General features: G+C 34.1%; 1 non-coding gene across 1 annotated transcript; it reads left to right on the top strand.

The window, feature by feature from the left end:
* The first annotated feature begins 11,820 nt into the window (after positions 1–11,820).
* On the top strand, positions 11,821–11,882 carry LOC129039746 (U7 small nuclear RNA). Its single transcript, XR_008503449.1, has one exon. It is a non-coding gene; the product is annotated as a U7 small nuclear RNA (small nuclear RNA).
* Positions 11,883–144,179: the final 132,297 nt, after the last annotated feature.

Below are 144,179 nucleotides of genomic sequence, written 5' to 3'. Positions count from 1 at the left end.
AAGCTTCACGTAAGCCTTCTAACCTGTTGCTACCTTGCTGGTGACCCTGATGATGTCTGAATTGCCTTTGGGGTCATTTTTTACTCTCTTTGAAAAATAATGCATGTTCATAGCCTAATAGTTCTACCATCCCGCCCTGCCAAATCCCAAAAGTCAAACAGCCTTCCTTAATTTAGTCCATCTCTGTTCCCTTCGGTTCAAACTGGAAATGTTTCTGGTTGTATAATCCCACATTTTGTCAAGTGATTGGTTGGCCGTATCTTTAATGTTCTTTACAGAACAAGCTGTTCATTTATTTGCAATATGGGTAGGCTGAGGATTTTCCAAATATTCAAGTTCTGATTGCTTTTTGTTTAACAATTTCTTTTTCAATTCATAATAACTATGAAGCAAGATAATATTGTCTTGCTGTTAAAACTCATAAGCCAAAATTTGGCTCAAAATCACTCAGAAATGAAACTAAATTTTCCCACATGTAATTATAAAAAACCTAATAAATTTTCAACAAATTTTAAGCATCATTTCTGTCAAGGTTGTATACATCTTAACTGCCAAACAACAGGCTCAAGTCCAACTATATGAATTTCTTACAGAGAAAAATTGGCATCGTATTTTGACTAGTCCATGTGGACATGGCAGGACTCGTTAAAAATGTAAAACTTCACTCAGATCTTCATAAGCTTCACAGGTCCACTAAAGTTTGAAAAAGTACTTTAAATAACCTTGTATAAACAATCCTCTACTTCACTTTTGACTAAGAACAGAACCAATCAATTCATTTAACTAATTAACATTCAAAAAAGTTAATTTGTTCTATAAAGGTTATGTTTCTTTCAATAATCAGTTTTTATAATGTGTATTCAAATTCGTGGCTAATGAAAAATTGAAAACACATTGTTATATTTTATACGTTGGTTTTTAAGAAGATAATAATGACTTCCAGTTCACACTGGCTTAATAATGCTTTAAGAGAGATTACACTATTCAAATGACCTGTAATTTGGCTGAAAAATATCGTCTAACATTTTTGTTCACCCAAAGTGATTGATCATCTCAATGGTGAATCTCAAAATGATGCTTAGCTATAATTGGAACGAAAATTTTAAATATTCCATTTTGACCATCAGACATTCTTCTAGCTTTTCATTATTCAGACCAAGTATTGTCATGAAAATGAATTCATCAATGTAACAGAGATAAATGAGCCAACACAGAACAGACAGAACTATCTTCCGGTTCTTAGGAAGAAAATTGTCTCATTGCCCTATTATATCAGTGACAAAGACGTCTGGACTTTATGAGCGTATCTTTCCATTTAGTCTTTTTAAAATATTAATGACACCATGATTTAACCTCAAAAGTAGGTTCAAGAAAGTGCTTAGAAAGTACTTCCAAGGTTGAAGACTGACGATAAAACTAATAAAATTATCTAAAAGATTAGTATACTTCATGTAAGCAAGTAAGTTCATAAAGAATATTATTAATAACCTGAAAAATGTAAGTTAAATAAAGCAATTTAGTTAGTCAAAATATTCATATTTTAAACATAAAATTACCTACTAGGCAATCATGTAGTAATGCAATCAAAACATATTTTATATACATAATGCATTATAGGAGGTTTCTTAGCTTTAAGTCAAATTATCTAAGCCATTCAGATTCAGGCATGGGTGGAAATAATTGAGAAATGGTAGACTGAGCTTTTATAGATTTTACTTTCATGGAGAATTGATTAGTATATGAAATAAATCTTATTTTAAAGGAAGTTGCACACATGCTCATTGAGTTACTTTTATTAACAAAATCTTGGTGTTTGTGGGAATGATCCTCATTTCCAGATCATGGCATCTGTCGTTAACATGTATCACCTGTCCAGTCTATGGACTTATGCTTGGATCTTAAATAAATAAATATTTTGTGTATAAAGTACACAATGTGACATTTTAAAAAAGTTATTTAAGTAAAAAATGGCAAGCGCGCACACACACACACAGAGACACACACACACAGAGACACACACACACACACACAAAGCAACAGTGTTGTTTTAGACTACTCCAGCTACTGCAGAAATATGTTTCTTACAGCTCTGGAAACTGGGAAATCCATGGTCAAGGAACTGGTGGATTCAGTGTCTGGTGAAGGCCCACTCTCTGGTTCATCTATGGCTGTCTTTTCCCTGAGATCTAGGATGGCGTAAAGGACATAGGAGCTCTCCAGTTTCTCTTTAATAAGGACACTAATTACATTCACGAGGGCTCTGCTAATTGATCTAATAACTTACCAAAGTCCCCTCCTTCTCATACCATCACACTGAGGGGCTTGGATTTCAGCATATGAATTTTGGAAGACACAAGCTGTCAGTATACTGCAAACGTGTAGTAACCTCTTTAACTGTGTGTAATTTACAAGTATGGGAACCACAGAACACATTGGTAGTTCAGCTGCTTGAAGTTTTCAGATCAGTAGAACATCCCCAGTGGAGAATGGTGAAAAACTGCAGAAAGGCTGAAAAATAATTTAAAACTCAGTGTTCCCTGTGAGAATGAGATAATCATAGTTGCAATGACTGAGACAAGCTTTGTGGTAGCTGCTCAGACTTATATATCAGAACTTGCATGTAAAGATACAAAAAATCAAAAATGCTTAAAGGAAGAGACCGTGATAGACTGTGCTCAGTATGAGGAAGTAGAATCAATAAAATATAAAAGTTATCAATAATATGATCCAATTGTGCCTACAGATAGATTACACCTTCAGAAATAATTTAAAACAATGTTTTGCTATTTTAAAAAGTTTCCTAGTTCATGAATAAAAAGAATATTAGATTGTTTCCAAGTTGATGACACTAAATGTATTATTTCTCTGGTTGTGGTGGACTAAAAGAAAACACTGAAATAAGTACTTGTATATCTTTACTCTTTATAATCATGCCTCCAACACATACACTTAGGAACTCACATACACATTCACAAAGATATGCATACAGAGTGCACAAACAAACAGTCAAGCACACGATTCTCATGTTAATGTGATTTGTTGAGAAGCTTATACCTTCCTTGCCTAACACTAATATGCTGAACAAAGTGGCAGAGTACAGGTTTTTCTACCAAGAAGTAGCACATTTTTGAAAACCCAAGCAAAATATGAGAACAATGAAAATTCAGTGATTTGGATAGGATCACAGAGAAGGTACAAAAATTGGTCCACTGAATTCCACACCCAAAATATGACAGAAGAAATATTGTGAAATAAAAAACTTTCTTTTTTTTTTTGGCCTACTTTCTTAAACAGAGAAGTTTTCTGCTATTAACCTGAGGCAACTGAGTAGAGAAATGTAAATTAAAAAAAAAAAAAAAGTCCTAACCTTATACTTAGCTTCCCAATGAGTCATGATGACCTCTTGCTCAAACGTAGGAGGTGGAAAGATAAAAAGCTGAGAGGCACTATACATCCAAATTAGCAAATAAAGCTAACACGCAAGAGAAAATGTTTTGAAAAATCTGATTACGGCTTCCAGCTGCTTTAGCTAGTTTCTTCACTTCCTTCTGTCATATTTTTCAGCACATAGAATGTCAAGATTAAAGCACTTTTATCAAATAAACAAATATTAAGTAATATCAGATAATTTACTCATTCAGAACATCTCCAAAACAGAAAACAAACATACAAAACTTCAAGAAAGATATCATACGTGAGAATAATAATTCTAGAAGAAGTAAGAATTTATCAGAAAATAATGTTCAATATTCTAAACCAAACTAAAGGGTAAAGAAAAGGACCCTATAAAAATATTTCTCTATTGAGATGCAGAAGAGAAAACAAATGAAATTTAGCTAACAGATGAGCTAAAGCTAATAATATTTTTCATATGTCTCATGTTTCAGAAAATAAATGGAAAATAAGGATGTTCAAAACTGAGAGCAGAGCCATATAGAAGTAACAAAATTAAATATTTTATACTGGTAACACAATCTTTAATAAGAAAAATGACAGAACTGCTAGGAAAAAATTAAATTAAGTAATAAATAAAGATTAGAGACATTAGAAAAAAGAGCAAGTCATTGTGATATGCTTCATTTGTATTATTCAGGCACAAAAACCTAGGAGACAAATACACATTTAGGTATATGACCGAAGAAAATTTTTCTGAAGTAAAGAAAGGATTAAATCTCCTGCTTAAATGTGACCTCTGTGTCTCATGGAAAAAACTCTACAGAAAACCAATATTAAGAAAAAGTAAAATGAAGTTAAATTTCAAAGAATCAGAAAAGATAGTATGGATTCAGGCAAAAAGACAAGGAAAAGAAGCAAGCTCATCTCAGATTTCTCCAGTGCAACATTCAATTGCTAGAAGACACTGGAACAAGAAATAAATTCTGATTAAAATGTATCACCCAGGAAAACTGAATGCAGAAACATTTTTATTTAAGTATAAATGCAGTGCTTAGTATGCTAAAACTCATAAGATACAGAATTTCTCAGACCCTTGGAAAAATAATTTTAAGTTATCACAGATTTCAAAAAACTAGAAGAGTGTTAATTAGGCAATGAAGAAGCAGTGGTTGCAGGGTTGAGAGTGAGTTCTGCATTATTTTGTAAATCTAACAAAATAAGATAATTCTAACTATGGAAGCTTGTGTTGAATATTAATTTTGGAAATAGAAAAATAATATAATATCATTAAAAAGAGTAAATAAATGTCCGAAGAAGAAAATGTTGGTAACTCCAGCTTTTATGAAAAAATAATGTCATATTAAAAATCAATAACTATGGAAACAATAAATGTGTTCATTTTAAATTTTGCAGATGAAAACAAACACTAACTCATTAAATAAATAAATAAATAATAGAGAACAAATCAAGTTACCAGAAAGAAAAAGCTACATTTCATCAAATCAAAGACTCCATCAATGTTTTAATGATATACCCAAAATTGTATATCATAAAGAAAGGAAAGAAAATAGATGCTATTAGTTAAACTATTTTGCACTGCTTTCTCATTTCTCAGACTGTTGATATTATGCTAATTCAAAGAAATTTTTTGACTAGTCTAGTTTAGACTAAATTTTAATATTGTCATTCTTCAACCTTCAGATGGAACGCCTTATGGACCATAAATTGGCTAGGGTATTATTGAAACTTATTCACACAGATTCTGACTCCTCTGAGCTACTTTTATTTTCTTAGTCTCTATGTTTTTATACACAACAGCATATTCTATGCCATCAAGAGTGTTATGGATTCAGCCTTTCTTAAAAGAGTGTCCACTAGGGCCCTTAGGATTTTTGCCAAGTAATTCATAGCATCCTTCAAGCCTTAAATATCTTAAATATGGTACTTTAATTTGTTGCATATAATAGGCAATCTATTTGCATAAACCTCAGCAACACAATGGAAAAAATTTTCTCCATTTTTGAGAATCTTCTTTTCTAAGGTCCTATGAAACCCTTCCCCTGTGCTTTGATAGTAAATATAAAATTCATTCATTCTTCCAATAATGGATATTGACCTCACTAATATCAAAATTTTACTCATTCCTATTTTATTTCTGGAATATTTTGTGTACAAAATAACTTAGTTTTATTTTAATGTAAATTATAATGTAATCTTTTTGGAGACATATTTAGAGTTAAACTCAACATGCCTAGTACACAAATTCCAGTAACTTATTATAACTAATGACTATATGTATAGCATGACCAAGTTCAACTATACAAGGCAGTAATAACCAAATTTTGACTACAGTTTAACCGAAATGGTTGTAAGATGTATTTTTATTATGGAGATATCTGAATGTAGGGAAAAATGCATCTTGGAACTGGTGAATATAGTACTTTATATAATGCATAGAATTTATTAGAAAACAAAAAAGCAGAATGTATAGTAAAGTTTGAAAAAATAGAGATTTAAAAATTTTAAAAAACAATTTTATAAAAGAGCTAAAAAATCCCTTATATTTTAAAGTAAATTAGATAAGATAAATGAGCAAACACAAATTTATGTTGTAAAGCAGGTTTTATTAAATTAAAGGAAACAATAGCATGCAAATTAAACCCACACACCCCATAATTCAACAGAAATTACATTGAAGCACTCATCTCAAGAAAATAACAAAATAAATTAGAGATATAAAGAAAAAAAGAAAGTCATAAACAGAAATGAACTGAAATAAGAGAAGAAAAATTAATCAATAAAACAAAGAGTTGTTTCTTCAATTAAAACTATAATAATAATAACAACCAAAAAAACCTTAGGGGAGACAGAAGCAAAAATAATAACAATAATAATAATATGTGTATAAACAAATTTAGAAATATGAATATTAAAATAACTGCAATTTTAGAGAAAAATATTAAAATAAATTTTAATTCACTACAAATACATTTGGAAAAATTTGGGACAGTTTTTAGAGAAAATGCAATATTACAAATATTTAAAAAAGAACATACTAAAGAAATCTACAAGAACAATTAACATAATATTGAGACTTAATTTTTAAAATTTACATCTCAATAAGTACCTGCATGAATAATTTGACAAAAATCTTTCAAATTATTTATTTATTTATTTATTTTTTCATTTTTGACACAGAGTCTCCCTCTGTCACCAGGCTTGAGTGCAGTGGTGCTATCTTGGGTCACTGCAACCTCCACCTCCTGTGTTCAAGCAATTCTTCTGCCTCAGCCTCCCGAGTAGCTGGGACTACAGGAGCGCACCACCAGGCCCAGCTAATTTTTGTATTTTTAGTAGAAACAGGGTTTCACCATGTTGGCCAGGATGGTCTCGATCTCTTGACCTCGTGATCCATCTGCCTTGGCTTCCCAAAGTGCAGGAATTACAGACGTGAGCTGCCGTGCCTGGCCTCAAAATTTTAAATAAGTAGTAGTACTGATTTCCTTTTAACAACTCTGCAATAAAGTGAAAGTACAAAAGTTACCAACTAATTTCTACATGTTTAATGTTTTCATAAAGTAGCACTAGTCTTATACTAAAAAGTCAGAGTGAACCACTTCTAGAATGGATGATTAATACCCAACCTCTGAAAATCTTATCTTCTGTAAAAGTTGTGAGGACAATGGCAAAAATTGGCAAAATCAACTTTGTAAAGACTCTAAATTAATAAAAGGCTTTCAACAACCAGGAGAGCATTTATTTAAGAAAAAATGTCTGAATCTGAGTGAGAATGGCAAGCTTGTCGGGTTTTAATTTGCCCTGTTCCTACATCCTGTTTCCAGCCCCATGATAGCCTCAAAAACCAGTAGTCATGCAAGAGTGGCAACAATTGAAAGGAGCAGCTTAACAGCCATTGGAGAAAACAGAATTAGATTGGAACTCACCCCTAGCTGCAGAGTATTGTCACTGTATTGCCTAGCAATTAAATTAGTTTCCTAGTAAAATCTTATTCTCAGGGATGGTCTTTATTTTATCTCATTTAGAGCTCAGTAGATGGGAACTAACCTATCCTCAATACAGGTTTTGTTTTGTTTATTTTTATACATTTAAGGAGTACAAATACAGTTTTGTCACCTGGCTATATTGCATCGTGTAAAGTCTGGGATTTTAGTGTAACCACCAAAACAGTATGGATATTACTCAAAGAGCTAAAAATAGAACTACCATTCAATCCAGCAATCCTACTACTGGGTATATACCCAAAGAAAAATAAATAATTACATAAAAAAAAACCTGAACTCATATGTTTCTTTCGGTGATGTTTTGCAAATAATCAGTGATTTTTAATGTCTTATCTTCCTAAAGTGGCAATACCAGTTGGAAAAAACAAGAGGCATGAGCATGGAATGTTCTTCCATTTGTTTGTATCCTCTTTTATTTCCTTGAGCAGTGGTTTGTAGTTCTCCTTGAAGAGGTCTTTCACATCCCTTGTAAGTTGGATTCCTAGGTATTTTATTCTCTTTGAAGCAATTGTGAATGGGAGTTCACTCATGATTTGGCTCTCTGTTTGTCTGTTATTGATGTATAAGAATGCTTGTGATTTTTGCACATTGATTTTGTATCCTGAGACTTTGCTGAAGTTGCTTATCAGCTTAAGGAGATTTTGGGCTGAGACAATGGGGTTTTCTAGATATACTATCATGTCATCTGCAAACAGGGACAATTTGACTTCCTCTTTTCCTAATTGAATACCCTTGATTTCCTTCTCCTGCCTAATTGCCCTGGCCAGAACTTCCAACACTATGTTGAATAGAAGTGGTGAGAGAGGGCATCCCTGTCTTGTGCCAGTTTTCAAAGGGAATGCTTCCAGTTTTTGCCCATTCAGTATGATATTGGCTGTGGGTTTGTCATAAATAGCTCTTATTATTTTGAGATACGTCCCATCAATTCCTAATTTATTGAGAGTTTTTAGCATGAAGGGTTGTTGAATTTTGTCAAAGGCCTTTTCTGCATCTATTGAGATAATCATGTGGTTTTTGTCTTTCGTTCTGTTTATATGCTGGATTACATTTATTGATTTGCGTATATTGAACCAGCCTTGCATCCCAGGGATGAAGCCCACTTGATCATGGTGGATAAGCTTTTTGATGTGCTGCTGGATTCTGTTTGCCAGTATTTTATTGAGGATTTTTGCATCAATGTTCATCAAGGATATTGGTCTAAAATTCTCTTTTTTTGTTGTGTCTCTGCCAGGCTTTGGTATCAGGATGATGCTGGCCTCATAAAATGAGTTAGGGCGATTCCTCAGGGATCTAGAAGTAGAAATTCCATTCGACCCAGCCATTCCATTACTGGGTATATACCCAAAGGACTATAAATCATGCTGCTATAAAGACACATGCACACGTATGTTTATTGCCGCATTATTCACAATAGCAAAGACTTGGAACCAACCCAAATGTCCAACAATGATAGACTGGATTAAGAAAATGTGGCACATATACACCATGGAATACTATGCAGCCATAAAAAATGATGAGTTCACGTCCTTTGTAGGGACATGGATGAAATTGGAAATCATATTCTCAGTAAACTATCACAAGAACAAAAAACCAAACACCGCATATTCTCACTCATAGGTGGGAATTGAACAATGAGAACACATGGACACAGGAAGGGGAACATCACACTCTGGGGACTGTTGTGGGGTGGGGGGAGGGGGGAGGGATAGCATTGGGAGATATACCTAATGCTAGATGACGGGTTGGTGGGTGCAGCGCACCAGCATGGCACATGTATACATATGTAACTTACCTGCACATTGCGCACATGTACCATAAAACCTAAAGTATAATAATAATAATAATAATAATAATAATAATAAAAGAAAAAAAAAAAGTAAACCCTATGAAAGTGTTTACTCATTAAATACAATAATCTGAAACCATTAGTGATTTAAACATTTGTGGCTGACTTGGTAATGTTTATGAAAATAAATACTGTCTTTATAATCTTAAAAAAAAAAAAAAAAAAAAAAAAAAAACAAGAGGCAGAGCTAAAACTCTGAAAAGAAAGAACTGGAAAATAAGTTGTCCACAGGGGGCTTTAAAAACTCCAACATATTTATCTATTATGCCACACATATACACAGAACTGTGTGCACAGCCAAAAGAGAGTTGAAAAGGCCTAATTCCTTATGTCCGATTGATTTTTAAGGATCTTTGCATGCAGGAAATAAAGGTTAAGACAGAGCTGTAAAATTGCAAAACATCGAAAGAATGCTTTAGCACACATCCAGAACCCCTCAGCAAAGGTGGGGAGACTTACTGATTCAAGGCATTTAATGAAATATCTGTCCAATTATTAGCTGATCAATAAGCGAAATAAGTTGAGTCTACCACGGCTGTATATGACAAAGAATATATACAAGTATTAGGCTGTTCTTGCATTTCTATAAAGAAATATCTTAGACTGGGTAATTTATAAGAAAAGAAGTTTAATTGTCTCACACTTCTGCAGGCTGTACAGAAAGCATGACGGCATCTGCTTCTGAGGAGGCCTCAAGGAGTTTTACTCATGGCAGAAGGCAAAGCAGGAGCAGTCACTTCCCATGGCTGAAGCAGGAGCAAAAGAGCAAGTAGGGGAGATGCTGTACACTTTTAAACAACCAGATCTCATGAGAACTCACTCACTATAATGGGAACAGTACCAAGTTAGGTGGTGCTAAACCATTTGTATTAGTCTGTTTTCATGTTGCTGATGAAGACATACCCGAGACTAGGTAATTTATACAGGAAAAAGGGTTTAATGGACTTACAGTTCCACATGGCTGGGGAGGCATCACAATCATGGCAGAAGGCAAGGAGAGCAAGTCACATCTTAAGTGGATGGTGGCAGGCAAAGAGACACAGAGCTTGTGCAGGCAAACTCCCATTTTTGTTTGTTTTGTTTTTCTTTTTGTTTTTTTGTCTTGAGACAGTCTCATGCTGTCTCACAGGCTGGAGTTCAGTAGCACGACCTTGGCTCACTGCAGACTCTGCCCCCCAGGTTCAAGTGATTCTCCTGTCTCAGCCTCCTGAGTACCTGGGATTAGAGGCATGTGCCACTGCACCAGGCTAATTTTGTATTTTTAGTAGAGAGGGGTTTCACCATGTTGGCAGGCTGGTCTCAAACTCCTGACCTCAAGTGATTCACCAGCCTCAGTCTCCCGAAGTGTTGGGATTACAGGTGTGAGCCACCACACCAGACCCAAAGTCTCGTTTTTAAAACATCAGATCTCCTGAGACTTATTCAGTACCAGGAGAACAGCATGGGAAAGACCTGCCCCATGATTCAATTATCTCCCACCAGGTCCCTCCCACAACACGTGGGAATTATGAGAGCTGCAACATGTAATTTGAGTGGACACACAAAGCCAAACCATATCATTCTGACCATGGCCCCTCCCAAATCTCATGTCTTCACATTTCAAAATCAATCATGCCTTCCCAACAGTCCCTCAAAGTCTTAACTCATTTCGGTATTAACTCAAAAGTCCACAGTCCAAAGTCTCATCCTAAACAAGGCAAGTCCCTTTCACCCATGAGCCTGTAAAATCAAAAGCAAGTTAGTTACTTTCTAGATGCAATGGGGGTACAAGCATTGAGTAGATACAGCCCTAAATTAGCCTAAACACAGAGGCTACAGGCCCCACACAAGTCCAAAATCCAGCAGCGCAGTCAAATCTTAAAGCTCCAAAATGATCTCTTTTGACTCCATGTCTCACTTCCAGGTCATGCTGATGCAAGAGGTGGGTTACCCTGAACTTGGGCAGCTCTGCCCCTATGGCTCTGCAGGTTGCAACCTCCCTCCTGGCTGCCTTCACTGGCTGGTGTTCAGTGTCGGTGGTTTTTCCAGGCACAGGGTTCAAGCTGTTGGTGGATCTACCATTCTGGCGTCTGGAGGATGGTGGTGGGAACTATGGGAGCTACAATATGAGATTTGGGTAGGGACACAGAGGCAAATTATATCACTACTCATGGGAATTCCACCTGCATGATTTAGTCACCCCCCACCAGGCTCCACCTCCAACACTGGGATTACATTTCAATATGTGATTTGGGCAAGTACGCACATCCAAACTATATCAATATTTTGAAGAATTAGTTCAGGAAAGTCATTAAACGAACAAAGAACAATAATAATAGCAGCAATAACACAACTCTGAAGACAAGGGATAAAATTGATTTCCATGGTTGTATTTCCATGCTGTATTATTTAATATGTGTGACTGTTAAAAAATGAGGTACAAAAAGAAACAAGAAAATATGAACCATACACAGAAGAAAAGCCAAGCAAAATAGTCAATAGAAACTGCAACGATGAAGCCCAGATGTTGAACTTACTAGACAAAAGTTTTGAAATTAGCTATTAAAATATATTTTTCAGTTTTCCAACTCTTTTAGAATGTGTCTAGTAGATTTTCTGGTCTTTACCAGAAAGACTGCCTGCTACCAAAAAAAAAAAAAGATTTAAAATATGTTCAAAGAACTAAAGAAAATTATGCACAAAGAATTAAAAGAAAATATAGAATGATGTTTACAATGACAATATAAAGAAATATAATTTTTAAAAAAGAACCATATGTAAATGCTAAATTTGAAAAGTATAATAACTGAAATGAAACAGAGGTACAACATTTTCATCTGGCAAGAGAACAAATCATAAAATTCAAAGATATACCAATTGAGGTTATTTAGTCTTTAAAAAAAGAGAGAAAGAACAATAAACAGAGTTCCAGTAACCTCCAGGGCATCATCATGCTTATTGACATGTATTGAGAGTGTCAGAAGAAGAGAGAGACAAAAAGTGGCAGGAATAATATCTGTGACTTTGGAAAGTTTAAACTTTGCCTTAATCTTCATTTTCCAAGACTGTTTCAAAAAAAAAAACAACACATTAATGGATACAGTAAAAAGGCTCAAAAAACTCCCAAGGAGATAACTCAAAGAGTTTAAACCTAAACATCTAGAAACATCATAGTCAAACTGTTGAAAGCCAAAAAGATATTTTTTTCCAACTTTTATGTTAGATTCAGGGGCTACACGCACATGTTTGTTACCAAAGTATATTGTGTGATACCGAGGTTTGGGGTGTGATTTAACCCATATCCAGGAGTGAGCATAGTACAAAACAGATAATTTTTAAAGTGGCAAGTGAAAAATGACTCAAAATATACAAGGGAGCTTCAGTAAGTTTCAACAGCTGACTAATCATCAGAAGCACTAGAGCCGTAAAGTGGTGAAATGACATATTAAAGTGTTGGGGAAAAAAGACTGTCAATCAATAATTATCTAGCCAGCAAAACTATGCTTCTAAAATAAAGGAAAAATATAGACATTCTTGAATTAATTAAAAAGAAAGCCTGAGAGAATTCATAGCTAGTAGCCCTACTCTGTAAAAAATAGTACAGAAATATCATATGGCTAAATGAAGAAACACTGCTGAATGACTTGAATCTATGCCAAGAAACAAAGATAAAGTATATGGAAAAGGTAACTACATAGGTAAAAATAATAATTTAAAAAACAGTATAAATGTAGTTTTGGTTTGTAACTCTTCTCCTTTATAATTCATACGTCTTACTGGTTCAAGGTATTTGTAGAATTCTCTGTTCGATTATTAGCTGATCCATAAGCTAAATAAGTTGAGTCTATATCATGGGCACACATGACAAAGAATATAGTTTAAAGCATGTATAGACCTGTGTACAGCAATAGTTACAAAATTGTACCATCAGTAGTACAAAGAAGGAGAGAAGAAATTGAGCTAACTTGATATTTTATATTGTATGTAAGATAAATTGCTATAAATCTGAACTATATGATTATAGCTAACATGTTAATTATAATCCTCAAGAAAACCAATAAGAAAATAACCTAAGATATAGTAAAAAGAAACATCCGGTGAATTAAAATGAACATTAGAAAATATCTATTTAATAGAAGACAGGAATAGAGAAACTTAATGACCTAAGACATATAGGAAACAATTAGGAACTTGATAGATGTGAATCCCACATTATTAATAATTGTATGAATTATAAATGGATTAGTCATTCCAATAAAACAAACTGAGATTAAAGAAACACACACACACACACACACACACACACACTAACCATCATGATCTAACTATATACTATTAATAAGAGACACATTTTAGATTCAACCTTACTTCTGAAGGGTATAAGCCCTTGAGAATGCACTCTTTTCAGCTTGGGTTGCTGCACACAGGCATGCAAATTTATAACAAAGCAAGAGAGTACCAAGAGGTACCAAAGTGGATCAACTGTGTTCTGTAAATATCCCATCTGCTTTGTGTAAAAGCAGCCCTATATCCAGCTTCTGATATGAATTACAAATCTGTCATGGCTGAGACTCCTCCTTTCTCCTGTTGTTCCCTGAACAGAAGAAGTTAAAGTGTCACGGTGGCAATCATAACTTCATAAAATAATGGAACACTTGCTGTGTTCTCAGGCCAGTGCTTTCACTTTGGGGACTAGGACTTCTAAACCTGAGGAACCAGATTTGCATGGACAGGAACCACAGAGATCCCAGTGAGTGAGATGGTATATAAAGTCAATCCTATCCCCTACCCCTCCACCCCCTTGGAGTCTCACTCTGTCACTTGGACTGGAGCGCAGTGGTGCCATCTCGGCTCACCACAACCTCTGCCTCTCAGGTTACCTCTCTTGGTTTTTGGACCCATTCACTCCTCTTTTGTGGGCACAACAACATACAGAGGTTATTGCTTTAATGAGTATACTCTATCTGATGTATAATGCCTTATTTTTAAAGAGTATTTCTCTATTCTTGTGTTTCAGCTGAGCCTAGGAGGCAGTTTCAGTGCTCTAGGATGTGTGGACACAATTCTTTGGTATTGGGTCCAATTTTACACCTTCTTTGCTGTGAAATTTTATATCACTGGAAGTTTTGTTGTTGTTGTTGTTGTTGTTGTTGTTTGGTGAGGGAAGAGGGGTTATGTCTGTTGGTAAGGAATGTTGCAAGCCTCCAGATAGTTTTTGACTGAGGCTCTACCTATGGGGAAGGCAACTCCATGTGCATAATAGGTATCTATCGCTGTACAAAAAAACAAAGCAAAACGAAAAGAAAAACAAAATAGAAACAAAACAAAACAAAAAATAAACTGTGGACTCTGAAAGAAGAAAGGGTCCCAATGTACTTGATTTGTAATCGAATGGCTTTTTAACTTGTCAAGGAATAATGCCATACTGGAGGTTCAGCATTAGATTTTTGCTTACAGGTTGGACATTCAAGGATAGCAATAACAAAGCTGGCTGTGGTAAGTGAGACTACACTGTTGGTCCCATCCATATCCTTCATCTATCACCATGACTACTCTGTGCTATTGTGTCCCTTTTACCAGTTCTTTGGTGAATGATCAACTGACCAAGTTTTTTAGTCTATTCAGCTGTTTAGTACTTTTTCATGGTGGATTCCTATTTATGTGATAAAAATCTTATCACTGCATGCTCGTTACCGTATGTTCATTGACATACCTCTACCCAGACCTTTGTATCTACACTCTTTTCGACTATTTTTTTTCAAACGCTGATTAAGTGATTAGGTCATTGGCCATCGCCTAGGAATTGATATGTATTTTTGCTACTACTTTGAAAAAGATACAGTTCTAAGTACAAAAGTATGCAAAAGTGCATAACACATATCACAGACTTTTAAAAAATTTATCATAATTCATTTTACAGAAAAAAGTAATGAGCAATAAATAATGTTTCCTGATGTTTTGTATGATACTTTTTAAGGCAGACACCATTACTTTAAATGGTGAATTTCACTCTAAGCACATGCTGTATACTTAGTGTTGTATTTGCCACCTGGTATCTTATTCATACATGTATCCCAACTTTCAGATCACCAGAGACCATTGATTACCACAGAGAACACAAACTATTCATAGTTGTTCTGGGCTTAGTAACCAAAATTGTATGTGTATGTAGTGTGTGCATGTGTAATGTGTGTGTGGTGTGTGTGTGTGCAAGGAGACTAAAAGAAAGAGCAAAAGATAGTGTCAGAGAACATAAGAAAACTTACAATTTTCAAATCTGCTATTTATTCCAAAAAGCAAACTAATAATATACTGTCAATTTGCTCTTGAGATTGAGTGAGCAGTCATTTAATTCCTGTTTAGTTTTCATCACCTTGAAATTATATTATTATTTAAATATAAAATAAAAATTTAATAATATGTAAGAAAGATCATTAGAAAAACATGTCATATAAATTGAATTAATTACCAATACATTGTTATGGTATGCAACATGGTAGTAACTCAGAAAAAAAAAACTTTATATTTTTTATTTCAAAAACACAAGCATATTTATTGCTCTTTTTTGGCCTCAGTGTATTTAAAACAGAATTTATAAAATGATTTAGAACAATCCAAGTAGAGCTCTAAGTTTGAGACGTTTGTTATATTGCTAGCCACTTTCCACTAAGTAGAATGGAAAAAAGAGAAAATAAATGATTTTAATATTTAGGTGACAATGATGTGTGTTGCATAAGTTAAGCATTTAATGTTACTCTGGAGATATTTGACATATATCTCAGGTGAACTTATCCAGATTTGTTTATTGCTATTTGAATTCATTTGTCCATTTATCACCTATTGAACAATTTTTGACATGATAGTGCTGAAGAATCTGTTAAACATGGAATCAAATAATATGCTACATTTCTTATCCTTTAATATTCAGTAATAAGAAAATCAAGAAATCCTCTAAATCATTGTCTATAAAACTGATAAAACATGACAGAAATTACTTCCATAATATTCAAAGATGATGAGGTTTCCTTACAGGGTTTTGATTACATGCTTTGCATTTGTTTACCTTTTATGTGATTATGTATGTGACTTATTTAATATGGCATAAAAAGTACACAATAAAAATACTAATAATTAATGTTAATTAAAAGTGTATATGCTTATTTTATATGTGTTATGACTAATATTTAAATCACCTTTTCATGATGGGTATTGTCATTAATATTTAATATCCCCATTCTTCAAACAGTGTTCAAATTAAGCAAATTCCCAGAGCATGTATACATTTTACTGCTGGAGACAGGAGTTAAACATAAGCCTAACTACAGACCTATAGTCTTTCCATTATCCCATACAGCTTCTAGGATGATTAAGAGTGTTTGTCTGTTTATGTGTAGGTACGCATAAGCAATAATATGTTTTAATTAATTCCTTCCAGATTGTATGAAAGAAGAGTTCAAAGAAAGCAAAATATTGATCTGTGATATATTCTATTCCTTTCAAACATGTATTATATATCTAAAGTCCTGTTACAGAGTCATCAAAATAGAATGAAAAATATTAAAATTATTTTATATTTATTTATTTTTTCATTTGTAATAAAATATACCTTTTTCTAGTTAATAAACAAGATTTGTTGATGACTGTAAACTTCCATTTTATAATTGATGTTAAATAATAAATAATTCTAAATATATAATAAACATTTATGCTACCACCAATGATATGTAATTGAGTCTGTATTCATATTTCATCTCTCAATATAAAGTTATATGCGTATGCTTTATTCTTTTATCCTTTTAGAATTATTTTTAAATTATATTTTTTCTATTAGAACCAAAATTTTGCTAATTTGTTTAATCAACTTCCAAACAAAATTAGAAACCCAAAAATGATGCTTCATCTTTCAAGACCAATGGACAGCAAGTTGATATGATAGATGCTCCCAATGAAGATATACATCCTGAACTATGTGACCATAAAAAGCAAAGCTCAACACAGACTCAATGATTAACAGTCATCTTGTTTATACACATTAAGGCAGGATCACAGTAATGGTTGTTCAAGCCACTGTCTTTCTCTTCATTTATTGTGATAGGCCCGTCATGGCCTCTATGGTATTTATTGCAACTCTAAGTAATCTCCAATTTCAGAACTTATGAATTTGCTACCCTTTCTGACTGGAGTATTCTTATCCTGGATATCCACATACTGTGGTTCTTCATTTACTTTAGCTTCCTGTTGACATTTAAAGAGCGCTTTCCTCTACCATAAAATAGCAACTCGTCTTCTGGGCCCCAGTGTTCTCCACTCTCCCCAGTCTGTTTTATTTTATTCGTAACACATGTAACTACAGGACACATTATATATTTATATTTTTATTTTGTTATTGCCTGGTTCCCCTACATTAAAGCAAGCTTTCAGAGCAGATATTCCACTAATTTTTCACTACCTAGAATAGTGTATATTTCACAGGTCAAAGCCGTGTGTGTGTGTGTGTGTGTGTGTGTGTGTGTGCGTGTGTGTGTATGAACTATGTGACCATGAAAAGTAAAACTCAACACAGACTCAATGTATTAAAAGTCATCTTATTTATAGACATTAAGGCAGGATCACAGTAATGGATGTTCAAGCAGCTATCTTTGTCTTCATGTAAATATAAATATATATATATCATAAATATAATCTTTTTAAATTAAAGAATGTATTACCTACACCTACCCTAGTATTTTCCTCTTATTTGTCAAGTGTGCTTAACGTTTTTTGCAATTCTCCTAAATGAAGTATTCTTTTTTTTTTTTTTTTTTTTGAGACGGAGTCTTGCTGTCTCCCAGGCTGGAGTGCAGTGGCCAGATCTCAGCTCACTGCAAGCTCCACCTCCCGGGATCACTCCATTCTCCTGCCTCAGCCTCCCAAGTAGCTGGGACTACAGGCACCCGCCACCACGCCTGGCTAATTTTTGTATTTTTAGTGGAGACGGGGTTTCACCACGTTAGCCAGGATGGTTTCGACCTCCTGACATCGTGATCCACCCACCTCGGCCTCCCAAAGTGCTGGGATTATAGGCATGAGCCACCGTTCCCGGCCTGAATGAGGTATTCTTGTAAATAACACCTAATTGTAATACATGGAAGATTTAGCACAGTTTAATACACATATAAAATGTGTTAATTTCTACGCATTTGTGGATTTCCTTATTTTTGACAATTTGATGTAAATCTAGAGAATAAGAGGGTTTTCTATAGCAGGAAAACAAGCTATATCCTGAATAAATTTTTATTTCTGATCACCCAAAATCAAATTGGTATTTTTATTCTTTTTAAAACATCTTCCTAATTGCATCACCACTTTATTTGGTCAGACTATTTATTTTAGTAGTTATTGAGTAATATTAATTTAATACTGATTTGTATTAAATTAATTTTAAACCTATTAATTTGTATAATGTATTAAATTAATTTTAAGCCTATTAATTTGCATAATTTAGGCATATATTTGCAATGATTTACACAAGTTATGCTTTATTGATTTAGAATAGTAAAATTATGAATCTTTAACTTTAAAGATATGAATTTTCAATTCATTCCAATAATTATTGCATAATTACGTTTATATTTGAGGAAAAATATCCTGCCTTAAATTAACAGTAATTTATCCTGTTCTAAGTTTTTAGATTTATATGGACAATGTATCCCATTTCATCTGATTTACTTTTTCCATTTTCTAATACCAGAATGTTTGAACAAGGACAGGATTTGAGTGGAAGTATAACTCAGATGACAGAATCCATGATGTAAAAGAAGCATAATATCCAATTCAGTTCTTATGTTAATAACCACTGCAGAAGTTTCAAAATTCACAGCCAGGCCTTTCTGCCTCTGCTGAATTTCAGCAACAAAGATGTTAAATTCTGATTTGATGATACTATAGTTCCAACAATTAAATAAAATTGACTGAAATTTATCCTATAGAAACATGTTATAATTTATAATAAAATGTCTCAGTAATGTTTTCAGCTAGCTTTCAATTTTAAACTCGAATACCAAATACCAGAATAGCTTACCTAGAATACATTTAGAGTTTTGTAGTATGGAGTACATACTTATTTGCACAAATTTTTATACGTGAACCTTGCTTAAATTAAGCAAATGCTGTTTAATAACACCTAAGGCATTTTTTTATTTCCCTGTAATGATAAAGTTAGTTAAATATATATATATATATATATATATATATATATAATCAGCAACCATATTGATGCAGAGAGAAAGGAATTTAGTACACAACGGAGTACCTTTACTAGATAGGGCCACATATTTGGTAGAAAATGGTTTAGAGGTTATAGTGAATAAAACAACAAAGAATATGGGGCTCCAAAGGGAGAATAATTCAGAAATAAATGCCAAAAAGATTTTTCAGATATAGCATTTTTCATGTTTATTCTTTGTTATAATGATTTGGGAAACGAGGACATTATTAACTAAGATAAGCAAAATGACATCATTTTACCTTACTTCATAGCGCTGACGATGAAGCTTGAGTAATGACATAAATCTTAAAGACTAGCTGAAATAAACAGAATCATCAAAATCACCGTGCAATTCAGCTATGAGTAGAATTGGTTGTTATTTGTTATGTTAAGAGATACAATGGCATTTTGCAAATCTATTTATGGCTTCTGATTATCAAAGTCTATGACATGAACTTGAGTTCAAAGACATTTCTTAATATAAATTTTAATCATTCCCTCCATTATGAGGTAGCAGTCATGGAAATAAAAAATTGCATCAAGAATAATTTTATATTATTAAAGAAAACAAATGACCTTTTTTTAACCTTAACCAAGAGCATGACTTGAGAATTTGAAAAACATCAGAAAAGGTCACATTCACAAATGCATGCAATACAAATAACTGGAAAATTGAAAGAAGCAAGTCTTATTTAATGTATATTAATTAATTCAAATCATTAACACATATACAGTATTCAGTATTCAGGGCTTTTTTGTTTTGTTTTGTTTTGAGATGGAGACTTGCTCTGTCGCCCAGGCTGGAGTGCAATGGCATGATCTCGGCTCACTGCAACCTCCACTTCCCAGGTTCAAGCAATCCTCCTGTCTCAGCCTCCCCAGTAGCTGGGACTACAGTCGCCCGCCACCACGCCTGGCTAATTTTTGGTATTTTTAGTAGAGATGGGGTTTTACCGTGTTAGCCAGGATGGTCTCGATCTCCTGACCTTGTGATCCACCCACCTCGGCCTCCCAAATTGCTGGGATTACAGGCGTGAGCCACCGTGCCTGGCCAATATTCAGTTTTAATGCTGCTTTCTGTACATAGCACAGTCCAATATTCCCCAGACAAAACTGTGTGCTTCACAATGTATTACAATAGTTCTCCACAAAAGCATTTTCCAATTCAAATTATACTGCATATTGACATATACTTTGTTGAGGTCCACAGAAGTAGTAGAAAGGACAAAAGGGTAGAGAGGCTGTAATTTCATCATTAAATGATTGATTAAAGAGGTGGCCAGTTCCAGATCACAAATCATTTGCATGACAAGCATTAGGGTTACAGATTTGAAAAATCTACATGAGATTCCAAAAGACAATATTTGTGGAGACTTGAATATGGCTTATTTTAATCTGCATTTAAAAGCCTGCCTGATTCACAGCATATTTTTTTCTCAAAAAATACCATGAAAAGTATAAATCTTACATTAGCTCCATTACTGTAAGGTAATTTTAATATATCTACTTTAATGTAGATTTTATAAGTGAATAATATCTTGGTCACATACACGTTATTTTATAAATAATTAAAATTTGTACATCAAGTGTTTTTACTAGGTATATGGGGTATAAGGGGTACCATATGGATAATATCTAATTAAAAAAGAGAGATACATTTAATATTTAAGGAAATTTTATCAGAGGCATTTTGCATATACAACTTATAAGACACCTTAGGACCTGAGCAGGAAACAGTAAGACAACTCAGAAATTAACATATAACCACCTCTAAAACTAGGAAGGAAAGCCAATGGGAAGGGCTATTAGAATTGGAGCACAATGGCTGGCATTACTCAGCAGAAACCGTAACGTTGGGAGTCTGGTGAGAGCTAGTTTTAGGGAGGAGATTCAGTCACTGACACGATGCTGCCCACATATACAGGGGAAAATATCGCATTCCATTCTTCCACTGGTTCTTCCCATGAGTAAAATCTAGCTGGAAGTCAGCTGTTAAGGCCACCTGGGAAATATCCCTATTGCAGTCAGCCTAGCTGCAGTAAAGATTACGACACAGGATTGGCAAAGAAAAAATTCTTGGCCATGCAGGTTCAGGAAAGGCACTCTACACCTCTTGTTCTATCTTGTGTGCATTTTAATTTTTTGGCATGTTTGACTCAAAAAAAAAACACCTTCATATTTCTGCCTAATATGAGACATCTACACTTGAATCAAGAAATGGTCTCTTTCCTTCTACCCAGGAAGTATCTCAAAGACATATCCATTTAGAGTTTAATTTTTCCAGGTGAAATAACCATCTGCTGTGGCTTCTCAAGATATATCAATGACCTATGAACTAAATGTTAAATCAACCTAATCAATACTCTTCATTCAAAGTAGTGGAGGAAAGGAAAAGGGGAAAAGAAATGCATATATTGCTGCTACAGAACTCATTTTTGAAACAGAACACAGATTTGCATTTATTGTTTCCTGTTTAACCACTTATAACATTTTTCTGTTGTCTTCAGTTGGAATATTAGCTCTTATTTATTTGTCATTTTACCTGATAGTACAACTTTATTCTTAAAACATCTGACATATTAGTAGTACTACATTTATTACATTACTCAAATACTTCAGTGATTTTTAATGCAGGACGTGAACTCACGAAGAGGTACAAGAAATCGCCTGAGTTCCAAACACTGTCTTACTTCCAAGTGCTGTATAGCAGCAACTAAAACTTTCCTTGATAATACATATCCATCTACATCTACGTCTATCTCTATATCTATACCTATATCTATCATGACCGGAAGAGTATTCGAATATAAAGGCTCGAGAATACCAAAATATCCCCAAAAAAGTATCAAATCTACTTTTATTTTTTTTTCATTTTCCATTTCTTTCTTTATTTATTTTATTATTATACTTTAAGTTTTAGGGTACATGTGCACAATGTGCAGGTTAGTTACATATGTATACATGTGCCATGTTGGTGTGCTGCACCCATTAACTCGTCATTTAGCATTAGGTATATCTCCTAATGCTATCCCTCCCCCCTCCCCCGACCCCATAACAGTCCCCAGAGAGTGATGTTCCCCTTGCTGTGTCCGTGTGTTCTCATTGTTCAATTCCCACCTATGAGTGAGGACATGCGGTGTTTGGTTTTTTGTCCTTGCGATAGTTTACTGTGAATGAAGATTTCCAATTTCATCCATGTCCCTACAAAGGACATGAACTCATCCTTTTTTATGGCTGCATAGTATTCCATGGTGTATATGTGGCACATTTTCTTAATCCAGTCTATCATTGTTGGACATTTGGGTTGGTTCCAAGTCTTTGCTATTGTGAATACTGCCTCAATAAACATACATGTACATGTGTCTTTATAGCTGCATGATTTATAGTCCTTTGGGTATATACCCAGTAATGGGATGGCTGGGTCAAATGGTATTTCTAATTCTAGATCCCTGAGGAATTGCCACACTGACTTCCACAATGGTTGAATTAGTTTACAGTCCCACCAACAGTGTAAAAGTGTTCCTATTTCTCCACAGCCTCTCCAGCACCTGTTGTTTCCTGACTTTTTAATGATTGCCATTCTAACTGGTGTGAGATGGTATCTCATTGTGGTTTTGATTTGGATATCTCTGATGGCCAGTGATGGTGAGCATTTTTTCATGTGTTTTTTGGCTGCATAAATGTCTTCTTTTGAGAAACGTCAGTTCACGTCCTTCACCCACTTTTTGATGGGGTTGTTTGTTTTTTTCTTGTAAATTTGTTGGAGTTCATTGTAGATTCTGGATATTAGCCTTTTGTCAGATGAGTAGGTTGCGAAAATTTTCTCCCATTTTGTAGGTTGCCTGTTCACTCTGATGGTAGTTTCTTTTGCTGTGAAGAAGCTCTTGAGTTTAATTAGATCCCATTTGTCAATTTTGGCTTTTGTTGCCATTGCTTTTGGTGTTTTAGACATGAAGTCCTTGCCCATGCCTATGTCCTGAATGGTAATGCCTAGGTTTTCTTCTAGGGTTTTTATGGTTTTAGGTCTAACGTTTAAGTCTTTAATCCATCTTGAATTAATTTTTGTATAAGGTCTAAGGAAGGGGTCCAGTTTCAGCTTTCTACATATGGTTAGCCAATTTTCCCAGCACCATTTATTAAATAGGGAATCTTTTCCCCATTGCTTGTTTTTCTCAGGTTTGTCAAAGATCAGATAGTTGTGGATATGCGGCGTTATTTCTGAGGACTCTGTTCTGTTCCATTGATCTGTATCTCTGTTTTGGTACCAGTACCATGCTGTTTTGGTTACTGTATCCTCATAGTATAGTTTGAAGTCAGGTAGTATGATGCCTCCAGCTTTGTTCTTTTGGCTTAGGATTGACTTGGCAATGTGGGATGCTTTTTGGTTCCATATGAACTTTAAAGTATTCTTTTCCAATTCTGTGAAGAAAGTCATTGGTAGCTTGATGGGGATGGCATTGAATCTATAAATTACCTTGGGCAGTATGGCCATTTTCACGATATTGATTCTTCCTACCCATGAGCATAGAATGTTCTTCCATTTGTTTGTATCCTCTTTTATTTCATTGAGCAGTGGTTTGTAGTCCTCCTTGAAGAGGTCCTTCACTTCCCTTGTAAGTTGGATTCCTAGGTATTTTATTCTCTTTGAAGCAATTGTGAATGGGAGTTCACTCATGATTTGGCTCTCTGTTTGTCTGTTATTGGTGTATAAGAAGGCTTGTGATTTTTGTACATTGATTTTGTATCCTGAGACTTTGCTGAAGTTGCTTATCAGCTTAAGGAGATTTTGGGTTGAGACAATGGGGTTTTCTAGATATACAATCATGTCATCTGCAAACAGGGACAATTTGACTTCCTCTTTTCCTAATTGAATACCCTTTATTGAATGACTACTGGGTACATAATGAAATGAAGGCAGAAATAAAGATGTTCTTTGAAACCAACAAGAACAAAGACATAACATACCAGAATCTCTGGGACACATTCAAAGCAGTGTGTAGAGGAAAATTTATAGCACTAAATGCCCACAAGGGAAAACAGGAAAGATCCAAAATTGACACCCTAGCATCACAATTAAAAGAACTAGAAAAGCAAGAGCAAACACATTCAAAGGCTAGCAGAAGGCAAGAAGTAACTAAAATCAGAGCAGAACTGAAGGAAATAGAGACACAAAAAACCCTTCAAAAAATTAATGAATCCAGGAGCTGGTTTTTTGAAAGGATCAACAAAATTGATAGACCACTAGCTAGCAAGACTAATAAAGAAGAAAAGAGAGAAGAATCAAATCTACTTTTAATAAGATTGCTATTGTTTCCCTGATAGAAACATTCTTGTTTGAAAACTAAAACCTGCGGAATTGCAGACCAAAGTTGCAGAGACAAGAAACCAAAAATCTCCAAGTACATTATTTAGTATAATGGTACGATGGGTCATTTTAACATTTATATCTTGATTCTCTAATCTATGTAATCCGGCCTATGGTAAAAACAGTATCTTAGATTTTTAATTGATGAAAAAAATTGAAGAAAAAGTTACCAATCTCACTGGGTATTGTTTGCCATTTGGCACTGTGACTGACCCTTCAGCTGGCCTGTCAAATTCCATTAGGCCAGCTTCTTCTGCATCACTGGGTACGTGGTATGCTCATATGATTATCCTTCTACTGAATGCCCAGAATGAGCAGAGGCCAACAGTAAGCTAAACACTCAACATGGCACCCTTACTCAGAAAGAATATCCAACTACCTAATGGCAGGTTAATTACAATACATCTGTCCATCACTGAGGGCTGGCAATCTGGCTTACTTGAAGAAATGTCACTTAAGATAGAAAAGTAGAAAATAGGTGTATTGATTTCTACATTCTTCTTTCTTTCCAATACTTGCTAAAGCCTCCCACTTGACAAATTCAGTTAGAAATTATGTATCACAGGAAATTATTTATACACAGGACATCCTTAATCCATTATGCAACAAGTCTCACCAACATTTGTATTTGGAATTTGTGAGAGCATAGTAAAACAGCAGCAATCCAAACTGCACAGCTGTTCTTCCATTCTTCTCATGGTTCAGATAAATGCTTTTCCTTTTTTCTACTTTTAGAAAATAATAACTTTATCAAGATATAATTCACACATCATAAAATTCACCCTTTCAAAGTCTATAATTCAGCGATTTTATATATGTTTACCAAGTTGGATGATCATCACTACTATCTAATTTTAGAACATCTTTATCATCCAAAAAAACCTTTGTACCCATCAGTAGTCACTCTCCATTTTCTCTCCCAACCTCAGGCAGCCAATAACCTACTTTCTATCTCTATGGATTTTCCTATTCTGGATATCTTCCATAAATAAAACTATATGATATGTATGTATCATTTTATGATAGAGTCCTTGTACTAAGCCTAATGTGTTCAAGGTTCACTCGTGTTGTAGATACTTTGGTTGTTTTTATATTTTGTTATTGATAATAATTCTGCTATAAATACTCATGTACACATTTTTTGTGGGGATATATATTTTCATTTGTCTTGGATATATGCATAAGAGTGAAAGTGATGGGTTGTTTGGTAACTTTATGTTTAATCATTTGAGAACCTGCCAAATTGTTTTCCAAAGCAGGAGCATCATTTTATGATCCCATCAGCAATATATGAGGGTTCCAAATTTTCCACAACCTTACCAATAGTTCTTGGTATCTATCTTTTTTTACTTTTAAACGTTCTAGTGAGTGAAAGGTAGTATAACATTGCACCTTTAATTTGTATTTCACTAATGAGTAATAAGACAAAAGAAAAGATCTCTTCATGTGTTTATTGAACGTTTGTATATTTTCATTGATTAAATGTCTATTAAAGTTCCATTTTTAAAATTGTTAAAGCTGAATTATAATTTTATGTTAGGTGGCAATACATTTTGCAAATATTTTCCCATTCAGTGGGTTGTTTCACTTTCTTGATAGCACACCTGAAGCACAAACGTTTTTAATTTTGATAAAGTTAATTGTATCCATTTTTTTCTTTTATTGCTTATACTTTTGATACTATGTAAAATAAGCCACTACCTAATCCAGTATTACAAAGATTTACTTAATTTTATTCTTACAGTTTTACAGTTTTTGTTTTTATGTTTAGGTATATGACCCATTCAGAGAGAATTTTCTATATGGTGTGGGGTAAGAATACAATTTCTTTGACTTGCATGTGGTTAACCCCATATTCTAGTGCCATTTATTAAAATGATTACCCCTTTCTCCATCAGATTTTCTTGGTATCTAGTCAAAAATGAATTATTAATGTAATAAAGATAAGTATTTAGTTCTAAACTCTGAAATATATTATTGATGTCTATATTGACTCTGGTGCCAGTGCCTCACTGTCTTGATTACTGCAGCTTTGTTGTGTGTTTTGAAACTGACAAGTATGGCCTCTCCAAATTTATTTATCTAAGATTGTTTTGGGTATACTAGGCATCTATATAAGTCTTTTAGGATCAGATTACTTTGGGTATACTAGGCCCCTTGCATTTATATAAGTCTTTTAGGAACAGCTTGCGAGGTCTGCAAAGAAGTCATTGGGATTTTGATAGGGATTGTGTTTAATCTGTGGATAATTCTGAGAAGTACTGGCATTGCCATCTTAACAAAGTTAAGTCTCTATCCACAAAGGATGTTTTTCCATTTATTTTGGTTTTCTTAAATTACTTCCCATGATGTCTCGTAGCCCTCTTTTTTCATTTAATACATGTTTATTTTCTTTTTGCATTAGTCCTTATTATGATGGCTTTAAATACATGTGTTTAAAAGCTCAATCTAAAGCATGCCTCTTTATAGAGGCATTATGTGCTTTTTTAAATATAACTTTTAAGTTCAGAAGTGCAAGTGCAGGTTTGTTACATAGGTAGACTTGTGTCATGGGGGTTTGCTGTACAGATTGTTTCCTTTCCAGGTATTAAGGCTAGTACCCATTATTTATTTTTCCTGATCCTCACCCTCTGAAAGGTTCCAGTGTGTGTTGTTTCCCTCTCTGTGTCCATATGTTCTCATCATTTAGCTCCCACTTATAAGTGAGAACATGCAGTATTTGGTTTTCTGTTCCTTTGGTTGCTAAGGATCATGGCCTCCAGCCCCATCCAAGCTCCTGCTAAGGACCTGATTTCATTCTTGTTTGTGGGTGCATGGTATTTCATGGTGTATATGTACTGCATTTTCTTTATCCAGTCAATTATTGATAGGCATTTATGTTGATTCCATGTGTTTGCCATTGTGTATAGTGCTGCAATGGATGTTCACATGCATGTGTCTTTATAACAGAATGATTTGTATTCCTTTGGGTATATACCCAGTAGTAGAATTGCTGTTCTTTTAAAAAATGTTTTAAGTACGTATTAGTTGTACATTTTTATGGGATACACGTGTTATTTTGATACAAGAATATGGTGTGTACTGATCAAATCAGGGCAAGTGGGATATCCATCACCTCAAACACATTATTTCTTTATATCTGGGGCATTCCCAATCTGCTCCTCTAGTTCTTTTTGAAATATACAATAAATTATTGTTAACTATAATCACACCATGGTGCTACTGAACACTAGGTCTTATTTCTACTAACTTCTTTTTGGTACCCAGTAACCATCCTCTCTTCCCCTCACCGCCTCCCATTACCCTTCTGATACTCTGGTAACCATCATTCTACTTTCCACCTTCATAAGATAAACTTTTTTAACTCCCACATCTGAGTGAAAACATGCAACATTTACCTATCTGGCCTTGGCTTATTTCAGTTAACAGTGTTCTCCAATTCCATTTATACTGTTTCAAATGTCAGGATTTTATTCTTTTTTTATGGCTGAATAGCATTCTACTGTATATATGTACCACCTTTTTTTGTCCATTCATGCGCTGATGGATAATTAAGTTTATTCTATATTTTAGCTATTGTGAATAGTGCTACAATAGATGGAAATGCAGATGTCTTCAATATGCTTATTTTCTTTATTTTGCATTTATATCCAGCAGTGGGATTGCCAGATTATATGGTAATTCTATTTTTAGCTTTTAGAGGAATCTCCGTATTGCTTTCCATATCGCCTGTACTAATTTACTCTCTTACAGTATACAAGCATTCTCTTTTCTCTGCATCCTCATCAGTATCCATTATTTTTTGTCTTGTGGACAGAAGACATTTTAATAGGAATAAGATAATATTCTTTGTAGTTTTAATTTGCATTTCCCTGATAATTAGTGATGTTGAATATTTTTTCACATACTTTTTGGCCATTTGTATGTCTTCTTTTGAGCTATGTCTATTCAGATCATTTTTACTTTTTAAATTGGATGGTGATGATGATTATAATTAATTGCTATTGAGTTGTTTGACCTCCTTATATATTCTGGTTATTAATTGCTTGTCATTAATATTCAAACTTGAATAGTTTGTGTACAAATCTTTAATATTTTTACTCTAAAAGTTTCTACATATTTTATTCTATTTGATTATAAAAATGAAAATGTTTTCTTAAATTCATTTTCAGAATTTTCATTGTTATATGTAGATATGCAGCTTTTGTGTGTGTATTCACCATTCCTAATCTAGATACCTTTAATTTATTTTTCTTGAATATTTGCCTTGTCTATAACTTTCACTACAGTGCTGTAGAAATTAGAAGAGTGGACATATTTGTCTTTTTTTCTGATTTTAGGGAAAAACTCTTCATATTTTATCATTAAATGTGATATTAGCAGCAGAATTTTTTTGGTCAATGGCCTTTATCATTTTGAAGATACTCTCTTTTGTTACTAGTTTTCTGAGTGTTTTTTTCAATTATGATTGTTGAATGTTGTCAAGTGCTTCTTATGTGCCTATTAAAATTGTCATGTAGTTTTTGTCTTTTTTTAATTTATATGGTGTTTTTCATTGATTAATTTTCAAATATTAAACAACATTGCATTCCTGGAGAAACCCATTGGGTCATGTTATTTAATATTTTGAGATTTGGCTTGCTAATATTTCTTGAGAATATTTCCATCTATACTCATTAGGAATATTGGTCAGTAGTTATATTTTCTTGCAATATATTTATCTTGGTTTAATATCAGAGTAATAATGACCTAAAAGTTCATTGCATGATTTTGTCTTTGCTTCTGTTTTTTGAAAGAGTTTATGATTTGTATTAATTATTTTAAACATTTAATATAATCACCAGTGGGGCTAAGCTTGTGCTACATGTTTATTGTTGTAGTTTTGTTTCTGTTTTGGTGAAAAAATTTTAATTACAATTAACTCTCTACATATTATAGAACTATTCAGATTTTGGATTTCTTGTTAAGTTTAAAAGATTACATAGTTCTATGAATTTGTTCATTTTATCTAGTTTTTCATGGTATTTCTTTTTATTATTTTTAGTTCTGTAAGATTATTAATGATGAACTCTCATCTATTTCTGAATATAATAGTTTGGGTATTTTCTATTTCTTAAGTAGTCTAAATAATGAAAAATAAATAAATAATTTGTTGATTTTGGTAATCTTTTTTCAAAAACAAATTTTGATTTTGTTGATTTTCTCTATTATATTTCCATCCTGTTTTCTATTTATTGCACTTTAATCTTTATACTGCATGCCTGCTGCTTTTTTTGTAATGTTGATTGCTCCTATTTTTTTTTTAGTCTTTTAGTGTAACATGTTACATTGTTAATTTGAGATCTTTCTCATTTTATCTTGTGAATACATGTAACCATACATTTCCCTCTGAATACTGCTTTTGCTACATTCCATAAATGATGTTGTGTTTTCATTTTCAGTGATCTAAAAGTTTTTCTATTTTTAATTGTATATCATGTTTGACTCATTTGTTATTGAAGAGTGACTGCTTTTATTTTCATGAATACCCTTTTCAATTATTTTAATCTTATTACTTTTTTCCAGAAAAATTTGCATGAATTCAATTATTTAAATTTATTGAAGTTTGCCTTGTGAACTAACATATAATCTCCTTTGGAACGTTATCTCTGTGTGTATATACACATATACATATATGTGTATATATACGTACATATACGTATATATACGTATATATACGTATATGTGTATATATATTTGGGGTGTTACCTCTATGTGTATATACACATATATATATATATATATATATATATATATTTGGGGTGTTACCTCTGTGTGTAAATACATATGTATATACATGTATTTACACATATGTATATAAATACATATGTATATACATGTATTTACACATATGTATATAAATACATATGTATATACATGTATTTACACATATGTATATAAATACATATGTATATACATGTATTTACACATAGATATACTGGGGTATATACCCCAAATATATATATATATTCCAAATATATATATATTTATATTTGGGGTGCTACCTCTACTTCAAAACAGCAGAATACTCTATACCTGTCTACTAAGTTTAGTTGATTTATACTATTGTTCATGTTTTCTATTTTCAAGCTGGTGTTCTGTGGGTTACTAAAAGTGGAGTATTTAAGTCTGCAACTATCATGGTAAAATTATTAATTTTTTTAAACTATGTTAGTTTTTTTTCTTGTATTTTGGAGCTCTATTTTTTGGTATATATATGTTTATAATTATATTTATTTCTGATGTATTTACAGTTGTATTATTATGAATATACATATATTTGTGTTTACTATTAATATATTGTATCTTTTTCTACTATTTAACTTTCAGTTTATTTGCACATTTCAATAAATACCTTTGAGCTCATCTTAATTCACTGAATAACAATGTTAATTGAGACTCTTAGATTTTTTTATTAATTTTTTAAATGAAATTAGAGAAGTTTCCAAACATTACCACTCAAATATTTTTTCTGTACCTTTCTCTTTATACTCTGTTTCTGGAATTCTCATTGTTGATATGTTGGTATATTTGATGATGTTCCCACAGGTCTTTGAGATTCTGTTTATATTTTATCATTGTTTCTTTTGTACCTCAGACTTGATAACTTTATTTGATCTATCATTAAGTTGATTGATTATTTTGTCTTTGAAATCTATTATGCTGTTCAGTTCCTCCAGGGAATTTTTAAATTTTATTTAATAAACTTTTTGTACACCAGCAATTATATTTTTACTTTTTATATGTAATTGTCTCCATTTTGATGTTGTGTACTTGATGAGAAGTCATTTTCATATTTTCATTACTTATAGATGGTTTCCTTGGATTTTTTTTTAAAACTTTGTAATTATCAAATAAAATCTTTTTACTAAAAATTCCAAAATCTTGAGGGTTTCTTCAACAATGTTTTGTGTTTACTGCTTTTATTCTTTAGGTATTAGTTATACTTTCTTATTTCTTTGCATATTTCATAACTGTTGGTTATCAACTGTTGCTTAATAACTAGATATTACTTCTAATCTAATATCTAATATAATGAGGTCTATATAAAATCCAACTCCCTTTCCCCACTAGATTTTGTTCATGGTAGTTTGTCGTTGATTTGGCTGTTGCTTTTTTATTGACTTTTTGGAGTAATTCTGTAATGTTTTTCTATATGAAACCATGAAATGTTTTGCTTGACAAGTGTTAGTTTAGTGTTTAAGTCATTATTTAACAAAAATTCTCTTAAATATCTTAAGTCAATAAGCCTCCCCAAATCTTCCAAAAGATGTCTAGGACTGTGTGTGTGTGTGTGTGTGTGTGTGTGTGTGTGTATGCGTTGGGGAATTCTTTCACGCTCCAGCACTTTAGGACTCTTCATTAACTTTCACTGACTACTTGTTCAGAAGCTCATGGTCATATCTGAAAGACTGCTGCCTTCTCAAGTCTTTCCACATCATGTACATAGCCCTACATATATGAATTACTTTCTAGATCTCAGTGATATATTTCAAGCTCTTCAAAGTTTCTTATGAACATCACATTTCTGATATTATTTTGTTTGAATTATTTTTTTCTTTTGCTAGACAGTCTCTTGTTTGTCCCAACTTGTATTGCCTCCACATGCATCATACTTTTTTTTTTTATACCTTAAGTTCTAGGGTACACGTGCACAATGTGCAGGTTTGATACATAGGTATACATGTGCCATGTTGGCTTGCTGCACCCATTAACTCATCATTTCTATTAGGTATTCTCCTAAAGATATCCCTCCCCCAGCACCCCACCCCATGACAAGTCCTGGTGTGTGATGTTCCCCGCACTGTCCATGTGTTCTTGTTGTTCAACTCCCATCTATGAGTGAGAACATGCAGTGTTTGGTTTTCTGTCCTTGTGATAGTTTGCTTAGAATGATGGTTTCCAGCTTCATCCATGTCCCTGCAAAGGACATGAACTCATCCTTTGTTATGGCTGCATAGTATTCCATGGTGTATATATGCCACATTTTCTTAATCCAGACTATCACTGATGGACATTTGGGTTGGTTCCAAGTTTTTGCTATTGTGAATAGTGATGCAATAAACATACATGTGCATGTATCTTTATAGTATGCATGATTTATAATCCTTTGGGTATATACCCAGTAATAGGATCACTGGGTCAAATAGTATTTCTAGTTCTAGATCCTTGAGGAATCTTTGCACTGTCTTCCACAATGATTGGAACAAATTTACACTCCCACCAACAGTGTAAAAGCATTCCTATTTCTTCACATCCTCTCCAGCATCTGTTGTTTCCTGACTTGTTAATGATTGTCATTCTAACTGGTGTGAGATGGTATCCCATTACGGTTTTGATTTACATTTCTCTGATGACCAGTGATGATGAGCATTTTTTCATATGTTTGTTGGCTGCATAAATGTCTTCTTTTGAGAAATGTTTGTTCATATCCTTTGCCCACTTTTTGATGGGATTGTTTGATTTTTTCTTGTAAATTTGTTTAAGTTCTTTGTAGATTCTGGATATTAGCCCTTTCTCAGATGGCTAGATTGCAAAGATTTTCTCCCATTCTGTAGGTTGCCTGTTCACTCTGATGACAGTTTTTTGTTTTTTGTTTTTTGTTTTTTGTTTTTTGCTGTACAGAGGTTGTTTAGTTTAATTAGATCCCATTTGTCTATTTTGACTTTTGTTGCCATTGCTTTTTGTGTTTTATTCATGAAGTCTTTGCCCATGCCTATGGCCTGAATGGTATCGCCTAGGTTTTCTTCTATGTTTTTTATGGTGTTAGGTCTTACATTTAAGTCTTTAATCCACCTTGAGTTAATTTTTGTATATGGTGTGAGGAAGGGACCCAGTTTCAGCTGTCTAAATATGTCTAGCCAGCTTTCCCAGCACCATTTATTAAGTAGGGAATCCTTTCCCCATTGCTTCTTTTTGTCAGGTTTGACCAATGAGAACAAAGACACAACATACTGGAATCTCTGGAACTCACTTAAAGCAGTGTCTAGAGGGAAATTTATAGCACTAAATGTACACAAGAGAAAGCAGGAAAGACCTAAATTTGACACCCTAACATCACAATTAAAAGAACTAGAGAAGCAAGAGCAAACACATTCAAAAGCTAGTAGAAGGCAATAAATAACTAAGATCAGAGTAGAACTGAAGGAGACAGAGACACAAAAAAAATCTTCAAAAAATCAATGAATCCAGCAGCTGGCTTTTTGAAAAGATCAACAAAATAGACCGCTATCAAGACTAATAAAGAAGAAAAGAGAGAAGAATCAAATAGATGTAATAAAAAATGATAAAGGTGATATCACCACTGATCCCACAGAAATACAAACTACCATCAGAGAATATTATAAACACCTATATGCAAATAAACTAGAAAATCTAGAAGAAATGGATAAATTCCTGGACACATACACCCTCCCAAGACTAAACCAGAAGAAGTTGAATCTCTGAATAGATGAATAACAGGTTCTGAAATTGAGGCAATAATTAATAGCCTACCAACCAAAAAAAGATCAGGAGTGGACGCATTCATAGCCCAATTCTACCAGAGGTAAAAAGAAGAGTTGGTACCATTCCTTCTGAAACTATTTTAATCGATAGTAAAACAGGGAGTCCTCCTTAACGCATTTTATAAGGCTAACATCATTCTGATACCAATGCCTGGTAGAGACACAACAAAAAAAAGAGAATTTTAGGCCAATATCCCTGATGAACATCAATGCGAAAATCCTCAATAAAATCCTGGCAAACCGAATCCAGCAGCACATCAAAAAACTTATCCACCACGATCAACTGGCTTCATCACTGAGATGCAATGCTGGTTCAACATATGCAAATCAATCATTGTAATCCATCACAAAAGCAGAACCAACAAGAAAAACCACGATTATCTCAATAGATGCAGAAAAGGCCTTTGACAAAATTCAACAGCGCTTCATGCTAAAATCTCTCGATAAACTAGGTATTGATGGGATGTATCTCAAAATAATAAGAGCTATTTATGACAAACCCACAGCCAGTATCATACTGAATGGGCAAAAACTGGAAGCATTCCCTGTGAAAACCGGCACAAGACAAGAAGGCCCTCTCTCAACAATTCTGTTCAACATAGTGTTGGAAGTTCTGGCTAGGGCAATCAGGCAAGAGAAAGAAAGAAAGTAAAGGTATTAAATTAGGAAAAGAGGAAGTCAAATTGTCTCTGTTTGCAGATGACATGATTGTATATTCAGAAAACCCCATCATCTCAGCCCCAAATTTCCTTAAGCTGATAAGCAACTTCAGCAAAGTCTCAGGATATGAAATCAATGTGCCAAAATCACAAACATTCCTATACACCAATAATAGATAAACAGAGAGCCAAATCATGAGTGAATTTCCATTCACAATTACTACAAAGAGAATAAAATACCTAGGAATCAAACTTACAAGGGATATGAAGGACCTTATCAAAGAGAACTACAAACCACTGCTCAATGAAATAAAAGAGGACACAAACAAATGGAAGAATATTCCATGTTCACGGAGAGGAAGAATCAATATCGTGAAAATGGCCATACTGCCCAAGGTAATTTATAGATTCAATGCTATCATCATCAAGCTACCACTAGCTTTCTTCACAGAATTGGAAAAAACTACTTTAAAGTTCATATGGAACCAAAAAGAGCCTGCATAGCCAAGACAATTCTAAGCAAAAAGAAAAAAGCTGGAAGCATCATGCTACCAGTCTTCAAATTATACTACAAGGCTATAGTAACCAAAACAGTATGGTACTGGTACCAAAACAGATATATAGACCAATGGAACAGAACAGAGGCCTCAGAAATAACACCACACATCTACAGTCATCTGATCTTTGGCATCACACTTTTAATGTTAAACAATTTGCCAGTGATTTTTTTTTCTCTAAATACTGTTGGTTCCATGTGAAGTGTCAGAGCACCAGCAAGGAAAGTGATTTGCAACAGGAACTTATCAACAACAATATAGGTATGAAGAGGAAAGTTTTATTAGATTAAAAGAATGCTGCAGAAGAGTGAAGTGAGAAGCCTCAGCAAGAGAGGACTGAGTAAGTCACTGTGGATTTTTCCTTAGAGGTGTTTATGGACCCTAAAGCAGGGAAATTTTGGATCATATTAGCCATATAGGTCATGATAATTATTACACTTGTAGTAGATATTTTGGTGCCTTGATATCAGCAAGAGTTGCACAATGAGTTTTGACATTCATGAATTCCAGAGATGTATAGAAATTCTAGTTATTTACAAATTGAAGAGAAAGAAGCCTGGAACCAGATGCCACATTTAGATAATAGGAAAGTCTAGTTACTTCTAAATTTCTCAGATAAGGAGTTTTGCCTCTGGATGGCCTGTTTGATGGTCACCAGGTGATCTTCGCTCTCCTCATTTTCTCCCTGGCAAACATCTTGGTCAAATCTTTTATCCTTTATGTTTCCCTAAGCTCAGTTTACCTGCTGCCAATTAAGTTCTCAAGAAAGGGAAAATGGCACAGTGAAAAGGGGTGTTGAGTCTGTCTGGCTACTTCCTGCTGAAAAGAAGGCATTGAAAGGATAAGTTGCATTTTCCTTTTCTTGCTCTCTCTCAAGAAGGAAAAGAAGAGTCATGAAAAACTTATTCATGGGGGAAGACCAGATTCCTTCAAGAGGCCCCATGTAAATGGGAGTTGCTGTTGCAGGCCGGTATTGGGACTGCATAGTCATCTGTAAGTGGAATCATTGTAATCTAGAAGATATAAACTTAATCAGAGCATTAAAAATGCAGAGACCAAATATTAAAAGAATGATGAGGAATAAAAGTCCTAGTAATGGGAGAAACCATGTGATTTTTGGAAATGAATTAGTAAAGGTTTTGGCCCAGTCTTGGTTCCTCTGGGAAGGTGTGTTTAGCCGTGCAGCTTGTTAAAAAAATTTCTTGGATATTAGTTTCCACTATTTTAGACCCATTGATGTAGTTGCAACAGGGTTTATTGATGACATCACAGACTCCTACTTGTTCAGATAGGAGGTAAAGTTTGTCTATTAACAAAAATTATTCCTGCTAGTGAGTCTAAAGACTTTTCTAGCACCAAAAATCTTACTCCAGTTCTTGCTTAGGCTATGATAAGGGAGGTAGTAAGTTCCTGTAATGTGATTTCATAGTAAATAAAACCTCCCCAAGGGGTGAGAGTTGTGATAGTTCCTAAAACACTAGCCATAATAAGTCTTGGGGCTCTTTTTTTTTTTTCTAGAATGAGATTCTAGATTCAGAGTTATGTTTAAGACAGCAATTTGGGTGGGAGATACTGCACCTAGAGTACAATCCCATAATAAAGAGAATTATAAAAGTAAGATAGGGCTAAGCCTTTAAAAGGGTTTAAATAATTATAAGCCATGCTTCAAGGCCATAGGAGCCCCAGAGCTGGGGGCAATTAACATATTTTAAGGCTTCTTGGAGTAAGAGGGCCACGCTGCTAACCTCTTAAACTGGGGGCCATCCCTGGGATAGGACATTTAAAATTTTTGAAATATATGCTATAGGTGCTTAGAAGGACCCAGATTTTGGGCTAAGACTCCCAAAGCTATTCCCCTCCATCTGTGTATATACAAAAAGAACATTTTAGTCAGGCCTAATGAGAGTAAGGTCAAGGCTGAGATGAAAACCTATTTTAAAGTGTTTAGAGCATGCTTCATACCATTACTCCAGCATAGAGATGTTCCCCAGTTCCCTTGAGGGCCTCATATAAAGGTTTTGCTACTAATCTGAAGGAAAGAATCTATATTTTCGAAAACCTGGGCATATTCAAAAAGGACTGAAGCTATTGTTTATTTACTGGGTCACATGGTTTGACTCTGTGTCTTCCCATCCTCCCAAATATAATGTTGAATCGTAATCCTCATTGTTGGAAAAGGGACCTGGTGGGAGATGATTGGATCTGGGGCTGGTTTCCTCCTTGCTCTTCTTATGATAGTGAGTTCTCATGATATCTGCTTGATTATAATCCAAGAATAGAGTTAGATGTGCTTGTTTTTGCCCTTGCCCTTGGTTTTCAGGACTCCCTTGTCAGGTAGGTTGGTGAGGTTGTAGCTGTAATAGTCTAGAAGGAAGACGTACCTTCCCCACCATGAGGGAGAAGGAACACTCACTCTTCCAATGACCCTCTTGTTTACAATAAGGACAGGGTTCCAGGGGTGGCTTGTAACCCAGAGGCTTGGGACATTCTCTACCCCAGTGTCCTGGATTCCTGCAGTGATGACAGGCCCCTGTTCTTTTAGTGTTATAAGGACAAGCTTTGGGGTAATTAGCTAACAAAAAGAATGTGCCAATGCCATGGCCATGTAATATGCTTGGCCATGGCTTTTTTTCTTCTCCATTTGAGCTTTTATATTTTTTGTTTCCTTCTGGTTACTGAAAATGTTAAGGGCTACATTTAATAAAGTAGGAAGGGGAGATTGTGGGCCTTGCTCTAAGTTTTGGAAGTTTTATCCGATATCTGGGGAAGCCTAACTTCTTATAAAATATATGGCACAATGGAATGGCTCTCAGGGCTTTCAGAGTCTAAATTTGTATATTTATGCATGTCCTCCCCAAGTCTAGCTTGGAAAAGAGCAAAGCTCTCATATGGTTCCTGAGTGATTATTGTAATTTAGAAAAATTAATGGGTTTTATTACTGCCTTTTTCATTCCTTTCAACAAACAAGTTATCATATAATCTTATCTGCCCTGCCTCTGTTTGGATTGGCTTTGAGTGGTGACAGCATGCTGGCAGCCCTTGCAGCCCTTGCTTGCTCTTGGCACCTCCTTGGTCTGGGTGCCCACTCTGGCCATGATTGAGTGGCTGCACCGTGGGAGCCCTTCTCTGGGCTGGCCGAGGCTGGAGCTGGCTCGCTCAGCTTGGTTTGTAAATGCACCAACTAGCGCTCTGTGTCTAGCTGATCTGGTGGGGACTTGGAGAAACTTTATCTAGCTAAGGGATTGTGAATGCACCAATCAGCACTCTGTGTCTAGCTCAAGGTTTGTAAATGCACCAATCAGCACCCTTTGTCTAGCTCAGGGTTTTTGAATGCACTAATCAGTGCTCTGTGTCTAGCTAATCTAGTGGGGACTTGGAGAACTTTTGTGTCTAGCTCAGGGATTGTAAACACACCAATCAGCAGCCTGTCAAAACGGACCAATCAGCTCTCTGTAAAACAGACCAATCAGCTCTCTGTAAAATGTACCAATCAGCAGGATGTAGGTGGGGCCAGATAAGGGAATAAAAGCAGGCTGCCCTAAGCCAGCAGTGGCAACCCTTTTGGGTCCCATTCCACACTGTGGGAGTTTTGTTCTTTTGCTCTTTGCAATAAATCTTGCTGCTGCTCACTCTTTGGGTCCGCACTGCCTTTATGAGCTGTAACACTCACCGTGAAGGTCTGCAGCTTTACTCCTGAGGCCAGTGAGACCACAAACCCACCAGGAGGAATGACCAACTCTGGACGGGAGGAACAAACAACTCCAGACGCAGCGCCTTAAGAGCTGTAACACTCACCGTGAAGGTCTGCAACTTCATTCCTGAAGCCAGTGAGACCACGAACCCACCAGAAGGAAGAAACTCCAGACATATCTGAACATCAGAAGGAACAAACTGTGGACACATCACCTTTAAGAACTGTAACACTCACCGCGTGGGTCAGTGGCTTCATTCTTGAAGTCAGTGAGACCAAAAACCCACCAATTCCGGACACAGCAGCAGTGGCCTGGTACTGCCAATTGGGTTCTGTCTCAAAGACAGCTTTTGCCCCAGCTCTATTGTAATTAGGATAATAAGCATAAACTTAATTCGCCCATGCTCGAGCTGAAGACCTTATGCATGATTTTTCTTCATGGGAACAGCAGATAGTTAATACCACACATATGTCTTGCCAGGTTAAATCAGAGGCAATCATTAAAGCCCAAAATTCTTGAATGAATTCCCAGGGATCTTGGCTAAACAAATCCAACTTGAATTGAATTTGCAAAAGATCAGACATTGGAAAAAAGACATGAATTAAAATTGTTCCGAAGTCTCCATTTGCCACCTCGCAGAGAAGTAAAACATTTTTAGAACTTTCTGAGGATTATGTATTAGTGACTTACATGACTCCTGTGTGAGCATGTGAGGGGAATAAAGTATCTGGATATGAGGGGGTTGATTAGCGGATGGAGCACATGGAGAGGGTGTAGATGAAGTGGGAGCAAGCTGAGGAGAGTGTGATAGGCAAAAGGAAGGCTCATCTAAAACATTAGAATCAGGGAAGGAGGAAGTGTCTTGGACACATACATGACAATTTTCATGTAATTTTGGGTTTTGAGATAAAGCCAAAAAGAGCTGAACATACAGGAACTCTGAATCTTTTCAGAGGTTCCAACAAAATGAGCCTAGTTATAAAATAATGTTTCAATCCAAGGTCTCATTGATAGGCCAATTTAATTTACTTGGTTTTTATATTGAACCCAAGCTGTATTACAAAAGAAAATTAATGCTTATTTTTGAGAGTTTGTGGGCAGAAATGGGGCCAATATTTAAGAATGCAACCCAAGTGTGAGTCGAATGGAATTGAAGAATGAATTGAACCCATGTTGGGTTTAGATCAGGGACTACAAGATCCCTGAGGCTTCCCTGAGGCTTTTGGACCTCCCTTTTCCCTTTGGCGCACTCTTTCCAGGGGCACCTCACCACTGATAGAGGGCCTGCCCTTGCCTGTACGACTAGTCCAGGTGCACTCTTGTCTTAGCAGTCAGCTCAAACCTAATGTGAAGGAGAACTCTTTCATAATTTCAGATGTAGTGTCTGTGAAAAAGTTGAATCCAAAATTGGGTCCACAACCAGTAGAGCGTGTCTGCACAAAGTTGAAATCACTGCTGCTCATTTACAAGCCAGGCTTTACAGAGTGTTGAAGTGAAAGTGGACCTGCCACCCTATTGTACGAGAGCAAATTAGCTCTTTTCTCTTGGCCTTCAGGTAACCCTGGGGAATGGCCCTTAGCCAGAAGCCATTAATTACTTTTTACTGGCAGTCTGAAAATAAAAAAGAACCCTAGCCAGTCCCCCACCCCTAACGGCAGTGACAGACAGGTATCTTTTCTCCAGGGCTTCAGGATCCCACCAGAACATGACCTCAGCCAGGGACGGCCAGTTCCCAAGAGTGAAGAACAAGACTGTCGAGAGAAATAGGAAGAAAAGAGAAGGGAGAAATACCAGTGAAGTCCCCGTATGGGCCACCAAGATGCTGGGCGAGGTGACAGAGCCCCAGCAAGGGAAACTGATTGGCATGTGAGTAGTAAGACATATTTACCAAAAACGGCATAGGTTTGAAAAGAAACGTTTTATTAGATAGAAATAATCCTGCGGAAGAGTGCAGCAAGGTGTCCAGTAAGAGAAGACTGATCACGCCACAGTGAGTTTTTCTTTAGGGGTATTTATGGACTTTAAAGCAGAGCTTGAGGGAAATTTGGAGTGTATTAGTCATGTGTGTCGTGATAAATGATTACATTTGTAGACATTTAGTGCCTTGATGTCAGGAAAGGTTTCACAATGAGTTTCGACATGCATGCATTCTGGAGACGTATAGAAATTCTCGTTATTTACAAATTTTTAGGAAAGAAGCCTGGAACCAGATGCCGGCTTTATAATAAGAAAGTCTAATTATGTCTAAGTTCCTCAAATAGGAAGTTTTGCCTCTGGATGGACTGCGTGATGGCCACCAGGTGATCTTTGCTCTCCTCAGTTGGTATAGGACCTTTTCTCCAGAGTGAGCTCTGCATCACATTAAATAATTGCAAACCTTAAAAGTGAGACTTTTCTAGAGTACTGCTGGAAAGTTAAAACAATGATAACTCTCTGTAGATTTTTTTGAAGGAGATCCATATCATTTCTATACCCTTCAATAATTGCCAAATTGCTGGTATCCACGGCAATTGTGATTGTTAGGCTGCTAGTTCTCAAAACTATTGAGGACCTGAGAAAGTGGGAATTAAAATGGGCTAATTAAAATGCCACAAATGTCTTTATACTTAAGAAAAATTCAGTAATTTTGGTTCTTTCTTTCTTTCTACGTGCTAAAGTAATTTAAATTCATTTAAAGCTGATTTTTCATGCTGCTCAATATTTGTGCAACAAAAAATAAAAAGAAATACATATTTCTCATTGTAGAGGTTTAGTTAGAAAACATAATATCTAAAAACAGACATATAAAGATAAACATTTTTGTCACTGGATACCAAACATATTTTTTAAAACATCAGAGAGTATATTAATTTATAACATATAAGTTTAAAATATGTCAGTACTTAAAATTTACGTCCATGAAAAATTTTACTTTTTTTGGTGAAAGTTCTCTTTTTTAAGTTATGTTTAATAGAAAACAATATTAAATAACAACAAACAGTAGCACTTTTAAGTATACGGAATCTTTTACCCAGAGGCAAGATATCTTCATGATTATCAACTTAGTTTTTATCAACTGAGATATTTTCTTTGCATATTTTCTGTAAAACTGTATCTATGATGATTTTTAAACAAAATTAAACATGAAAAACACATATATAATTCCAAATTGCTGAAAATTTACTATTACATATTACCTTATTTCAAATAATTACTATTACTGCATGCTATTATTTTATTTTTTGAAAAAAGAGTAAAATAAATTTTAAAAATTAAAGTACTACATTATCCTAACTAAATCTGACTGAAATAAGAAAAAATATTTAAAATAAATAATGTACTATTTTATAGTCCTCCAATAAACTATAATTAAAATAACAGTAAAAAGATGATAGTATTTTTTTACACCTGATGCTAACTTTAATCAAAGAGATAAAGTGTTTGTTTAAAAATGTTATTATCTGCCAAAAATTTTCGGTCAAATTTTCTCTATCTTATTATTAATCAAAATCCTTTTTTCATACTATTTTACTTTTTATCAGTAAATTATCTATCACATTTTTGCACTTTCTCCAGTATTGTCCTTACACTGAATATAATCTATAACATTAAAAACATAAGCACCTCTAACACATAGCCTCAGTTCATCCTTTGATTTATGTTATTACTAAAATTACATATAAGCCTTTATAAATCTAATCTTATATCAACAAAAAGAGCTCATGTCTGTCAAATTGTCATTCATAAGTATAAAGGAGGTATAGTAGTCAGGGTTCTCCAGAGACACAGTACTAATAGGGCGTGTGTGTGTGTGTGTGTGTCTGCGTATGTAGAGAGAAAGAGACAGAGAAAGAGAGAGAAAGAGAGAAAAAAGAAGAGAGAGGGACAGAAAGAGGTTGATTTTAAGGAATTGGTTCATGTGATTTTGCAGAATTGGAAGTCGAAATTCTGCACCGTAGGCTGGCAGACTGGAAATTCAGGAAACAGTTTATGTTGCAACTGAAGTCTGAAGACAGTCTACTTGCAGAACTTCCTCTTCTTTGGAGGTCAATTCTTTTCTTAAAATCCTTATGGATTAAGATATGGTTATGGATAAAATGTAACTATATTGGGGGGGGGTAATTTGCTTTACTCAAAGTCTACTAATTTAAATGTTAATCTTATCTTAAAAAATACCTTCACAGCCAAATCCATGCATGCTAGACCAAATATCTGGGTACTGTGTCCTATCCATGTTGAAACATAACCAGTGCACAGGGTCAAAAGTACAAATATTATTTTTGAAACCATAAGGTATTTGTATTTCTCTTATTTATAAATACTTGCTTCTAAATTCAGTGTGCCCTTCTCTATTACTTTATCAATGGAATTCACTTCCTAATCAGAAAAAAGCTGATCTCTACAAGAAAACTTTTCCAGATCTCAAATCATTACTTTATCATGTTCCCATAGCCCACTATTAAAAGTGATACATACTGATGTATATTATTGTTAGGGTTTTTAAATATATTCTCAATATTAATTTATTAAGAACATTTTTTACTAGACATCTAACAAGTATCAGGCATTGGAAAAGCAAATATGAATAAGACAAACTTTCCTTGAGTAATTTACAATCAAGTGAAGGATAGAGGAAAATGCAAATGCCAAAATACAGTTTGCAATTACAGTATGATATTATTTGAAGAGCACATATAAACCGTATATAAATCAGCTTTGGAGGCTTATAAAAAAATCACTTCCATAAGATGAGATTAAGGAAGTAAGATGACTGAAGTGAAAGACCTTACACAGCCCTACAGAATCAGTTTTCCAGAAGGAAATATAGATGAATTGTGACAAACACAGGAAAGTGGTCTATTAAAATAAGGGCCTAGAAACTGGCTTTACATTTGGCACATAGTGGAGAATTTTATTGAAGAGATGAAAGGGACTGGTGTCATAATGTACTTTATAGCAAAATAGATGAAAGATGAAGTGAATACCATTCATGAAAAAAAACTTATTTGAACAGATTGAATGAGAAGGGTAGGGCAATACTATGAAGCATATCTTGGTCTAGAGGAGTTTTTCATTGAAAAAGGGGTTTGTGGATCTTTGCTAATTCATGGCATTTGGTCAAAAAGATGAAAGAAATTATGGGAGCTTAAGAAGAAAAAAGTTAAAATTTTTGCTTTCATATGTTTTCACAATTTGTACTTTATATAATTTTTATAGCTTTGCAGAGCTCTCACTGTGATCTTAATAATATATAACTCTTATTGGTTGCTCATGTGAAACAAAAACTGCATGTACCATTGCCCTAGTCTAATTTAGCTAATTTAAAATTAAGTGGGTGTAGCTCATTTTAACAAAATTATTTTCACATTTTTTTATCAACAATGTAACAATAGAAAACTTCATAATTTTGATTCCATTATTGTGCTATGTTATATTTCTAATTGAACAAATGTATCTGGCATTAAGGAAGGTTCACTGAAAGCAAAAATATATATAGAAATTGTATTTATATATAAGCATATATATATGACAGTGGATATGTAATAACCATTTATGTACCATTTATTCAAAAATAATTACTAAATTCCTACCTAATTCCCTTTCTACTAATAGTAAAGACAAATATAATTAAATTATATAATGAAATTCTAGTTTTAATTTTAAAAAATCTACTATTGTGTGAATTGGCACAAGAAGCCAAATTTAAGAGAAATCTGGACTTTATTGATTTTATTATATTAGTGATTGTTTTCCACCGATTCTCACTCTATTATATTTTTAAATATTGGGGTCAAGTTATTATACAGTAAAATGAGCTATCTTAAGTGTACAATGTAATTAGTTTTGATATGTGTACACACCCGTGTAATCAATACTCTGATCAGGATATATCTAACATTTCTATCACCTCAGAGAACTTCATTCTGATTCTTCCTGTAAATCTTTACCTTTACAAGAAAATACTTTTCTGATTTCTATTACCATAAATTAGTTTTTTTTCTATTATTTATCTTGGTATCAATGAATTTATATAACTAAAATAACTATTGTTTCTGGCTTTATTATCTCAATATAATATTTTTGAGATTCATCTATATTGTGAATGTCAGTAGTTAATTCTTTGTATTGCTGAGTAGCACTCAATTGATTTAATAAACTAAATTTTTCTATTATGCAGTTAATGGAATATTGGGTTGTTTGGAGTTTTGCCGGTTATAGGTGAAACTTATGTAATATTCTCATGTAAGTAGTTTTGTTTGAAAATAATTGTTTCTATCTCTTGGGTAAGCACTTAAGACTAGAACTGAGAAAAAAATGGGTGTATATTTAGTTTTATAAGAAACTATAGAATAGTTTTCCAAAGTGATTGTATAAATTTATAAGCTTTCCAGGAAATATGACGGTTCCAATACTTCCATATCCTCATCAACTTTTGGTTTTGCCTATGATTTTTCTATTAGCCATTAGTTTATTTTAATGTGACAACTAATTTACCATATAACTGATACTCTTGAGCAACATTTGATTTCCTAATGGTGCTTATTGATTTGCATAAATTTTTAATTTTGATGAAGTCTATTTTTTTACTTCTATGGTTTGTCCTTTTTTGTCTTACCTATGAAATCTTTGATTAATAAATGTCATTAATATGTTTTATTATGTTTTCCTACTATTAGGGTTGCTTTTTTTGTTTGAGTATTTAAGTTTTCTTTATTCCAACTTTTTTCTTTAGTTTTTTCTGCATCATTTGTTAAAAGACTTTCCTTTTTTAATTAATTGCTTTGATACCTTTGTATAAAATTAACTGATGATGTTTGTGTGGTTCTATTTCTGAGCCCTCTATTTTGTATCATTGGTCGTTAATTTTATTCTTTCACCAGTTGCACACTTTTCTGAATTATTGTACCTTTATAGTAAGCTTCAAAATCAGGTGCTAATATTAACAGTATGCTTCTTCCAGCTTTCTTCTCCTCTTTCTCCTCCCCTTTATCTCTACATAGATAGATTAAATATTTTATAGATGTTTTATGTCTATCTATCTACACATTTTCTTTAATTTGAGTATTCTATTACTTTGTATTTGATTAATTTTAAAATGAATTAAATCAATTAACCCCAAGTTTATATTCCCCAAAGCATTATTTCTTAAATGGGATTCTATTTATAGATTAAGAAAGAATTGATATCTTACCAAACATTCTGGTATTGAGTCTTACAATCCGTCCACATAAAGGAAACATTTATTTAGGACTTCATAATTTCTTTCAACATTTTTTGTAATTTTCTTCTTAGTGGTCCCACCCATATATTTTTCATATGTGTCTAATATGTTTAAAACCTATTTATGCTATTTGGTCTATTAGAACAATCAAAAGTAAATGTTTTGATTACTAAAAAGATAATTTTGTCTCTAGGAGAGAAAAAACAATGAAAACTACAGAGAATCTATTAAAGATGAGGATTCCTAGTAGCAAAATCAGACACAAGTTTCATTACCTTGAGATGTTAAAAGTTATTTTTAATCTGTTATTTAAAAAAATTTCTAGAGCAAAATTTATTTATCATGTTATACTATAGTTCACCAACACCCCCAGTGGATGCCTGAAACCACAGATTACACTGAACCCGATATACACTACCTTTTCCTATACGTACACACCTAAAATAAAGTTTAATTTATAAATTAGGCAAAGTAAGAAACCAACAACAATAACTAATTATAAAATAGAACAATTATAAAAATAATATTTTGTAATAAAATTTATATGAATGTTGTCTCTCTCTCTTTCTCTATCTCAAAATATCTCATTGTACTGCACTCACTCTTCTTGTAATGATATGAGATAATAAAATGCCTACATGGTGAGATAAGTGTGTGACTAGTGTTGGCATTGTAACATAAATTTGAAAATACAGAAATAAACAATTCTCAAGTTTTAAATTGTGCATTGTTCTGAGTGGTATAATAAAATCTCACACCATCCCGCTTTATTCTGCTCAGATTTTTCTTACTCAGTAGGTATATTGGTTGTCAGCTCAAATATCTCACTATCACAGTGCTTGGTGTTCAAGTAGCCATTTAAAAAAAATGTATTATACTTTAAGTTCTGGGGTACATGTGCAGAACGTGCAGGTTTGTTACATAGGTATACACGTGCCATGGTGGTTTGCTGCACCCATCAACCCATCACCTACATTAGGTATTTCTCCTAATGCTATCCTTCCCTTAGCTCCCCACCCCCTGACAGGCCCCAGTGTGTGATGTTCCCCTCCCTGTGTTCATGTGTTCTGGCCCCCAAGTGTAATAGCAATGGTTTTGTTTTTTTTCAGACTGTAATTGACTGATACAGAGGAAAGAAAAACTATATAAAATAAAGGGGGACTACTGTACTAATTAATTCCACATAATATCAAAGTCATATATTGTAGAAGAGCAAGTATTAGTATTAGGTAATATGCTATCAAGGATAAAACCAATAATCTTAGTTAATAAGACTTAGCTCTTGACATTAATTGTGTGTGTTGTATGTGGGTGTAAACGACTGTAACTTTTTATCACGGAAGAGAGAAAACTAGAAAAGATGAGTTGGATTTGGTACTGATGGAAATGCATCTCTGTGTACAGCAAGAAAATTCGTTCATGTGCAAATAGAGATTGAATAAAAGGGCAATTCACATTCTGCTTTATTAGAGTGAAAAAGTGATCATCGATAATATGCTGTCTGATCTTAGTGTTGACAAAGATAGAAAAATCATAACTTTGGTCAAACGTTTGTCTGTGGGTACACAATTTTTTTGAACTGCTGTGTGATAATTTTAAGAAAATTTATTCATTTTAATATAGCTTTTCTATACTGAAGTCAGGTAGTTGTTAAAATGGAAATTACTCTCTTGAGATTTAGCTGTTCCTGTTGTTGATTTTACTTCATTATTTTTCTACTTATGATTACACATGATTAGATTTTATAACTGATATTGTTAATGAAAAATAAATTTAAAAATTCCATCAGGTTATCAAACTAAAATAGTTTAGTTATATGTACTCTATATTTTAAATACCTAGAATATTTTACCAGAGGTAGAAGTGCCAGGATTTTAAATAATAATAATACTTCAATATTTCTTACAAAAACAAAACTAGTACAGATAGCATAATCATTGAGAACTGAACACTATCCTAACAATTGAGGTTTCAATATGGCTTAGAAAGGAAATAGATAACATACCAATGGGTAAATGTAATAACTACATTCATGAAGTAGAAGAAATATTTTTGGAGTTTTATTTAACCAAAAGTAGGCATTGAGTTGACATTATCAATAAATGTTTAATCTTTGAGATTCGAAAGTAACTGAAATATCCTCTAGAGTATTGAATATCTATCTATCTATCTATACATCTATCTAGATCTATATCTATCTATTTTATTTATTTTATTTTTATTTTTATTTTTTTGAGATGGAGTCTCGCTCTGTCTCCCAGACTGGAGTGTAGTGGCGCAATCTCGGCTCACTGCTACCTCCGCCTCCCGGGTTCCAGCTATTCTACTGCCTCAGCCTCCTGAGTAGCTGGGACTACAGGCGCCCACCACCACGCCCTGCTAATTTTTGTATTTTTAGTAGGGACGAGGTTTCACCAAGTTGGCCAGGATGGTCTCCATCTCTTGACCTCATGATCTGCCCCCCTTGGCCTCCCAAAGTGCTGGAGTTACAGGCGTGAGCCACCCTGCCGGGCCGCACTGAATATATTCTTTAGTGAGTAATAGTGGAGATTAAAAACCTTAAATAGTTTGCTTTAGTTTGCCTAAAATTACTGTTGAAATCGTAGACCAAAATGTTCGCTATTTCTAAATAAGTCACCTTAAGCATATGAAAGCGCAAGTATTTTGAATGTACAGATATTTTATGAAAAGCATAAAGCAGAAGGCTGAAAAATTACTTAAACGTAAAATATGTTAAAAACCTAAAATGTTAGTATAACTTAGATTAAGCTTAATGTTATTTCAAGTTGGACTTATATTTATAACTTACAAGTTTATAGTCAAAGTGCATCTGACCAGTTTATTTGTAAAGAAAACTTCCCTTGTTATTTTTGCATTTAACTCTAAAATGCTTACTTTTTTATTTTTTGCTTTTCAAGTCTCTGCTTATTTAAGTATTTGCCGTGGACATTTTCATTTAATTATTACAAATTTTTGTAAAATATGTGTTTGCTAAAATATGATGCTTAACTCACTACATAGGGCCATATTAATTTTATTTGGTTATCTCACTTACATGTAAATCAGTTGACTTCACAATAAGAAAAAGCAAGATTTTTCTTTTTGTTGTAAAGTTATTCTACGTGCCTTTTTAGGAGTATGAATTGATTCATTTCCAAGAAGCAATGCAAAGTAAGTTTTCTTTGACAAGTGAGAAATAACTTCATAATTTTTAATCTATATTGAATCCAACATCTTAAGTTGCCTGACAAAACTGCCAAACACTTCCAGTCATTTCATATGAATGATAATTGTAAGTTAGGATATTCCAATTTATTATTTATAATGAGTAAGCAAAGAAACCTATTAAAGATTAAACCAGAAGAGTGTTTTCAGCCATTCATCAACATTACTGTTTTAGAGAGCTTTAAAAATATTGTAAACAATGCCAACTTCCTCATCAATTAAAACTATTAATAGTTCTTTCTACTCTTATTTACATTTTATTTTTCAATTTAAACACTATGATGGTATTTTTAATTTACTTGAAATTTATTGTCTGCTTTTATATAAAATCCCTGATAGACTTTGAGAGTTGAAAAAATTTTGAAAAATGCTAAGGATAATATCTGATCAAGAAATAATTATAAGATGAAGATGAATGAAATAGACATAAACATATTTTCAGGCTGAGAGAAATTTGTCATTAAAAAATAGCCAGCTGTGGGGTGGGCTGCAGACAGAGGTAAGAGAGATGAGTGTTGGGGCAATCCCATAAGAGGCTGTGTTGTTCATAATTGGCTTAAGGGATTTCTTCCCCTGAAATTAAAATTAACTACAGACAATAATGGAAATGCATATGTTAAGAGGTTTCCTTGTTGATTTAATATTCTGTTAGGTTGTGCTCTGAGTTAAGGATAAGTGTTAGAACAGAGCAAGGTACAAGAGCTGTGGATATTTGGAAAAGATGAGAAAACTGGGATATGGAGCTGTTTAAGAACAAAGAAGGAGTAATATAGGCAGTACAGAAGGCTCAGGGAAGTTAGAAATTACTATGAGATTGTTTTCTAACAGCCATTAGTTCAAAGGGTGCATGAGATACAACAATGAAATAATCTGTACAACAAACTCCCATGGCACAAGTTTACCTATGTAACAAACCTTCACATGTACCCCTGAATTTAATATAAGTTTTTAAAAGATAATTAAAATTGGTAACTTTTGAAATAACTTTGTATTTATTAGTAAACTCAGTTCATGCAATTTACCATAATGATTACTAAAATTCTGATTTTAGTTTAAACACACACACACACACACACACACACGCACATATTTTATATTTCATGGCCAAAGTAAATTGTATCAGTTTATAAATTTTTAGGGAGAATAATTATGCCCTATATCCTTACTTTCACTAGAAACAAATATTATAGTGCCCAGCACATAGAAGCTGCTAAAAAATAAGGGAATGGAAATCCACATTATGGTTCTCTCTGTCACACTTAATTCACATTTGTATTATTAAAATTAAAAAGAATAATAAAAAGCTTAGCTATTTCCTCAAAGGCTAAGTTATTTTAGCAACTTGGAACACTCTTCTTGAATTAATTTATTCCTGAAATAAGGTGTGGGAAAGATTCTAAAGTGAAGACTTGTAAGTTTCTGTAATTTTCTATACCTGTTACTGAACCTAGTTTAATTATCTTTTAAAAGTATCCTCTGACTCTTACTCAGGTAATCGGACCACCTTTGATAAATTAATACCACTTAGGGTCTCCTCATTTCTGCAGAATATGATATGCTCCTCCAATTAAACCTTTAGAGATGCTGCTTCTGCTGCTCAAAACCAACCAAATGGGAATTATTATGGAGGAATAAAAATAATACATGCATTTTTTTCTTCAAAATTGAGAGGATAAAGAAAAAGTAGGGCAAATATGTACTATGGGAGGAAATATGCAAGAAGATAGGCTGTATCAAAAATTAATTTTGACAAGGTAATAAAACGTATACTGTGAAGGATATTTTGGAAAGCAGAGATTAGAAAATAGACTTGAAAATGACAGTAAGTTTCCATGAAAATCTTGAAAAAAATCCTTAGTAATATTGTGAACTATGATGATACCCTAGAGAGCAAACAGGGGAATTTCATTTCAATTACTCCAGCATCATATGTTTGAGTTAATTTCACATTTTAATATAGTTCACATCTATGCCAAATACCTACCTTAGCCTTTTCTGGCACATAGTAGGCATTCAGTTTATATTGCTGCATGGATATATAATTTTATTACATCAGTACAAGTACTTAGCATGTGCTAATATGATTCACAATGCTGGAGATAAAATATTAATATTGTAAAATTTACTTTGAACAAGACAAAGAGTATACAATTTTCTGTCTTAAAGCTAATATATGAATTCACAGATTCACATCTGAAATGGAATTCTTAGAATCATAAAAATGGCAAACCATCTAATTTATCCCTGCATTTAAAATTTCTAGATATTTTAAGGTGAGAAATGTTAATGCATTTATACATTTATTCAGTTATGTCTTAGCTGCTTTCACACAACCAGAAGGCACCACACTGAAATAAAGAGAACACAACTAGAAATAGTGATTAAAAGTGGAGGACTTCTACTATTTTCTCAACCTAAGAACAATTTTTTTTTTCAAAATTAGAATTAACTTCCTTTCCGTGATTTTGTTAGGTTGATGCAGAAACAATGGCAAAAACCACAATTACTTTTACACCAATCTAATAGTAGACTAATAATGAACAAACACCTTGAAAGCCTTTAAATATTTAACATTTGTTTAAATGCAATACTGGACTTGATGTTACATGGTTGAAGAGAGTTGCTAAGTAGGGGTTTAATAGTGAAACAAGACATAACTGTGAAATAATATGTAATATATTGCAAAGATAAAATATAAAGTGTTCAAACTGAAAAGGCTAGTAAAAATCACAAAGTAATTAAAAATGATGAGCAATTTAAAATCTACCTACTATTTAAATATATAATAAGAAGAAAATATTTATTTGTTAACATCAAGCATCGTGATGGCAAAAGACAGAAATAGTTAAATGCAGCTCCATTTTCCTTTCTTTTTTTACTTGACATGAAGTTTTGTTGTTTTGTTTTGCTTTGCTTTGCTTTTTGAGACACAGTCTCACTCTTGTTGCCCAGGCTAGAGTGCAATGGCGCGACCTCAGCTCACTGCAGCCTCTGCCTCCAGGTTCAAGCAATTCTCCTGCCTCAGCCTCCCTTAGCTCTTGTTGCCTAACCTGTAGTGCAGTGGCACAATCTCAGCTCACTGCAACCTCTACCTCCCGATTCAAGCAATTCTCCTGCTTCAGCCTCCCAAGTAGCTGGGATTACAGGCATCCACAACCACACCCAGCTAATTTTTTTTCTATTTTTAGTAGAGACGGGGTTTCACCATGTTGGCCAGGCTGGTCTCAAACTCCTGACCTCAGGTGATCTACCTGCCTCGGCCTCCCAAAGCACTGGGATTGCAGGCGTCAGCCACCACACCTGGCCACAACTCCATTTTCTAAGATAGCATTGCTAGATGCCATGTCCACTATAGATACTTTCTACAGATACTATGAGACTGCTATTGAGTAGCATGCTACAGTTAACATTAAAGACATTTTACTGTGGGTGTTTATTTTCTCATGTACAGCAGAGGAGAGGACATTTCTGGTAATATCGTTATTAGACAAATGGTTTCTTTTCTAACTTTGTAACTTTAAGCTGGAGAATAACAGACGATTTGTCCCTTTCAGTATTACCTATGTACTCTATGTACGTTATACTCAAGTTAGTATCTCCAGCTATTTATTATCTAAGAACCAACCAAAGAATATAGCTGCTTTCATATTATATCAAGACCATGGACTCTGTAAATGTTATCATCTAGTGTCAGTACTTAAACACCGTCTATATGTGGGTGAATCCCAAATTATATCTCTAGTTTTTATTTATGTTCTGATTGCCACATGTGGACATCTAACAACCAAAGACATCTCAACTAGCATGTTGAAAATAATACGCCTTTTTTGCCTTCCCAAATTTTCTGGTCTCCAGCCTACCGGGTTTCCCTTAAGACCAACTGCCCTTTTCAGTTACCCTAACCATAAGCCTTAGAATTACCATTTCATATCTCTCACTTTGTAACTTACATCCAGTTCTTTAGCAAATTCTGTCATCGTTACCTTCAGAATATAGCCAGAATAACTTCTCAGTACAATCACCACTAACATCATGGTTTAAGCTTCTTCGTTTCTTACCTGGTTTATTGTAATAACCTAAATTTTCTCTCTACCCACCTTCTCTTGCTTTTAGTTTATTTTTGCATTAACGGTGCTCTTAAACTGTGGGTTTGATCATGTTATTCTTTGCTCGGCATCCTCCAATAGCTTTCCACATGACTGAGGGTAAATTCCTGTTCTCTGCCTACCTTTACAACTTTCCCTTTCACTCCCTCATTCCTTGATCGTCAATTATGATGGTTTTCATGATGTTCCTCTAAATCTCCAATTACTTTTTTCTTTAAAGGCCTTTGTATTTGCTCATTCTCTACTTTTTATATCTTTCTCGACACCTTTCAAATTTTGGCCTAAATGTTACCTAATCAGAGATAATTTTCTTATTGCTATATTTAAAGTGTCACTCTTATCATTCTTTATTTATATTTTCTCTATACTATGTATTACAACTCAACTTATAGAGATTTTTTTCTATAAGTTGAGAATAGAATCCAATAAGAATATAGGCTCCAGGAAGATGAGGTTTTGTTTTGCTCACTAGTGTATTCTTATCAGCTAGCATAGAGCCTGTTGTATGGCAGAAACTCAATTAACATGTGCTGAATGAATGGATCATGAATAATAGTGTTTTTTTAAATAAATTATGATTAAAAAAGAGTGGCTACTGATCTATTATGCATTTGTTATTAATACGCTTTAATTTTTATTTTACATGCTACTTATTCTATTTAAAAAGTATCTTTTTCTCTGGTATCCCCTCTTTGGGAGGCTGAGGAAGAAGGATTTCTTGAGCCCAGGAGCTCAAGACCAGCTGGGGCAACATAATGAGACTCCGTCTGTACAAAACATAGAAAAAAAAGTTAGTTGGACATGGTGACACACAACTGTGGTTCCTGGTATGCTGAAGGCTGAGATGAGAAGATTGCTTGAGCCCAAGAGGTACAGGCTGCAGTGAGCAGTGATAACTGCACTCTAGCAGCCTGAGTGGCAAAGTGAAACCCTGTCTCAAATGATAATAATAATAATAACATTGAGTCTCCACAACCCCTTGTCTAAACCCAGACATTCTCTTCTATTGGTTCCAAGACTTTAGGCAAGTCTAGCTTAAAATAAGTCGTTCAGCCAATTGCTAATAAGAAAATATTTGAATCTACCTGTGACCTGGAAGCCCCCACTTCAAGTCGTCCCACATTTCTGGACAAAACCCATATAAATCTTACGTGTATTGATTGATGTATTACGTCTCTTTAAAACATAGAAAACCAAGCTGTAGCCTTGGCACTTGTTCTCAAGATGTCCTGGAACTGTATCACAGGCCATTGGTCACTCATATTTGGCTGAGAAGAAATGTCTTCAAACATTTTACAGAGTTCAACTACTTTCATAGACATAGCCCCTCCCTTTTGTCCCTCTCAAATCACCAGAGTGTAATTTTGTATCTACTCTCAGTTTCTAAGGTCAACAAAGTTTTAAACAGTCAATTAGCAGGCCTCAACTGTGCCAAAATGATCAATTAGAGGAAAATGACTCAGCTCTATAGAGTACCAGGTTTAAATTCAAAGAAGTTTATGTAAGATTCAAAGAAAGATACATCAAAATTAAGAAAAATTAAGAAAGATCGGGTACCATCTTTACAAGTCTGGGAAAAACAAACAAACAAGCTTAGGAGTGAATAAATTATATAGAAAATACCAAGGAAAATGTCAATTTAAGGGTTTAAGAGTAGAGTAGTTATTGATCCTTTTGGCTGAGTGAAGGGGGGTCAGGAGGAATGGTGGTTCTGCTCAATAATGAAATTCAACCAATCAACACACGCAACAGATAAAAATAGTCAAAGATAGAAGCTTTTGCACAAGAAGTAATGTTTAGTTTTGTGTAGTGTTGGTACTATATAGTTAAAAGCAAAATCTCCCCTCATCCCTGAAAACCTCTCCACAAATATAGAGGAGAAAAAAAAATTATTATTGAATAAGCATTAAACCAGATTGTGAAGTACATCACAGGCAGTCTACTAAGAGATGACAAAGACTGAAAGAAATCCCGCCTTATTAAGTGGCTAAGTAGATACAACTCTTGCAAAGTGTTCTCAAGATAAACAATAGCTAGCCCCCAACAGAACACTTGAAAACACCATTTGTCAAACAAAATTTATTCTAAACTCACCTGTGAATTAAGGTGACCAACTGTTTTACCTAATTGGCCTTATCCAAAGGAAAAATACACTTCTCATATCTTTATGACAAGAGATAGTTTTGTACCTTGTAGCTAAGCTACTGCTTAAGTTAGGCGTCTATCCTCCCATAGAAACTGGGAGATAAGGGTGCTATCTTCCTTGTGATTGCATATCAAAGAGACAGTTCTCAGGTCATAGAAAGACATCGCTGGGTCTTTGAGCTATCAAGAGCTTTATTTAGCTTTTAAAAAAGATTTACATAGGTACATTTTGAAGAGACAGAAAAATAATTTATAATGACACATTTTTTACAGTAAATGCTCTAGGAAAAGGGAAAGGAGGAGTCTCTTCCCTTACTTTCAACAGGAAGAATCAAAACTCTTATTTTTAATTTGTATTTGCCTTCACAGTAGAAAAGCTTATATTGCTATTTACCTACTATTATTAATAATTCTTTCTGAATGATGAGATGTGTGATTTGAGGAGAGTGGGTGTTCTCATGCTGCTAACTTTCTATATATCTTTACTTATATTTTAAAAACAGAAACATATATCATTTAAATGACAGATAAGTAGATGAATCAAAATTGGAGCAAAGTGTACCTCACTTTAAATTTACAGAAACAGAATTTCAGAGATAAACTCTAGAAAACTGCTTGTTTTTTAACGAACTTCAAAGGTATTTTTTTCCTACTCTTTGAGGCTCATGCTATCATATTTGGTTAATTAACATAATTAATCAAGTAATTTCTTTATTGAAAGTACATCTAAAAAATCTCCATTACATGAATCATAATGAGAACTAAGTGTCTAATAATAAAATTAGAAGATCAGTTTCCAGACTTCAAAGTACTCACAATTTGGTAATGAATACAGACATAGGAAGGGGGCCCTATAATATACCCATTGATGTTATAATAAACATTTGAAGAGATCTCCAAGGGAATATAGACTGACTCACTTTAGGAGAGTAGAGAAATGCATCAGAAAAAAAGTGTGCCTTTGGACTCTGAGAAAAGGGTAGAAGTTTCTCAGGTATGCATAGGAAAGAACGTATTTTGGGTAGGGAAACTTCAGATTGAGGAGTCTTAAGATATATTAACAGATTTTTTTCTCATTCATCAATTACTAACATCTGATCCAAGAATGAAACAAAAGAGGTAAAAAGAGAATCTCTATTTAGTGATTTCATTTTTAGAGTATGTTTATTATCATAATTAATTATGTCTGCATATGCCCAACATTATAATTAAAAGTTTTGGGGGGCAGATTTTAAATAATTATCTATCCTAAAACACTTGAGTGGTGTAGAATGGATGAGCTTTCATTAAGTGTGCTAAACAAATCGTGGTTATGATTTTGGTGTTATACAAGAGCAAAGGCCATTTTGAGTCTGGCCCATTAAAAATAGAGACACCAAAACAAACTTTAATTAAGCTTTACCATTTGATGATTTTAGAAACATAGCTGGTGGCACATCACAACTTTTTGACACATTGAATAAGACTTTAATGTCTTTTTTAACACTGTTCCTTTTTTTTTCTGTTTGTTTTCTTCCTTCCTTCCCTCCTTCCTTCCTTCATTCCTTCCCTCCTTCCTTCCTTCATTCCTTCCCTCCTTCCTTCCTTCCCTCCCTCCTTCCTTTCTTCCTTCCTTCCTGTGTTTCGGTATGTATTTTTATTTTTGTTTAAATATTTCAAAAAAATAGTTTCTCTTTTGTAATAAATATTTGGAGGAATAAATTAAATTATTACCTATATAATAATTCATTTAAGAAATTTTCACTTTTTTCAATTGTTAAAAGAAAAACTTCAACCAAATTAAATTTAAACGAGTTTAGTTGAACAATGAATGATTGGCTAATCGGTCAATTCTCAGAATCACAGCAGATTCAGAGAGATTCCTCTGGTACCTCCTGGTCGAGAACAAATTTATAGACAAAAAATGGAAGTGATATACAGAAATTGGCAGTGAGGCAGAGAAACAGCTGGATTGGTTACAGGTGGATTGGTTACAGGTTGGCAATTGCCTTATTTGAACACAGTTTGAACAATTAGTAGTCTATGAGTGGTTGAAGTATGACTGTGGGATTGACCAAGACTCAGCTATTGTTATAGGCACGTACTCCTAAATTAGGTTTTCAATCTTGTCTGCCTATAAAGCTAGGTTACAGTTTATCTACAAGGACTCAAATGTAGAAGTACAAAATCTGTCTCAGGCCATATTTAGTTTGCTTTAACAATTTCCCTCTTTTGGTAATTTTCTCAATTTTGAGAGATTGACCAAAACTTTAGTCATTGATATCACTATCACCATTGTAAATGTACTTATTTGATCTTGAAACCCACTGGGAAACAGTAGAACAATGGGTTTTGCAAGGAGGGAACAAAGAATGAGTAGAGGGTACCTCCTTATGCTGAAACATTCTGTTGGCAGGAGAAAAACAAAACCTGGTCCGTTTTAGGCATATTTAACACAAGCGACTCCACTGTGGTTTGGTTTGGTCTGTTGAGGCCTAGTGCAAGAGCTCAGTTCAAAACAATGTCCTCCCATAATTTTGCTCACAAAAATTCCCCCTTTTTGGTCAGGTTGTCAGATGACAGTTTGATCAAAATTCAGTGCCTTAGTGCCACTCTCAGTTACCATCAATTTGGATTTCTAGTCTCAGCATATCACTAATAGGTTATAGTGTTCTCATGGTTACACATTTCTTTCAGCTTTTGCAATTCCTGTTGAATAGAGACCATTTAGCATTTTGGAGATGACTGCATGAAAACATTTAAAACCTCTGAGAGAATACAGTGATCCAGGGAGACCACACTTATGACTATTAGGAGGATAATACCAAGGGTTTAGAGTATGCTCCTTACCCTGGGTCCCGATAAACCAAACCACCTAAAATCAAATTGATGAAAAAAGGAGCTAGTTAAAGAATCTACTCACTTAACTAGGTGGTCTTTTTGTTAATCCACTACAACTGACCCTTTGTAATACCGGATGTATTTTTCCATAGGCCAAAACTGCCAGCAGCTGCACAGATAATTCTCAGTTTATACAATTCTACTATTTATCATAACTTACACAAAAGAATTTAAAGTGTGTTGTGTAACCATAGCCTTTACAGTAGAATCTTCTGTATGGCCTATATATGATAAAAATCATTCAGCTTTGCTTTCAGGTTCTCTTGATAAATTTATCTAATCATTTTTCCTACCTAAGTGCACAAGAAAAATGAAACAAAGGAGTAGAACAAAAAGTCCCCGTGAATTTCCAAAAGCAAAATTTGACAATCCCTGCAATATTACCATTTCCTACCAGTTTCTTTCTAACCCAATCAGATGTAAGTGGCCTCTAACTGGATCCAAGCCAGTTAATTACCAGATCATGTCTCATCCTGGACCCATTCTAATTTCTGTCATGACTTCAAAACCCAGTTTGGAATAGACATTTGCTCAAAGAAACTTAGAGAGCTCAAAACAGAAATCCATGGAGCTCTGATATCCGAGAAAGAACTTACCATGATCCTCAGCTGCTCTAAGAGATTGAAAGACACAAGTGGGTCCAGCAGGAACCTTGCTTGTTCACTCAGTGCTCCTAGGGGTCGTTAGAAGCTCTACTTCAGATCCCACTTCTAACACCATCTGTGAAAAGAAAAACTTCAGCTGAATTAAATTTAAAGGAGTTTGAGCAATGAATGATTCACAAATTTGGGCTTTAACACAATAATACAATTTCAGAGGAGATAGTTATTAAAATCTCTGATTTTATTTTTTTCCATAAACAAGAATATATACAAATATATTTTCCTGTAATATGCCATGGAATAATATGCTTTGTAGTTGATACATAAAGGAGAACAAAAAATAGGTGGTATTTGGCTATGCATGGAGTGGTTTACTCATGTTGTATGTATTGTTTATGTCCATGTATTTTTTTTTTTTTTTTTTTTTGAGACGAAGGCTTGCTCTGTTGCCCAGGCTGGAGTGCAGTGGCATGATCTCTGCTGACTGCAAGCTCCACCTCCTGAGGGTCCACACCATTCTCCTGACTCAGCCTCCCAAGTAGCTGGGGCTACAGGTGCCCACCACCACACCTGGCTAATTTTTTTGTATTTTTAGTAGAGAAGGGGTTTCACCAGGATGGTCTTGATCTCCTGACCTTATGATCTGCCCACCTTGGCCTCCCAAAGTGCTGGGATTACAGGCATGAGCCGGTACATTTTCTTATTTCTTCACAGTTTTCAAGTTTTTTTAACAAATTTTGCAATGTTGCCACTACTTTTAGTAGCAACAACAAAAACCACACTGTACACAGAGGAAATTTAGAAGAAAAAATAAAATGCATTAGTCCAATGTATTAAAAATTACCAAAGGGCAGTGAAAATTTCAATTACTCTTGGTGTTAAAATTTAATAATATTCAAATACCAAGCTAGGTTGATATAGAAAATTTCAGAAGAAAATTAGTTCTTGGATGCTTCACAACGTCGTGGTAGAAACACTGAGAAAGGCTTATTTCTACACATGACATAAATAAGCAAGTGTTAAAATATTGTTATGTTTGAAAATTATTTTTGAAAATAATTGTATTACTCTGATTTATTCTAACATATATGGTTTCATTTTATATTTACTTTTACATCTAAAGTGAAAATTCAAATATTCATTTGTTAACATTTCAGTTATTTAGGGGACTATACTCTAATGCATTTATTAATTCAGTTTTTAATTTCTCTTCTACTTTCAGTTGCTTATTTCTGAACCTATAAGAGTAGTTATAAGAGAGCCAGAGCTGTTTATCAAATTAGCCTTCTACTTGAGCACATAATTTTATGCCATTTTTAATTCTTGCATGTGACTTTACCTGTGACAGTGTGGGCAAATAAGGCATGACAGTTTTGAACAAAGGCTTTTAAAAAAAATACATTACCTTAGATAAGGCCACATTTCCCATAAGCTGACTAGATATGGAAGACAAGGTGACCAAAAAAATGGTGAAGCTGTAAGGTGGAAAAAATAGGCTAGGTCCTTGAATCCTTACATGGAAGAAAACATCTACCTCTATTGCCTGGCTGAGAAATGAACTTGTATATGGCTCTTTTTACTTTGTGGATCTCTTTAACTTACTGTAATATAGATATAACTTAATGGGTCAATTTTGAATTACTTAGTAATTGTCCCAAAATTATAGGTGAAATAATTCAATTAAAACTTTGTGATAATTGCTTGATTCAATTTTCTATATTCTCCCTCCCTTGATACCATTAGAGTAATTTTAAATTTATTCCTTCCAAAGATGACATTTTTAAAAGGTATGTTTTACAAAATATCTTAAGACATTTGGGAAACTGAAAAGAAAAAGGAAGCATGTTAGTAATTCTAGAAAAACACTTTTCATCACATTTTCCCATATCAGAAATTGTTCTCAGAACTCTATACATTTACAATTTGTAAATAATAAAGCTACGATTCCTAGTGAAATAAGAAAACAAACTCATTTATTTAAATGAAGAATTTTGTTTACAAGAAATATATTAACAATGATGCATTATCATTGCTCGGGTTGTTTAGCTAAGGTTCTGTTAACTAAATTAAATAATCTTTGTTATCAAAAGAAAAGTGAAAGATAGTTGTGGCTGACAGGCAATAAATTGCTTATCAGGGCTTAGAACTTTTTGTGAAGACTCCTAATCATTACAATATAGCATTGAAACATACAGCTAGAACATAATTGTTTCTATTTTATTCAGGCTTCTAGTATGGATAGACAAGCAAAACAATGAGGTGAAAGAACAATATGAAAATAAATAATTTCATAGTATAAGTTTCAAATAATAGTTTTAATAAAAAATAAATGGGGAGTCTGCATTGAATATAAAATAAATTTGATCTGAAAAGCAATATAGAAATTTATCAGCAATTAAAAACTGATGGGCAGGAGGTCATTTTTAAGCTAGTATTAAAATTGCAAAAAAACTATAAATTAAAAATATAATTAATCTAACATTTCTGCCATACATTTATATATGTTACTGTATTCTCCATAAAGTAAATATGATAATTGATATAATGCTCAAAGAATAAAAATTCCTCTTAAGCAGTCATTTTTTTCTGACACCTGAGTCAGATTTATTTATAATGACTGTATTATCTGGATTTATTTTTCTTTTCTTTTGTGGGTTGTAGATTTAAACTTCAAGTCAAGGTGGAGTCACACTAGTAGCAACTTAAAAATGTACTTATAAATGTCTGTACTTTAAAATTTTTATATATGACTTGTTTCTAAAACACAAAATATAACCAAGCAAACACACAAATCCATGATTTTATTTGATGAAGTAATATAAAGAGATTTTCAGTGAAAACTTGCAACTCCTTATATAGGTAGTAACTATCCTAATTTTAGTCATTCTCTAGAGGATTTTTTCTTCATTCTATGCTTAGCGCAGAATCCAAGCAAATTATTTCAAGACAAGAGGCATGTATATGTGCAAGGAGAATAGCATAAAATATGCTCTTTCATTTTCATGTAATTTAAAAGATTGGTTCAGACATCATCTTTGTGAATTTTTCTCAATATGGAATTCAGTAGGATAGAATAAATCAGAAAAAGAAATTAAAAAAAGAAGTGCTTAGGGTGAGTAAACAATTAAACATTGGGGAGTTAATGCTCAATTTGGTCAAAGTACATGAGTATGGTTTAGTAGTAAGACTGGAAGTCCAGTTCAGCGTAGTGATATGTAATATATAATCTGTATTTTTAAAAATGTGTTCACATCCTATTTTATTTTCATAGTCACTTCTAGAGTTCAGCAAGTATTGCTTGCTTTGCAACTGGGCACAGAAAACAGGTCAGTTACAGTCTAAAGCAATATGGCAAATTAAAAAATATATATGATAAAGATAAAATCCTACATTTCTACCATTCTTACATCTTAAGCTTTAATTGGTAATAATGTTATAGGTATATATTAGATTAATACAATTAACTAAATATATTTCTATATATTTTTTATTTAATATGTATAGTACATATGTTTACATATATACAAATGTGCATACACATACAATATATTTATATTTATATGTGTATGAGGTAATACATATTACCTCAGGAACTTGGAGCATGATCTTAATGGGAATCAGGAGAATGCTCACAAGGCAGCCATAGAAATTAGCTAGTAAAGTGATCTTCACGTGTGGAAATTTTGTCCACACCGTTTCAAATTATAAAGGAGATTCAAGTACTTTCTATGCTCATTAGTCAGAATAAAACAGAACAAGAACAATTGCTCTTTTCTCCTCCCTCTGCCAGTAAATGAAAATGTTTATGTGCACGTGGATATGTACACATAGATATGTGCATATACAAATACGAACACACACAATATCAGCCTATAGAATTTAAGCAAATATGAAAAGGGCAATCCTTCTCAACGGATACAAACCTGCAGGGAGCATGCCTCAGTGAATAAATGAAGCCTTTTTGTAAAGAAGCAAATGCCCCTGCATTCACATATGTGCAATGCCACGATATATATCTGATAAGTGGTTTATTTCCAAAATATATAAGAAACTCAGGCCGGGCGCAGTGGCTCACGCCTGTAATCCCAGCATTTAGGGAGGCCGAGACAGGTGGATCACAAGGTCAGGAGTTTGAGACCATCCTGTCTAACACAGTGAAATCCCATCTCTACTAAAAATACAAAAATTAGCCGGGTGTGGTGGCAGGCACCTGTAGTCCCATCTACTTGGGAGGCTGAGGCAGGAGAATCACTTAAATTCGGGAGGCGGAGGTTGCAGTGAGCAGAGATGGCACTACTGCACTCCAGCCTGGGCAACAGAGTGAGACTCCATCTCAAAATATATATATATATATATGTCTAAAAATATATATATTTTTATATTTTATATATATATGTTAGGAAAGCTATTATCAACAAGAAAAAAGATAACAAGTGTTTGCAAGGATGTGGAGAAAAGGGAACCCTTGTAGGCTATGAGTGAAAATGTAAATTGTTCTTGCCATTTTGGAAAATAATATGAAGGATCCTCAAAAAATTAAAATAGCACTACTCTATGACCCAAGATCTACTTCTGAGTATATATCTGAGGGAAATAAAATCAATGTTTTAAACTTGATATCCATTGCAGCATTATTCACAATAGCCAAGTTATGGAGTCAGCCAAAGCATCTGTTGATGGATAAGGAAATATATATGTCTGAATATTATTCAGACTTTAAAAAGAAGAAAATCCTGCCATTTGTGACAAGTTGGATAAATCTGGAAAATGTTATGCTAAGCGAAATAAACTAGTTATGGAAAGACAAATATTGCATGATATCACTTATATGTGGAATCTAAAACATTCTAACTTAGAGACTTGGCATAACTTAGAGAAATTTTAAGTAGAATAGGGTCTTCTCGGGCTTGGGCTGTGGGGAAAATGGGAAGATGTTGGTTCAGATTATATTATCTTTCACATCTAAGATGAACAACTTCTAGATATCCAATGTGCAGCATGGTAACTATAGTTAATAATGTACACTGAAAATGTGCTGTTTCTCACCACACACACACACACACACACACAAATGGGTAACTATGTGAGGTGATATATATGTTAATTATCTTGATTGTGAGAGTCATTACATGAAGTACCCTTACATCAAAACACCACATTTACACCTTAAATACACTTATAAGCCTCCTATTTGTCAATTATACCTCATAAAGTTGAGTAAAATGATTAAATTAAATTAAATCAAAAAATAGAAAAGGTAAAAGCACATTGCAAAATGATGCATTAATCACTAAAAATCTTGAAGCATAAAACCTGACCTGTGAGCCTTTGCAGATGGGAGTTGGAGACCTCCAATCAACTGGCATAAAATTAGTTTAATTGGGAGGATAAAATGCTTTTATCATTGAACAAAGTGGAATACTGAAATATAAAATGAAAGTCTCTAATGAGGATCTAACATCGAGGAGTGTAAGAGAATGCCATCGGCCATGTATCATGTGAAGAGCCTGTAGAGAGGTATGTTGGGAAGGTGGTGAGTTTGTTAGGAGCAGAGAAACTAAGTAGAATGATAGAATATGATATACATTCTGGGGCAGATGACAACTTATAAAATGTCCACTCATTTACTGCTTGGGCATTGTAATATTTCATAGCATGGGATCTTGCTTCAGGGTAGATTTGCATGTCAATAAAATAAAACCATTTTAGACAATTGTCCCATTCTTCCCACCTCACATCTTCAATATTATATTCTAATGCTTGCAATCATAAATATGTGAACATTGAACTTGCCATATAACTGGGTAAGTAAAAATATTTTGTAGTTTCAAAGGTGATATTAAAAATAAAGAAACAAATAGGAAGATAAAGGTAGTTTCAGAAATGATGGCATCTCCAAAGTACTGAGAAAGATATACTTAACCTCCAATATGTCAGTAAAAAGAAGCTGTAGTTTCATTACTTAAATTTACTATTGGAGTTCAAAGAATATTTACCTTGCCAATCAACTCTTATTCAGGATTATCTGATAATTAATTTATATTGTCTTAAAACACATAATCTGACAGTGAGGAGATGTTTCTAAGAAGCACATTGGATTATATTTTAGGAATCCATTATGAGATTACATATTTACAGTGAAAGAATGTATATTAGTTCTTTTTGGTATGTATTTATTTATACAACATAGAATGCTAATTGCATATAGGTCTACCACTGTGTATGTAACAAAAAACATTCAAAATTATAAGATTATTTCATAAGGTTATCCCTAAGGCTGATGTGTTTGCGGAGAGCTAGCATAGGTGGAAAATGAAAGGACAAGATAAGTAGAAAAGAGGATTACATTCAATGTTCATGTAAGCTAGGTATTTTATTTTGAGAATCCACTCCATAAATGATATTCCTTGACATCATTATTATTCCATCCTCCTCAGTTCAATACATTGGAATCAATGTTGTTTCTATTTGTTTTGTTTTGTTTTTATGCTTTTTCTATTCGTTCTTCCATCTTTCCCATTGCCTTCACCTCTCAGCTTTCACCACTTCTATTTTACCCAGATATTTTGCTTCTCACAACACATTTACACAACTGCTACACTAGTTAATGCTTTCATTATTACCCAGCCAGACAATTATTTAACTTCTCCTTTCTTCTAAATCTAGCTGTCAGATTACCTTTTCAGACACATCTCCTATTGTTGTATTTGTTAATATATGTGTATACTAGCACTACATTAGATTAAAAATAAGCTTTCTATTTTTTAATTGGTAATAAAAAAGCCTATGTACCTGAAATATATAAAGCAATCATAAAAATGTCATTAAGGTGGTCTAAAAGCAATAGGAAATTTATAATACAAAATTAAATGTTTCTTGGTCAACCAAGATGAAATTGCTTTCCTTTCCATCAATTTCTATCTTTGAACAATCTTTTCCCACTGGAAAGTCAGGGTTGAAAGGCTAGTGTGGCTAAGGTTTACATGTCAGTTCTTTTTCCCGTATTGATTTTCAAGAACAAAATATCAATAAAATATTTATAGAATATGTAACAAATAATAGAGAAAAAATAAAATATTTTTTAAAGTTATAGTTCTTACTTTTCTTTTGGTAATTGTATTTAATTGTTTATTTTATTTACAAATAGCTGAAAGAATAAGCCATATGCATTGTGGTTTCCTCCATTGGTTTATTTTTTTTAATAAAAACTTTACCAATTGAAAAATTAGCATTGAGAAAATGTTTTAAAAATTAAAGTCATTATAAGTCTTCTTTTTTTCCTACATTAAAAATAAGCCTAGATTTAAAAACATATATATATATATAATTTTAATCTATCGTAGGTTGGAAGAAACTAAAAAGTTGACACAGTTATAGATGAAAACAATGGGAAAAAAACATATGGTCAAGGATGATGCATTAGAAATAGACAGAAGAAAGAAATTGAGAAATTTCTGAAGACAGGATAATTGCATCATATTTTACTATAGAATATACAGAAAATAAAGATAAACATTGCAATTATTCATATACTCTGAATTTTTGTAACATGTCATTGTTATAATTTGACAAAATGCCAAAAAAGTTAGCATTCTGGCAGATGATTTTTTCTATCAGTTCCACAAATATATGCTGAACCATTTGCACCATCTGCTGTGTAAGCTTTTGCAGAAAGAAGGACAATAGACGCTTTTGGACATCAATGTTAAAATGTAATTCAAGAGAATATACTGTATCAAAGAGAAAGAAACCAAAATAAATAAAATGAAAAGAAGATTCAGAACAGGATGGAAAAATAATGAAAGTTGAATCTTCTCATCATACCTTGCCTTTGATATGTTTGGATATATTTACATAGAAATATGATATTTCTTAGCGATACAAAGTAAAAAAAATTTTAATCAAACTATTCTTTGGAATACTAATAAGTAAGAAATATATTGTTGGGCCACATTCTTTAATTAAATGTATTGTAGGTATTCCCACATAGTAGGAAATGATAACAGATAAAAAAGCATTTTGTGTTAATTAATTTAAATATTTGTAGAAAACAGTTTATAAGTATCAAACTGTTGTTTTATAAAATATGTGCTATATTCTCTAAACACAGACTTTTTATTGAATTATTTATGGCATGAGTCCAAGGATGGTTTTACATAACTGTGCAGTAATAATATTCTGGTTTTAGATGACTATCTCTCAATGTAAATGCTCTTTCTTAGGATTATGTCAATTTATAGGACAGTAAATCACACACACACACACACATGCATGCACAGATATGTCCTTCAGAAGGAAGAAGAACCACTGCATTGTTCTCATTTGCAGGAAAGTGCTTTTTCTTTGAGTACTCCTCAGCTGACCTCAGTACATGACTGTGAAACTCATTTTCTGGAAGAATTACAAGATCTCTAGCTGAGTTCATTAGCTCTTATCCTGGACTTCTGAATTCCAGTGTTCTTGCATGGAAACCAGAAATTAATTTATTCAATTCTTTATTTATATTTTTATTAATTTAAGGAAACAAAGTACATATAAATTTATTTGACTATATAAACATAAAAACACAAAGTTATTGTAATAATTTGAGTTAAAATTGTCTTGTTTTCACCATACAGCTTTGTTACTTATTCTTAAAGTACTTTAGACTTTGATGTTTAGTTCTGAATATTTGTATACATGAACATATACACTACTCTCATGAGCTTGATGATAGTCCCCTAAAAGATATTTTCATATCTTAATTTCAAGAATCTGTGAGTATTGCCTTATATGGCAAAAGATGCGATTAAATTAAGGATTTTGAGAGACTGGGTTATCTTGGATGATATAGATGGGCCCTAAATCCAAGTATCCTTATAAGAGTAAAGCAGAGAGTGATTTGGTAGAGACAGAGAATGGGAAGCAATGTGATCACAAGGGTAGAAAGTGGAGTGATGTGGTGAGTCACAAAATGCCAACAACCACCAAAAGCTAGAAGAGGCAAAAAACACACAAGTTATTCTTTATATTACCCCGGAGAGAGTCTAACCATGGCAGATTTCAGAATTCTAGCCTCCAAAATTGTGAGATAATAAATTTCTATTGTTTTGAGCCATCGAGTTCATGGAAATGTGTCACAGTAGCCTCAGAAAAGCAATACAGTATCCTTGGAAAATAAAAGAAAAAACTATGAAATTTTTACACATTCAGATATAATTGTGTAGGCTTAAAGAACACAAAGATACTATTATTTTAATTTCAAAAATTAGTAGTTATTATCTCTTAATCATGTATTGAATCAATATAATGTCCCAAGCTCTATGATGGCCCCCACAAGGATTAAAAAAAGATTTGGTCTCTCCTCTTCAGGATCTCACAATATAGCAACATGTCCCGTCTATATCTTATGTACAACATAGTTCAAAAAGCTAAATATCAAGCTTTAATGGAATAAGAGGCAAGCAGAAATATAACCAAATTCATTGTAATCAACTTCTAGACAGTGTGTTACAGTGGAAAATATATTAAGTTTAAATCGAATTCTTCCACCTATGACCAGCAGACTGTAGGTACGCAAGAAAAATAAAATTGTTGAGGCTCTGTATCCTTATGTCTAAAGATCACTGAAATTTTCTTAGGTAATAGATCTGGAGAAGGAATAAATGACTTAATTCCTATAAAATGCAAATACCTTTTGTCTTAATAATGCTTCTAAGCAATTAGTAGATACCTTCCATCTGCCAGACTTTCCAATAGTTGCTTTATTTTGGGGTGGACAACTCACTTCACTTTTTTTTTTTGGAATTTTCCAGTTTTACCATTGGAAGTCTCATGTCTTGGAAGTCTCCTTAATCCTAGTCAAATTGCAAAAGTTGGTCACCCTATTTCTTAATGGTCACTAAATACCTGGCCTACAATCAATGATGCTTCTGGTATTCATGTTCTTTCATGGTCCTTATTGAATTTAGTCTGTCTGTTTTCTTCATTTACCAATATAAGGCAGCCAGATTAATAGTCTGAGACTACTCAGTCTGAGTTTGGAACCTGGCAGCATTTGCATTTGTGTTCTCTGGAAATCCTGAGGTGTCATGCAAGAAATCCAGTAATGCAAAAAGAAAAAAAACTATGTGGCATTAAGCCACTAGGTTTGTGGTCATTTGCAGCTGTAATAGGCTACTACAGTAACGGTAGAATGATGATAGGTTGATGATTACGCCACTGGCAGCAAGGCAATAGGTGTGGTGCTATACCTGCATGAAAGGATTTGGCCCAGGGCACATGGTGAGGAGTTAATGCTCAGGTATCTTTCACTAAGATAGAATAGACACTTAGAAATTGAAATTATTTAATATATTCTGAATTTTTCTAACGTGTTATCAAATATTTTATTTAATTTATTTAATTCCTTTGAAAGCTACAGATGGAAACTTGCTGGTGTGTGATGAAGATCTTTGCTTCCATACTCAACCTATGGCCAGGTATTTGTTTCTCATTTTGAAAGGCAAGTCAAATAGTGACATATTAATTTATTACCACACTTCCATGGTGTAAGAAATTAGTTTGTTACTCAGTAAAATGTCAGCCTATATAAATTCCATCTCATGTAGTTGGGAGCTCAGATGTATAATTTCCTCAGTCTTTGACCACCTTTGCTTAACAGCCCTTGAAGAAGCCAGTGCTTAGTTCTTTATATTTAATTCTGGCTGCTCCAAGATATAGGCAAGTAGCTAGTTGCTCAGAAATAGGCTGGTCTAGATTCTGGCAGGAATTATGGTTTATCTCTTTAAAGAAGTCCAAGAAAGCTCTTGTGTTTGGGTAAATAAGCCAAATTGGAAAAGAACACTACAGTTTGATAGAAAGAGAGATGTTTCTTGTCAGGGAAATCTGCTTATCTCATGCAAAAGAGAGAATATAGTTTGTTCTTCATATATTAATTAAAATTTATTTTAAAATTGTATTTCTAAATATACTTATATCCAGCTACAGTCAACATTATTACACTGTTTACCAAATTTTCTCTGCTCTTAGATGCTGAGCTAAGTTTGAACACATGCTATGTAATGCTTTGCAGAGTTTTAAAGGAAAATCTAGTCTAAATAATCAATATTTATATCCTCAAAAGTCCTTCCAAGTAGAAATAGAAAATGTCTAGGATATTGGTTATATCCCTGTAGCCAGATGCCTGGGGTTCAATCTTTATTCTGCCATGTATCACTGTGTGATCTTCAGCAATCTACTTAGCCAGTGCCACATTTCTTCCTGTTTTAACCTTGGCTGAAAATTGTATCTGTTTCATAATGCTGCCAAAAGAATTAGATTAATTCATATTTTTAAAGTGCTCAGAACAGTGTCTTGATGCTAGGAGGTACTAAAATGTATAATAATTATAAAGATTCTAGAAAGGTAAAGGACATAAGGCAGAAATTAAGAAATGATATCAGAATTCCAGAAGTTGTTAATCGAAACAAAATGCCAAGGTTGGCTTTAATCAGGGGCCATTTGGTTGCAATCAACAGGAATGATTATTTAATTAGTTCAGGCAAAAAGGGGAATATATTAAAACATATGCAAAATCAAATGGCAAGAAACAGTCATCAGAGGATGCAACAGGAACTGGAAGATTGAGAGTCAAGAATTTTCTTTCTAAACTTTCACAGACTTTTATCATTTACTTTTTTCACGTGATTTGTATTTCTCCCTTAACAAACTAACTTTGCGTAGGTATTTCCCTTACAGAAAATTATCACTCAATTTCTCCCTTGGCATGGCTTTACAGCGCCCAAAACAGAGTAGCTCAAGTGACTATTTTGTAGGTAAAAACTTGTATTACTGCAGTTTTAGTCAGATTTTCATTCTGTTAGAGGTGGTGTGCACCTTTATTTTGTTAGAGGTGGTGTGCAGTGGAAAGACATTCCTGAGATGTATGTCCACAATAATCTGTTATTCTCTTTCATAAGATGTTGGCTTTTGGATGGAACTTCTGATTATTGTAAGAAACACTTCCAACCTTGTTCTCTAAACTGAAGACAAATTTAAAAACATGAAGCTGTCTATAGATTGAATATATTTAATATATTTAATATATTTAACAACCCTCAACTTCTGTAAAATAATTTAGGTGTTTTAAATGATGACATAAGGGGAATGAGGTTTAGCCTATGGTATATTTAAATAAGAATAAGACATTTGCATTTTCTCCCAAGAATATGTTTTCAAAATCAAAATTTCAATAATATGACCAATAAAAAATTGGGGAAATTAGAAGAAATGGAAATACAAAGTACCAAATATGGGTTTGAGGTCTACACCGTGTATATGAATGCTTGATATTCTTGGAACATTTACTGTTTGCTAACATAGAAGACCTTATGATCTTGCCTTTCTTAAATCTCCTATTATCTTGCTAATTTCTCCTTGCTTTTTCACTAAAAGTTGTTTGCCTGTGGTCTCAATTCAGATCTCGCTATATGACTCAGGTTTTACCTGAGTTCAGAAGTGGGAATAAAATATTATTATTCTATTCAATATGTATTTTTATAAATGGCATGACAAATACATTCATTAGCAAACATTTATTTTGCCAAATACTTGTTCATAAAATTGGGTAAGTCTATAATTTTTGTCTTCAAAGATATCATAGGTGAAAGGGCAAGACAGATAAATAAACAGGTTCCTAGCAAATTCAGAACATTTGCAGAAGGTAAGTAGTGGTTGCAAGTGATGAAGCTTCTAGGATGAAGCATCTTGTAATTTGCTGGCAGAAGTTATTCCAAACAGTGAAAGGAGGAATGGGATAAGGTGCTGTTATAGAGAAAGAATTACAAGCTAGGGAACATGCAATTGATGGTTTGGTATGGCTGAAATATTGAATGCAAGGGGTAGAAAGTAACAAAAATATGCCCAGGAAACAAGAAGGAGAAGATCAAGGAAGTCCTACTCAATCTATTAAAGGTTTTAGATATTAAGTCACAGACAAGAAAGTTTGGAAAGCAAAAAGTCAGCAAAATCAAATCCCATTGTATAGGCTATGTGTGGTGGCTCACACCTGTAATCCCAGCACTTTGAGAGGCCAAGACAGGTGGATTGCTTGGGGTCAGGAGTTTGAGACCAGTCTGGCCAACATAATGAAACCCCACCTCTACGAAAATAAAAAGACTAGCCTGGTGTGGTGGTGCACTCGTGTAATCCCAGCTACTCAGGAGGCTGAGGCAGGAGAATCGCTTGATCCTGGGAGGCAGAGTTTACAGTGAGCAGAGATTGTGCCAATACACTCCAGCCTGGGCGACAGAGCAAGTCTTTGTTAAAAAAAAAAAAAAAGAAAGAAAATCCCATCATATAAATGACTATCTGAGAATTTGTGGCTCAGCAATATAAATAGGGTAGGTTTCATGCAGCCACTGATTAGAACATGAGGGTAAGAGACAGAGGAATGCAGTGTTAGAAAACAAGTTTCTGCATCAGATGATGAAATTAGAGGTGGGTATTATGGATTCATTTAGCAAGGTGAGATGCAGAGAATGGAAAGTATTCTTCAGGGAAGGGATTTTTTTTTTTTTTTAAGTTTAGACATATTGAGTTTAGCAAGTAGATTGACATGCTGGAATTCAGGAGCAAAATCTTCTTGTAGAAGGAAGGTCTCTATCTGTCTCCCTCATATTAGACTGAATAGCGCTGTTTGTATCAGAATGAATGGGAAATGAAATTGTTGACAAATTTGTGTACACAGCAGTATCTCTTGTCTTTTAAAAATTATTCATAAGAAAATACTTTATCTTTCTGTTTAGAAAAGTTGTTGAAGTTAAAATTCTCTATTTCTCACATATATCTAAATACTTTTATATGTTGCTCCACTGTTCTTGCCATGTAGTTTACATAAGGAAAAAAATGTATTTTCTAGCATCCATTTATCAATGAAGGCACATCACCAAATTTCACATAGTTGTCCATATGTACTCTCAAAGATAGAAGCAGGTCCCTTTGAATCTCAACTGTAGGCAGTAGTGTACAGGTAAATGTTTAACCACTGGCTTTTCACTACAGAAAGAAAAAAAAAAACACCTGATATGTAGCATTTTTCAGTCTCTATGGTGTCAATGCCTTGTTGTTGATTTCAAGCTTCCAGTGGAATGTCACTGCGCATAGGCTGGGGAAAAATGTGCACAGTTGGCTCTTGCAAGCAGTGCAAGCCCGCTTCAGCATTCCAAAGCTTTTAGGCCTCCAATAAGCCCATGAACACAAAATCAAATTATGATGCAAAAAAATCATGAGGGAGACTTTTATTTTCCAGATAAGCAATATGAATTCCCTAGGGCAGGAGTAAAATATGAACAAAATGGTCATATAATAAAAGCAACTACAATTTGAAAAAATGCATATATCCACTAATACATTTAACTTTATATTTAATTTGTGAATACTTATAAATCTGTATTTTCAAGATATTCTATACATTGATTTAATATACTTATCGATGATTACAACTCAAGCTTATACTTTTCTTGTAGTAATATAACAAACAAACATTAAAGACAAATCACTTTAGAGTCTTGATGAAATGTAGTTGACATTAGATAAATTGCATAGATGGATATAAAGTCTGTGACCTTTACTCAACTATTTCTAGCTTTTTAAAAAATATAGAAATATTTTACAGAAAATATGTATTGTTTTAATTCAAATGCCAGCTATAATTGAATAAAACTTTATTGTCTTCACTTATGATATTGCATTATGATGTAACCAAAACATCCCAAAGCAGTCATACTGTGTAATTACTATTAAACTGTGTGTTACCCCTATGCCAAGAAGCATTTTCGATGTCTTCAAAACTAAAATTAATACTTTGTAATCAGAGGGGCTTTTCCTAGGAGCTTAGAATGTCTTATGCATTTTGTGTCATTAATTCTTTCAAGATTCATGGAAGCTGGAAGACAGTTGTATCATCACTGTATACTATAATAATTAGATCAAAGGAGAGTTGTGACTAACACTGAGTATAAGTTATATACTTAAAGTGAAATACTCGGTACTGTTGCCAGAATTTAGGGGCCTTTGTTAGTACCAGGAACAGATGGAACTAGTAGAGGTGAAAAGCAAAATAAGTATATGTTCTCTAAAGGAGACTATTGCACTGATCCGCTATAGCAGTAGGGAGTGAGTACTCATTGTTACAGGATAGAATACAATGGATAACATTTGGAGAAATACCTAAGGTAGGTGACAGGTTGATGTGTGCAGCAAACCACCAGGGCACGTTTATATCTATGTAACAAAACAGCATGTTCTGCACATGTAACCCAGAACTTAAAGCATAATTTTTTTAAAAAGTATAATAGGTAGCTTTATTGAATTCATAGGTGATCTGCTCATTAAAAAGCTAGAAATGATCACATAAATTTGAAAATTCAATTCATATTTTGATTTTCAAAGTTAAAAAATATTTATTGTAAAAAGAATAGAATAAGTTATCTTCCTTTATATTCACTTTGTAGTTAAAAGTACATTTATCTACTGACTAAATCAAGAAGCAAGGAACTAAAAGTATTAAGCTATTTAGTTAACTTTATTTCTCTCTCTCTCTGTATGTACACACACACACAAATATATATATATACACATATATATGTACATACACACACAAATATATATACACATATATACACATTTGTGTGTGTGTATGTGTGTGAAAAAAGTGAACTGAAGGGCCTATTAATTGTTTAGTAACACAAGATAATAGTAATATCTATTATCTGGGAAAAAATATTTGTTGTTTTATTGAATCTCTATTTAGTTTAGATTAGTACACTAGTTATTTCACATTGCCTTTTTATATATAGTTTATTATATTGATCATAATGTAACTATATATACACACACACACACACACACACACACACACACACACACACACACATATATATATAAAAATTCAATGAAAACAACCCTGGAATAACTTTTCCCTTAATTATCCTGAATAGACAGAAAAAAAAACAGACAAGCAAGTAAACAAACAAACAAAAACTATCTTGGCACCTTTTACAATATATTAATTACTCAGTGCACACTTTCCCAATTATCCACCATGTCTTTTAACCAGTAGGCAGAAACATTTCTATGGAGAAAAAAAGAAAACAAGTGTCTGCCCGGCAACATTCTGATTCTAAAATTGTGCAATGTGTATGAGTGATATTCATTATCATTATGCATTGAAAAATTGCCTCACTAAGTGCTGCATCTACATATTTTGAGCATAAATTATAGAAGTATTAATAGAAAATATGCAAGAGCACTTACTCCAAATTATGTCTTTTTGTCAAAAACGAGATACTAAGTGCATATTACCTAGTACTATTGAATATTTGCTCAAATTTCTTAAAAGAAAACTATTTAAATTAATACATTCTTTTAAAAATGTCATTGCTGAAAACATTTTGTTCTTCCTATGATGCACTTTTTCTGAATAAGTCTAATAATTTGTTGCACTTAGAGTTGACTTTCCTTTAAAATAATGAGGAAAAAAATAAATGAATGATAGATATTTACATGTAGAATTGGTAGCTGTACTTGTGAATTAAGAGTTTTCAGTGACAATTGCTATAATGAACAAACTAAATTCTTTGGATCTGTCATAATTCACTAGGTGAATAATCTGCTTTTCATGCCTCCTTAAATATGTATTAACATAAAATATTGCAATGACTATAAAGAGAAAATCATATCAAATAAGTTCATAATATATATTTAAAGAGTCTTCATCTGGTAGAATGTATTGTATCAGTTTTAAAGCATGTCTTTCAAGGATGCTTTCAAATATAAAATTTTTTTAATTTGAAAAGAGTGAACTGAAGTGTCTATTAAATGTTTAGTTACACTGGATAATATCAATATCTATTATGTGGGAAAAAATATTTGTTGTTTTATTGAATCTCTATTTAGTTTAGATTAGTACACTAGTTATTTCACTTTGCCTTTTATATACAGTTGTTATATTGATCATAACTAATAATATAAAGGAATAAAAGCAATCATGTTGATCAACTTACATTTTAATACCACCAACTTACATTTTAATACCACAAAAAGAGCTCCAGAATTAATGTGTTAACAACATAGATAAATGATGCATACATTTATACACCTATGATTGGAATCATGTATATTTTGCATCTAATTCTAGATCATAGGATTAATCCTGCTTTATCTATTGTGGGAAGCCCATATTAAATACAAGCTCTGTGCTTGGATGGAAAAGAAGTGAGGCTGAATTGCACTTAGTTTTGCCTATTATGAACGTATTCACACACACATATATATATATGTGTGTTCACATATATATGTGGTTTAGCAAAAGCTAAACCACAGAATCTTAGCTGAACATGCATATCATCACAATTTTTGATAGCTTTTATATGTTTGCACTTTTTTATAACTCCTGTGAATAGTTGTTAAATATTGACCAATTTTTTCAATTATTTTTAAGTGAAATGTTGATTTTTTTTCAATTTTGTATTATCAGAGCCTATTATACCACTTAGTAAATAGTAGACTATAACTGTAGTTTCATTTCAATCCCTATTTCTGTCTATTATGAATTCCAGAATATTTACATTTTATTAATGGAGTGTAATATAGAAAAACATATGCAGAAATCAAAATGTCTTAAAAATAAGATTATTCGCATCACAGTACTAATACTACTAATAATAAAGACCAAAAGTAATTCATCATATTATGCAATCCTTATAAACTTGTGAGATAACATTATTGTCTCCATTTTATATATGAAAAGTTTAGAACTCAGGAAATTTAGTTGGATTATGTACATTAAGCAGCCAGGAAGTAAGTCATAATTTCAGGTAAGGTTCTTCAACTTCTAAATGCTTGCTTTTTAAAATATGTCTAACTGATGTTTACAAGGAAAGAAATTTTCTACTAAATAATTTATGCCACTATCTAAATTAAATTTTCTCATCCAAGTAAAGACATGAGTTTTATCTCTGAACTAAATTTATTTGTCCACAGTTTGATCAGTAAATGAATTTCCTTACCTCCTCCAGATCAAAAATGTAAAAAGCCAAATACCCAGTGCCAAGAATTTTTAGAATAGAATATTTGTCTGTAGAACATATATCTATTCTTCTGATTTATAACATCACTATCTTCTTAAATTACTTTAAAAGTTTATACATTTTTAATTTGAAACACTATTGTTTCATTCATCGTTTACTCATGAAAATTTTGCTGAGTCGACAATTATAAAAGAAGAAAGTTATGGCCATCTCAAGCTAGATGAGTCCTGACCTGCAAAGCAGCTGAGAGGATTTGTAAAACTTGAATACAGATTTAATACTTGAGAGAAGACCACATAAAATAGATCTCAGAGTTGAATTAAAAAGCATGATTATATTTTTCTAAATATAATTATTTCTAAAATAACTAAGTCTTATTATAAGTGCCTACCTTACACTATGTATACAATGTATGTTAAATAATATTTCTCAACAAACTCTTGTAAATAAATCTATGTGGAAGGAATATTCTTTGTGAATATTCTTTTTTAAATTTACAAACAAGTATTTAAGTAATTATTATCCTTTGGTAACTGGAATACTATGGGATTTGGGTAGAGTCGTGTTGTCATAGAATGTAGTCCTAAAACTAGAAATTTTTTCTGGTTAACACTTTTCCACATCAGCTGTCATTTGTAATCATTTTCACACTTGGCAGTTTTGCATCCTGTCTTCCCTGAAAGTCTTCATTCAGAATATTCATGGCTTTTTTCCAGGGAGAAAAAAAATCTAATTTTTGTTCTACTTTAAATGCTTTCCCTCATATACATGCAGGTCTGCGCTAGTCAATAGGTCTAATTTTCCCTTTAGAGGCCAATGAGCTGCGCCTCTGTCAGTATGATCCATTAGAATGTGAGGAATGCTGATCAACACAGCAAACAGACTCACTCATTTGATGTTTTCCCATTCTGCTAATACTCAGCATTTAACAGACATCAGAATCGTGTGGCAAAATTGCTTCCAGCCTCATTTAAACAGCTGCGCATTGGAAGAGGGCTAAATGATGGGCTTTAGAAAGTTGGTGAGGCTTAAGGTTGAAGATACATAAATTAACCTGGAGAAAAACCAGTTTTAGAAATACGATTCCTGTTTATCCTGTTTACTGTTGCTTGGGCTGAAGAAAATGGGTTAAAATAGAGTCTGATGAATGATGCACAGCATGCTTTTGTTCAACCCTATGGCTTCAGCCAATAGGCTCTGACTTTCCACCTCAGGGCTTACAGCCACTATGATTGATCTTCTTAGGCGAAGGCATTTGAAAGAAATCTTTCCTGTACACTTATTTCACAGCCATGCCACATCCACAGACAATGCAACATCCACTGCTGTTTCCTTTTCATTGATGTTCAACTGTCTCTTTTTCTTCTTTCTTTATTTTCCTCGCACTAGTGCCAACCCACACAGATTCCATTATCATTGTTAAAAATTCCCATTTTTGAATGTTAGTAGTAGCAGCATTTCTTTGTTCTCAAAACATCACGAAAACACATTTACATTGTAACATATGTCAAATCAGAGGAAACTGAGAATACTACTGAGAAGTCAATTTACAACATTATTGAGATTTTTCTTTTAATAAATTCTGACTTTTCAACTTGCTTATCAATTTTCACAGCCTGAAAAATAAATTTTGACTGTAAAATAATAACAGTGTTGAGATGATTTTCTCAAAAGTTCAGCAGAATTTTTTTTGGTAACATCTTTCAAATATTTCCCCTTTAAAATCTATTATAAAAAAAAAAAGAGCTTTCTTACAGAGCTCTCTGCAGTGCTAAATGCTCCATCTAGTGGCATAATTGAACCCTGGTAAAACTTACTATACTTGAAATAAAGTTTGTTTACCTTATGGACTCAATGAGGTTTGCTGTTAAGACAAAGGTGCTGAGAAATACAGTTTCAAAATATATGAAATTCATGTATTCTTTACTTATGAATATTTTATTTGTAATATCCTAACATTTTACATTATAAATAATTATACTATAAATTTATTTAATGCATTTAAACAGAATGATGAGATATTTTTACTAGCAACCTGTAATAACAAAATAGTGGATATTTATGTAAATAACATTTAAATAAGGTTTATGTGGATTTAAGTTCTAAAAGTGAATTAATTCAAACATTTTTAAAAGACAAATATTTTAAATATAACATTTTCCATATATCATTGGTCTTTATCAAACTAAACTTTTCCCTTAAATGTAACAATAATTTAAAATTAGTCACTAGTTTAATTTTGTTCATGACTCCAACGTATAATTATCTAAGTCAGGAATAAGCACAATTTTACTCCAAAGGGTCAGATTGTCAACAGTCAGCAAAGAGTTGACTTTGTGAGTTCATAAAATGTATTCTTCTTTACTTTATTCCTGTGGTGGTGGTTGTTTTGTAACATTAAAAATAAATAATTTTTTAAAAAAGCAAAATGTCATAGTTCTTGGGCTGTAAAAAAACAGCTGGGGCTATCGAAAACTACACAAGCACTAGTTTGCCAACCCTTGGTCTAATTTATTATGTTTCTAATATAATTACTTTTGTGACCGTTCAAAAAATAATGATAAATTAACATTATTGTATTATTTCATTTGGTTTCTATTTCAAAAATCATTATTGGGATGACTATGTCGTTGTGACAATCTTATAAAAGAAAATTTTAACGTTACATCTACAGAGTACATAACTTTTTAAATTTAGAGCGCCAAGATCCATGTTGGGTAATATGACAGAAAGTTGTCAAAAGAAAACTGAAACACATACAAGTAAAGTTTAAAATAATACTATGGCATTAGGAAGAATAGTTCTTTTGACCAACAAACAGGTACAGACAGGTGTGTTACCTCATGCCTATGAACTCAGCACTTTGGGAGGTCAAGGCAGGAGGATTGCTTTAGGCCAGGAGTTCAAAACCAGCCTGGTCAACATAATGAGATGCTGTCTCTACAATAGAAAAATTTAAAAATTAGCCAGGCATAGTGGCAGGCACCTGTAGTCCCAGCTACTCAAAAGGCTGTGGTGGGAGGATTACTTGAGCCCATGAGTTTGTGGCTTCAGTGAACTATGATCAACTCTACTACAGTCCGTTAAAAAAAAAAAAAAAAAAAAAAAGTCTAAGTTTTTGTTTAGAAAATTATTAGTTTGTGAGAGTTACAATACATTTTATCTCTTTGTATATAAAAAAAATTCTTCACATAGTTGTGCACTGCACAGAGGTCATAATGATTTTTAGTTTTTCTGAGCACTGATGATAGCATTTTCTAGACCTTAAGGTCAAGCATGGTTGTGTGAATTGTTTTGTTCCAAAAACTGTGAGTAGAATTGAATTATGCCATTTCTGAATAGAAGCTGTCAAGCTAAAAACAAACAAAAACCAGAAAATAACCAGGTGATGTATGACAAACCCATTTGTAGCTCTAATATGGAGAACTCAATTTGAACAGATTATTGCAGAGGGAGGGGTGAAAGGTAGAAGGGACCGTTGCAATAGGAGGATGGAAATTATTGCAATAGGGAGAACATTCAGACCATAAGATTTGAAAGTGTCTCAAAGGTTAGACATTACCTTTTCTTTTAGAGGGAGGAGTAATGAGGCTAGAAAAAAACAAGTGTTGAAAAATAGAATGTATTAAGAGTTGCATGATTGGATAGTAGATTCAAGAATGTTTTACCCTGGGGCCAGTTTATTCTTCTTAGGGACTTTTAAGGAGAGGTTGCATCCTGGCTCGGGCTGAGGATGTGCCAAAGCTCAAGAGCCTGGGGGAAGGAGACACTCTTTAATCAAAGTTTGGCTAACAAGCATTATGTCTCAATTGATCAGTGTGGGCAAGTAGTTCAGCTTATCACTTATAAAGTATAAAGAATGTGAATTTCGAGGATCAGTGTCTGACTTTGTCAGAGTTAATGATGGGGCTATATCAAAGTTTCATCTAAATTGTGCAGGGGAAGGATGTTTCTTTGCAGTATGCTGTTTCCTAGAACACAAAGAATAGAGGATTTCTTCAGCTGCCCCTGTTTCCCAGAATGGCAGTGATCAGGTAAAATTTAAAATTGTCACAGCATCTAATTGCCAGTGCCATAAAATTGTGGAAGTTCCTTTGTTACAGCGGTCCTACAAGATGAAGGATGTCTGATATACAGAAGCAACACCTGAAGAAGCATGCCTAAATTGGTTCTTCAGACTTGTAATAAATTTGAAATGAGAGTACAATATAGCTTTGTTCTTCTAAGTCACTAAAATTTTGGATCTTTCTTGTTATCACTAGGTTTATGTTGCCAGGCTTATGGAACCTCGCATAATATAACTCAATTACTCTGTTCCAACTCTTAAAGTCAGTTAGGGAGCAATCAAGGGACTTATTAGTTAATACTATTACTGCTATGATTAGAATAACTATTTTACATTTATTCATTGATTGGTCATTCTACTCAATCTCCTTATTCTTGAATCATATTTTATATGTTTATAAAACCAAAAAAAAGCATTTGCAACCTTATATATATGTATATAGTTGTATATATACACATATGTATATAGTTGTATATATACACATATGTATATACATATATATTTATGAAGATTGTATAAATGAAAAACTCTGAGAAATAATACAGTTATAAATAGTTTATTTGAATAAGATGCAATTCATTAGTTGGGAAACACCAAGCTGAAAGAGGATTAGTATTCCTTTGACAAAGCATCAGAGGCAAATATTTATTGGGTGAATGAAAAAGCAAAATAAAGAAATTATTTGATTGGTTGCAATTACAAAATTGTTGTTTTGGGTTCTCCTTTTTGAAAAGTCTATGGTTACATAATCATGTTAGTCGACTTCTTATGATTCGCTGAAGTTAAGTTTTGTTTCTGTCTAAAGCAAGCATTTACCAGGAATGCCCCATAAATTTTGCTCATGTTCTCAGTTTAAGCATGCTTAAGGCTCTTTATAAGACCTAGGTGGTGAGGTCAGGAGTTTGAGACCAGCCTGGTCAACAAGGTGAAACCCCATTTCTACTAAAAATGCAAAAATTAGCCTGCATGGTGGCGGGCGCCTGTAATCCCAGCTACTCAGGAGGTTGAGGCAGGAGAATTGCTTGAATGTGGGAGGCAGAGGTTGCGGTGAGCCAACGTCCTGCCATTGCACTCCATCCTGGGAGACAAGAGCCAAACTCCATCAAAAAAAAAAAAAAAAAAGACGTAGGTGATTTTATTTGCTCAGGAATTTTTCAAGCTCAGCCTCCTTTTCTCCATTTTAATTTTGCTTTAACAGTTGAGAATAAAATTTGAAAATGAATAGATGGTGCTCAACAATATATTTTTCTTATTATTTTCTTATGCACCATCCCCTTTGAAAGGGGCAAAAATATATGTGTTTCTGATAGCTGTGATGATCCAAAGAAGCTACAGCACAATATTGACTATTCATTGAATTAGTGTGTGAGGATTATAATTTCTGTAAAATTTCAGTATAGAGAAGAATGGAGGTCTCTGTTCTATTTAATTTAGCCTTGCTAGGCATAGTTTCATAATCTTAATGCTTTATTAAAAAGCATTTACAAAAATGGTTATGTACAATACTAGTGATGTACTTACAATGTAAAAAATAAGAACTAGTTCAAATGTAAGCACTCTGGGCTTCTTTAAAATGGAGAATTTGGTTGCCAAGATATAATTCTACAAACATATTTCTTTTTATGAAAATTATAAGCATAAAATTTAATGTTTAGTATTCTTGAGATAGGAGTATTCATCCAGATAATTTTTAAAATAAAGATTTTATACAAAAACGTTGAAGAATGGGGACAAAATTTAGGCATATATTTAGTGTTTACATTTTTTGAATGATGTTTTCTGACTTGAAGATACACACAATGTCTCTATTTATTGAAAATGAAGCAATTGATTTTATGTGGGAGCAGAGATACCTGAACCTGTTCAAGAAAAATAGCTCAGATTAATCTAAACAGTTCATAAAATGCTAAAGTTTGCATGTTTAAATATATTTTAAATTACAAGTAATGCTCTATGTGTCATGATATAATACATGTGGGATGCAAGCACACATTTATTATTCTTTAATAAGATAATCTAAAACTAATTAAAATCAAGATAAAAATTAGTAAGATATTTTTTAAAAACAGTACTTGAAAAATACACTTTCATTCACATGGACAATTATACTGATGTCCCGGCCTAAATGAGAAATTGTATCATGTATTTTCTTTTCCATATGTGAGAATAATTTGCACCTTACATTTGCTAAGGAGTGCTTGACTTCCAACTATGTGGTCAATTTTAGAATAAGTGCAATGTGGTGCTGAGGGGAATGTATATTCTGTTGATTTGGGGTGGAGAGTTCTGTAGATGTCTATTAGGTCTGCTTGGTGCAGAGCTGAATTCAATTCCTGGATATCTTTGTTAACTTTCTGTCTTGTTGATCTGTCTAATGTTGACAGTGGGGTGTTAAAGTCTCCCATTATTATTGTGTGGGAGTCTAAGTCTCTTTGTAGGTCTCTAAGGACTTGCTTTATGAATCTGGGTGCTCCTGTATTGGGTGCATATATATTTAGGATAGTTAGCTCTTCTTGCTTAATTGATCCCTTTACCATTATGTAATGGCCTTCTTTGTCTCTTTCGATCTTTGTTGTTTTAAAGTCTGTTTTATCAGAGACTAGGATTGCACCCCCTGCCTTTTTTTGTTTTCCATTTGCTTGGCAGATCTGCTTCCATCCCTTTATTTTGAGCCTACGTGTGTCTCTGCACGTGAGATGGGTTTCCTGAATACAGCACACTGATGGGTCTTGACTCTTTATCCAATTTGCCAGTCTGTGTCTTTTAATTGGAACATTTAACCCATTTACACTTAAGGTTAATAGTGTTATCTGTGAATTTGATCCTGTCATTTTGATGTTAGCTGGTTATTTTGCTCATTAGTTGATGCAGTTTTTTCCTAGCATCGATGGTCTTTACAATTTGGCATGTTTTTGCAGTGGCTGGTACAAGTTGTTCCTTTCCATGTTTAGTGCTTCCTTCAGGAGCACTTGTAGGGTAGGCCTGGTGGTGACAAAATCTTTCAGTATTTGCTTGTCTGTAAAGGATTTTATTTCTCCTTCACTTATGAAGCTTAGTTTGGCTGGATATGAAATTCTGGGTTGAAAATTCTTTTCAAGAATGTTGAATATTGGCCACCACTCTCTTCTGGCTTGTAGAGTTTCTGCCGAGAGATCTGCTGTTAGTTTGATGGGCTTGCCTTTGTGGGCAACCCGACCTTTCTCTCTGGCTGCCCTTAACATTTTTTCCTTCATTTCAACTTTGGTGAGTCTGACAATTATGTGTCTTGGAGTTGCTCTTCTCGAGGAGGATCTTTGTGGCATTCTCTGTGTTTCCTGAATTTGAATGCTGGCCTGCCATGCTAGTTGGGGAAGTTCTCCTGGATAATGTCCTGCAGAGTGTTTTCCGACTTGGTTCCATTCTCCCTGACACTTTCAGGTACACCAATCAGACATGGATTTGGTCTTTTCACATAGTCCCATATTTCTTGGAGGCTTTGTTCATTTGTTTTTATTCATTTTTCTCTAAACTTCTCTTCTCACTTCATTGCATTCATTTGATCTTCAATCACTGATACCCTTTCTTCCAGTTGATCAAATTGGCTACTGAAGCTTGTGCATTTGTCATGTAGTTCTCGTGCCATGGTTTTCAGCTCCATCATGTCCTTTAAGAACTTCTCTGCAAATGTAAAGAACAGAAAATATAACAAACTGTCTCTGAGACCACAGTGCAATCAAACTAGAACTCAGGATTAAGAAACTCACTCAAAACTGCTCAACTAACATGGAAACTGACCAACCTGCTCCTGAATGAATACTGGGTACATAACGAAATGAAGGCAGAAATACAGATGTTCTTTGAAACCAATGAGAACAAAGACACTATATACCAGAATCTCTGGGACACATTTAAAGCAGTGTGTAGAGGGAAATTTATAGCACTAAATGCCCACAAGAGAAAGCAGGAAAGATCTAAAATTGACACCCTAACTTCACAATTAAAAGAACTAGAGAAGCAAGAGCAAACACATTCAAAAGCTAGCAGAAGGCAAGAAATAACTAAAATCAGAGCAGAACTAGAGATAAGAGACACAAAAAAAACCCTTCAAAAAATCAATGAATCCAGGAGCTGGTTTTATGAAAAGATCAACAAAATTGATAGACCACTAGCAAGACTAATAAAGAAGAAAAGAGAGAAGAATGAAATAGACACAATAAAAAATGATAAAGGGGATATCACTGAGAGGTGACAGCATGCTGGCAGCCCTCACAGCCCTTGCTCACTCTCAGCACCTCCTCAGCCTTGGCATCCACTCTGGCCACACTTGAGGAGCCCTTCAGCCCACTGCTGCACTGTGGGAGCCCCTTTCTGGGCTGGCCAAGGCCAGAGCCGGCTCCCTCAGCTTGCGGGGAGGTGTCGAGGGAGAGGCACGGGGGGGATCTAGGGCTGCACGCAGTGCTTGCAGGCCAGTTCGAGTTCTGGGTGGGCGTGGGCTCCGCAGGCCCCACACTCGGAGTGGCCAGGCGGCCCTGCCAGCCCAGGGCAGTGAGGAGCTTAGCACCTGGGCCCTCAGCTGCTGCGCTCAACTTCTCGCTGGGCCTTAGCTGCCTCCCCGCAGGGCAGGGCTTGGGACCTGCAGCCCACCATGCCTGAGCCTACCCCCTGCCATGGGCTCCTGAGCAGCCTGAGCCTCCCCGAGGAGCGCCGCCCCCTGCTCCAAGGTGCCCAGTCCCATTGATCACTCAAGGGCTGAGGAGTGTGGGCACATGGCACAGGACTGGCAGGCAGCTCCACCTGTGGCCCTGCTGCAGCATCCACTGGGTGAAGCCAGCTGGGTTTCTGAGTCTGGTGGGTACTTGGAGAACCTTTATGTCTAGCTAAGGGATTGTAAATGCACCAATCAACACTCTCCATCTGCTACTCTGGTGGGGACTTGGAGAACCTTTGTGTTGACACTCTGTATCTAGCTAATCTAGTGGGGAGGTGGAGAATTTTGTGTCTAGCTCAGGGATTGTAAACGCACCAATCAGCATCCTGTCAAAATGGACCAATCAGCTCTCTGTAAAATGGACCAATTGGCTCTCTGTAAAATGGACCAATCAGCAGGATGTGGGTGGGGCCAGATAAGAGAATAAAAGCAGACTGCCCTAGCCAGCAGTGGCAACCCGCTTGGGTCCCCTTCCAAGCTGTGGAAGCTTTGTTCTTTTGCTTGTTGCAATAAATCTTGCTGCTGCTCATTCTTTGGGTCCACACTGCCTTTAAGAGCTGTAACACTCAACACGAAGGTCTGCAGCTTCACTCCTGAAGCCAGCGAGACCACGAACCCACCAGAAGGAAGAAACTCTGAACACATCTGTACATCACAAGGAACAAACTCTGGACACACCGCCTTTAAGAACTGTGACACCACTGTGAGGGTCCACGGCTTCGTTTCTGAAGTCACTGAGACCAAGAACCCACCAATTCTGGACACATCACCACTGATACCACAGAAATACAAACTACCATCAGAGAATACTATAAACACCTCTACACAAACAAACTAGAAAATCTACAAGAAATGGATAAATTCCTAGACACATACACTCTCCCAAGACTAAACCAGGAAGAAGTTGAATCTCTGAATAGACCAATAACAGGCTCTGAAATTGAGGCAATAATTAATAGCTTACCAACCAAAAAAAGTCCAGGACCAGACAGATTCACAGCCGAATTCTACCAGAGGTACAAGGAGGAGCTGATACCATTCCTTCTGAAACTATTCCAATCAATAGAAAAAGAGGGAATCCTCCCTAACTCATTTTATGAGGCCAGCATCATCCTGATACCAAAGCCTGGCAGAGACACAACAAAAAAAGAGAATTTTAGGCCAATATCCCTGATAAACATCAATGCAAAAAATCCTCAATAAAATACTGGCAAACCAAATCTGGCAGCACATCAAAAAGCTTATCCACCATGATCAAGCGGTCTTCATCCCTGGGATGCAAGGCTGGTTCAGCATACAAAAATCAATAAACATAACCCAGCATATAAACAGAACCAAAGACAAAAGCCACATGATTATCTCAATAGATGCAGAAAAGGCCTTTGACAAAATTCAACAGCCCTTCATGCCAAAAAAATCTCAATAAATTAGGTATTGATAGGACATATCTCAAAATAATGACAGCTATTTATGACAAACCCACAGCCAATATCATACTGAATGGGCGAAAACTGGAAGCATTCCCTTTGAAAACTGGCACAACACAGGGAGGCCGTCTCTCACCACTCCTATTCAACATAGTGTTGGAAGTTCTAGCCAGGGCAATCAGGCAGAAGAAGGAAATAAAGGGTATTCAATTAGGAAAAAAGGAAGTCAAATTGTCCCTGTTTGCAGATGACATGATTGTATATCTAGAAAACTCCATCATCTCAGCCCAAAATCTCCTTAAGCTGATAGACAACTTCAGCAAAGTCTCAGGATACAAAATCAATGTGCAAAAATCACAAGCATTCTTACACACCAACAACAGACAAACAGAGAGCCAAATCATGAGTGAACTCCCATTCAAAATTGCTTCAAAGGGAATAAAATATCTAGGAATCCAACTTACAAGAGATGTGAAGGACCTCTTCAAGGAGAACTATAAACCTTTGCTCAATGAAATAAAAGATGATACAAACAAATGGAAGAACATTCCATGCTCATGGGTAGGAATAATCAATATCGTGAAAATGGCCGTACCGCCCAAGGTAATTTACAGATTCAATGCCATCCCCATCAAGCTACCAACGACTTTCTTCACAGAATTGGAAAAAACTACTTTAAAGTTCATATGCAACCAAAAAAGAGCCCACATGGCCAAGTCAATTCTAAGCCAAAAGAACAAAGCTGGAGGCATCACGCTACCTGACTTCAAACTATACTACAAGGCTACAGTAACCAAAACAGCATGGTACTGGTACCAAAACAGAGATATAGACCAATGGAACACCCTCAGAAATAATACCACACATCTACAACCATCTGATCTTTGACAAACCTGACAAAAACAAGAAATAGGGAGAGGATTCCCTAGTTAACAAATGGTGCTGGGAAAACTGGCTAGCCATATGTAGAAAGCTGAAACTGGATCCCTTCCTTACACCTTATACAAAAATCAATTCAAGATGGATTAAAGACTTAAATGTTAGACCGAAAACCATAAAAACCCTAGAAGAAAACCTAGGCAATACCATTCAGGACACTAGGCATGGGTAAGGACTTCATGTCTAAAACACCAAAAGCAATGGCAACAAAAGCCAAAATTGACAAATGGGATCTAATTAAACTAAAGAGCTTCTGCACAGCAAAAGAAACTACCATCAGAGTGAACAGGCAACCTACAGAATGGGAGAAAATTTTTGCAATCTACTCATCTGACAAAGGGCTAATATCCAGAATCTACAATGAACTCAAACAAATTTACAAGAAAAAAACAAACAACCCCATCAAAAAGTGGGCAAAGGATATGAACAGACGTTTCTCAAAAGAACACATTTATGCAGCCAACAGACACATGAAAAAATGCTCATCATCACTGGCCACCAGAGAAATGGAAATCAAAACCACAATGAGATACAATCTCACACCAGGTAGAATGGCGATCATTAAAACGTCAGGAAACAACAGGTGCTGGAGAGGATGTGGAGAAATAGGAACACTTTTACACTGTTGGTGGGACTGTAAACTAGTTCAACTATTGTGGAATTCAGTGTGGCGATTCCTCCAGGATCTAGAACTAAAAGTACCATATGACCCAGCCATCCCATTACTGGGTATATACCCAAAGGATTATGAATCATGCTGCTATAAAGACACATGCACATGTATGTTTATTGCGGCACTATTCACAATAGCAAAGTCTTGGGACCAACCCAAATGTCCAACAATGATAGACTGGATTAAGAAAATGTGGCACATGTACACCATAGAATACTGTGCAGCCATAAAAATGATGAGTTCATGTCCTTTGTAGGGACATGGATGAAGCTGGAAACGATCGCTCTCAGCAAACTATTGCAAGGACAAAAAACCAAACACCACATGTTCTCACTCATAGGCGGGAATTGAACAATGAGAACACTTGGACATCGGAAGGGGAACATCACACGCTGGGGCCTGTTGTGGGGTGGGGGGAGAGGGGAGGGATAGCATTAGGAGATACACTTAATGTAAATGACAACTTAATGGGTGCAGTGCACCAACATGGCACATGTATACATATGTAACAAACCTGCATGTTGTGCACATGTACCCTAGAACTTAAAGTATAATAATAATAAATATATATATATCTCTAAAAATTTGCATCTTACCTAGCTTCCACTATGATCAAGAGAATACATTTGAGACAAAGCTCTTCATGATTATGACCAAGTACAACTTATTCCATTAGGACAAAACTTTCCGTGTGAAACTAACTGACCCCCTGTGGATCTTTAAATCAGAACATCGACTTCATTAACTCTGCACATGAATCAAGAAAATTCACTGGTTCAGATCTGCCAAATAAGAGTAACTGTCACATTAAAAAATAATGTTTAGAACAAAATAATCTATACGTACCACAGTTAACATTTGTCTTATTTTGATATACCCACTTCATCATCTCAGAAACATGAACATTTAGCCCAAGACCAAAGTGGTAGGTGATCTCCCCAGTGTAAACTGTGTATAACAGAGCTATGTTAGAATCTTGGACTTGGTTCTCTTCTTACAAATATGTACATTTTTGTGATTAAATTTTCCATAAATTAATGTATTGAAATTCATTTATATTTTCAGTGAGTAAATTTTATATATATATTAAAAAGCACCATGAAAGACTTCCTTTCAGAATTCAGCAAGAATGTGTTGTAATTGATTGCTCATGAGTGATATCTGTGTTCTGCCTTGTATTCAGTCTTGTTTTGACTAGGCAACAATTTCATTGACCTTGTGCCAGGACAGAGCTTTGTCTTCTGGAGTGTGAATTGTCACAAAAAATAATGGTTCTGTAATTCCATGTAGATATGATTTAGTTCCCAGACACATAAAATGACACAGGGAACTAATTCATATCTACATGGAATTACGGACTTTATGCTCTGAGGTTGAAATTTTGCAAATGATTGCTCCGATAGAAATATGATTTAAAAGGATTTTATCTTCAGTTGGTTGTTTCAACAATTTGTGTATTATGAGGCAGATGTCAAGCTGTCTTACAGATTTACTGAAAACTCCAAAGTCTTTCCAGTCAACCTGTCTATAGTGACCTTTATTTTCCCCTACATTTAAAGATTTCCAAAATGAATTCAGTCAGTATTTATTGACACTCAGCTTGGTTCTGCTCTAACTTGAGTGTCTCAGTTACCTACAGGGTGTCCATTTTGTCTATAAGTTGGGGTATAATCGAACTACTAAAATCTCTATGTATGTATTTTACTCATCTTTGTTCTCCCCATAGTTGTTGAAACATTGTTGAGTGTCAATAAATATTGACCAAATTAATTACTCTTTAGTCAAAATTGTTACATATTTGACTTTAGGAAGGATGGCATGACTAGCAGAGAGAAGGAGGCTTTAATAAGCCAGACTGACTGACATGGGCAAATAAAACTTTGGTGGTATTAGTGTGACTTATAGAAAGTGGTGATGGGGTAAGAAGAGGTCCCTCTTTTAAGGGCCAAATGAGTTTTAGAAGCCATGTGTTTATAATCTATAAACAATTATAAACTCAATATTTCTGAATTAAGTAAATATAAAATGATGAAAGAAATGTATGCTCTCTAAATGTGAATCCAGTATAAAATACAATCCATAACTCACAGAAATATTTTATGATAGGATAAAAATTTATAATTATCTGTACAAGCATAGTTGTTAGAAATTGTATTATTTAATCCAATGACTAGCGCTTGGGTCAAGCATAAGCTAGCTTTAACTATTGTGAAGGTAGTAATTTGGAAGAGGTTTCATTTATAACTACAAAAGAAAGAAAAATGGATGGAAGGTAAAAGGAGAATATTGGGAGAGTGTTCTAATTTCAGAATTTCTTTACTTTGAAGATACTTCCAGGCAGACATAATAAATTCACAGTCACTGGAGACATTAGCTGGACAACAGCTGTCACAGATTCCAAAGATAGGACTCAAGCATCTGCTGATGTTTGAAATACATGACATTTAAAGAAAATATTATTGAACCCTGATATTTTAAGGTGTTTTTCATACTTTTCTCACCCATTTTGTGATTTAAAGGAATAGCATAAGGATCTCAGGTTGTTTATTGAAGCATAATAATCGTGTGGTCCTTTCTAAGAGTTCTAATAGAAAATAATTCCCTGAAAGTTAGTATCTTTTTTAAAAGCATACCTAGTTCAAGACTTAATAGTCTACATATTATGGAAAGTATCAGGGTTGTCATGACAACTGGATGGAAAATTTAGTAAATGTAATTTATTCCACATAATGCAGTATTCTCTTCCTTCCTGTTTGTTTAAAAAATAATTTCATGAAAAATCCATAGTCTGCATTTAAATAGCCTGAAGAATGTCTAAAAAATACACTCCAAAGTTAAATAAGACCTTAAAGGAAATGTATGTTGTTCTGTCAAAATATGGTACTATAGTTCTGATTCTACCTCTTTCTCCTCCAAGTCAAGTTAGTGCCCTGGACATTGAAACTAGTATGCATAACCCCAGGCTTCAATTAAGCTCAGAAGGAATTCTTCTTGGCTTAGATTTTGCTGAGCATAAAAATTAGGTTAATCTCATAGAAAGGATTCAGAAGAAAATTTGAAATACTGAAGTGAATTGTATAATTCAATTTAAAATATACAGAGGGCAGACTGAGGCACCAGAAATGTAATGAAAGCTTAGAGTATTAGACCATAGCAAAAAGAATCACACAGAGTGTATTATTATGAAAGTATTTATTGAAATAAATAATTTAGAATTCAATCTAATTATATTCTGCTTGTTTACTAGGGGGAAAAATTTTACCAAATAAAATCCTATCATATCTATATATTTTTATCACATCATATAAACCTAGTTGACTATATCAATGAAGCCAACAAATTTTTATGTATTTCTCTTATACTAGTATATATACACAATAATGAAAACTAGTAGAAGAAACCTAGATTATGGCCAGATATAATTTATACAATATAGGCACTCTTGTTTTCTTTTCCTCTAATTGAGTGAAGTATAAAAATTCAGTGAACCAGGAAATGCAGATGTGCTCACATATATCTCCATCTTTCCTTAGAGGAAGAGCTAGAATTTTGGTTATGCATATACCTGATTCTTCACACAAAAATTTATGTTTCATTATTTATGAAAAGCTGAGAAGTATAAGATTCTTCCTGAGAAGTATAAGATTCCTCATAATCTATGTGAAACTTTTCTGTTATTCTACACTGACTATCTTAATTCTGCCTATTCTGGAATAGAGAAAAATAAATATAATAACATGGTTTGGTATCCGACAAGAAAAAAATATAGGTTTCTATGAAATATTTATAAACAATTAAATTTGTATGATAGATTATTAAATAGTATACAGTCATTAAATATTAGGTAAATTGTGATTTTCTGTGTAGTGTTTGTAGAAAATTTGCTGAATTATATTAGAAGGAAAAATTATGAGAAAATGTCATTTCTTTTCCATGGAGCTTTTCCTTTTATTTTTCAAGAAATCATATGATTTAGTTGTTAAATCTCAAATTCTTAAGCCAAATTGACTGCTTTTAAATGCTATCACAATCATAACCTAGACATAGAGTCTTTGTCAAATTATATATCTTTGTATCTCAGTTTTCTCTTTGGTCAATATATAAACATCAACCTCAAGGTGTTGTTTTGAAAATTAAAGAAGTTGATATACTTAAAGTCCTTGGAAAAATGTCTCAAGGCAGTAGCATAAAGGTTAGATCTTATATTTATCTTTATTATGTACTTTGCATCAGCATTGTATGTTCTGAAAACAAGAATTAGAAATGCTTTTATCTACAAATTCTGGCCATGTCTTACAACTGAAAGATATTTATCTTTTTAACAAAAGTTCTAAGGCAAAGGGCAGATGTCAGCAATATTTTTCCCTCAGCAGAAATATCAATTCAAACAATTATGCATGTGCAAAACGACCTTTAGAAGAGCTAATGAAAGCAGGTGAGGAATCACAGCACCCGGGTGTACACAGAAAAAAAAAAAAAAAGAAACCATCAAGAGGGTAGAAAGGACAGTTTTGCATTACCCACATCACCCCTCACCCAACCCTGGGCAGCACAGACTGAAAAGACATACCCTGTGCTTGAGGGAAGGAGAAGATGAGCATCTGAGTCTTCCTTGAATCCCTACACTGGGCCTACACACATAAAACCCAGTGCTGCATAGACCTCTAACAGCCCCAGATTCTAGGATGGTACCTGTGGACTTCAAGCCAACTCTGGCATCAATCTGGATTCCACAATTCCAGGCTCCAGGCCCATGAGGTGCATTTAGTCTCCAGAATGCTCTATTGCTAGGCTAACCTCAGGGATCCCAGGCTCCAGACTGTCTCCAACACATGGATAGCCCCCATGACAACAGATTTTGGGCCCATCCCAGCAACACGTCAACCCTGTTGCCCTAGTTATCAGGCTGGCAGCCATGGAGCCAGCCTCCAGGCTTGTCCTTACAAATACAGGACATAGGCTCATCCAGGGTGAAGCCAGCCCATACAGTCCCTGGATGATGCTAGAAACAGTTCAGCACACCTGACATCAAACACAAGGTGGGCACCCCTGGACACAAGCTCCAGACTGGTCTCTGTGATCCTTGTGATGCCATACTCTAGCAGACCCAAGGTCCAAGCCTGTCTCAGTAAGCTCACTCGTGGACTTCTCCCCATGAACTCAGGTTTCATGACAGCTCCTGTGTACCCAGGTCCCAGGCTGATCCCTGAAGCCCTAGGACCCAGGCCAACCCTAGTGGCATCAGGCACCAGCAAGCATCTATGATCCTAGACTTCAAGCTAGCCCCTGTGGACTTTCGGTTCCATATCAGCTTCAGCATCAAGCTGACCCTAGGCTGTGGAAGACCCAGAGTTCAGGCCTGCTTCAATAGGCCCATAGTTAGGGCTCACTGCAGTAAACACCAGCGCCAGGTTGGATCCTGTGGATTAAAGCTCCAAAACCATCCTTTCAGACCCAGGCCAGCCCTAATGAAGTTAAAATCCAGGCCTGTCATCATGTGTTCTTACCAGGCCTGCTGCAGTGCCAGACCAGCTCTCATGGATTCTTTCTCCAAACCAATTTCATCGAACCTAAGCTACAGAACCATCTTGGTGCTTAGATAACTCCTGCAGACAGGCTCAAGTTCCAGCCTACTGCTACATCAGTACCTGTAGACTCAGGCTTCAGGTTGGACCCCACTGATACAGAATTCAGGCCTACTCTTGTGGATCCAGGCTTCAGGGCTATCCCTGCAGACCCAGTGAACAGGTCTACCCCAGTGAATATAGGCTTCAGGTCTCACCTCCCACACCCAAGTACCCGATCTACTTACCTACGAACCCAGACAAGCATACGGCCACTCTGTCTGAGGACTGATGTAACAAGCTCACTCTTGAACCACACCAGATATCCTGCCTAGAATCTCTAAATGTGCTAATTAATGAAGGGCTTTCCCAGACAAAGACATTCTGCATAATGAAAGGAGTCCCTAGTTCTTCACATGTGCAAACATCATGTAAAGCAACAAGAAGCATAAAATGGCAAGTAGATATAACATTACCAAAAATCCCCACAATAATCTCCCAGTGGTTTACCCCAAAGAAATGAAGACATACAAACTTCCTGACTAACAAAGAATTCAAAGTAAATGTATAAAGGAAGCTCAATAAACTTCAAGAAAATACAGAAAAACAATTTAATTAGATTAGGACAACAAACAAAAAATTAATGCATAAAAAAATTAACAGAGAAATTAAAATTATATATTAAAAATATCAAACAAAAATTCTGGAGCTGAAAAATACAATGAATAAAATAAAAATTCAATGGAGAGCAATAATAGCAGAATTTATCAAGCAGAAGAATAACTCTGTGAACTCGGAGAAAGGTTATTTGAAAATATACAGTGAGAGTAAAAAATAATAAAGAGGAATAACAAAAGCTTATAGAATCTATGAGACAGCATCAAAAATACAAATGTTGAATTTAGGCATATGTTAAAAAAAAGAGAAATAAAAAGAGGTTAAAAGCTTATTTAAATAAGAAATAGCAGAAAAGTTTCCAAATTTAGAGAAAGGTATAAGGAGATCAAGGTCTCCAATCAGATTCAGTTCAAGAAGTATTATACCAACACATATTATTATCCAATTGTCAAATCAACATCAAAGACACAATTCTAAAAATAGCAAGAGAAGATATGCAAATAACATATAAGTGAGTTCAATAAGGCTAGAAGTGGAATTTTCAGCAGAGATCTTATTGGCCAAGAGAGAGTGAGATGATATTTTCAAAGTGCTATAGTGAAAAACAAAAACAAAACAAAACATAACAACAACAAAAAACCCTGTCAACCAAAAATACTCTATTTAGCAAAGCAGTCTTTCAGAAATGAAAGGGAGATAAAGACTTTTCCAAACAAAAGTTGATGGAGTTCACTACCATCAGACTTGAATTACAAGAAATGTTAAGGGACGTTCAATAAACTGAAAGAAAAGAATGCTAAACAGTAACACAAAAATACATGAAAATATAAAACTCACTGGTATCAGTCAATACAGTCATATTAACTATGCCCTAATAGTGTAATGGTGGTGTGTAAAACCCTTATGTCTATAGTATGAAGGTTAATCTATTCAAAATGATAATAGCTACACTAGTTTGATACACAATATTAAAGATGTAAATTGTGATATCAAAAATTTTAATGGTGAGGAAGGCAGTAAAATGTAAAGTTCTTTATGTGATCAAAGTTACGTTGTTATCAGCTTAAAATAGCCTGTTATATAGACAGAAGAAGATTTTTGCAAGTGTCCACAAAGCAAAAACCTATAGTGGATAGACTACAGATAAAAAGTAAGGAATCTAAGTATACTTGTGAAAAAAATATGTAATTACAAAGGAAGACAGCAAGAGAGAAAGAAAAAAATGGATCTACCAAAAAAAAAAAACTGAACACAATTAACAAAATGGTGGTAGTAGGTCCTTACTTATCAATAATCACCTTCAAGTAAATGAATTAAATAATCCAATGAAAATACAGAGTGGCTGAATGAATACAAAACAAGGCCCAGCTGTATGCTACCTAGAAGAGAATCATTTCACTTATAAGGAAAGAGATTGAAAGTGCGGGGACAGAACAAAATATCTTATGCAAATGGAAAAAAAAGTGAACAAGAATAGCTGTACTTACACCAGATAAAATAGGAGTTAAAAATCTTAAAGCAAGACAAATAAGGTCATTATATAATGATAAAGAGGTCAATTCATCAAGTGAATATAACAATTGTAAATATATACAGATGATACTCAACTTACAACAGTTGGACTTAATATTTCTTTCTTTACGATGGTTAAACATTGAAACAGGTTCAGTAGAAACTGCTTTGAGTACCTATACAACCATTCTATTTATTATATTTTGTATAGTATTCAATAAATTACACGAAATATTCAATACTTTATTATAAAATAGGCTAATGTTAGATGATTTTACCCAACTGTCAGCTAATGTAAATGTTCTGAGCACATTTAAGGTAAGGTAGGCTAAGCTGTGATGTTGGTAGGTTAGGTATATTAACCGTATTTTTATTATGATACTTTCAACTTATGATGGGCTTACCGGGATACAACTCTATCATAAATTGGGCAACATCTGTATATAGCCAACATTTGAATACCTAAATATACAATTCAAATATTAAATCTGAAGGAAGAAATAATCTGTAACACAATATTAGTGGGGGATTTAAATACCCTATGTTTAGCAATGGATGGATCATCCAGACAGGAAATCAGTAAGAAAACATGAGACTTAAAAAATAATTTAGACCAAGTGGAACTAACAGGGATAAACAAAAAATGTTATCCAAATCAGCAGACTACACATTCTTCTCAAGCATGTATGGAACATTCCTAAGAAGAGGTTATATGTTAGGTCAAAAAACAAGTTGTAATAAATTTGTAAATATTTATATCTCTTAAACTGAGTTAGAGATTGTCACTCAATCTGTTCCTCCCAGTCAATTATATGTTGTGATGGATCCGTTTAGTTATTCTAGTTAAGTTCATTTTTCACTCTAAAAAGTATCTCAATCATAAATTTCCTCATTGCATAAACATATTGAGGGAGGCACTCTGGGACCAAGTAGCTGGTAGAAAGGTAGAAGAGTCCATATCAGCAGTTCTTAACTTGCATGCTGCAAACTACTCGGTATGCTGTCAATGGTAGATCTTAAAATTTGTTTTTGCTGTAGATAAATACGTATGCATTTTGGCATATTTTTTCAGGTGATATATCTAGATGAGTGTTTTAGAAATGCAGTATCATGCATAATCTATCTTAATACAAGCAAACACTTTGTGACAATATTACATTGGTACAAAAAAGATTATATGCTTATTAGAACCTACAAGGGTGCTGAAATGTAAATACACAAAAACCCCTCATGTATGGAGAGCAAACTTGTATAAGAGGAGACATGGAAAGACCACAAAGTAAATAATCTAACTGTAAATCTTTCTTGGTTAAGTAAAAAAAGGTTTTTCACAAACAGTAGTTTTATTTTTAACAGGAGATATTTGCAAATTCACAGTTTTTAAAATTTTAATATATATATCTAACAAATCTTAATACATCTGGAGGCAAATATTAATAAAAACATAGATTATATATACTATAAATATAAAGAAGTTAATCAAGTAGAAATATATAAAACAGGCTGGGTACAGTGACTCATGCCTGTAATCTCAGCACTTTGGGAGGCCAAGGCGGGTGGATTACCTTAAGTCAGGAGTTCGAGACCAGCCTCCCTAACACGGTGAAACCCCATCTCTACTAAAAGTACAAAAGTATCTGGGTGTGGTGGCACATGACTGTAATCCCAGCTACTCGGGAGGATGAGGCAGGAAAATCGCTTGAACCCTGGAGGCAGAGGTTGCAGTGAGCTGAGATTGCACCATTGCACTTCAGCCTGGGCAACAAGACTCCAAAAAAAAAAGAAATGAAGGAAGGAAGGAAGGAAGGAAACATTCAAGCCACAAAATTAGAGAATATACATTATTTATAAGTATACAGGAGAGCTTTCGAAATTTATTAAATACTTTTCTATGAATGAACTTCTAAAAGCATTAAGAAATCAGTGTCACGCAGAACATGCTCAATTACCAAAAACTACTAACCCTAGGAAATAACAGCAAAAAGATAAACAAAGAAATACATAATACAAATGCTTGGAAAACACATTTTTTAAAGTAATTCAGAAATAAAAGAAAATTATGTATTAAAATTAATTTCCATGTATGAGGGTTGAATGACAAAGCCCTTCCTTTCTGAAAGCAAGAGACACAACTAAAATAGCACTTGAAAAACAAGTCTTCAGTCCTAAATGCATAAATTAGAAAAGAAGAAAGTGAAAAAACAAAACGGTAAGCAAAAATGTAAATCAACACATTAACAAAAAGAGAAACAAAGTAACATAAGAAAGAATAAAAATAAAAATCGACAAAATAGAAAACAAAAATAAGCAATTTTATTCTTTCAAAGTATGATTAACACTAATAAACCTCAAATCAAGTTGATCAAGGCAGACTATGAGAGAGACAGAGTGAGCAAGAATGGGTATGCAAAGGGGGAGTAGACAAAAATGAATAATATTTGGAATAATAAAGTGGAGCTGAATTTAGATGCAATATGTACTAAATAAATCAGGGATGATATTAAATTTTTTATTACTTGAATGTTAAAGCTCATGTATGAATAAAACATTAAAGGTATTATTTTGGATTACCTAATAATCTAAGCAATTATGCTAAAACTAATTATCAAACTATATAAATGATGCTGAAAATTTTTTACCAACTCCTCATAATTTAGAAAAGATGTATTAATTTTTAAAAATTGTTGCTATAATCAATTGTTTTCTACCATATACATTTATATGTAGGCTATTCATTGCTGATTCAATTTCAGAGCTTGTTGTTGGTCTGCTCAGGGAATCAGTTTCTTCCTGGTTCAGTCTTGGGAGGGAGTATGTGTCCAGGAATTTGTCCATCTCTTCTAGATTTTCAAGCTTGCATGCATAGAGGTCTTCATAATAGTTTCTGATGGTTATTTTTGTCTCTGTGGGTCAGTGGTAACATTCCCTTCATCATTTCTAATTGTGCTTATTTGAGTCTTCTCTTTTTCTTTTCTATTAGTCTAGCCTAGTGACCTATCTATCACATTAATGTTTTCAAAAAACCAATTCCTGACTTCATTGATCTTTTGAATGGTTTTTTTGTGTCTTGATTTCCTTCAGTTCATCTCTGGTTTTTGTTACTTTTTGTCTTCTGCTAACTTTGGGATTGATCTGTTCTTGCTTCTCTAATTATTTCAGTAGTGGTGTTAGGTTGCTAATTTGAGATCTTTTTAACATTTTGATGTGGGCATTTACTACTATGAATTTCCCTCTTAACATTGCCTTCCTTGGCTGTGTCCCAGAGATTGTGGTATGCTGTATCTTTGTTCTCATTAGTTTCAAATAAATTCTTGATTTATGTCTTAATTTCATTATTTACCCAAAAGTCATTAAAAAGCCTGTTGTTTAATTTCTATGTAAGTGTGTGATTTTTTAAGTGATTTTCTTTTTCTTGACTTCTATTTTTATTGCACTGTGGTATGAGATTGTGTTTGCTATGATTTTGATTCTTTTGCATTTGCTGAGGATTATTTTATGTCCAATTATGTGGTCAATTTTGGAGTATGTGCCATGTGACAATGAGACAAATGTATATTCTGTTGTTTTGAGGTGGAGACTGGAGACTTCTGTAGAGGTTGATGAGATCCATTTGGTCCAATACTGAGTTCAGGTCCTGAATATCTTTGTTAATTTTCTGCCTTGATTATCTGTCTAATACTAGCAGTGGAGTGTTGACATGTTCACTATTATTGTGTGAGAATCTATGTCTCTTTGTAGGCCTCTAAGAACTTGCTTTATCAGTCTGGGTGCTCCTGTGTTGAGTGTATATATATTTACGATAGTTAGGTCTTCTTGTTGAATTAAATCCCTTACCATTATGTAATGTTCTTCTTTGTCTTTTTGACCTTTGTTGGTTGAATTAAAGGATGAGTAAGTGTGAGTAACCATTTGACATAGAAACTGCCTCTAAATTCCCAATGGCTTTCTTGTTGAATTGATGTTTCGGATTCAATAAGTGAATCATTTCTTTTAATATTAATAATATTGTTCTTGTTGAATTCTCTCTAAGCTCTTGATGATTTACATTCTAATGTTATCTCTTTCTTATTCTATTAAAAATCTTTATTACCAAGTTACAAAACTCACTTATTAGATGGTCATATTTAACTAGTTGGTTTGGAATTTTAAAATGTTTGTTCATTTCTGTTTTATAATATATTGAAAAATTTTTGGTCAATATTTATAATAAAAATCAATTTAAGAAACTAAAAATATTTCAATATTAACTGCTGTTATACAAAAATATTTCATATTTTTTATTATTTGCTTTGGACTTGACAGTTTACTTTTTAAAACAATATATCACATTTCTTTATTTCTAATCTTCATTTGGTAGGTAGAATAGTGCTATACCCCAGTGATGTCTACATCCTAATACTCAAAACCTGTGAATATACTCTAGGGTACTAAAGATGACTTAGCTGATATGTTTAAGACAAAGGATCTTCAGATGGGGAGCTGACCTTGGATTATCTGGGTGGTCACAATATAATTACATGGGTCCTTCAAAATAGGGAAGTAGAAAATGAGAATCAGATGGATACTTGAGTATGGGAAGTGATGTAAAATCATTCCCTGAAAATCAAAGAGAAGGACTGGACTGAGAGCAAAGAAACGCAAAGAAATGTAGGCAGCCTCTAGAAGCTGAAAAAGGCAAGAAAGTGGACTCTCTCCTAGAGTGCACAGAATGAATGCAGCCCCAGCGTCACCTTAATTAAAGTCCTGAGGGACTTGTGTAAGACATGTCTGACCTGCATAATTATAAAATAATAAATTTGTATTTTTTGAAAACAGTAAGTTTTAGTAATTGATCATGGCAGCAATAGAAAATTAATACACATACATTTTATAATTTTATTATTTAGTGTTTTTTGACAGTTTTATCACTTGTGAAGTTAAAATCAACTTTAATATGTAAAACTGTCTTTTCTTATAAATATAAGTTTTAAAAACTTTGAGCACTGTTAATCAATTTTTTTATATTTTCAAATGTTCAAAACTCATATTCCACAATTTCCAATAAAGTGAATATACAAGACAGATAAAATTTTGAACTGCTTTTGTTGTTCTAGCACTACAGGATGCTCACTAAGGTCCTAATCTTTTTTTCTTCTTTATCGTTTCAATTTTCAGTTCTTCAAACATTTTTAAGATTGTTTTGCTTTTCGTGTATAGTAGTAAATATAAAATTTATGAGACCAAAACTATGTGAAATTATTTTATATTTTAGTGTATTATCTAGATAAAATACCAGTTGTGACATATATTAATACCAGATTGAAGCATCCAGATATATATATATACACACACAAATATATATGTTTGTAAACTCTGATTTTTAGACTTCTTCCATATTATTTTGTCATCTTCTACATAAAGTGCAAAAAAGTTTCTACATAAGTGTTTCTCTTTGAAATTTTTTTCTTCCAAAGTGCTAATAAATATTAATGGCATTTCCTAATTTTTACTTATTTAATTTCCTGATAAAATAATTTTCCAGAAGTTTTATTGCTTAAAATGTTTTATACTATGAACTGTATTGATTACATTTTGTCATTAACTATGTGATTTAAAAGAATAGTTTTCAATCATTCTGTCACATATTTATGTGAACATTATTTTCAATTTGTTATTACATACATTTTGAGTTCCATATATATAGAACATTAGCAACAATATCCCAGTAATTGTTGTTGAAATAAATATGTTGATTTAAAATTTAGTTATTTCATTCTTACTCAGACACAGTGTCAAAGGATGTTCCAGGCGTTTATAAGTTTTGTACAGTATCAGAAAAAAAAATCCAGTTTAAAGTTTATTTTTATCGCCCTTGATCCCTAAGATTTATGGTTGTGATATTTAAAAGGAGCAATAAGAAACTTATCAATCTTTATTGCTTTTTTGGCCCAGATTTTTATTTCCGTCATAAATTCTTGAATGTCTTTAATGCCATTTACTTTAGAATTACAATGCGTAAGCAATAAAGATAAAACTAAACAAAACAGACAAAATAACTATATTGGAGTATAAACTAATGATTTTTTTAAAAACATAGAGTTTATAAAATATGTTCGACACAATTACATTGCCTATCATTACCAGATGAAGCTTACAGGTTAAACCACAAGTCACTATAATCATGTTCCCTTCCCTCTGGCAACACTATACAACAAACCCAGTGAAAGCAGGAGTGTCCATTTTACTTGTCTTGGACAAATTAAGTTAAGAAGGGATATATGCCATTTCTGTACATAGGCATGAGAGCCTGTGCTTTTTATTTTCACTTCTGAGGCAGCTAACATTATCTCCAATAGCAATACCACCAGCAGCCTGGATCCCGGAAGAAGGACAGTGGTGGTGAGGAGCACAGTCCTAGCTGACTCACGAGGTATAAGGTGTGAGTTGAAAACTAATCTGTGCATTTAAAGTCACTGAAATTTTAGAGTTGTTTTAGCCACAGCAAAACCTAGCTTATTCTAACCAATGTGTGCTGCAAATTTTCTGTAATGTTCCTACAGCAGGAGATCCACTTATCAACAACCTTCAACTACCTACAGCAATTAGCTTAAACTATGATCAGTCATATAGACATATACACAAAATCAGATATATAGATAATAGTAATGTATACACATGTACAACTAAGAGATACAAGAAAGGCTACTTTTTTACTACCAGATTTATAAAAGCCAAAATGGAAAAAAAATTGCCCATTAACAGTTAAATTTGTAAAAATATTGTGGTATAATTAAACATAGCACACTTTTATGTCATAAATAGGTAATACAAACTTCAGCATGGAAGAATCTCAAAAATAAAATGTTGCACAAAAGGATGTGTCACTCTGAAGACTGAGGTTAGAGAATCACTTGAGCCCAACAGTTCAGGGCTGCAGTGGGCTATGATTGCGCCACTGCTCTCCAGCCTCTGGGACGTAGCAAGACCCGTCTCTAGAAATAAAAAGGATTCCAGATTCATAACATATAATTTAGTTTCTATGAGGGGAAGTTAGAAAACATAAACAAGTGTATTATACTACTTAGGAATGCACAGAGGCAGTAATTTTTTTAAGAAAGTAAGAAAGCAATTACTATGAAATTCAAGATAATTGTTTTCTTTAGGGGAAATGGATGTAACTTAGGAAGGTACATAGAGGAAACTTTCATGGTGCTAGCAAAATCTTATTACTTGACCCGTGTAATATTGTGCCAGTTTACTTTATCACTACTTATTTTTATGATTTATGCATTATATGCTTATGTATATGTGCGTATATGTATATTATATTTTGGGTTCTTTCTGAATCCAGCATGAAGAAGAGAAAAGACAAAGTACAACTAGATATCACTTTGGCTAGGCAATAGAGTCCCTGGCTAGGAAATGGAGTTCCTATCTTAGAAGCCACTTTCCAAAACAATATTGTATTAAAGAGGAGAAAATACAAATTTTGTCAGGTCAATTGCTTTTTTTGCCACAACAGTCTGTGTTCAAGTTCTTACCTCCTATTTACTGGTATTTACCACTTAGGAACTTTATAGATTTCAATACCATTAGTACCAGGCTTGATAGGACTGACCCATTTTAGTGAACACCAAGTAATCTTTTCTTTTTTTTTTAATTATTATTATTATTATACTTTAAGTTTTAGGGTACATGTGCACAATGTGCAGGTTAGTTACATATGTATACATGTGCCATGTTGGTGTGCTGCACCCATTAACTCATCATTTAGCATTAGGTATATCTCCTAAAGCTATCCCTCCTCCCTCCCCCCACCCCACAACAGTCCCCAGAGTGTGATGTTCCCCCTTCCTGTGTCCATGTGTTCTCATTGTTCAATTCCCATCTATGAGTGAGAGCATGCGGTGTTTGTTTTTTTGTCCTTGTGATAGTTTACTGAGAATGATGATTTCCAGTTTCATCCATGTCCCTACAAAGGACATGAACTCATCATTTTTTATGGCTGCATAGTATTCCATGGTGTATATGTGCCACATTTTCTTAATCCAGTCTATCATTGTTGGACATTTGGGTTGGTTCCAAGTCTTTGCTATTGTGAATAGTGCCGCAATAAACATCCGTGTGCATGTGTCTTTATAGCAGCATGATTTATAATCCTTTGGGTACATACCCAGTAATGGGATGGCTGGGTCAAATGGTATTTCTAGTTCTAGATCCCAGGTGCTGGAGAGGATGTGGAGAAATAGGAACACTTTTACACTGTTGGTGGGACTGTAAACTAGTTCAACCATTGTGGAAGTCAAGTAATCTTTTCTTAATTCAACCAATATTTAATAAATATTTATTATGTATAAAACATGTCTTAGGCTAAGTATATTAAGATGAAGAGCACATAAATCACAATGTCCAAGAACTTACAATCTAGTCCAGGGAGTGGTAAACTTTTCGTGAGTGGCCAAATAATAAATATTTTAAGCTTTGTCAGTCGCATATGGTCTTTGTTGCATATTCTTTTTTTGATGGTTTGTGTATTTTATTGTCTGTGGTTTTTACAACCTTTAAAAGTGTGGGATGCCTTTTGCCATAATGTTCTAGTTTTCTGACCCATGGTTTAGTGATTAAAGCCAGAAGAAAAAGAGACCCTAAAAAATACATAGAAATTTATAGAAAAACGATGATTGACGAAATCTTTCTTACTGCTAAAAACAAAGAAACAAAGAAATAAACACAAGTTTTTGTTTATATTTGGAACTATTTAGAATAGTGTATTATGTAGGTTAAAACTTTACATCATTAATGAAATGTTACTTTGCATATGAAAATGTTACTAAGCAAATAAAATTCTGGTTTGGATTGATTTCTCTGTTATTCAAATACAATAGTGTTTAGTGAAATGATCTAGCATTTTAATATTTCAAGGAAAAAAATATGTAACTTTTACTTTCAGTGTTAATGACTCAAAATCTGAACACTACATTATCATTACATTAGTTTGAAAAGCATCATAGAATTTTAGTGCTGAATCAATTTAACTTTATCTTTCACGATCCTTAATGGGCATTAAATGGGTGTGAAAAATGCAAGATAAACTTTGGATTTGATTTTTTACATTTGGGTTTTACAATGTGCTCCCACACCACATTAGGTATGCCATTTTTATCAAACTTTGTATAATTATTTTCTATTACAGAACTAGGTCACTTTTCTTTGTACAAATAAGCATTTTGTGATGCCTCTAGAAAGTTCATGATTACTTCTACAAACAAAATTTTAACAATTTTATGGTTTATAGGTGATGTACAGAAATTATCATGTAAGGATAGAAGGAATTATCCAGTGGAAAAAAAACTCAAAGTGGATCTAGAGTGTTCCAATTCTAATACTGTTTAGAAATCTACTCAGTTGTATGCTTTTTTTCCTGAAATATAATGTATTGATGTAATAGCATATTTTTAAAGAATATAATTTTAAAGAATATTCTTTATTATAGTTTAATACATATATCTTTAAAGAATACATTATATTCTTTAAAGAATACAATTATATTTTAATCCTTTATTTTTTATTTTTTTAAAGAATAGAATATAATTAGTGTATGATACTATATATTAGTATAGTTATTCCTCAGGATTGCATGTTTCTTGGTTCTTTTCAGAGCAAATATAGGCTTTCACATTACCTCCTCTGAAATTCCACAAACCAATATAAGTTCTCTGACTCATTATTGTGGATCTGTACTGGGTCAATTGATCTAGGATAACACTGATGTGTTTTATTTCATATTTATGGATTGTCATGGACCACAGGAGACATTTTATGCAGAATTTGGAAGACAAAAAAAGAACCAGCTTCCAGTTTTTTTGTTTTGTTTTGTTTTGTTTTTTTAAGTTCAAAAGGGCAGTACAAAACCAGGTGATGTTGCAACTCATGCATATTGTGAGGTTTGCTGGCTCATCTTGCTGGCCTGATACTACAGCCAAATACACAGCTTCTTCAGCTCTTACACAATCTTTTCCTTCAATTTTCTGCAACTACCCACACCACTTTCTCCAGCATGTCAACTTGCTCATCAAAGCTGGAGAGTTTCAGAGACTAGTGCAGATTACAGTTGGTATTCATGGGTTCCAATTTATCCCTACTGTCCACTGCTTCACACTCATCTTTCCTTCCTGCCACGCTCTCTGCTCTTCAGGCCCAGCATCAAAAGCAGAAGCAATAAAATACATACGTAATTGTAGATGTTAGTGACATGGTATAAGTTCAAATATTTTGTATAAATTTTATACTGTCTATCATTCCTAGTGATTGTTTCTATGATTGAACTCTGAATGATATACTTACTATCTTGAAAACTGCTATCATCCTCAGTTATTATTTAGCAACATTTAAATTTGCTATATAATGTTATAAAACCTAATTTTGCTTTAAAATGTTTTTAATTTAGCTTTACATTTTATGCTGAAGAGAAAACTAATGAGTAGTTTCTTAGTGGATGAAATTTTCACAGCATAAGCATTTTTAATAAAATTGAATGTATTTTCCATTTCAAAATGTAAACAATGTGATGGATAGTCTAATAAGCTACTTCCAGTATTTTATTATATGAAGTGTGTAGCAAAAAGACCAAAAACATGCTTTTAAAAAATAGTGTGAATATAGTAGATTCTAAGAAGATGCAGCCTGAACACATATCCCTGATTCTCTACCAAAAGGTGTCTCCCTCTCTGAAAGAACACACCACAAATATAAGCATGCTTGTTTAACTTCAATAATATGCCTAGGGCCTCTTTCATTCTGGTAAATGCTAAGAGATGGCCCTCATTCTCTATGCCCCAAGGAAAGAACTACAAGGCCAACAACCAAAATGTTTACCTCTCATTTAATCCTGAAAAGACATCTATGTGTTTCATAACAAATTAAGGAGATCCATCTGTACTGTTCACTTTTATGTGTTGGGGAAACAACACCCAATCTTGCTGTGATTGAAAGTCAAGGGAAATGATAAGCTGAATCACTCCGTCCATGAGAAGGGAAGTAGGTAACCTCTTACATCCAGAGAGGGTCATTAACAAGCAGCTTTTTCTAATGCGTGTCAGCTCAGAGGCAACCATTTCCCAGCCTGTGAAATATTGTACTCCCAAAACAGGTACCTGTCCTATTTGCTTATTTACCCTTGTCTTAGGAAATCAATTCGCTGATCCAGAACTATGAAAACAAAAAGAATTAAGTCATAACATACTTAAAACAAATTAATAATATGAAAGAGCAAGCAGCATGCTGATGGACCACGGAAGTAGTGCTTGAGGCTGATAAAAATATTAATTTAAAATAAGGACAATCTTCAAGGCATTGTTACTGAAAGATAAAAGAAATACATTCTAACACTAAAACTCAATTTCCAAATTAAACAAATAATAATTTACAACATTTTATAGGTTGCTAGTCCTGAGAAATGAGATCAAGTTTAATATTTCACAAAACTGAGCAGAGATGAGGGTAAATATCATGGGAAGCAAGTGGAGAAAACTAACATGAAAATCATAATCTTATATGAAGAATAATGGGCTTCTGAAGAAAAAAAAAAACCCTGTAATGATTGAAGCTAAGTAAAAACATTAAGACAAAAGACTAGAAATTTTAGACTGCCTGGCTCTTCAACCCTAAAATCAAGACAATTATATTAATAGTATCTACTTACAGGTTGGTATTCTGACACATGAGAATTAAATGTGTTATTAATTGTGAAATATGTAGAACATTTTCTGGTGATTAATTTGTACAATATAAGAACAGGTGACTCCAATTATTGTGAATTCAGCTTTAAAAGCTAATCAGATATTTTTCTTAATGCATGTAATTGAACTTGAAAACTTGCATGAAACTGACAATTCTCTAGAAAATAAAATAATTACCAAAACTGACTGGAAAAATAATAGATAGTGTAACCAGTCCTACAAAAGAAATTACAATACGATACACTCTGCCTTGATAATGTGGTATTCAATTATGAATTAGGAAACTCAAACACACTGAATGATAGACATAGAAATATGACAATGTTTGTGAGCCATCGAGTAATTTACAGGAAAAAAAAATCTATTCATCCCTAATTTAACAGAAAACTGGGAAAACACATCAGTATATAAGTAATCTGACAGAGGGTTTAGTGATAGCCAGGGGATGATTAAGAATCTCACAGGCAAACCTAGAAATACTTTTGTGCACTGGTTACTAATTAGAGGAATATATGGCCAATAAAATGCATCTATCATGGACTGTGGCACAATGTATCAGTTAGAACATAACAATCACTATTAATAGGAAAAAACCTGGAGACCTAAATTATTTGTGCTTGTTCAGGTAAGAGTAAGATAAAATAAGCACACCCCACCATGTCTTTTCCATTGAAGCTAACTAAAAAACCTGGACAGAATGCATAGATCAGCTATTTGAGGACTCTGAAAAGTAAGCAATATCAGGCAGTTTCAAGAAGAAAACCAGAATTCTAAATGCCACAGAACCAACAACTTTATCACTTTTCCCCCAATTATATTTCCTAGCCAGAATGCAAAACAATCTGAAATTTTGAAGTAAGCATAAACAGGAATAACAAAAGCCCCAGGAGAAGTCTGCTAGTTCTGGCTCACTAGTAGAATAGGGGAAAAACACAAAAATATATCTACCCTGTGTTTTTTCTTCTCTCTGATCTCTCACACCCCAGCCACCACACAATATTATGGCAATGTTGGCAGAGACTTCAATGCAGTAAGAGTTTCCAGGAGCCAAACCTTGAGAAAGAAAAACCTCTTTCCCTGACAGATGGTGCTGGTAACATGAGGATAGGGCAGATCCTTTGAATTTGTGTTTTTCTCTCTCTGTATTCAAAGCTTGGTGCTAAATGCAGAGAGACATTAAGGAAATATGCAGCAGGATAGAATAATTAAAGTCCCACCATTCAAGGTAGTGTAACAAAAAGGGGAGCCAAGCTAACTGGAAACCACAGGCAGCATGGTGTTCAGAGAATAACCCCATAAATTTATTTATAAATAGTTAGGGGTCCTCCCCAAGCTATGTATTCTCAAATCTGATACTAAGGATCATGCCAAAAACCTGAAAACTTAACTAACAGAAACTACCATTAGGTTTTGGAATCACTGAGTAGCGCACACAAAAGAGATATATGAACAGGACCACAAAGTCTTTGAAAACGGAACTGACATTGAAACCACTGTAAAAATTTGGTTGAAATTTGTAGCCTGAACTAACCAGGTCAATTCCACCCTAAAAGAAAAAAAATTAACATTTTCCATGAGATTTAAACATGCTCAGAGGTCTCATAACAAAATACCCAAAATTTCCAGCATATAATCCAAAATTATTCAGCGTATGAAGAACCAGAGAAATTGCAACTTAGGTGGGGCAAGGCAATCAATAAATAAAAATTCCCAAATAAAACAGATATTGGAATTAACTGGAAAGATTATGAAGCCACTTTTATAAAAATGTTTAAATAAGCAGTTGTGAATACTCTTAAAAGAAATGAAAAAACAGGCATAGAAAAGAATACATTTTAAAGCAAACAAAATAACATGGTTTTAAAAATCACACAGGATGAGTTCAATAGCACTTTAGATATGACAGGGAATTCTGAAGGCAGAACAATAGAAATTATCTAATCTGAACAATAGATTTTTAAAAAATAAAAAAGCAAAGAATATAACAAAATATCTGTAACTATAACAACAAAAATTAACATGCTTACTAATGGATTCTGAGGAGAGGAGAAATCCTTCAGTAACAGTTGAAAAATTTAATCTAACTCAGTGTTTGGAAAAATATATTTGGCAGTCATAATAAAAACTTTTAACATTGTCTGATGTGGGTTTTTAAAAAAATGTGTGTAACTATCATATATGAGACAACTATAACATAAAAGTGAGAGAGTAAAGGGATCTATATGGCAATATGGTTTCTAAACTCTACTTTAACTGGTAAAATACTCTAAGTAGACTGTGTGAAGTTGTTTACAGCAGGCCTTTAAGTAACATATTTTCATTCAACTTGATTTCCTTATAATGTTGATGAGGAAAACAAAATCTATTCCCAGATGGAGCCACTGCCTGTGTAAAGTTTGCACTTTCTCCCATGTCTGTGAGGATTTCCTTTGAGTACTCTGGTTTCCTCCTACATCCCAAAGATGTGAACATTAGGTTAATCTATGTGTCTAAATTATCCCAGTTAGTGTGTGTGTGTGCACGTGTGTATGCGTGTGTGCGTGTGTTTGTGTGTAGAGAAAGTACCCTGCGATAAAATGGTGTCATGTCCAGAGTTGATTCCTGACTTATGCCCTGAGCTGTTGGGACAGGCTCGAGTCACTCATGACCTCGAACTGGAATAGATGGGTCGGCAAATGAATGAATGAGTGAATGACTACAAATTAGTGTATAATAAAAATCTGTAAAGTATATGATAATCCTATGCATGCACAAGAATATATGATATGGTAAAACTCCCAGAAAGCCCATCATATTGATTATATTGTTTGTTTCTGAACTGGATGGTAGTAGAAAGTGTTTTTTACAATTTTCAATTTACAAACATTTATTCTTTGATTTAACCCGCCATCGCTACAACTTCTGTCATTCAATGATTCACCAAAAATTGAGTAAGCAATCTTACTTGTTTTTTATTAATCTTTCTTAAATGTAAATATAGCTCAAATTATTTCAATATTTAACATCAAAATGCTTATTTAGAAGTTTGGTCATGTTTTTGTAACCACAAGTATGCTATAGGAACTTATCTCTGGCTTATATCAATTAGCCTATAGTGAAACTGGTTTTGTTATATGTTGTTTTGCTTAAAATTGTAGTTTCCAAGAACCTGTTGAGAACATTAATTGAGGAGGTTCTGTATACTGTAATGTCTAAAGTGAGCAATAAAAATTATATGAAGATATTTAATCAATAAATGGATAACTTAAAATGAAATATTAAAATATGTCAAGTAGCCAAAAAAAAAACAGAAAAGAGTAAACAGAGAAACCAAAAATAGAGTTTAAAAACACAGAAATAATAAAAGATAAACCTAAACACAAATATATTAATAAATATACTAAATGCATGTGACATACACAAACTAATGAAAAGATAAAGATTGTCAGAACAGATACAAACAAACAATCAGGGTTGTCAGAACAGATAAAAACAAAACAAAACAAAAACCAGAAGACATTTCCCTTAAAATATTAGGTCTTCTAGAAATTTATTTTAAATGTAGTGATATAGGTAGGATTAACATAAAGGAATTTAAAAAGATGTCTTATATAAACAATAATCAAAAAATCTTGCAACAGTAACATTCAAAGCTGATAAATATATAGAAACCTCAATAAGAAAAAAAGGGAAATAAAGACATATAAAATTCAGAAACACTCCCAACAACAACAACAACAAAAAAAACCACTATGCTTACATGTTTTCACAAAGAGAAAGGATCTTTAAAATTTTCAGACAATTCTTTTTTAAAAAATACAATTTATTGCTATAAAACATAGTGCAAAATTAACTATTTTGAAGTAAAAATGCAGTGCCACTTATTATATCCACAATGTTATGGTACCACCACCTCTACTAATTGACAAAACATTTCCATCACTTCAAAGTAAAACTATTTGGTAGGACAATCTCTTTAATAAATGGTGCTGAGAAAACTGGATATCTACATGCAGAAGGGTGAAACTAGACCCTTATCTCTCACAATATACAAACATTAAAACAAAATACATTAAAGACTTAAATTCTAAAACTGAAATTCTGAAACTACTAGAAGAAAACACTGGCAGACACTCCAGGACATTGGTCTGAGCAAAGATTTCCTGAGTAAGACCACAAAGGCACAGGCAACCAAAGCTGAAGTACACAAATTGGATCACATCAAGCTAAAAAGCTTCTAAACAGCAAAGGAGACAATCAATAAAGTGAAGAGACAACCTACAGAATGAGAAAAATATTGCAAACAACCCATCCAACAAAAGATTAATAACTAGAATATATAAGGAGCTAAAATTACTCAATAGAAATAATAATAATAATTCAATTAAAAATGAGCAAAAGATCTGAGTAGACATTTCTCAAAAGAATTCTTATAAATGACCAAAAGGCATATGAAGAAGTGTTTAAATCACTAATCATCTGAGAAGCACAATTCAAAATTACAATATCATCTTACCTAGTTAAAGTGGCTTTTATCCAAATGACAATTATGAATGCTTCTAAGGATGTGGAGGGAGAACACTTGCACAGTGTTAATGGGAATAAAAATTAGAGAAGTCACTATGGAGAACAGTAGGGAGGTGACTCAAAAAACTAAACATAGAACTACCATATGATCCAGCACTCCCACTCCTGTGTATTTATCCAAAAAACAAAAAATATAAAATAACGTAAAATATAATTAAAAAGGAAATAGATATATAAAAGAGCTATCTGAACTCCTATGTTTATTGCAACACTATTCACACTAGCCAATATATGGAATCAACCTGTGTCCATCAATAGATATGGATAAAGAAAATGTGATATATATATTGCTTTTGATGTTTTAGTCATGAAGTCTTTGGCCGTGCCTATGTCCTGAATGGTATTGCCTAGGTTTTCTTCTAGTGTTCTTATGGTTTTGAGTTTTATAATTAAGTCTTTAATCCATCTTGATTTAATTTTTGTATAACGTGTAAGGAAGGGGTCTAGTTTCAGCTTTCTACATGTGGCTACCCAGTTTCCCAGCACCATTTATTAAACAGGGAATCCTTTCCCCATTGCATGTTTTTGTCAGGTTTGTCAAAGATCAGATGATTGTAGATGTGTGGTGTTATTTCTGAGGTCTCTGTTCAGTTCCATTGGACTGTATATCTATTTTGGTGCCAGTACCATGCTGTTTGGGTTACTATAGCCTTGTATCATAGTTTGAAGTCAGGTAGCATGCCTCCAGTTTTGTTTTTTTGATTAGGATTGTCTTGGCTATACGGGATCTTTCTTGGTTCCACATGAAATTTAAAGTAGTTTTTTTTTTTTTCCTAATTTTGTGAAGAAAGTCAATGGTAGCTTTATGGGAATAGCATTGAATCTATAAATTACTTTGGGCAGTATGGCATTTTCATAACATTGATTCTTCCTATCCATGAGCATGGAATGTTTTTCCATTTGTTTGTGTCCTCTCTACAAAGCAATGGTTTGCAGTTCTTCAAGAAGTCCTTCACATCCCTTGTAAGTTGTATTTCTAGGTATTTTATTCTCTTTGTAGCAGTTGTGAATGGGAGTTCATTTATAATTTGACTCTCTATTTGTCTAATGTTGGTGAATAGGAATGCCTGTGATTTTTGTACATTGATTTTGTGTCCTGAGACTTTGCTGAAGTTGCTTATCAGCTTAGGAGTTTTTGGGCTGAGACGATGAGGTTTTCTAAATAGACAATCATGTCATCTGCAAACAGAGACAATTTAATTTCCATTCTTCCTATTTAAATACGCTTTATTTCTTTCTCTTGCCTGAACATCCTGGCCAGAACTTCCAATACTACGTTGAATAGGAGTGGTGAGAGTAGGCATCCTTGTCTTGTGCCGGTTTTCAAAGGGAATAGTTCCAGCTTTTGGCCATTCAGTATGATATTGGCTATGGGTTTGTCATAAATAGCTCTTATTATTTTGAGATATGTTCCATCATTACCTAGTTTACTGAGAGGTTTTAATATGAGGGGATGTTGAAATGTATCAAAGGATGGAATCTAATTAAACTAAAGAGCTTCTGCACAGCAAAAGAAACTAGCATCAGAGTAAACAGACAATCTATAGAATGGGGAAAAATTTTGCAATCTACCCATCTGACAAACGTCTAATATCCAGAATATAAAGGGAACTTAAACAAATTTATAAGAATAAAACAACTCCATCAAAACGTCGGCAAAGGATATGAAAAGACACTTCTCAAAGGAAGACACTGATGTGGCCAAAAAATATATGAAAAAAAGCTCGTCATCACTGATCATTAGAAAAATGCAAATTAAAACCACAATGAGATACCATCTCATGCCAGTCAGAATGGTGATTATTAAAAAGTCAGGAAACAATAGATACTGGTGAGGCTGTGGAGAAATAGGAACTGTTGGTAGGGATTAAATTAGTTCAATCATTGTGGAAGACCATGTGGCCAATTCCTCAAGGATCTAGAACCAGAAATACCATTTGACCCAGCAATCCCATTATTGGGTATATATCCAAAGGAATATAAATCATTCTACTATAAAGACACATGCACATATATGTTTATTACAGCATATTTGCAATAGCAAAGACTAGGAACCAACCAAAATGCCCATCAATGATAGACTGGATAAATAAAATGTGGCACGTATACATAATGGAATACTATGAAGCCATAAAAAAGAATAAGGTCATGTCCTTTGCAAGGACATGGATGAAGCTGGAAGCCATCATTTTCAGTAAACTAACACAAGAATAGAAAAACAAACACTTCATTTTCTCACTCATAAGTGGGAGTTGAACAATGAGAACACATGGACGCAGGGAGGGGAACAACACACACTAAAGCCTGTCTGGGGGTGAGGGCCAAGGGGAGGGAGAGTATTAGGACAAATACCTAATGCATGTGGATGCTAAAGCCTAGATGATGGGTTGATGGGTGCAGCAAACCACCATGGCACATGTATACCTATGCAACAAACCTGCACATTCTGCACATTTAATCCAGAACTGAAAGTAAAATTTAAAAAAAGTAAAAGATAATGTGATATACATATATATATACACATAATATACAAAATAATATTATTAAGCCATGAAAAAAATAAAATTTTATTATTGGTGACAACATAAATGAAACCAGAGGACATTATGGTTAAGTGAAATAAACCATGCACAGAAAGACATATAACACATGTTCTCACTAATATGTAAAAGCTTAAAAAAATATTGAACTCATGGAGATGGAGAGAAGAGTAATGGTTATCAGAGGCTGGGAAGGGTATTGGTGAGAGGGAGATAAACAGTGAATGTTAATGGGCACAAAAAATAATTATTATTATTTATAATTATTGAAAATAATTAAATAAAAATAAAAGGTTAAAAAAAAACAAAGAAAAATCTCTTTCCTATTAGTTTCTCCCCATTCACCTCTTTCCTCAGTGGTAAAAAACAATTTGCATTAAGCATCTATGGATTCACTGATTGATTGACTTAATGGTATGAATTGGCTCTGTGTCCCCATCCAAATCTCATCTCAAACTGTAATCCCCATGTGTACAGAAACGGTCCTGGTGGGAGGTGATTGGATCACGGGGGAGGCTTCTCCCATGCTGTTCCTGGGATAGTGAAGAAGTTCTCACGAAATCTGATGTTTAAAAGTGGTGGTTTCCCTTGCATTCCCTCTCTCGCTGCTGCCTAAGATGTAACTTGCTTTCTCTTTGCCTTCCGCCATGATTGTAAGTTTCCTGAGGCCTCCTTAGCCATGCGGAATTTGAGTTGCTTAAACCTCTTTTTTTATAAATTACCAGTCTCTGGTCATATCTTTGTAGCAATGTAAGAATGAATTAATACAGTTAGTTTATTCATTTAAAATTTTGAATAATATATTTGACTTAATCTAATATATCCAAAATATTCAACATGCAATTAACATAATTATGAATACTTTACATTTTACATTGTTTTTATGAGTGCTAATTTTTAAAATAAGATGTGTTTTTATTTTTTATTTATTATATAATTTTAAATATTGATTCAAAATATTTATACATATTTATAGGGTCCATGTGATATTTTGATATAAGCATACAATGTGTAGTAATCAAATCAGGGTAATTGTACTCATCACCACATGCATTCATCATTTTTTTGTGTTAGGAACATTCTAATTCCAGTAAGTTATTTCAAAATATACAATAATTTATAATTATTGTATATTTATTGATTTGTAATTTGTAATTATTGTATATAATTATTGATTGTAAACTGTAGTTGCCTTATTATACTACTGAACACTAGATTTTTTTCCTACAATCTAACTGCATTTTTGTACCCATCAACCATCCCCTTTTTATCTCCTCCTAGCCACTGCCCTTACTAGCCTCTGGTAACCAACATTCTATTTTCTATCACCATGAGGCTTTTCTTCTGTTTTGTTTTGTTTTGTTTTTATTCATGAAAACATGAGATATTTGTCTTTGTATGCCTGACTTATTTCACTTTTATCTATGCTATGGCAAATGACAGGATTTTATTTTTTATGGCTGAATAATAGTTCATTGTGCATATGTAGCACATTTTCTTTAGCTTTGGATTTATTTATTCTGAATATTTCATATAAATGAACTCATAAAATGTGTGACTTTTTGTGTTTAGCTTCTTTCTTTTTTCACTTAGCATAGTGTTTCAAAGTTTGTCAGCATTTTAGAAAGTGTCAATACTTCATTCTTTTTTTGTTGATTAATATTCCATTATATTTGAAATTTATCCAAAATGTCTCCAAAATATACTTATTTGTTTATGGACATTTGGGTTATTTCTACTTATTGGCTCTTGAGGTTAATGCTGCTTATGAACATATGTGTATGTGATTGTTTAAATACCTGTTTTCACTTAGTTTGAATGTATATTTAGGAGAGTAATTGGAATTCTATACTTAACTTTCTTGAGCAACTTCTAAACTGTTTTTCACAGCAGATGAATCATTTTAGATTTTTACCAGCAATGTGTGAGCATTTTTATTTCTTCACCTCCTAATTAATATTTATTATTTTCTTTTCTAATAAATTTTTTTCAATAGCCCTCCTGGTGGGTATCAACTGATAGTTCATTGTGGTTTTAAGTTGTATTTTTCACTAACTAATGATATGGAGCATTTTTTCATGATTTCAGGGTTATTTGTATACATTATTTGGGGAAATATCTATTCAAGTCTTTTGTCCACAATTTAATCAAGTTTCTTGTTGTTTCATTGTCAAGTTTTAAACATTCTTCATAGACAGTTTGAGAAACAAAAAGAAAATGGCCTCAATTTAATGTAACATAACAAATTCATAAAAATCTGCAAATGCGTAGTAATATACAGAAAAAGGTTTTGTTGGGATGATCACACCTATGTCACTGAAAGGCACTTTTGCCAGGTCAGTGCAATGGATAATCCATGTTTTAAGATATTTTTCCTCATAATTAGCCACATTCCGGCATTCAAGTGGCTTTATGAGTAAAAATTATGATTCAGGGAGTTGCAATTGGCTGGGACTGTGAATAAAATTTACCCAGGATAATCTTGCACATTTTCTGGCCAAGATGGAGCTCCTTTGATAGTCTAAAACTTACATATCTGCCTGCACAATTCAAACAAAGAAAATAGTGAACACCTTAGAGACAATTGGAAGACATTTTTCCATTGATGCTTTAAAAATTCTAAATAGAATCAAGAGGCTAACATTGTACGCCTTAGAGAAAACAATTCCAAATTCGGTGAATGGCTTAATAAAATGGAAAAGAAAGGTTAGTCCTTGTGAGACTAAAATCAAACTGTTAAATCACTTTTAAAAGACCCTACTTCCACTAAGATCTCCTTGCCTGCTGCCCTGCCTGTCTTATTGCACCCTTTTCACTACCTCTGCTTTTATTCATCACTCCTCCATTCCTCCTTCACTCTTTCAGGTGGTTATCTTGAAAAGGTTTCTAAATTTTCTTTGGGATCCTTTGTATGTTTCCATGTAAAATCCTGTGATAAATTTCTGTAACTGTATTTTACCTTGGTATCCATTTTAATCCTCTTTTAACCCAGCAAACAGCTTCTTAAAAAAGCTTCAATTCTTTCTGTGCTTTGAGATGTAAATTTGCTACTCTGTTTTCTGTAAAATTTGGTAAGGGATTAAGCCATGTGGAATAAATTTCAGCCTGTTCCATTTACAGAGATGTAATCTGAATCCAACTATTCTTCTAAACTAATGAGTTTTACCTGACTCACTGTCAAAGCTTTTAAATTAAAGCTATAAGATTTTCATTTTTGTCTGTTTGTATGTCTATCTTATTTGTATATATACATACATATACTGTCTATGGTAATAAATTGGCTTATAAGGAAATGACTCATGAATTAAGCAAATAATCCCCAAATGCTTTTCACGTTCACACGAATTATTAATATTTTTGATGATGGGAATAGTATAATTTTGGTTTGATGGGAATGGCTGTGTCTTCTGGGTTATCAACAAAACATGCATGTATTTAAGTTTCTTGCCTAACGTCAGGAAAATGAAAATAAATGGTTAATAGAAAATTTAATATGAGATGATGGCAAGTTTTAGATGATGCCTCATGAAATTTCTCAGGCATAATTATTAAGAATGAATGGATTAAAAGGATATAAATGAGATGAAAGCATATAAATTAATTTTTGATATTGGTTGTTTTGTAACATGTTTACTGGGGGAGGTTTTTCATTTTTTAGTAACTATACTCTTAGAATTTTGCTAAGCTAAATTAAAGGATGGATATTCATCAAATGACTAGATCATTTTGAGATAAGATACAATGCTAAGACATTCATTGCTGAATATGAGTTAGGCTCATATACCTTGGGCATCTTATTTCATAGAAACAAATGTTATTTGCATCTGTTATTAAAAAAAAAAAGTCCTGTTCCATGTTAAATATTTGGTGTGACAGAAAGCCTAGGTCTCTGGATATTGTAAAACAGGAATTTATAGATTGCTAGTACAGGGTTGGTGGCTACAAATTGCTTATTTTCTAGGTTTCCATTAAATTAGGGTTGCTAATAGTTAACATTGTAATTACTGTGTGGGATTAAAATCGCTAGAGATTGAAAGACACCTCCATATGCAAGTGTAAGATGTATTTTTGGTAAGAAACTTTGTAAACAGAATAATTTTGTATGAGAAAGAATCTTGTGCAGTAAATTTCTCTCCTATAATACAGAAGTAAAAAACTCAAGTATGTTGTACATGGACTAAGAAAGTTATGATAAGGTTTATGTAAATAAAGTTTATAAAAGGAATTTTCTATGTGATTAGGTTAGCTATAATTGGAAAGAAACTGTTTACGGGTCTATGAATTGAGCTTTGATGTGAGAAATGCACTGATGCAGAACTAAAAAAATTTGTCTCTTCTGTTGGATCAAGCTTTTCTTAAAATGTTAATTTTCTCTCAGTAAAATTAGGTTTGATTTTTAATTCTGAAATCTAATGTCTTCACAATCATCCTCTACAGTAAAAACAGTTTCTATTTCTGCCATATTTATTCCTGATTTCTATCTAATATTCCTAATTTCAGGTTGAAAGTGCAGCTCTCCTTCCTTCTATTCTTGAAAATACCTATCTACATTTTTCATTGGCTGGTGTGATAACCCTCTCATTTAACCTTTTCGTTAGCTGCTGTAACTTTATCTTCAATTCTAACTCTGCTTTTATTGCTTGATGCTAAAATGTTCATCTTGAAGGTCTAGAAAGGCAATATTTCCTCCAGTAAAACTTGATTCTGTATTGTCGACATTTTTTGATGTGTCTAAATTATTCCCTGTACCAAGAAATTTATCATGCTATTGATAAAAACTATGTATTCTCCTCAGCTAAAGGTGTTATTTTCTTGTTACATTCCTCTTTAATCATAATCCTGTAAGGATATTCTTTCTGTGTCTGATAAAATTCAATTATCTTTTTCATCAGTTTTAACTTTAAGGCCATCTACATGGGCTTTCTGTAAAGAGAACTGATCACACAGCAGGTTTATTTGTTTTTTGTTTTGTTTTGTTTGTTTGTTTTTCCTTTATAGTAACTGACCAAGAAACAAATATTCTGTTTCACCAAGATAATTTTTTGTGCTTCCTGTTGCCTCTGTTAGGTTTTTGCTTACTTAGGAGAACTGAGCTTCAAAAGGGTCATGGCACTTACATAAACATAACTTTCTGTATTCCTTTTGAAGTCTCTTGATTATCACTTTGGTTAAATGAATAATCATTTTACAGTGACCTGCGATTCTCTTAATCAAGTGCTTTGAATGTTTTCACATTTTTTGGCAGCCTTCCTCAGGAGCAGAATCTCAAATAGTCTTTCTGACCTAAAACTAACTTTGGGATTTTCCAGTTAGGCCCCTGGAGAACATCAAAGAATATATCTTTCATCTTGTGGAGATATTAAATAATTAAACTTATTTGGTAAATTGTGTAGAAAACATTGTTAATTGATAAGTGATACTAGATCCTTTCTCAATTACATTTGTAGGTATAATATGAAAATATGTTTCAAAGTTCCAGTTTCATAAGAATTCAGGTTATTAGTGATAATTTTGGATACTATGAATGTGAGTATTCTAAACATTATGTGAAATTTATAAAAATCTAATGGTTCTTATGTGATATCAGTTGACTCTTGTTACATTAAAATACCGCAGGTAGTAGAGGTGGCTAAATTTCATTCATAATTATAGTTTTTCATCAGATTTTCTGGGTTTGTCTTTCACAGTTATTATTTTAAATTATTTTATGGAATCATTTGCTTTATCTTCTTACTTAATTCCTCCAAAATTTAGAAATTATTCTTGAGTATTCTTATTTTATTTAAATAATTTCAATAAAAATCTGTTCTTTCTTTATAAGCAGGATAAAATTGGATACATTGGTTATATTGTCAACGCTTTGACTGAAATGTCATATGTAAGAACACGAATAAAATTCCTGGCTTAAAGAGTTCCTAGCATTACATTGAATAAGTAGAAATTGTCACTTTCTGGCAGACCCAAGAAACTTAAGATTGTAAGTAAAAAATAAAGCCTGCCTTGGGTTAGCTATCTAGACTCAATATTTTTTTTTTTAATTCTGAGATTCCAATATAATCAATGTGGAGAGAAAAAGTCATGTTTCCAGAGAAAAACTAAAGTACACCTGTTGTTAGGTTGTAGCCTTGTGCATTGTTTTCAGCTTCTTGTTATCTATCTGTAGACTGACTGAGATCCTAAATTCCTCTAATTTCTCACAATGTTGAGAGTCTTTGGGCACCATCCAACATCAACAATAACCCCTCAGATTATAAATATGATAGTTGTGGACACTTCCAACAATGTGATTATCATGGCAGGGTTAGCCCACGTGAAGGAAGTAGATTAGGAAGATTTCTGTAATCCTGATTTGTACTTTGTCCTACTTGGAATTAATACATAATTAGAAAACGTTCCTACACTATGACCATATTTGCCTATTCTACTTCCTGAGCCCTCAGGACACAAGAGAGATCCTAAGATTCTGTTACTTATGTGGTGCTAGAAAACCACATTGCACGCCTGTAATCCCAGCACTTTGGGAGGCTGAGGTGGGCAGATAAGGAGCTCAAGATATCAAGACCATCCTGGCCAATATGGTGAAACCCCGTCTCTACTAAAAATACAAAAATTAGCTGGGCATGGTGACACGTGCCTGTAGTCCCAGCTATTTGGAAGGCTGAGGCAGGAGAATTGCTTGAACCAGGGAGGCGAAGGTTGCAGTAAGCCAAGATCGCACCACTACACTCCAGCCTGGCGACAGAGTGAGACTCCATTTCAAACCAAAAAAAAAAAAAAAAGGAAAAGAAAGAAAACCACATTGCATTATACTATCTCCTGGATGCACAGGGTAGTGTGTCATCACTAACACTTCCTCCTGCACCTGGGTAGATACTTCTAGCCAGATCTAATTACAAACATCTAAGATCCTAAAGGGGGCCAAATCTCTGAAATGGTCATCTTTAGAAAGTCTCCTTGCTGGCCTTACTGGACTAAATTTTCAACTTCCAGATATTTTCAGCTGTTTTTCCCTGGTGTAGGACTCCTTCTGCATTCTGTCCTACAAGTCCTAATGATCCTCAAAAAAACCCTACCAGCAGGATCCTGTTAGGATCCTGTTAGGGTCATGCTGACTCAACACCTTGTGACTTTAAACTTACTTCAGCCAGAAACCAGAAGCACCTTAACCTAAGAGACTTTTCGAATTTAAAAGGTACCTTAGTGCCGCTGATGGAAAAATGACTAGTTGGTGAATTGACCCTGACACAGGAATCTCTGTGAGAGATGAGATGGAACCCAAGCACGTTGTCACCCACTCTGATATCATGCTGGATACAGCCAACTTATTTGACCACCAATGCTGTCTGATAACCTTTTTGAATAAACAGTAGGGAAATGTGAACAAATGAACCTGAAAATTCCACTCTTCAAGGTGGATCGTCAGTAGCTAACTGGGTCTAAATTTAAAATACAGTCAAGCAGCCATTTCCTGACTAAAGGTCACAGGCATATTCCAAATTCTCAGAACACACACCTCGGTTTAGGATTCTCAGATCTTGCTTTAACAAACCAGTAAGAGCCAATGGTCAATCAGGGCTTCCATGGCCTGCCTTGGCCAATCAGGACTCAGCTCTATCAACCAATCAGAACTTCACAGATTTGAGTACTTATTTGCATAAATGAACTTGATTGGGTACAAGTCTCATTTTTTCTCTGAGACAAACCTTTAGTATACACCAAAGGCTGCATATAACCAGTTTGTAAGCTGCTCACAGGAATAAAGTCTTTCTTCCAAATTCCTTTTCAGAGAACGTTTCTTCACACAACCATATTGAATATAAACCTAGAATTCTGTGTACTCTATGAAGTATTTTATTTCTGCTAGCCATAATAATATATTATTGCTGTAATTTGCCAGTGTTTCTGTATATGGTATTTAAGAGAATGAGGTTACTTACCAAGTACTTAATTTTTTTTTACATACAACTTTGAAAGTAAGTGCAGATACAAAACAGCCTCAAGCTATTTATATTTTATTATTTTGTCCAAATCTTTTACAATTAAAATGTGTAATGTGTAATGTCAAGGTAGATTGAGAATTCATTTAGTTACATTTTCTGCTTTGATTTTTACTGAGTGAAGGACGTCTTAGAAACTGTTAGCATTTTAATATGAACAAAAGCGTTCTACAGGGCAATACAGATTACAGTTCCCTACTGCTCTCAAAACAATTTAAAGTATCTTAGTCCCGAAAATATGTGTTTACTATAAACTTGTAGAGCAATTTGATTTTTGAGAGGACATATTAATTTCTATAGGGCACAGACACACACACAAATCATTTTATTCACTTCCAATTATCACCAGTTTTCAAATGTGTTGTACCTTCATTTTCTCATTATTTACATTTTTGTTGTACACATCTGTTTAAAAAAGTCAAAGATTTTGAGAAACAAACAAGTTCATTGAGGATTTTAAAAATGGATTACTTAATTTCCGTTCAGCAGCTTAGATGGTTGTTTCTGCTTCCAGCTCCTGTGTATTCGTGCTCCACTACTTGACTTTCCTTTTATCTATCTTCATTCCTTCTCTAGTTACCAGATGCTAACACAGCCAAGTGAATGCTGCCTAACTCAGAGCAGTAAACGGAGCCAATGTGCTTGGAAATAAATGCTTTGAATATTGTACTGGCATATGTTTCAGCAAAGACAAATATTGTCAGGTGCCTCCCACTAGAATTAATAGATGAATTTTTTTGGATCTTTTTCTCAACACAGAATATTTCTGAGTTTAACTTCTTCATATAAGAGCATACATTTTTGTAATGTTCATCTTAATATTCCTTATCTATTTGGCTTATAAAATATTGTTTTATATAAAATTTTACTAAATATAAATTATATGAATATTAACATAATTTATTTGTTTTTCAGAAATAATTATTAGAGAGAATTATTCATGGAACTGTAAAATATTTTGAAACAGAAGAAGCAAGGGACTCTCATATTTATATATGAATGAATAATGCGTATTTTATTTTTTCCACTAAAATATCTCTTTCTAATGAGTGAATTATCAAATTTATTTGCAATACATAAAACATATTTCAGAATTTAGATGCAGCAAGTCAGGAGCTTGTGAAAACTGTTATTTTATATTCAAACAGAATTTAGAAAAAGAAAAAACAATTTGAAGTATTCAACTAATTGGGTATTGTTATTTTATTATAATTTTAGATTCACTTATAAGTATTATAAACACAGAACTGGACACACACATATATACACATATGCACACATATATAGTAGAACCTATTCAGATAATCTATGTGTGGCCAGACACACTTATTGTCCATTTTAATTAATGTCATCACCATCCATTCTATGTTCTTAGAGATGCTCCTAGTCTCTCAGGGTCTCAGGTTCTTTCTTGTTTAAGGGAGACATTTCACCAGACAATCTAATGTTATCAAATGAATTAAAGTCACAAGGAAGTAATTCTTAATTCTTTATAAAGAAAACTTTGTAATATCTCAAACTAATCCATAATGGGCTAGGTTATTTTGTTGTTAGAATATCTTGACCAGAAATATATCCAAGGCGTCTAAATTATCGTATTTAGCAATTAAATCTCTCTTCTGATCTCATGATAGCCATTCAGTATTGCTCTATAAATGAGAGAGTTTCTCAATCCCAGAAGAGTTGGAGAGGTTACATTGTTGGTAATAGTCTATGCTCACAATGTTCTGTGACCCAAAAAGTCTAAGATTCATTTGTTCCTCCCTGACCCTGATTTAGAAATCAAACAAAGTCAGTAAATGTACTATACCTATAAGTTCCATTTTTAAACTTCTATCAAGACAATCATCTGATATTTGAATATTTCTTATCACTAATTTAAAGAACGATAAAACCTCTTTTTCAAAAGTAAGAATTTAAAAAAATAACCGATGGAATCTCTATAGGGAAATCTTTAGCAGAAGATATTTAAGTTTATATATTGGTAGGGGCAAGGAGAACTGTAAACTACACAAAAATGCCAGTTTCAGAACAGAATAATACGGCAAAAAGATAGTTGGATGATTTACAAATGAGATGTGTGATTAGATAATTTAGCTTATTCTAATAAAGAGCTCTCATAGACTGAGAATTAAAGTTTTACTTTGCAGGAAACCAGAGAAGTACAGTCATATTTCAGTGGAAAAGATGACATGTTTTCAATGTACAGAGTTGATGATTTTCTTTTTGCAAAAGCATTCTAGGTATGTACTACAAACATGATATTTAATATTCTGTGTGTCATATACTTTATTTCTAATTTGATTCTATAATCTGCTATCTCTAGCCGTGATTCTACAAATTATTTTAAATAAATTATTCTTTAGAATTGTATAAAAGTTTGAAATATTTAAAAAATCGTTTACTGCGTGACTTAAGAAAATTATACACATGTTGTTTAAAGCATATTCTTTCAGGTTACCTGATCCTAGCCTTCTGTTGTCTTTGAGTCAATTTATTATTTTGTGTAATGTAGATAATAGTTGTGGATAAATGTTTCCTATAAACATACAAATAACATTGAGTTGGTGGTGTTTCAATTGACTTTACCACCTTTGACGGTTAACATTGAGTGTCAACTAGATTGGACTGAATGATGCAAAGTATTGTTCTAGGTGTGCCTGTGAGGGTGTTGTCAGAGGAGATTAACATTTGAGTCAGTGGACTGGGAGAGGCAGAACCACTCTCAATCTGGGTGGGCAGCATCTAGTCAGCTGCCAGAGTGGCTAGGATAAAAGCAGGCAGAGGAAAATGGAAGACAAGACTAGTTGAGTCTTCTGGCCTCCATCTTTCTCCTGTGATGGATGTTTCCTGCTCTCAAACATCAGACTCCAAGTTCTTTGGCTTTTGGACTCTTGGAGTTACACCAGTGATTTGCCAGGGGCTCTTGGGCCTTCAGCCACAGACTGAAGAATGCACTCTCTGCTTCTCTACTTTTGAGGTTTGAGACTCAGACTAGCTTCCTGGCTTCTCAGCTTGCAGACAGCCTATTGTGGGACTTCACCTTGTGATCATGTAGGTCAATTCTTCTAATAAACTCCCCATTCATATGCTTATCTATTCTATTTGTTCTGTCCCTTTAGAAAACCCTGACTAATAAAGATTTTGGTGCCAGAAGTGGGGCCCAAAAGAAGAGAAGGCCCTGCAACAGGTCCAGGCTGCTGTGCAAGCTGCTCTGCCACTTGGGCCATATGTCCCAGCAGATCCAATGAAGCTTGAGGAGTCAATGGCAGATAGAGATGCTGTTTGGAGCCTTTGGCAGGCCCCACTAGGTGAATAACAGCAGAAACCTCTAGGATTTTGGAGCAAGCCCATGCCCTCTTTTGGAAATAACTACCCTCCTTTTGAGAAACAGCTCTTGGCCTGTTACTGGGCTTTGGTAGAAACTGAACTTTTGACTATGGGTCATCAAGTCACCATACGACCTCAACTGCCTATCATCAACTGGGTGATTCCTGATCCATCTGGCCATATAGTGGGGCACGCATGGCAGCGTTCAATTATCAAATGGAAGTAGTATACACGTGATTGGGCTCAAGCAGTTCCTCTGGGCACAAGTAAGTTACATGATGAAGTGGCTCAAATACCCATGGTCTCCACTCCTGCCACCCTGTTTTCTTTCCCCCAGCCTGCACTGATGGCCTCGTGGGGCGTTCCCTATGATCAGCTGACAGAGGAAGAAAAGACAAGGGCCTGGTTCACAAATGGCTCTGCACAATATGCAGGCACCACCCGAAAGTGGACAGCTGCAGGACTATAGCCCCTTTCTAGGACATCCCTGAACAACAGTGGTGAAGGCAAATCTTCCCAACGTGCAGAACTTCAAGCAGTGCACCTGGCTGTACACTTTGCTTGGAAGGAGACACGCCCAGATATGCAATTAGATACTGATTCATAGGCTATTGCCAGTGGTTTGTCAGGGACTTGGAAGAAGCAGGATTGGAAAATTGGTGATAAAGAAATTTGGGGAAGAGGTGTGTGGATGGACCTCTCTGAGTGGTCAAAAACTGTCAAGATATTTGGATCCCATGTGAGTGCTCACCAATGGGTGACCTCAGCAGAGAAGGATCTGATTAATCAAGTGGACAGAATGACTCATTCTGTGGCCAGGACTCAAGCTCATTTCCCAGTGACCCCTGCCATTGCCCAGTGTGCTCATTAACAAAGCAGCCATGTGACAGTGATGGAGGTTATATATGAGCTCAGCAACATGGACTTCTACTCACTAAGGCAGGCCTGGCTACAGCCACTGCTGCGTGCCCAATTTGCCAGCAGCAGCAACCAACACTGAGCCCTTGATATGGCACCATTCCTCAGGGTGATCAGCCAGCTACTTGGTGGCAGGTTAATTATATTGAATATCTTCCATCATGGAAAGGGCAGCAGTTTGTCCTCATCAGAATAGACACTGCAGATATGGGTTTGCCTGTTCTGTGTGCAATGCTTCTTCCAAACTACCAGCCGTGGACTCATGGAGTGCCTATCTACTGTAATTGTATTCCACATAGCATTGTCTCTGACCAAAGCACTCACTTTATGGATAAAGAAGTGTTTCAGTGGGCTCATGCTCATGAATTTCACTGGTCTTACCATGTTCCCCATGATCCTGAAGCAGCTGGATTGATAGAAGGGTGAAATGGCCTTTTGAAGTCACAGTTACAACACCAACTGGGTGACAGTATTTTGCAGGGCTGAAGCAAAGTTTTCCGGAAGGCTGTGTATCTGAATCAGCTTCCAATATATGGTACTGTTTCTCCCATAGCCAGTAGTCACGGGAGAGCCAGACTCACCCTCAATCTGGGTAGGCACCATCTAATCAGGGGCCAGCCAGCCTGGCTAGGAGAAAAGCAAACAGAGGAAAGTGGAAGGACTAGATGGCTAAGACTTCAGGCCTCCATCTTTCTCCCATGCTGGATGCCTCCTGCCCTCGAATATCAGACTCCAAGTTCTTCAGCTTTTGGACACTTGGACTTACACCATTGATTTTCAAGGGACTCTCAGGCTTTCAGTCACAGACTGAAGGCTGCACTATCAGCTTTCCCACTTTTGAGGTTCTGGGAGTCAGACTGGCTTCCTGGCTCCTCAGCTTGTGGACGGCCTACTGTGGGATTTCACATTTTGATCGTGTGAGTCAGTTCTCCTAATACACTTTGCTTCATATATTTATCTATCTTATTAGTTCTGTCCCTTTAGAGAACCCTGACAAACACACCCGCTGAAAAAATAGACTCTTCCTTTGAGTTTTTTGAAATAGTTTCTTCATTAACTATGTTTCAAAATCTTTAATGTGTGCTTATTTTATATTTGTGTGAGTCATGATCTAGATTTTGAGATTTACTTCTATTCATAATGAAAATATATGGGGTGTTGAATCTGTTTAGTTTGTAAAGCAGAATTTGATAATACATTTCAATTAATAAGATATCTTGGTTATTCATAACTTCTATAAAACCATGACCACACATTACAAACAATCCCATCTATTGCTGTACTAGGCAGTTAATTGAAAAGTCTTTAACATTGAGTCATGAAAGTATAAATCAAGATCTTAAGATCTTGCCTTTATTTTATTTTTTATTTACTTAAGTATTCATTTATTTGTATTTTTATTTTTTTGAGAAAGTCTGGCTCTGCCGCAAAGGTTGGAGTGCAGTGAAGTGCTCTCGGCTCACTGCAACCTCTGCCTCTCAGGTTCAAGTGATTCTTGTGCCTCAGCCTTCGAAGTAGCTGGCTTTACAGACCAGTGCCACCACACTGGTCTACTAAAAATTTTTGAATTTTTAGTAGAGACAGGATTTCACCATGTTGTCCAGTCTGGTTTCAAACTCCTGAGCTCAAGTGATCTGCCTGTATCGACCTCCCAAAGTTATAGGATTACAGGCATAAGCTACCGTGCCCGGCCTTGCCTTTGTTTTATGAGTAAAGTTATACTTAAATGATTTTTATGACCATTTGTTTTAAGAAGATCTTTTCTAGAAAATTCAAAGAATTTGGGACTATAAATATTCATTATATTATAGAGCATAGTCTCATAGACTTAGAAACTGGAAGAAAACCTTCTTTTGTACTCTCTCTGTAGCATAGATAGTACTGTGTCTTTCAAACTATGGTTTAAGTAATGATGTCAGCTCTTGAAACGCTAGAAAGGACCAATGAGGCAAGTTAAACAAGGTATTGATCATAGCTGTATATCAATATTATTCAAGCATTTTATTTAAAATTGTTATTTTAAGGTTTTGCCATGTATGTGTGCAACCCAAATAAACGGAGTCCTTTTTCTATGTTGCCTAATCTAATGCAATTTTGCAAGTTAGCAGAATATAAGATTTTCATGTGGAATTCATTATAGGGAAACTTTCTTGCCTCTGTCTTCTTTATAGTTGTCTGAGGAAACACCAAAAATTGAAGGTTGCTGAATTGAATGTATCCAGTCTTTAAATTCCTGAGTGCTAACCTCAGATGAGCCATTTATGTGGCTTGTTAATCTACTACATTTCCTTAGTCCATTAACTTTTGTATTCTTAGACTCTACTTCATTAGTTCTTATCTCATGTCAAACCTTCAATATTTTCTCCTTCATCCTCACATTCCATTGATGACCTCATTTCTCAATTTGCAGAAAAAACAAATAAACAAACAAACAACAACAGCATTTGACACAATTGGTAACTCTCTAGAATTATCAACTCTCTCCTCCTAGAAACACTTTATTCTTTAGAATTTCAGGGTTCCATCATCTCTTGATTTTGCTCCAATCTCACTGGCCTTTTTTTCTTAGTATTGTTCGATGACTCTGCCTCATCAACCTGACATTTAAATGATTGAATGTCTCAGAATTCCATCTTTCACATTTACCTTTTCTTTTCTAAATAATGTACATCTTTGATGACTTCATTTCATCATATGATTATAAATTTTCATTATTATAAAATCCTTTAAATATTTTATAATATACATTATAGTGCATTTTATATATTATGGTATATTTTATTTTATATAATATAAGGCATTTTGTAGTATAAAACATGGTTAGTGTTCAAATTTAACTTTAACCACTCTCTTTACTTGATGCTGCATAGGCCTTTCACATTTAAGGTGTCTAAACCTAAATTTCTAAAATGTCTCCATTAAATTTGTACACTGACATTCTTCCTCAGAAATTTAGATAAGTTTGTACCCAATCACTAATCCATTCCCAACAACGTTTAGGTAAAAAAATAATAATAATGAAGCAAATAACATCACCCATATTCCAAACTGACAGCAAAATAAGGAGACATATGAGTAATCTTCAGCTTAAATGTTAGTGAATAAATAAACAGCTAGAATTCAAAGTTGGCTGTGAGATCATCTATGTGGTTTAGTAGAGGCAGAAAACAGATTATATCAATGGAGAAGACCCCCATTCTTAGGTAACACAATAATGGAGAACTGTAAGAAGGCCTGATGGTTTAGCACACTGGTTATTGTAGTGGCGAAAGTAAAGAGTTTGGGAATTGTGCAAAACCCTTAGGTGGCTGTTCTCATATCAGAAACTTGGAAATCTATTCCTCCAGTTTTTCAGGACAAAAATATTAGTGGTATTCTAGACTCTTTTTCTCACACTGTATCCAGTCTATCAATAAATCCCATAAAATATGCCTTCAAGATATCAGTCTGACAAGCTCTCAACACTACCACGACTAATACTCTAGTTCAAGTCACCATCATTACTCACCCGGATTCATGAACTAGAACTTCCTATCCCCACCCTATCTTGCACTTAGATGCCTTCAATCTAGTCTCAACAAGCAGCTAGAATTATCTCTTTAAAACATGTCAGATCATGGAACTCCTCTGCTGAAGATTTTCCCTGACCCAAAGTTCTTAAAGGCCTACATAAATGGGTCTTTTATTATGTCTCTGATCTCATTTTTTCAAAATCTCCAAAACAGTCTCCTTGATATACTTTAAACCCTGGCACTCATTTTGCAGTCTTGTGCTCATCCTCACCCCTACTCCCAGATATCTGTAGAAGTAACTTCTCACTTTATGTCTTTGCTTAGATGTTATATTCTCCTAATGACCTTTCAACTAGTTCCACTCCTCTTACCTGGGGCGATCTAAATTCCATTTCTCTGGTTTATACATGAATCTGGGTTGTTTGTTTGCTTGTTTTGGAACAAGAAAGTGGAGGCTCTGTTTAATTTCATTGGTCTTTTCATCTCTCCTTATAACATTGTCTAAGATGCTCTCAAGTATAGGATTTGTTTTTGTTTGTTTGATTGTTTCTCCTTGTCATTTCTCCAGAGTATTTTCTGTTTGTACAGAAAGCAATTTTCTGGTAGCTGGAATCTGGCTCCATTTGGCCCATGGATTCAAGAACAATAACTTTTCCCCTTTTAGTGTGAACAAGTAAGCCTTAATGTTCCTCTCAGCTAAACTGAAATTAGACTGAAATTAATTTCTTCTTGCCTTAGGTTCCCTACCTATCTCTCACTCTGTCCCTTACAGAATCCAGATGGTCTAACTCCAGGTGTCTCTCTTCCCTTTTCTTAGAGCATTGACTTTAGAATACTTGCAATTATAATTCTTTTCTTTGCCCCATGATATGTAAATATTTTTGAAAGCCTACTGACAGTTTTACAACCCACGACCATCTTTCTTAAAAATCTGGGAGCCATCCCTTTAAAATGTAATTATCAAGAAATATAGACATCTGTCTCCCAGTCTCCGTGGGTGAGTGAGAGCCTAACTCTGTGGGGTCTTTGCTCCAGTAATAAACTCCCTCCAATTATGAAGAAGCAAGAAAATTTACTTTTCCAAAGGATGCGGCCAATTAGCAAACCAAGATAGTACAGGATTTCTCCTCTGCCTCCAGCCCTGCAAGCTTTTAAAAGCTCTCTGGCCCTTTGTTTTAAAGAAATTTAGTTCAGACTGTATTCTAGTCTCTCTTGCCAGTGTTTTGCAGAAAATCTTTCTTGCCTGCTTAACTTTGTCAGGTACAATTTTTGCTTTGAGAAGGCCACATGGATGCTTGTCTTTATTTTTTTCTGAATCCAGATGTATTTTGTATTTTGTCTTTTTAAAGTTTTCTATCCTTCATGTGTTTTTGGAGCAGATTCATAGGTGAATGTGCTGTACTTTCTTGACTAAAATCTCCTAATTTTTCTTGAAAAAGAGAGAAAATACTTTAGAGCATTTGCTAAAAATTCAGATGAATTAGATGATTTCTTTGTTTACACTATTAAGACTAGATTACAAGTTCAGTTTTTTAGCAAATATTTTCTCAAGGGTACAGCACAAATCACTAAATGTAAAATAGCACTGAATAAAATAAATTGTCATTACCAGATCCATGTAATGGAAATGAGGTTTGATAGTTGGCTAAAAGTTTATTATGAGATCTATGCGTCATCCGAAGCTCTCAATTCATTTCCATGCAATGAAAGCTGCTGCTCAAATAATGATTATTACTCATCTTTCTTCAGGGAAAAAAAAAGTGCTTGTATGTAACTCTCTGGGATAGGAAGGAAGACTAATCATTGAATCAGAAATTCTTGCTTCACAGTATGAAATTAGTGAGTTACCTTTTCTAAAAACAATGCATGTTTCTGCCGGGCATGGTGGCTCACGCCTGTAATCCCAACACTTTGGGAGGCCGAAGTGGGTAGATCACCTGAGGTCGGGAGTTTGAGACCAGCCTTGCCAACATGGTGAAAAATCATCTCTACTAAAACCACAAAGACTAGCTGAGTGTGGTGGCATATGCCTGTAGTCCCAGCTACTCGGGAGGCTGAGGCAGGAGAATCGCTTAAACCCAGGAGACAGAGGTTGTAGTGAGCCAAGATCACGCCACTGCACTCCAGCCTGGGAGACGGAGAAAGACTCCATACAAAAAAAAAAAAAATGCATTTTCCCCCCAAAACATTTTACTGACAGAATCCTGAATTTTGTTACATAACAAGATTGAAACAGCTCTCCTTAGATTATGTTGACACAGCTCATGTGGTAATAAAGGAAGGAAGGGATGCTAGCTCTTCACATTCATAGATTTCTAAGAGTCTCTTGTATCAACCCGTCTAATCTGAAGACAAAAAAACAAGATTAATGGGATGATTTACATTGACACATGTTTCCAACTCTCTTCAATTCATCCTGTTTTCAAAAGAAATAGACTAATTGCGATAGAGTTTTATTCCTGAAACAGTTTTAAACTTTTTATATTAAAACTAACATAAATAAAAATTCCAAATTAAAATGAAATTTAGAACTAGTGTTCCAGGTTCAGCTAAATCTTTGAGCTTGAAATGGATGTCCTTAGGCAAAGGCTGTAACTTTACACGAAGAGAAAAGTTGAATCTTCTCTGTTTGTAGAGCAATTGCAAAGTAAATATTTGAGCAACAGTATTCCATGTGGAGTTGTCTTACCTACCTATTTTTGTCTGAAATAGGGCAGATAAACATTTAAAAATGTTTCTCTTAATATTTACTTGCCAGTTTTTAAAAATATATAACTGAATAGTAGCATACAAATATTTAAAATTCAGTTAAGTGATGCAAAAGGCAAAATACAGACTTGATTATCAATAAGTAGTGTTTTGTTTCTCATGGATGACTTACAAGTGCTCTGTGAGGCAAGAATACAAATCATTTCACATTTTACATCATTCATCACGTGCTTTAGTGTAATGACCAATAGAAAGTCCTAACCAATATTTCCTCAACTGTTCTCAGTAGCACAGTGTCCCATGTGCTGTTCATAGGTGTTCTGAGAGACTTCGTTTATCAGATAATTTCATAAAACATTGAGCTTTATATTATCCCTTTTGGAAAACCTCTAAACATATTAGTATATAAAGACTTTAAGATGTCTTGCTGTTTAAAAATGGCATAAGATTGTTTAACTTTGTGTGGCTATGTATATTATTTTAGGAGAGCCTCTTCCAATATTACTGGTAGTCCTTTCTCCCATGCTGGGGCTACAATAATGGAGAGCCACTCCATGTGAATTTAGCTTAAAGAGGAATTGCAAGTGGTTGACCAAACCTGGGATATGAAGGAGAACCGTATTTTGAGAAGAAATAAAGAGAAAGTTGAAATGGACCAACCGTTTCCTTCCTGGAAAGAAATTCTGTGAATTATTTATTGTATTAATTGTCTATATTGCATAACAAATTGCCATAGATTTAGCAGCTTAAAATCAGATGCGCATTCACTATCTCACAGGTTCTTTCAGTCAGGAGTCTGTATTTGGCTTAACTGAGTCCTCTGCTTGGAGTGTGAGAGGGCTGCAGTCAAGGTATTGGCTGGTCCTGGAGTCTAATTTGAGGCTAAACCAGGAAAGGATCTGCTTCTCAGGTCTCCCAGGTACTTGCAGAATTCCTTTATTTGCAGCCATAAAAGCTGTGCTTCTTTGAAGCCAACAATGGAGAAAAAGACTGTAGCAAGATGGACAGTTCACACTTACGTAATTGACCATGATTAATTACATGTATCCCATCATCTTGCTGCATTCCATTAGTTAAAAACAAGTCACAGATTCTTCTTCAGCAGAGGATAGCACATAAAATCACAAATTTCCAGAAGCGAGCATCATAGAGGCTGCTTTAAAACTGTTTGGTCACATTAATTAATTTGTATAAGATTCAGAGAAGGAAATATCTATAAAAATTATTACTTTTTTCTCAAAAGCAGCCATATGTTTAATTTTTTATATTGAAATCTATAAAATAAGAGCTTTGCTATCACCTGCTATGGTTTGTGCAGTTCATTAATATGCATCATAACACAACATATTATAGGATAGAATAGTCAGGTGGTAGTTCATCCTTATTTTAGAATAAAAAATAAAACCCCATTGTCTCAGCCTAAAATCTCCTTAAGCTGATAAGCAACTTCAGCAGTCTCAGAATACAAAATCAATGTGTAAAAATCACAAGTATTCCTATACACCAATAATAGACAGAGAGCCAAATAATGAGTGAACTCCCATTCACAATTACTACAAAGAGAATAAAATACCTCAGAATACAACTTACACAGGCTGTAAAGGACCTCTTCAAGGAGAACTACAAACCACTGCTCAAGGAAATAAGAGAGGAAACAAACAAATGGAAAAACATTCCATGATCGTGGATAGGAAGAATCAATATCATGAAAATGTCCATACTGCCCAAAGTAATTTATAGATTCAATGCTATCCCCATCAAACTACCATTGACTTTCTTCACAGAATTAGAAAAAAAAACTACTTTAAATTTCATATGGAATCAAAAAAAAAGAGCCCATATAGCTAAGACAATCCTAAGCAAAAAAACAGAGCTGGAGGCATCATGCTATGTGACTTCAAACTATACTACGAGGCTACAGTAAACAAAACAGCATGGTACTGGTACCAAAACAGATATGCAGGACAATGGAACAGAACAGAGGCCTCAGAAATAACACCACACATCTACAACCATCTGATCTTTGACAAACCTGGCAAAAACAAGCAATGGGGAAAATATTTCCTACTTAATAAATGGTGTGGGGAAAACTGGCTAGCCATATGCAGAAAACCGAAACTGGATGTCTACCTTACACCTTATACAAAAATTAACTCAAGATGCATTAAAGATTTAAACATAAGACCTAAAACCATAAACACCCTAGAAGAAAAGCTAGGCAATACCATTCAGGACATAGGCATGGGCAAAGATTTCATGACTAAAACACAAAAAGCAATTGCACCAAAATTGACAAATGGGATCTAATTAAACTAAAGAGTTTCTGCACAGCAAAAGAAACTATCATTAGAGTGAACAGGCAACCTACAGAATGAGAGAAAATTTTTGCAATCTATCCATCTGACAAAGGACTAATATCCAGAATCTACAAGGAACTTAAACAAATTTACAAAAAAAAAAAAAACAACCCCATAAAAAAGTGGAAGAAGGATATGAACAGACACTTCTCAAAAGAAGACATTCATGCAGCCAACAAAAATATGGGAAAAAGCTCATCATCACTGGTCATTAGAGAAATGCAAATCAAAACCACAATGAGATACCATCGCACGCCAGTCAGAACGGTGATCATTAAAAAGTAAGAAAACAACAGATATTGGAGAGTATGTGAAAAAATAGGAATGCTTTTACACTGTTGGTAGAAGTATAAATTAGTTCAACCTTTGTGGAAGACTGTGGCAATTCCTGAAGGATCTAGAACTAGAAATGCCATTTGACCCAGCAATCCACGTATATACCCAAAGGTTTATAAATCATTCTTCTATAAAGACACATGCACACCTATGTTTATTACAGCACTATTGACAATAGCAAAGACTTGGAACCAACCCAAATGCCCATCAATGTTAGACTTGATAAAGAAAATGTGGGACATATACACCATGGAATACTATGCAGCCATAAAAAAGAATAAGTCGTGCCCTTTGCAGGGACATGGATTAGACTGGAAACCATCATTCTCAACAAACTGACACAGGAACAGAAAACCAAGAACTGCATTATCTCACTCATAAGTGGGAGTTGAACAGTGAGAATATATGGGCACAGGGAGGGGAACATCACATACCAAGGCCTGTCGGGGAGTGGGGGGCAAGGAAAGGGATAACATTAGGAGAAATACCTGAGGTAGATGATGGGTTGATGGGTTCAGCAAACCTCCATGGCACATGTATAGCTATGTAACAAACCTGCATGTTCTGCACATGTATCCCAGAGCTTAAAGTATAATAATAAAAAAAAGAAAATAAATGCATGTTGCAAAAGGATATAGCTTGTAAATAAAAAGGTCAGAGTACCTAGCAACATCTTCTCTCTATAGAATAAAATAATGCTGCCCAGCATTGGCTATTGAGTATCATTGATCCTTCACCGGGTAGAATTTTATATCAATACAAGTATCATTCTATTTTTTTTAAATAACACTTTTATTTAATTTAGGTAGAATTGCTTAATGAACTGCAAATGTGTGGAATACCTTAACTATAATTAGTTTATATATTAATCATAATTATATATTTGTGTTTATAATATGTTGTTTAAATAAAATAATATGAATAAAAAGAATGTCTCTATTACATAAGAGTATCAGCTTGTCCTTCAGAATATATTCTATACGACAATTCTATATGACAACAGGATATTTTTGAGAAGGGCATGTTCAGCTTTCTTTTTCAAAGAAGATGAAAAGTTGGTAATAGAAAAAGAGACTTTCTAGTTGCTTGCACTAATTAATTAAGTAATACCTGCCTGGCATGAATTGCACTTGTCTGGGGCTATTTGTGCAGCTAACTTGAGTACATGATCTACCTTTTTGGTGCACATTAAGTTAAACGTTTATTACAGGGAAAAAAATTTTAACACATTCAAGAAAATGGACAAGAAACATATTTGGAGAAGAGAAGATGATTTTGTATCCAGATTTATTGTTCATTTATATGAGTTTTCTTAGTCATTTTTTGCTATGCTTCTTTTTCCATAGGTTTTAGTATTACTTTACTTTCTGGCTCCTTAAAAGGCAAATTAGTAAAAGCATTCTGGTTGATTTTTCTATTTAAAATGTTCAACTGGGGGCTCACTCTGTGATTCAAGTTTGGTGTTTGAGAAGGAACTAACTTGAAATCAGGCCAACTGTAGTGAAGGGCTTCTGACCAAAAAAGCAGTGCTCCTTGCACAGGGGAAGGTTGATAGCTCACATGGTGTGCTTAGTCCCCACCACTCTTCTCCACTGCTCTTGTTACACCCTGCTTCTTCCAGTACAGACATTCAAAATTTTACATGAGAATATCTTACTTGGTAAAAATGCATGCCACATTTTAACATATTACATGAACACAAATTCACAAACAAAGATTGACTATGCTACATAACAGTTTTTCAGCTTTGACTCTTTTGACATTTTGAACCAGGTTGTGTGTGTGTGAGAGAGAGGGGTCGTGGGGGGGGGAGAGAGAGAGAGTGAGAAAGAGAGAGAGGGAGGGAGAGAGAAAGAGATGGGACTGTCCTGACAATTATAGGATAGATAGTTGGATTCTTGTCCTCTACTTACTAGATGCCACTCGTGATTCTCAGTTATGATAACCAAAAAAAGTTTACAGTTATTGTTAAATTCCCCCTGTAGATAAACCCCCCTTAAAATAGAAAACCACACTGCTATATAGTATGTGCTAGTAAATATCTAAAATATACATACATCTAAGAAAAATGAAACAGAGAGAAAAGAGCTAATGGCGGGAAAAATGACTTTAATACATTGAAATGGTTACGAGAAAATGAATAAAGTGTGTAAAAGTGTTTAATGCAGTACTGCTCAAATAGGAAAGAGTCAAATGTTATAAGGATGAATACTATCTAGAAATGCTAAAAAAAACTCACTAAAATAATAAAATACAAATAGAATTGTAAGGTATCATGAAATAAAGATAAAATTTGTGAGTTACAGACCAAACAGTTCATAACAGAGGGAGATGGTGATGATTCATATTTCAGGATAAAGTGAATAAACAAACCCATATAATCCCTTTTTATTGTTGTTTTCAATGACCCAATTTCCAAGCAAAGACAATACTTTTTCTCTATATAAGTGATCTACCAGGTGAGGCTTCTCTTCATTTGTTGATGCTTTAACACAAATACGTGAGCACTTTGCTTCAAGGCAAATTTTAAATAGCTATCTCATTTACATATCATGCCTTACAATGTTGGATTATTATTAGTTCAACAGGAGAGAATAAATTTATCTTGATATGATTACTATTATTTCCCTGAACACTGATGAAAATTTGGAAATATTTGACTCATTTTTCACAGCACTTGCTCAGGAATGGCTAAAGTTGATCAGAAAAATAATTATGTGTTACAAACAGGTATATTTCAATATATTACATTAGTAGTTGTGATGGTTATTACTGCATGTCAAATTGATTGGACTGAAGAATCCAAAGTATTGATCCTGGCTGGGCAAGGTGGCCCAAGCCTGTAATCTCAGCACTTTGGGAGTCCGAGGCAGGTGGATCACGATGTCAGGAGTTTGAGACCAGCCTGGCCCACCTGGCGAAACCCTGTCTCTACTAAAAATACAAAAATTAGCTGGGCGTAATGGTGCGTGCCTGTAATCCCAGCTGCTGGGGAGGCTAAGACAGGAGAATGTCTTGAACGCAGGAGGCAGAGGTTGCAGTGAGCTGAGATTGTGCCACTGCACTCCAGCCTGGGTGACAGAGCAAGACTCCACCTCGAAAAAAGAAAAAAAAAAAAAAGTATTGATCCTGGGTATATCTGTGAAGGGGTTTCCAAAGGAGATTAACATTTGAGTCAGTGGGCTGGAAAAGGCAGATCCTCACTTAATCTGGGTGGGCATCATCTAATCAGCTGCTAGTGTGGCAAGCGTATAAAGCAGGCAGAAAAACATGAAAAGACTAGACTGGCTTAGCCTCCCAGCATATATCTTTCTCCTGTGATGGATGCTTCCTGCCCTCGAACATCAGACTCCAAGTTCTTCACTTTGGGACTCAGACTGGCTTCCTTGCTCCTCAGCTTGCAGATGACCCATTGTGGTACCTTGTGATCTTGTGAGTTAATACTCCTTAATAAACTCCTATACACACACGCTCTCTCTCTCTCTCTCTTTCTCTCTCTCTTAGATTGTATTTTGTAATTCAGTCCACTTTACTGTTACATTTCTCTGATGTTTCCATGCAGTATTTTTAAAAGGCAATGTAATTGTGAAGATGATTTTAACCCCTTGAGTCCATTTACTATGTATGTTATTTTGGGGACTTAATGATTAAGAACTTTCACAAACTTAGCAAGATTTGAAGACTTTATGTTTAAGTGATGAAATACTTGTCAAAGATTAACCATATCCATCTTCCTTTGGTACTATCCCCTTGAATATTTTATTTTTTAATAGAATTCTTCTGATTGTCTTTATTTCTTCTTCACCAAAATAATACCAAGGGCTATTGGTCTAAAATTCTCTTTTTTTGTTGTGTCTCTGCCAGGCTTTGGTATCAGAATGATGCTGGCCTCATAAAATGAGTTAGGGAGGATTCTCTCTTTTTCTATTGATTGGAATAGTTTCACAAGGAATGGTACCAGCTCCTCCTCATACCTCTGGTAGAAATCGGCTGTGAATCCATCTGGTCCTGGACTTTTTTTGGTTGGTAACCTATTAATTATTGCCTCAATTTCAGAGCCTGTTGAACATCGATGCAAAAATTCTCAATAAAATACTGGCAAACCGAATCCAGCAACACATCAAAAAGCTTATCCACCATGATCAAGTGGTCTTCATCCCTGGGATGCAAGACTGGTTCAACATATGAAAATCAATAAATGTAATCCAGCATATAAACAGAACCAAAGACAAAAACCACATGATTATCTCAATTGATGCAGAAAAGGCCTTGGACAAAATTCAACAACTCTTCATGCTAAAAACTCTCAATAAATTAGGTATTGATGGGACGTATCTCAAAATAATAAGAGCTATTTATGACAAACCCACAGCCAATATCATACTGAATGGGCAAAAACTGGAAGCATTCCCTTTGAAAACTGGCAGAAGACAAGGATGCCCTCTCTCACCACTCCTATTCAACATAGTGTTGGAAGTTCTGGCCAGGGCAATCAGGCAGGAGAAAGAAATAAAGGGTATTCAATTAGGAAAAGAGGAAGTCAAATTGTCCCTGTTTGCAGATGACATGAATTGTATATCTAGAAAACCCCATCGTCTCAGCCCAAAATCTCCTTAAGCTGATAAGCAACCTCAGCAAAGTCTCAGAATACAAAATCAATGTGCAAAAATCACAAGCATTCCTACACACCAATAAGAGACAGAGAGCCAAATCATATATCAAATGTATTGTTTTTCGTCAATTAAATACATAAATAAATTGCATAGATTTCTATTACAAATTCAGCATTTCTGTGTGACTTTGGACTGGTCACTTTATCTCTCATAATAGCCTTAGCTCTTTTCCCTTGAAAATAGGAGTAGCAATAATCTACTTCTCCAGATTTCTATCTCAACTGTATAAAATAATCCCTTTAATGTATTCAACATATTACCTTGGAACATAGATAATGTTTGTTTATTAATTATAGAAAAGATTATTACTATTAATAATCATTAATAAGTACATATTCCACAGCAACCCTTCAGAAAGGGTCTTTACACTGAATATTGTTAATTATTTAAGAATATGATTAAAGTTCCATAGTCAAATAATTTTAATCTGAATAAAATTAGACAGAATTATTGTTAAAACCTATGAAGATTTCGGGAATCATTAATATGCTTGTGGTTGTGACCATCTCAGAAGAATTTTTATTTGCAGCAATTCCTAAACGTATTTGACTGCTTAATACTGGCAGAGGTGGGGGTGTATATCTGAAGAATTGCATTCTATGGATTTATGCTTCATAAAATGCTGCTTCATAATTACTGTCCTCACCTTTTCATCCTAGGTACATTTCCCAGTCCAGGTTTAATTAAATGTGGACATCTTCAACTGATGATGCTTAAGGGCCTATCAATTCATTTATCATATAAATTTAAGCTACTTTGGAATGGTTGTATATGGAGCATATTTAGTCATTTTGGCCAATTTATGTGAAAATTAGCATCTTTATTCATATATCTTGGTACATTTATTTCCACAATTAATTTTCATTATCTTTAACACATAAGCACTATTTTAAGACAGTTGCAATAAACCCAATATAATGTTGTATATTAAATAAAAACCAGTTTTTATTCTCAACTAGAATTGTGTATTGAGAATTGCCTTTTATAAAGCAAAAGCTCAAAGAGATGTGAGTGTTCACTTTAAGAAATATTTAAGTGCTAAATGTTTCACTTGAAACACCCTTTTAACTTTTTGGCCTTATTTTTCAAAACCTCAAAACTATTCATCTTATATATGACCACAGAGAGAGTGGCAATGAAATCACACCATTAAAACCAAGAACCAGTAATGAATTCTAAAGTGCTTAATTTGTCAAATAAAAGTAGCCATTTAATCTATAAAAACATAACTAAGCAAAGATGAATTAACTTAGTTGTGAAGAAGTTTCTTGGAGGCAGGAAAGTGATTGTAATACTAAATCAGCATTTAAATATAAACGATTTAAGGAGGTGTTCCATGTTCCAGTAAACAATGAAATACAAGTCCATCCTTAATAAAATTGTACAATTTCAAAAACACCAATATAATGCTTTTAACTTGGTCCAAAATTATTACCCATGGTAATATTTTTGCAATACCAGGTTGTTGAGAAAGAAAAGAAAAAACAGTAAAAATAAACTGGTGTTTATCCTGTATTTTCACCATTTAAAGATCGATGTGTCCCCAGCAATTCATCTAATCTCTGAAGGTTTAATTCCAATTTTTTTTTGAGACCAGGTCTCTTTCTGTGGCCCATGCTGGAAGGCAGTGGCATGATCACAGCTCACTATAACCTTGACCTCCTGGACTCAAGCAATCCTCTCACCTCAGCCTCCCAAGTAGCTGGGACTACAAACTCATGTCATCACTCCGGGTTAATTTACTTTTATTTTTTTGTAGAAAGGAGGTCTTGCTATGTTGCACAGACTGCTCTTGATCCCTATCCTCAAATCTTCCTCCCACCTCAGCCTCCCAGGGTGCTGGGATTATATGCATAAGCCATCACACTGGGCTTAGTTTCTAGGAGTTGCAATAAATAACATATTCTCCATAAGGGGATTAAGAGATTTAAAAGACGTAATCCATTAAAATGTCTAACACATATCCTCTTACTGTGTTTCTGAAAGAAAATATTTTTGGAAAAAAAAGATTATGCATATCCACTTCACTTTTTATTTGTTTAATTATTTATATCTTTGATTTGGAAATTATGTTCATGAGAAAAGCTCAATTATTTAAAAAGGATGTAATAACTGTATGGCAGTAGAAATGGAATTTAGATTTTTAAATAATCTTCTAGGCCAGAGATCAGATTATGTGTGATAAAAGGAAGTTGTAAATGAAAAAGGAAGTTTAATTTATGTTCAGTGTTTTAATTTTTTGGAAGAATGCATTTAAGTGTTTACTATGCTAAGCTCTTTTTTTATTTACAGATATTTGTTTTTAAATTGCTTATCTTAAAGAATAAAAAGTTGAGTGCATTGTAATTTATGTTATTCAGAGGATTGATTAAGTGGAAGTCTAGATTATTAGGTTAGACAATAATCATTTCTACTTATATTTTCCATTTTTAGGGGAATATATTTCATACAACACTGCTCTTTTTGCGCTTATTATAAATTTGTATTTTAAAACACTATAAGCTATGCCACCAAATGAAATG

Source organism: Pongo pygmaeus, chromosome 5 (genome assembly GCF_028885625.2).
Source record: "Pongo pygmaeus isolate AG05252 chromosome 5, NHGRI_mPonPyg2-v2.0_pri, whole genome shotgun sequence".
NCBI classification, from domain to species: domain Eukaryota; kingdom Metazoa; phylum Chordata; class Mammalia; order Primates; family Hominidae; genus Pongo; species Pongo pygmaeus.
The sequence above is the reverse complement of the archived record's forward strand: the minus strand, read 5'-3'. Positions and strand labels throughout refer to the sequence as shown.